Source organism: Adiantum capillus-veneris, chromosome 5 (assembly GCF_014529385.1).
Source record: "Adiantum capillus-veneris isolate H3 chromosome 5, ASM1452938v2, whole genome shotgun sequence".
Taxonomy (NCBI): Eukaryota; Viridiplantae; Streptophyta; class Polypodiopsida; order Polypodiales; family Pteridaceae; genus Adiantum; species Adiantum capillus-veneris.
This window is the reverse complement of record NC_140935.1, coordinates 92,868,573-93,012,751: the sequence shown is the minus strand read 5'-3', so window position 1 is coordinate 93,012,751 and position 144,179 is coordinate 92,868,573. Positions and strand designations below refer to the sequence as shown.

Genomic DNA, 144,179 nt, shown 5'->3' with positions numbered 1-144,179 from the left:
AATCAATGTGGCATAGATCATTTGATTGCCCAATGTCCAAATAATCCAAATGCACCGAAGATCATGCCGTTAAACTTGATTGAAGTTACCGAGGAACCATCACAAAGTACACTTGTGGTACCAGTAAACGTACTCACACGATTGATGCTCCAAAAACAAAATTATATTCTTGAGGAAAGAGACAAGGCATCAATTGCCCAATCTCAGAAAAAGAAGAAAACACGAAGGAAGAGATCGCAAAAAGCAGCGAAGTCAAAGCCTAGTTCAAAGACCAACATAGGGACTGGTGACGACCCCGTATATATGAACCACACTGAAGAGGATTCGGATTCAGGTGAAACCATGGAGACCAAAACAACCACTAAGATAGAAACCAACAAGGAAGATCTTCATGAGACACAATGGCAGGGATCCAAGAAGAAGATAGGAACTTATCCAAACCCTACAGAGGAGATCGAGCGAGTCAAGCAATTAAGGAGTTTGGTATAAGATATCCAAAGGGATCTAAAACCAGCACCCAGGCAAATCCAGATTACAGACACCGTGTTCCCTACGCAACAACAACCTCACCAAGTCCATAGACCCTTAGCCATACCTAGTGTCATCCAAGAAGAAAGTGACTTAAAGTCATGGGAAAGTGGGCGTACTCACTTCGTGATGGAAAGAATGTTTACAGAGGGACTACCTGATCCTATCGAAGAAATATAGATCCCATCTTTCCCACGTTAAGGGACTGAATCCCAAAAGGTGCCGTTAAACATTGCCAAATTGATGGATTTCATGTCTTCAGAAGTTAGAACCACCATCATATCCAAACTATATAAAGACCCTGAGCTAGTCTCAGCTCTTCGAGCCTTCCTCAATGGAGAACTAAAGTGTGGGCTACCACAATTTGCACAGATGGATGGAGCGGGGGAGATGCCAATAGAGTAGGAACACTTAGATCCACAACCCAACCTAGATGAGAACCTTGTTATAGAAATACCTGTTAACAAGTTGGGACAATACTTTGAGGGTGATGAATCCAATGCGACCATACCAATCACTACTAAGGGATTAACTGTGAAGGGAATCCTTGATGGTGGCGCTGGGGTTAGCATTGTGACTAAAAATTGATGGGAAACTATGGGAAGTCCTCACCTTGCGACCATAACCATTGTAGTGAAGATGGCCAATGGGTCTATTGTTAAACCTATTGGGATGCTAGAAGATCTCAAGATCAAGGTCCTTGGACATAAAATAAGAGTTACCTTCATTGTTATGGATTTCTCCAAGCACACTATGGCATCGGAGATGATCTTAGGATGTCCTTTCATGAGAGAAGCAAAAATGGTGCATGACTGGTCTAAAAACCATGTCTACCTGCAGTTCCATGATTCTGTCATTAGCCCCATTGCAGTATTGTTACACGTGTAAAGCGGACACTGATGTTGGGAAAGATTCTCCTTATATGGATGTACTACCAGGGATGACTGAGTCGGACAATGTGGATTGGGTCCACCTAGCAGCAACCATAGACACTTGGGGAAATAGGGGGACGACCTGGGTAACACCTAAGGGGAATGAAATGCCACCACTCGTACCCTAAAATATGCTAGAAGCAATGCATATAGCTTCTGACAAGACTCATCCTAATATAACAAAGAAAACATACCAGTGGGTCCCTAAAGCTTCTTTAGCGACCATAGGTAGTGTTAAAAAACAAAAGCCTTGTAAGAAACGTCCCACTTGCTCCAAAAAATGTAAGGAAACGTGGTGGTGGATTCCTAAACGACTATTGGAAGCCCAAGGCTACTATCAAGGAAATGATCAAATCTGGGTGCCAAAATGTAGGTTGTGTTCTTACCTGTCACCTGACCCATGTGAGCCCAATCCCGTAGCTCCAAAACGAATCGACAATCGCAGAAAGAAAAAAATCATAGAATGCTACACACCCACTCGAGAGCTTGTTAAGTATGGAGCTTGATTTACCTTGTAATCTTCTGTGGTAAAAGCGCACATTTGTAAGGCCCCCATGATGAGGAGAAGCCATCGTGCGTGAAGGAAAATCAACCGCCAGAAACCAAAAATTTCACTGCAAAAAATCAGGGGCAACTTTAGGGGCCTCGGGGGCGGAAGCCCCTGATACTTTTTTTTTCCTTCGGTGGAATATTATCGCCGGATGGCGGCCGGAAAGTGGTCGGAAAACAACCGGTTGGTTGGCCGGTAGTCAATGGCCGGTGGTCAGAAGTCAATAGCCAATGGCCGGTGGCCGAATTCAACGGCAGACTTGTCTTCTCAAGGGCGGCCACACATGGGCGGATTGAAGGGTCCGATTTGGACTTATCTACACAAGGGCGGCTACACATGGCTGCCTCATTAATTGGCAACACATTTCAACTGCAAGGAAGCAGATTCTCAAATCGACAATCTCGAAAATTGCAATTTACCAAAATTGCAATACAAAGGCTCAAGGGATTGTGGAAATTCAAAGCTAAGTAGGTCAAATTGTCGAAACAAATATGGCTTGGTCGCTAATTGGCGGTGAATTAGGGACTAATTGGCAAGCAGCTTTCAATTGCGGTTGAATCGGCGGCTAATCGGCAAGAAGAAAGCAAAAGCTTGGAGGGTCGGAATAATTCAATCTGATTGTTACGGAGCACGGTATCGTAAAGCATACATAGGGAGGAAAGAAATCAGAGCAGTTGGGCAATCGGGCAAGACTAACTTTCGAACAACATTTCATTAGCTTCTATCAACTGTCGAGACTGCGTGGGAAACAACGCTTGTAGTCGACAGGCTACTCTGACAACTTGCTCGAAAACGGCCAAAATTGGCATCAACAAGAACGCCCTAGCCGTGGGAGCATTTTTGCCTCCTGGCACATGCTCAATGGAGGACCACCCTGGCCTGCAAGACTCCATCTTCTTCGGCGCGCTGTCGACCTCGCTGTCTGCGGCGCCAAGGGAGCTTTTCACACCTTATTTGTTTTTATCCCTAAAGTAAAGGGCATGCATGCAGTCGATTACCCAAAAGATAACCAGGTCTGCCCATAATATTTACCAAAAACTTTTTTTTCCATTATAAACCTTCAAAAGCATTTCCTTTGTTATTCGGCCGCCCACTGCAAAATCCCTTTAAAAATTCAACCATTCTTGATACTTCAAGAGGGCACCCACACATCATCATTACTCGGCCATTGAACAGTCAAAGTTGTCGATTTGAACAAGGCAAAATTGAATAAATCACATCTAAAGTTCAAAACAGGAGGCGATCAAAGGCCGGGTGTAATTAACGACCATCCGCTACGACACAGGGCACAAATCAGGAAGTGACCATATCGTAAAATTATCAGTGTATTATTTTGGGGGTAAGGAAGACCGGACGCTACAAATTCAACTGGCTCGGTAACGCACCATCGGACCGTCTACTCTCTGGCAATTTCCTAGCGCATCGCCATTCTGGACTGGACGCCACCGCTATTTCTCAGCTAAGTACATTACATTTCTGTTAATTATTTTATTTTATTCCGCATATTGCATCTGTGGATATTACCAAATAGCCTTTTTCAGCATTACCATTTAAGTATTTATTTTTAATAAAATAAAATAAATAAATAAATTTATTTATTTATTTATTATTTTTAAAGCACGCAATCATGGCACACCTTCCTCATGCACCCACGATTGTAGAGCAACTTAAAAATTTGCAACAGTCACTCACATATGATGCGAAGGCAAGAACTTGAAGATAAATTATTGCATTCTGCACGCACCGAATCTGCACCGGCACCCAAGAAAAACAAAATTAGCAGGAAAGCCTTCACTTTCAAAGATTTTGATGGCACTAAAGATGCTAGCACGGTTCTAGCATGGGTTAGTCAACTAGATGACTATTTTCATGATGAAGACTTTCCCGAGCGTGAAATGGTAAAGTGTGCATCCAATCATCTCACTGGCAGCGCTGCATTGTGGTGGAACGTCACCAAACAACATGGAAGAAGACCACGCACATGGAATGCATTTAAAAAAGTGTTTTTACCCCAATTTTTGCCCACACAGTACAAAGCTAAAGCACGACGTCAATGGGATTTAATTCGACAGGGTAGAAATGAAGATGTACAGGGTTACACTGACCGTTTTTGGAATTGTCTAATTCAATTGAAAGCTATTGAACATGTTAGTCGCAGAAAATTGAAGCGAAAGTACATATCAGGCTTGGCACTACAAATTAGTGCTGAGGTAGATATGTTCGAACCAGATTCTCTGTCAAAGGCCATTAATTTGGCTCTCAACGCAGAAAAGAAGAAAGGTGGACATTCCTCTCACACTGATCAACTGCTAACACTAACCGCAACAAGAGACCTCCTTTCTCTCCTAACTTTGACAGAAGCAAACACCAAAGCCGTACCTTTTTCAAAAGACGAAGATTTGACAATCCTCCTACAACTGCTCAACCTCATACGAGCAACAACAACAACAACACTCAACAACGAGGCAACCAACATCCTTCCAACCAGTGTTTTCCTCCAAATTCTAATGGTAACAAAAAGGTGAAGTGTTTTAAATGCTTTCAGTATGGTCACTATGCAGATAAGTGCCCAAATGGTCATGCTAAGGGCAATGCTCAATCCAATGGCCATTCCAATGGAGTCAACAGAAACTCAAGTAAAAAACCCTTCAACAACAACCGCCCGAACGGAGCTACTCTTAACCTCATCGAAGATGCTATACCCGACGACAACGAAGTGGAAGTTAACTACGGTGAGGGATATGATCTTGATTATGATAACGATGACAACCCATCCTCAGATACTCCTATATCTCCTCACACTTTGTTTAAAGTGCAAGGCACTGTTAAGGGTGAAAATGTCACCATTCTGCTAGATGATGGTAGTAGCCATGATTTCATTTCCACACGATTGGCACAACAACTATCACTCTCTGAAATTTCATCACCTCACAAGGTCAAAACTGTTTTTAATAATCAACGTTTTAATTGTAAAACTCAAGTCACTGTTGAAGTTTGCATTGGTGAATTCACACAAGCACGTACATTTTTGGTAGCACCATTGTATGGTCTTGATATGATTTTGAGAATGCCATTTCGTCATGAATTTGACCCGTTGATTAATTATAAAACACGTACAATGTCTCTCACTCATAATAATAAAAATTTCTCCATCCAAGCAACACTGGCACATCAAAACTTTCCACTCCTCTCTCACACTCAAGCCAAACGAGCAATTTGAAAACAGGGAAAAACATATCTCGTATTGGTAAATCAAATTTCTGCTGAAACTGAAACTTCACGTAACCCCACACACGATGAATTTCTCTCACAATTTAAAGATTGTTTCATGCATGATCTGCCACCTGGAATTCCACCATCACGCCCAGAAGACCACAAAATTGACATCATACCGGGTAGTGAACCTCCTTGTAGAGCACCTTATCGTGTAAATCCTACCGCACACAGGGAAATACAAACTCAAATCACTGATTTACTAGACCGAGGCCTAATCCGACCTAGGCAGTTCACCATACGGAGCTCCAGTACTTCTTGTCAAGAAGAAAAATGGAACCTTCCGTATGTGTATCGACTACAGGGCTTTAAACAAGATCACCATTAAGAATAGGTTTCCAATTCCTAGCGTGGATGATCTACTAGACAAACTGAAAGGGGCACACATCTTTAGCAAAATTGACCTTAAATCAGGGTATCACCAAGTCAAAATGTTTGAACACGATGTCTACAAAACTGCTTTCAGAACACAAACTGGACACTATGAATTTCTTGTCATGCCATTTGGTTTGACAAATGCACCAGCAACATTCACACGCATGATGAATCGAATCTTCATTGACCATCAAGATTTTGTGATTGTATTTTTTGATGACATTTTGGTATTCATTAAATCTGAAGAAGAGCATAAGCAACATTTAACACGTGTATTTGATCTGCTTGCACAAAATCACTTGTATTTGAATCCTGAAAAGAGTTCATTTTTCCAATCTGAAATTGAATATTTGGGACACATTGTATCGGGTAAGGGAATATATGTCGATCCAAAGAAAATTGAAGCCATTCAATCATGGCCTAGACCCAAAAACTTGCATGAGCTACGATCTTTTATTGGTCTTTGTAGCTATTACAGGAAATTTGTTCGTAATTTTGCTTACAAAGCACATTATTTGACTCTCTTGTTGAAGAAAAACACGCCTTATGAATGGATTGATTTGCAAAAAATCTCATTTAATGCACTTAAACATGCTTTGACTAGTGCACCTGTATTGCAATTGCCTGATTTTGAAAGACCATTCTTTGTGGTAGTCATTGATGCTAGTGGAAAAGGTATCGGTGCAGTCCTCATGCAAGATAACCATCCAATTGCTTTTGAAAGTCGTAAATTCAAACTGTCTGAAACAAAGTTCAGTACTTCTGATAAAGAGTTGACTGTTGTGGTACATGCATTGAAAATTTGGAAACACTATGTAATGGGTACTAACTTGATCATTAAAACTGATCAACAAAGTATCAAATATTTACTTTCTCAGCCCTTAATAGATGATAGACATATTAAGTGGGCCACTTTTATTCAAAGTTTTCAGCCCAACATTCAATACCAACCTGGTAAAGAAAACGTTGTAGCTGATGCTTTGAGTAGAAAACCCTCACTTAATCATCTATCAACCATTACGGGAACTTCATTTGACAATATGCTTGACACTTATGCACATGATGATGACTTCAAAACGACATGGCTGCACATGCTTGATAATTCTGTACACACATTTCTCGAATACACTATTCAAGAAAACTTCCTTTATTTCAAACAAAAATTGTGTGTGACTAAACCTTTCCGTACATTAATTATTGAAGAATTGCACAAACCTCCTTACGCTGGACAATGCGGATTTGTTGCAACTTTTCAAAATTTGTGTCGTGATTTCTATTGGCCTACTATGAGAATGGATGTTAAACAGTATGTGTCCACTTGTTTGATAAGTCAAAAAATCAAAGCAGCTACTACAGGTAAGAAACTGGGACTTTTACACCCTCTCCCCTGAAAGACATTGGGAACATATTTCAATGGATTTTGTTATTGGTTTCCCACTCACAACGCACAAACATGATATGATATGGACTATTATTGATCGTTTCTCTAAACAAGCGTATTTTGTTCCGTGTAAGAAAACACTCACAGCACATCAAGCTGCACTTTTGTTTCTTAAGACTATTTTCCCACATCATGGTTTGCCTAAAGTGATTATTTCTGATCGCGATTCAAAATTTTGTAGTGCTTTTTGGACTACTGTGTTTGAAAATCTTGGCACTACACTTGACTTCACTTTTGCATTTCATCCTGAATCTAATGGTCAAACCGAAGTCACCAATCGCACTATTATCGACTTGTTAAAGGCTTATGTTTCTTCTCAACTTAAGAAATGGGATGATTACATACATATTTTGCAATTTGCATACAACAACACCACTCACACTGCCACGGGTAAGTCTCCATTTGAAATTGTATACGGTCACTCTCTTCCTACTCCTGCTTCACGTCTTTCTAATGTTGTGCCTGCCGCTGATGATTTCACTACTGACTTTCATGATATTTATGCAAGTGTGCATTCTGCCATTAAACACTCACAAGAACTTTACACCAAGCATGCTAACAAGCACCGCAAGGCACACCAATTCAAAGAAGGTGATCATGTTTTACTTCGCATCGAAAAACGAAGGATCAAAAGTGTTGATACTAATGTCTTTGTTAAGCTTGCTCCTCGTTTTTATGGACCTTTCAAAATTTCAGTTGTCATTGATGATGTTTCTTTTCGTTTAGAACTACCTGCACATTGACACATTCACAATGCCTTTCACATTAGTCTTTTACGCCCATTCCGAGGACCCCTACCTACACACCACATCTATGAAGACCCACCTTCACTTGTAGACCAAGAAGAGCAACTTATCCCCGATAAAATAGTTGACCATGAGACCACCATTACACGCACTGGAATGGTTTATAACCATTACCTTTTGACTTTCAAGGGCCACCCTAGAGAGGATGCCAAATGGATGCCTAAAAAGTTATTTCACAACTTTCCCGACCTTCTCCACATTTTCCATCACTCACGGTCCAGTTGATTTCTCTATTGAGCAACTAAGGACAGTTGCTATCCCTGGTGGGAGGGATGTTACGAGACTGGGCACCCTCCTGTTATAGTGGTTAGCTGCAATTGGGATAGCTGGGCGTAATGGCTAATTATGTGTTGTCTATTTATTTTACTAATTGAGTTGATGATGATTTTGTAGAGTGGAATGCGGGGAGTTGATGAAGAGGCGACGGCAATTACTCTTGGACATTTTATATTTGCACAGTAACTTAGAACATCATATCAATAAGCCACTATGGTCTATAAATAGTTGTAGTGGGAACTTCCCTTATGGGTCATTAAGAACTAATGAGCTTCACTCATTTGCAAAAGTAAAGTGGTTGTAAAAACAGGGGCCTCAATTTTTGGCACCTTAAACTCAAAATAATATATTAAATACCAACTCCACAAGAGAGGTGCCGTGGAGTTTGGGGCTAGATTTAGGCATTTCTCTTGCAGATTCTCTTCTCTACTCTCTTATGCTATGGTTATTTGTTGTGTACTCTCTAATCTAGTCTCCATCTCTTACACTCTCTTACAAGCTTGTCTATGTCAATTCTATGTTTACTCTGTGTGTGTGTGTGTCATAGTCTAGGTGAGTGTGTGTGCTTGGAAATTGGAAGAAGAGGTGGACAGTTTGATGGTGATTGCTTGGAAGCTTGTGTTGAGTATTTTAAGCGGTCGATCTCCCCCTCTTCTCCCAACAATATGAGTGCCAAAGGAATGCAAATCCTTCAAACAAAGAAGCTTCTATCAGGTTTGAAAGAAGTGGACTTAGAGTTCTGTGAAGATTGTGTTTATGATAAACAAAAGAGGGTGAAATTTCAAAAATCAGGAAATGAAAGAAAAAAAAAAAAACTTGAGTTGGTTCATTCTAATGTTTGGGGTCCTGCAAGTACACCATCACTTGGTGGCTCATTGTACTATGTAACATTCATAGACGATGCGACTAGAAAAACATGGGTTTATGTCATGAAGAATAAGTCCGATATATTTTCCATATTTCAAAGGTGGAAAGCCTTTGTGGAGAATGAAACAGGTACCAAGGTTAAATGCCTCATATCCGACAATGGAGGTGAATATTGTAGCCAAGCTTTTGAAAGCTTTTGTGCTAGCAATTGCATTCGGAGGCAAAGGACAACCCCAAGGACACCTCAACAAAATGGGATTTCGGAAAGGATGAACATGACAATCATGGAGCGAGCACGAAGCATGCGGCTACATGCTAGCCTACCGCTTGAGCTTTGGGTAGAAGCTGTAAGTACGTCTGTGTACTTAATCAATCGGTCACCCTCAACGGCATTGGATGGGGGAGTTCCAGAAGAGGCATGGACAGGTAAATTGGTGAATTATGCATTTCTCAAAGTGTTTGGGTGTGAGGCTTTCATTCACATAGATGGAAGCCTAAGATCAAAGCTAGATGCAAAGTCCAAAAAGTGTTTCTTCATTGGCTATGGAGAAGGTGACTTTGGGTATCGCCTATGGAATCCTGAAGATGGTAAAATCTTAAGGAGTAGGGATGTAATTTTTAACGAACAAAATATGTACAAAGATTACTTGGAAAGAAATCAAACAAAAGAAACAGGTGATGAGTACATGGAGCTTGAGGACGGTGAAGACTCAAGGACTGCAAACGGTGACAATGTGCAACAACGTCAACCAAATGAGGAGCCTCAACCTATTCCCCGAAGATCTATAAGAGCAAGTAGACCTCCAGAAAGGTTTGTTCCTTCCTTCAACCATCTCTTGATCTCAGATTCTGGAGAGCCGGAATCATACGAAGAAGCTATGCAACATGAATCCAAAGAAGAATGGACGAAGAGCATGTAAGTGGAGATGGACTCACTACATCGCAACCAAACATAGGAATTGGTTGAGTTGCCTAAAGGTAAGCGGGCACTTCAAAACAAATGGGTGTACAAGGTGAAGGAAGAAGAAGGTGGGAAGAAAAGGTACAAGTCTAAGCTTGTGGTAAAAGGTTTTTCTCAAAATAAAGTTATTGAATTCAATGAAATATTTTCTCCTGTTGTAAAAATGAGCTCAATTAGGCTTTGTCTTAAGCCTTGTGGCTGCTCATGATCTAAATCTCGAGCAAATGGATGTACATACGGCATTCCCTCACGGTGACTTAGAGGAGGAAATCTACATGCTTCAACCAAAGGGGTATGAAGTAAAAGGTAAGGAGAAAATGGTTTGCAGATTAAAGAAAAGCTTGTATGGTTTAAAGCAAGTATCAAGACAATGGTACTTGAAGTTTGATCGATGGATGTTGGATCATGGATTCACAAGATGCAACTCGGATCATTGCGTCTACATGAAGAATTTGGGAGATGGGAAATTTCCTAATGTTATATGTTGATGACATGTTGATTGCAAGTGCTAACATGCAGGACATCAAAGACCTAAAAGAGGAGCTATCTAAATCTTTTTCAATGAAAGATTTAGGTGCTGCAAAGAGGACACTTGGTATGAAAATATCAAGGGACAGGACGAAGAAGACAATAAAGCTATCTCAAGAAGATTACATCAAGAAGGTACTAGAAAGGTTTACAATGCAAAATGCAAAACCAGTTTCTACACCTTTGGCTGGTCACTTTAAACTAACGAAGGATATGTGTCCAAAGACACAACAGGAGATAGCCTATATGTCTAAAGTTCCATATGCTGCAGCGGTAGGTTCTCTAATGTATGCTATGGTCTGGACAAGGCCAGACATTGCACATGCAGTGGTAGTTGTGAGTAGGTTCATGGACAACCCATGTAAAGATCATTGGCAAGCTGTGAAGTGGATACTTAGTCTGAACCAATATCAACCTGTCAAATGAACCAAGAAAGCTTTAGATTCTGCAGATATGGCAGGTGGCAAAGATACTCGAAGGAGCACTACTGGCTATGTGTTCGCGGTTGGAGGCAAAGCAGTAAGCTGGGCTTCAAAGCTGCAGAAAGTGGTTTCACTTTTTACCACGGAAGCAGAGTATGTAGCAATGACGGAGGCAAGCAAAGAGAATCTGTGGCTTCACAGATTCTTAGAAGAGCTTGGATTCAAACAAGACAATTGTGTCTTGTACATTGATAGCCAAAGCGCTATCCACCTTGTGAAGAACTCAGCCTTTCATCCAAGGACAAAGCACATTGAGGTCAGATATCACTTCATACGCACTCTTTTGGAAGAGGGACAACTAAAGCTAAGAAAGGTACATACAAGTGAAAATCCTGCAGACATGTTTACAAAGGTGGTCAACAAGGAGAAGTTGAGCTTTTGCTCATCCTCAATCGGCATTCACGGATAAGAAGCCAGGATGGAAAGCAGTCACAGGTTTGGTTTTGAGATCAGTCTCCGAGTGGGAGATTGTTAAGTATGGAGCCTGATTTACCTTGTAATCTTCTGTGGTAAAAGCGCACATTTGTAAGGCCCCCATTATGAGGAGAAGCCATCGTGCGTGAAGGAAAATCACTCACCAAAAACCAAAATTTTCACGGCCAAAAATCAGGGGCAACTTTAGGTGCCTCGGGGGCGGAAGCCCCCGATACTTTTTTTTTCCTTTCGCCGGAATATTATGACCGGATGGCGGCCGGAAAGTGGTCGGAAAACAACCGGTCGGTTGGCCGGTGGCCAGTGGTCGAAAGTCAATGGCCGGTGGCCGGTGGCCGAATTCAAAAGCGGACTTGTCTTCTCAAGGGCGGCCACACATGGGCGGATTGAAGGGTCCGATTTGGACTTATCTACACAAGGGCGGCTACACATGGCTGCCTCTCATGAGAGAGGATAGCCCTTTTGGCCTATAAAAGGAGGCCATTTCTACACACATTTCATAGTGTGAAGTTGATGCAACAAGGTGAGTGTGAGGTGGTGAGAGTGAAGCAAGGTGGGAGCTCCATTAGGGGTATAATCCCTTTGTAAACCACTTCTTGTTTTGAAGTACTAAAGCCATTGAGTGGCTGCTTTTCAGTGGACGTAGCCCACACTGGGTGAACCACGTATATCGTGTGTACTCTCTCTCTACTCTGTAATCTCGTGTATGTAAATATGTCTCTCTCCATCTACTCAATTATCTATTTAGCTACGTCTTATTTCCTAACAAAGCTAGTTTGGAGACCAAAGAAAGAACGAATTGTTCCACCTAGCTAAGGAAGGGGGGAGTCCCATGAAGCTTCTAGCTCCTCATGTAATGCATCCATAGAGGTAAAAGCTTCTCCACATTCTCCACCTACAATAGTGGACCTCCATGAAGCTACAAAGGACTCCACACCTCCCAGTGTTCAAGAATCACCTGATGAACCACTTCAAGTTCGATCCCGGGAGAGTACCTTACCACCCTTGCAACTTGACGAGGCATCTAAGGGAATAGAAAAATAATGGCAAAAATCCTCACCTATTACCAACTGGAACAATTGGTTTCAAAGGGTGACGACATCATTCCAAAAGGTATGATCTACCCAAGGAAGGGGGGAGTGTTTGCTGACAGTCATCATTCACTCACTCCCCTCTCAACCTTCCTCCCTGACCTCTCAATCTCCCAATATTAGGGAATGTATATATAAAGCCTTATACTCAACTAAAAACAAAAATAATAAAGAGGAGCAATTAGCAAACGAGTATGCACAATAAAAGTCAAAGCATTGACCCAAACCTACACATTCACATTTGGTACACTGAAACAGAAACCTATGTCATAAAACACCTTTGATCCTCATCACTCGAGTGATGGAGGGTAGGTAGGATTAGTACGATAGGAGTGTTTCAGTTTTAGAGTTTAGTGATTAGCAAAGTTCTTTCTTCCCACTGATGTGCCTCTTAGAGGTATTCTTTGTGTTTCCTCGTGTGTATAGGAACATGTTACTGTGGTTAGGATTTGGACCTTCATGGGATCTTTCTCTCATTCACACTTCAAATCAAGCGCGACCATCAACACAGACAGGTGTTTCTTGTCCATTAGCATTGCCCCTTATCTTTTTGCATCCATGTTTGTCTGTTTTAATTGTGATTGGTAGCATAATATCTAGCACATTGGCTTAGTATCAAACATTAAATTCAATGTAATTTTTTTGTCATAATCACTGTCTAGGTTTAAAATTCAAGCAGTCCGACTAAGCTAGTTTGACCAAGCTAGGCGTTAGATATCTTCTTAATACCACGGGGAATGCCTTCCTAATTATCAATGGTTACTTAGGTTCTTAATGCGATTTAGGCAGCATTGTGTGAAATGTACTTGGGCTTTCTAGTGGGCTTAGTCCCTATTGTCCTTTAGCTTAAGTATTATAAAGGGAGTTTACTAGTGTGATGAGCCTGGGGAGGGTAACAGTGTTATATGACCCCTCAAAGTTACAAAATTAAAATGCTGAAAACGAACAAACAAAAACAAAAAATCAAAGTGCCACAATGTAAAATCTTAAGCTGGGAGAGAAATTCAGCTTGAATATGGGTACTTCACTCACATGTATCGCTATGGTACTAGAGCCCTAGAGGTTCCAGTGTGGGCGCTTTTCTTTGTCTTCTAGGGTATAGCCTCTATCAGCCCTAGACATGATACTTGGCCTCGCGAATTTAAACAACTTAAATGACAAGAAAATTGAGAAGCTTGCCCATGGTATTAATAGTCGATCTTTAGAGCCTTTCGACGTTAAATTAGCAACCCAGACTTGTTTAATTTTTACCTTTACAACTGTTTATGCGTTTGATAATATTGCAATTTATGTTTATAGACTGACATGGTTTAAAATTCTATTACCAATCAATTGTCTGCTACAACATGCATATGCTTTTTAATTGCTTATGAGAATGCAATTACTCTGCCAACATTGTTTGATTTTGCAGTGACTGAAGGAGGCTAAGGACATTCATCTCAAATGCTCTTCCACCTCGATAAACGAGCTTCAACTCAATAGCTTTTGAGGACGGAATCTACATCAAGAAGGGGGGCATGTTAACCCTCACGCACATTCCTATCACCTAAGATGGACACCGTATTATTTATTTGGTAGAGTCAGGTACCGGGCTTGTCGGTCTAATAGGAAAAGGGTAAGAGTGATGGCCGATGAGAGGCGCACTCAAACTGGAACATTCAAGGGATTAGTTGGCTAAGCATGGGCGCCCAAGTGTGAATAGGGCGAGCTCATATAAAAGTCAACTAAACCTAAAATTCACTCATTCTCTCATTTGTGCAATTGAAGAGTGCTCTTGCTCCATCTCCATCTTCACTTCTTCTTCATCTCCTTGTGTGTGTGTGTGTGTGTGTGTGTGTGTGTGTGTGTGTGTGTGTGTGAGAGAGAGAGGAGAGAGAGTGTGTGTGTGTGCGATCGAGCATTGCGGCAGCACGACGGCGGTGAGGCGGTTGAGCGCGGCGTAGCGGCGTCTCTCTCTTCTTCGTGGCGAGGAATCCTCTATGATAGCAAGCGTAGAGCAGTGAGTGACACACCATCGCCATCTTTGAGCTTACTAGTTTAGGCTTGTTGTGTGCTTGGAGCCATTTGTGGCTCGCACACAGTGTATCGGCAAGTTCCTTGCATTGACACGTACGACATACGTGCACAGGGGTCCAATGAGAGATTAATTGGTTTATTTAATTACCTAAAGCTCTCACAAAAGGGGAAAGGGGGACACATGTCACAAGGCTATCACTTATGCTTCTCAATTTTTATTGGGTAAGCTTTGCCGCAGGCCAATGAGAGATTAATTGGTTTATTTAATTACCTAAAGCTCTCACAAAAGGGGAAAGGGGGACACATGTCACAAGGCTATCACTTATGCTTCTCAATTTTTATTGGGTAAGCTTTGCCAGCAGGGTCCAATGGGGTGCCATCATGAGTAATTTGCAAGAGGGGTCGACCAAGAGAGAGAGGGGGCTGATTTTGGCAAGGCATTATCACACACACACACACACACACACACACACACACACACACACTCACACAATCTCATGTGTGAAGCAAGAAGACTCTCTCTCTCCTTCTTAATGGAAAGCTCATCATCTACTCCAAGCTTGTGAGAAGGGAGGCCCACATCAACAACTCTTGGCTTTGTGATGCAAATCCAACCAAGAGCCAAGCTTCAATGCATGCTCATCTCCTCTACCATGCTAATTACTAAGCTATGCAATCCTGCTATGTGCGAAAGCATTGGAATGTGTCAATAACAAAATTCTTATTTTGTTGTGCAACCACAAATGCTTGTTCAACAACACTTTACTTAGCCCTATTTCTTTTTGATTGGGCCTCTTGCAGCAATACAAAGACAAGACGATCAAACTTCACATCCTCATGGGTCAGGTTTACTATCTGTCTCGCAAGCCTAAAGGTGGAGGCAAAAGTCTAATAAGAATTTGGCAAAGCATCAAGGACTGTTTGCAAAAGAATAATGCCAAAAATGACCTCGCTAATCACAATTAAATTCTTGTTGAGGTCTTTAATCATGGCAAGAAATAGATCCATATCCTCCTCCTCGTGCATAACCTTGGATCCTAGCTCTTTGCATAGGAAAGGAACTTTTGCCAAATTTGTATCTGTATACAATGAAGCTAGCCTATCCATGAATGTTTTGTTGTTCGTGGTGAGCTAATTTGTTGAGTAATGGAACATTTAGCGAAAAGCACAATCAATGCATGATTGAGTTTGCACTAAGAGTGGGTTCCCCACCATAGGCATGCTAGCATTATTTTTGAGTGTGCACTAAGAGCGGGTTTCCCACATAGGCATGCTAGCATTATTTTTTGGGGCCATCTAATTGCAAGTAGCCCATTTGCTAACATCTAGCTTTCAATTGAACATTGTGGATAATCATTGAGACATGCAAATTATAGGGTTTAAAGCTAGTGGCTATGCAACTAGATTACCTCCGCTAAGAGCCCCTCAAATTTCTATGCGAGTTTGTAGAGTCCTGCCACCTTACAAGAAGGCACTGTGAGGGCCATGTTTGGCCTTCCGAGCTGGTTTTAAGTTGATGACTATGCGTCTAGATCACCTCTGCTAAGGGGCCTTCTAATTTTACAGGGCTCTGTGTGTGGAAGGGAGTTGTAGAGCTATTGTGTTACAGGAAGGCACTCTGACTCTCTTAGGCTGGGTTCAAACGGGACGACAACAGAAATATTGGAAGGGGCGTACTTGTTAAGTGACATTCAGGTATTGGACCAAAAGGTGTGGTGAACTTCTGAACCTACCAAGAGTTTTGCCCCCCCCCCCCCCCCCAAAAAAAAAAAAAAAAAAAAAGATTTCCACCTTGCTTTTCAGCGCAGAACTTGCCTTGCTAAGTTTCCATGGAAATTTAGCAACACATGAGAGAGAAGAGAGAGTGTTCCTTTTCAAGATAATTGAAGGGAAAAGATACGTGAGAGAGAGGAGAGAGAAAGTAAAAAAGGTTTGGTTTTTCCTAAATTCTAAGGGGCTCACTTTTTCAATTTTTGTCCTCTAGTGTGGTTTCCTTTGTGCTGCAATCCCTTGATGTAGAGCCCAATTGCAACTTGTTGGCAACATATTGCCCTTTTTGGCTGGCCCAAAGGGCAAAGGCTAAGGAGATGCCTTCACTTTTTGCTGACTGAAATAGAAAAAAGGTTGAGTTGTATTTTCAAGCATTTTTTGATAGGCCAAAAATGGTGATTGGTTGAAATAAGATAGTGGGCACTCATTTAAATGAAGAGTGAGTAAATCTAATGATGGACATTCCTTGAGTTTTGAAATATGGAGTGAATGCTCATTTACCAAGAAAAGGATTTTGGGCTGCCTTTGAAAGCATGAAAAGTTGAAAGCCTTAGAGATTAAATGATAAAGATTTAGCATATGGGTGGCTCCACAAATCCCAAAGAGTCACCTTTTCATTTTGAGAAGTAACCCTCTTCAATTGTGCTCTTTGTATAAGAGTACATCAAACATTAGAAGCTCTTAAGGCCCTAACATGATTGCTTGCATTTCATTGAAAAGCTCGAACCTTTTCACTATTAGAGTATGCCCTTCTGCACTGGAGATCGTAGCCTTAGGGCTTTTGATTCTCATTCCTTTGAGAGAGCTCGTTGTATTATAGTTACACTTGTAAAGAGGAGGTGCCGACAAGCAGCTAGGGTCCTAAGGGTCCTGGAAGGTACTTAACAAGATGGGCAGTGACGGATTTACTGGTGGTGCTCCTCAGCAATCAATACCCAAAATGCTTTGATAGAATTTGAAGTGCTTCCCTTTTTGCTTGTAACATTAGAGCCTCACATTGAGCAAGAGGATTGTGTACATTTCTCAGTAGGACTGGTCTCGTGGAAGCTTTGCATGTGCTTACATGCATTGACATGGTGCTTGATTGCAGGAAGAGTTCCTATCCTAATAGTCTCTGTGGATTTCTTTTTCATCCACACCACTCAGAGTGGCTGCTAGTGCCTTGTTGCAAAGCTTTTTGGCACTATGTCTCGCTGCTATCCATATCCTCCTCCAGGATACGAGAAGAAGGCCTACATGGATCCACCTCTGTCTCAAAATTTTTGTGCTTCCTCTTGAACTTTTTTCAATGCTCGATTTGTTTAAATCCATTGTACAATATCTTGTATGGATCTGGATTGGAGGTTCTACTTTTGTTTTTTAGATTAAAGCTGTTGTTTTAAATTCAGCAAATGGGATCTCTGCCTAAGTGCTCTTTTTGAAGTTACTTTCTAATGTCATTTATTCTTGGAGATTGGTGATTGCGTTTCTTTCTCCAAATGCTCTAAAGATGTGGCCTCCAAGTTTCATGCTTCCTTGTTTTATCTCAAGGATCGCCTTTGCATAATGTGTCGTGTTCATGCTTGCCAACGTTTGCAATTGACGTTTTGAGAGAAATGTATGCACCTGCATTCATTGAAGAGGAAAGGTTTGTGTTGCATTCATGCTTGGCTGTGTTTGCAATTAGTGTTTTGGGAGGATAGGTTTGAATTTTTTTGGAGAGGACATGTCTCCGTTTCTAATATTTATTGTTGATTCAAGGTGCTTATGCTGGAATATTGCCCTTCTACAAAATTCGTTTTCCCCTTTGACAATAATAATTTTGACAATGGTCTTTGAATTAAGGCCAGAATGTATTGCATGTCCTTTACATTTCTTTACATGCAAACTCTCGTTCAAATTGCCAGAGTAGTACCAATGCTGGATTACTTGAGTTTGAGTCATACACAAGTTCCCGCTCTCAAAATTACATGATTTTATTTGGACCTCGTTCATTTTCCTAAAAACTCACGCTCCCAATACAATATCAAATAAGAGACTTATGATATAATTCACTAAATCCTCTCAAAGTCACTTGCCCTACCAAGAGTCAATAAATACATAAGGGGAATCTGGAAGCATAAAGGGGCCACATAGCCTCATCGGTGATGGCTGCAGATGTTGAAGTAGCAGACTACAGAAAGGAGGCGATCCTTGGAAGGAAGCACTGAAGGGGGGGGGGGGGAGAGAGAGAGAGAGAGAGAGAGAGAGAGAGAGAGAGAGAGAGAGAGAGAGAGAGAGAGAGAGAGAGATTGTATTATCGTCCATGGAGGTAAGATATGACCTATGGGACTAGAGACAAAACATTACAAACGTCGGGGGATTTTGAGATACATCTCAGTTAAGGACTGAGGGTCCAAAAAGAAGGTAAGATAAGATAAGATGAACAAAATCTATGCAGAAGGGAGTGAGGAAGAAGCCGGTTTGGGAGTTCGAAACTCTTGAATAATGGCTTTACCTCCTCGATAGACTGCCCATTTCCCTGTTGTGCGCGCTTCTCGTATCTTTTGTAGTTCTACCTTCTTTTGCTTGAGTTGAGCGGGTGTAAGATCTTCTGCAAACCACATTTTGGTGTCCTTAAGAAGTCTTGATTACTCAAGAAATTTGATTTGGTCCACCTTGGTTTTGAAAGTGTAGACTGCATGATTGGTGCGAGGCTCGTGTGCAAGAGAAGTGATTGTTGTTGGATCACACTGTATCATGGGGATTGCGGATTGGATGCGAGCAAATGACTTGTAAAACTTGAGGTCCCCCTCCCCCTTCCAATCGCTTGGGAGCCCACCAATGCGAACATTGAGGGCGATATCCTCATGTCATTGCCGTTCACGTAATGTGGATGCCACACGATCTTCGATCCTGCAAGAGATTACCTCTTGTACTTGAGTTTTGACCTCTTTTGTGACGGTCGTCTCTACTTCTTCTTTTGCCTTCGTGAGTTTGATTTCTATCTGTTTCAACTCCTCCTCCTTGAGATTCTCTATTGTGGCAAGCCAAGCTTCGAAAGCTGAAAGCTTTTGTTTTAGCTCATCATTCTCCTTGCGGAGGCTTTCGACTTCGGTTTGAAGGCGCGTGATGTTGTCTACCTGCAAAGGTGTTGCCATGACTCCCGCAAAACTGAGTTTACCTCGGGACGAGGCCCGGGTAGCCATGAGTGCAAAGAGGCTTAGGTCGGATTGTCCTTTTGATAAAGGCCGACCTTCTTGAAAGAGAAACACCCTCTTGAAACAAATATAAGCTTCTTGAGACAGTCACCTTCTTGAAACAGACCTTAGGTCGGAGTTCGGAGTTAAGGGAAAGGCCTTCTTGAGTTCTTGAGCTTGTAAGGCAAAACCCACTGAACGGGTTGACGAGTAGAGTCGAAACCAGGTTGTCGAGTAGGGTCACAGGCTGGAACCGAGTCGTAGGGCAAAACGAGCAGGGCGCAGGCCGAGACAGTTCGTGTAGAAACGAGCAAGGCTGAGACAATTCGTGCAAGTCGCTGAAATCGGCCACACAGGAGAGTCTTTGGTTGAGCGGGGGTTGAGCTGTGGCTTAACACCCCCCCACAGGGCGGCCCCTCGCCGGGGGGGGGGGGGGGGGGGGAGGGAGAAGGAGCGGCTAGGGCTGTATCGAGGACTAGCGTGGAGAGAGAGAGAGAGAGAGAGAGAGAGAGAGAGAGAGAGAGAGAGAGAGAGAGAGAGAGAGAGAGAGAGAGAGAGAGAGAGAGAGAGAGAGAGAGAGAGAGAGAGAGAGAGAGAGATGAAATGAAATGTTATGTTAAACGTCTTCAAAAGGCCAAAATGACCTATGAGACCAAGCTGATCCAATGTCTGGGTGCATGATCTGCAGAGGGTGCTCTTGGAGTGCATGTCCAAGGAGGTTGAGGAATTGAGGTTATTTTCGAGTGACACTCACCATGTGGTCACCAACAACTACGTAGGCAATGACATCATATTCTACCAGTTTGCTCCCACTCCTTGATCGCCTGCACATCATCGTCAATGGCGTGAATGAGTAGGGATTTTGCCTCGATGCTGCCTTGCAGCACCACATAGGTGGTTCTTTGCCTTGCAGGTCACCCAAAGAAGGACACAAGGGAAACCATGTCATCTTCCATGCCTCTTGCTCATCTTAGCAGAGCACCCCTCTCTCTTCCTCCTCGTTGTAGGGCATGGACCATGGAGCACTCGCGTCCAAGCCCTCCCCCATGGTGCTGGGGCTAATGTGGCCTACCCAACTAGGGGATTTTTACAACAACGTCTACAATTTTGTGCGGTGCAGGGCTCAGACCACAGGCTCTTGGATGTGATGCTTTGTGGAAAGACCATTTTGGCCATGCACTTCTCCATTTTGGCAGTCGTTTTTTCCAATGACGATGAGCAATGCTTGTTGCTTCACTAGTGCTCTCAATTAGGGCTCTGTCATCAATGCTGCAATGGATGCTGGAAGACAAGGGAGGGGACAATGGGAATGCAGATGCTCATGGTGGTGAAGACAATAATGATGATGATGCTACGAAGAATGTTGATCAAGAGGACAAGAACGAGAAGAAATTATCTACCACTTTGAAACTCACCTTAGCATATGTTGTCCTTGTTGGCGCGGGTAGAGCAATTGGATATGCAAAAAGCGACAGTTTGAAATCACTGGCTTTTGGAGCTATCTCTACTATTGCAATCTTGTATTTTACACACAAATCTAGTATTTGCATCATCCCTCGGACTAGGTGTAGTTGCTCTGTTTTGCAAGTGCGTGCATGGGTAAGCTGTATTAACTACCTGATGGCTTGAAAACCAAATTAACGAATTATGCATCTTATGATAAATATATCTGATAGGTCAATGAACCAAATTATGCTGCTTAAGTTTTTACAACCATAGAAGTTTTTAGGTTTAGCACTGCTCATCACCATGCTCTTATTTTGCTATTTAGGTGATGAATATGAGCATGCATCAATAAGCTGGATGTATATTTGAGTTCCTGCACGGTTGCCTCCTTCATGATCATCACATTGTAGCAGTAACTCCCTTGAGCATAAAGACTATAGTCGCATCGTGGGTTGCTTGGAAGGAATGTTTTGAACACAATATTCACATGTCCTCTGGAAGTACTACAAGATTTCACATTGATTATTCCCATGATATGCTTGTAGAAGCCATGGATCTAGTGCCTCAGATGTATGCCTCTCATTCCCAAGTTGCCTTACCCAGGCTATCAAATTTGTGTCTTTTTTTTTTTTTTTTCATAGGTCGCTTCCCAGAGGCTCTAGTAAAATCACCCCAAATGAGTGGATGTCCCCTTCGAAAGTGCACATAAAGCTTTGGTAGTATTATGGAGAGTTGGCAGATTGTGTAGTGCATAATACTTTATTTCTATGGTACAATATACTTATTGGAGGTTGGTTTGCAATAAAGTTTATAATTAAAGAGCCAATTATTGGGGAAATTTGTAATTGGTCATGGGATGTGCTTTTATAAAAACTGAATACCCTTTTTCTTTTCCAATTTAGGCATGAATTATGGGATTTGAGCTCCAAGCACTATTCTATGTTCATGATGGTCATGCAAATTCTATAAATGGCCATTGCTAAATTGATTTGTTTGAAGTAGTTGCTTCTTGGGCATTTCAAGCTCCTATATATGTTTCTGGTAGCACTTGAAATATCATTTGGAGCCTACTTTGATGAGCTTTCACTTTCTCAAAATTTACCTTCTTTGTTATTGATTGTGTAGAATTCACAAACATTAATTGGTAGACCTTGTGAAATTTTCACTTGTTTGCTAAATATCTCATTGGAAGAGGCCTTGTGATTTTATCACTTGTTGTTTTGGAAACCATTCATGGGAAAGTTGGCAACATGTGGTGCTCTCGTGAACCGGCTCTTAGGTGCACTTCACATGGAGCTCTGGTTTGCAACTGGTTGCGAATCAGTTGCGAACCAGTTTGGTTCCCATGAGGTGTTGCGAGGAAAAAGTTTGCAATTGGTTGCAAACCGGTTGCGATGCTGCTCCTAGGGGAGGAGGTGGAGCAGGCTGGAAACCATGGAAAAGGACAAAACTTTGCTCACTTTTTCAGCTTCGCAGAGGAAAAATACTCCATTTTTCAATGCATTTCCAGAATTTTCGCTTTTCATGGGAACTGAGTAGTTGCTGGTTGCCAACCGGCAGCCGGTTGCGAGCCATGGTTCCACGTGAACTGCCTCTTAGAGGATTCAGGAATGATAGGGAATTCAAAAGACAACGGTTGCATTCTGTGTGTGACGGCAGAGTTAACGGCGAGGTAACGGCGGATCTGCTCTCAAAAAATTGAATGGAGTAAAGGGCCAAATTTGAAATCCGCGAGACGGGGCCTGATTTTCTTTCTCCCCTCTTCTGCGTCCACACACGCCATCGCCATCGCCATCGCCATAGCTGCTCTCCTTGCAGGTTTTCTTGTCGAGGACTCTTGGTTTCGAAGTCCTCTCACATCCTCGCCATCGCTAACGTTGCAACCTTGGAGGTCTCCCGTTGATTTTTGTTTCCAGCTCTCTTCAGCGCCGCTGAATGGTTTTTCCCTCTTACAAACATGATTCTTTTTGGTCTTTCGGGGCGATCTTCGATCGATTTGACTGATCTGAGAGCGAGGTTATCATGGCCCGTGCGGATCTTGTACACGTTTGCATATAGAGACTAATGGATGATGCCTTGCGCGAGTCGCATTAGGAGCAGCGTTTTCATATCCGGAGACTTCCTCGTGGAGCTTTACTCTTGATCCTTCTCATTTCTGCCAAATGGAGAGTAAGAAGAAAGTTGCCGGCAGCCCAAGGCCTTCTCGAAGTAGGCGTGTCCTCGCGGGGAAGCGAGCTTGCCCTTTCCACTCCTCCTCCAACTGCACCCGGAAGCTCTTTAGGCGTGAAATCAGTGCTTCAGGAAACCGCACGTTTAACTGCAATAACGCCCAAGAGAAATTTCGGAACTTCCAGCTTCAGGTTCTTTCTCCCCTCTGTGCTAATTCCACTTTTTTTGTATTCATCAGGTTTGCATTGGGTTGGGTCTTGAGCCCTGGGATGGGGAGTAGGTGTAGTTGTACTTGCTGGGGTGACGGCGAGAACAAGTAGGGAATTGGAAGTGTGCAGGTGCTTCATGTCCTTGTCTTTTTTTGGCATCTCTGAGGAGTGTTTTCTTGGGATGGTTCAAGTGATCCGACCAGGATCTGTTATTTATCTGTGGCAAATATTTTGGCAGGCACTCCATGGAAGTGCAGGACAAACCAATTTTGCAGGTTTTAGGGTTTCAAGTGAGGTGTTTTTGGACATGTCCTTTTTGGTGACCTAGCTTAACTGGCTGAAAAGCCAAAGCCTCAATTTTGGTTAATAGGGTGGTTACCCTCAGTATCAAAGATTTTTCCGAATGACAATCTTCCAGCTTACATATGCACAGGTCCCCTTGGCTGATGGTTTTAAGCTTCATACCCCCACAGAATCTTTGTAAGTAACGCGGAATATGGGGCATTGTTTTATAGAGTGGAAAACTCAGTTCTAGAGACTAGTTTTGAATCTCTATGAGTGGGCATGCCTGCCTGTGTATGGTGCTGTTGCATGATGAAGTGGAGTTAAGATTTATCTTTAAAATGCCTGCTTTAGTGTGATATCTTGAGAGTAAGGGGAGCCTCCCAAATCTTTTTAAACCTTTTTCTAGAGTGGTAGGGGCAATCATTGTGATGTTGTCGTAGAAGGATTCAAACGTGATTATAGATTAGCATCACTGCGAAACGTTTCACCCTGCAACTGTGTTGTTTCACTACGAAGCGTTTGTCTATAATTAGAGCCCAATGAAAAGGTCCAAAATATTCATAGACAAATCCTGAAATGCCCTAGTTCATCTGAATGCAATAAAAATGAAACTGGAAAAAAATGGTTTTTGAATTATCAGACTTTTGGTTTTGTATTCAATCAGGAAGAGTTTGATACCTACGACCCAAAGGGAAATTGGTTTCTTCAGCTCAACTTTCTGAAGAAGCGGTCAAAAATCACTGAAATTGTTGCTGCCAAAGACGTTGTGTTTGCCTTGGCACAATCAGGAGTCTGTGCTGCATTTAGCCGGGGTAGGTGTAGCCTTGTACAGTCTTGAGCTTGTTCACTCTATCCATGCTCCATTTCATTGTTGGAAGTTTAGTGCATTATTTTTAAGCGAGCTCGTAAATGGTTTTCAGAGACCAATAAGAAGATTTGCTATCTCAACATCAACCCTGATGAAGTTATCAGGAGTCTTTTTTACAACAAGAATAATGACTCCCTCATCACGGTCTCTGTATATGCTTCTGATCATTTCAGTACCCTGAAATGCCGGACAACCCCCATACAGTAAGATATGTCCCTCGAGATCTGAAGCAGGTCTTGTTAGTATCAATTTTGCCATAATTTATTTCGACTTTGTACTTGTCAGGTACATTCGCAGAGGACAGCCAGATGCTGGCTTTGGACTTTTTGGATCAGAGTCTTTAAAGTGGCCAGGCTTTGTTGAATTTGATGATGTTAATGGCAAGGTTCTCACCTACTCAGCTCAGGATGGGTAAGAGGAACATCCTTACCCTGCTTTCTTTCAGGGAAATTTATAGAAATGACACATCAGAATCGGTCCTGCCATGCCACCTGTATTCACCTATTCAAATGTTGAGAATGGCTGTTTTTCACTTAAAGCTTGCAACCTAGGCTGAAGATGTATATAGCAGAATATTTGAAAGTTTATTTTCTTAAATGCCTAGTATGCCAGCACATGCCTATTTTCACCGCTTGCAGAATATGAATCTGGTTTCTTTTTAATTTTAGTTTATAGGAATCTGACGGCAGCATGGATTGCAGAATTTACAAGGTCTTTGATTTGAAGAACTATACACACTTGTACTCGATATCTGATGAGCATGTCTCAGAGATCAAGATAAGGTAAGAGGCCTAATGGTTTATTTAGCTTCTAATTTTGTCACTGCACACAGGATGTTTGTGTTTCCTTTGCGGAGCTTGCTGTTTCTTGGTTAACCTAGCCTCTTCTTTTTGTTTGTAACTTCATTTTGTGTCAATGCACGGGATGTTTGTTTTTCCTTTGGGGAGCTTGCTTTGAATGGAGCATGAAATCCATGAAGGTGGTGCTTCACAGCAAGCGGTTGGTTGAGGCAAAAAGTAAGGATTTTGTTAGTCACTTTGGGCTACTATAGCCAATTGTTCGAAAATGGTTGTCTCTGTTCATATGGGTAAAAGTATGCCTTACATGTAGTCAATGAATATGTTGCAATGTTTCGATTTCCTTTTTTCTTGTAATCTTGTTAATGGATTGGAAAAAAGCTTTATTGAGGAGCTACTATTTTTTGTACGACTCTTGTGGGAACGTGGTAAAGCCAGTTGACTGATTTTTTTCGTGCAGTCCGGGTATAATGCTATTGATTTATGAAAGATGCGCTAGTCATGTCCCTCTCAAGATTTTGTCAATTGAGGATGGCACTGTACTCAAAGATTTCAAGCATCTTCTGCACAGAAACAAGAAGGTTGATTTCATTGAGCAATTCAACGAGAAGCTTTTGGTGAAGCAAGACAATGAAAACCTTCAAATACTTGATGTGAGTCTTCAATGAAAGCTTAAGTCATCTTACCTTGTGGTAGGTGTTATTTTCAATGTAATTTACACACACCAATGGTATATTCATGTTGCTTGATCTCTTTTTTTACAGGTACGGAACTCTCATCTAACTGAAGTTAGCAGGACAGAGTTCATGACTCCCTCAGCTTTTATTTTCCTTTATGAAAACCAGTTGTTTTTGACATTCCGAAATAGGACTGTTGTTGTCTGGAATTTTCGTGGTGAACTTGTGACTTTCTTCGAAGATCACTTGCTATGGCATCCTGATTGTAACACAAATAATATTTATATAACCAGTGACCAAGATTTAATTATATCTTATTGCAAATCACATCCTCAAGATTCAGCAGAAGAGGAAAGAGGTATGCTTATATAAATTTGGCAATTTTTTTGGAAAAGCTTTTTTTTAATTCAATTTGGAATTTGTATTTAGAAGTCTGCCTTTTGCAGTTGGCTCAATCAACATAAGCAACATTTTGACTGGCAAGTGCCTTGCCAAAATTTGCGCCACGGATCCAGAAGTGAAAATTAGTCCAAGAAGTAGTGTCAATTCCTCTCCCATTGTGAGTACAATAAGGGAAGCCTTGGAGGATGTTACAGCTCTGTTTTATGATGAGGAGAATAATGAGATTTACACAGGCAATCGGTATGGGCGTGTACATGTTTGGTCGAATTGAGGCTGGCCACTACATGGGTTTGAAAAATTCTGCTTGTGCGTTCGATGTGCGTACAACAGCTTCAGAGATCCCAGATTGTTAGACAGGAGGCTGACCCCAGATCAGTTGTGTCGGAAAGTTAGATGCTACTATCATGGCATTTGTAGAAAATCTGGCACTGTTCGCTCCAATCGGAATATTAGATGCTACTACCGTGGCATTCGTAGAAATTTGGTGCTGTTCGATTGTACTCGAAAGGGTTCAGTTTAATGAACCTGTTTTGTATTGTAACATGGAAGTGGTGGCTTCTTTTTTGAGGGGTACTTCACATTGTAAGACCTTTATACAGCAGCAAAGAAGCTGCATTGCTTGTGCGCATTGCCGCATTGCAAGCTTTTGCTATGTAAGCATGTTCTGGTGCCTCTTGAGTCGAGTGCATCATCTTTCCATTGTTTGCTGTTTCTTTCTTTACTGAAAAATACAGGATCATTTGAAAGGGTGTTTGTGACACTGGAGTATTCTATTATGTTGTGACCAAACAAATGGTATTTTCTGCTTGTTTTAATTAAGGCTCTCCAATGAATTAAATGGTCTTTCCGTTGACGAGACCTGGTATACTCGGTTTTCAAGGTTTCTTTGGATCGTTCTGATGACAAAAATATTTTTCTTAGAGGGGCCTGCGCGCGTGTGTCTGAATAAGAGAAGGAACTTGGAATATCCTTTTTATCATCCAATTGTGGTAGATTGGTTATCTTAGTTCGCTTTGAAATATCAGCCTTGAGTTCAACTCGGTGGATATATCTTTTAGGTCTGTTATAACACTCTTCGTGCTTCCTCGTTATCTGAAGACTGGAATATTGTGGGTATATTTGTGCAGCAACCTTGTGAATGTGCATTTCCATATCCACCCGCATTTGGGTGGAGCACCTGGTGACTCCTGTGCATTTGTGTGGGGCGCCTAGTGACTCCTGCATGTGGAGGGGACTAGGGTAATGCACCTGCAGGCGCCGGTTGCGTTTTGTGAATGCTGCAGCGTTTCGAATTCTCTCTTTTTTTGCGCAAATCATAGGTGAGGGGAAGGATGACTTGTTGAAAAAATCTTAGCCGCGATGGCCAATTTCACAGTGCGTGTGACAGGGACGAAGTTTTTTCAGTGTAAAATTTCTGGATGCCAGGAGCAGGACGGCAAAGGGGGGTAATTTAAGACATGCGCGTCAGCGGGGATTGACCGCACGTTTCAGCCAATCAAAACTTGAAATCACTCATAGCCATTCCACCTCCTGCACTCCATTGTCCTAGATTTCAAACCTTGGCAACTTAGTTTTACGGGCATGTGGGTCTCAATAAAGGGGGCCATCCCATTATTGGCCCCCGTACCCTATTATTAGTTTTGCATTTTCTTGCTCCGTATTTAGCGGCTTCAGAGTGGATGGGGATTGAATGCACCTTAATGAGGTGCACGCCCTTACTTATCAGCTGATTTTGTTAAGTTTTTTAAGTTCGTGCATAGCTTGTTTAACAGTATGACTACGACTAAGTAGTGGGCTTTTGCAAGGCACCGCAGCCTTGATTGTGTATGGGATACTAATGCCACCTCTTGTTCGTTATCATTGTTCTAGTTCAGTTCAAGAGTCGAGTTAGTGAGTTGTGTTCCATAAACCATGGTTTGGTGACGGCTGTTGGAAGACAGTTTTGGGTATTTGCCCTAGCCGTATTTATTTTTGTAGTACTGCTCAATTCTAGTATTTAGCTTACATTAAGAGTTAAAAGATTGCTCTTTTAGAAGTTGTCGCATGGAATCTGATTTCTTCTATGTCTTTTTGATGGCTTTAAATTGTTAATTTAAAGCCAGTTTCTTTGCTTATGCCTTTCCTAAAAACATTTCTAAGCGAGTGATGGTTTGTTTTCATTTAGTTTTGCTCAGTAACAAATAAAGTGATTTAGTTTGCCCCGTTCGCTCTTCTCGTCCCTTGCTTTTGTATTTTTGTGCGTGCGTGCGTGTGAAATCCTCTTTCATAGTTTGCAGCTTCAGACTATATTGATTTGAGCATATGAAGGCATATTTGCTAGCTGTAAGATGGTCTGCAGATCAACAATGAGGCAGCAACTAGCATGGTGATAATAACTTTTTCTTTTCTAGAGATTAAATATTACCAATCAGTGCAAGGGAAGGAGGGAGAACTCTGCACATATCCATGTATTTACGATTGCACATTGGTGCACATTTTATGGCCATAAGGGGCCATACCTTGGGAAAATCCATGAAACGCCGCCTGTGAGCTTCAAACCCTCTACCTTGGGGTCACATTACTGAGGCTCAACCAACTGAGCTATGCTCTTTGTGTACAAAAGATATATTTACATTCTTTTAGAATGAACGTCTGTCAGTTGTGGGTAGTGACACTAGATAACTGAGGGCCATGTCACACTGGGTAGGCAAGAGGCGGCCCTGCTTGGGTGACGAGCCAGGGTTGGCTGGGCGAAAAGGTGAAGTTGGCCCAAGTACCTTGTTAGAGGGGCGGGTGAACACTTGCAGCCAAGTTTCCAAACTCCACGGCCATTTACAAAAAGGCACGCAGGAAGGCAAATGGCGGGGATTGAGCTCTGTTGTCTAGCGTGGAATGCGGGGGCTTCATCATCTGCCCTACCCCCATTCGCTACGAGAAGTTTGTGGATTGTGATGTCTAATTACAGGCCCAACAAAAGGTTGCTTTGTGCAAGATAGTGTGATGGATTATTTTGTTTTGTGGAAACTAGTCCTTCAATTCGCCAATTTAAAGCTTTGAGAGAAAAATGTCTAGTTTTTCCACCAAATCTTTCTATTCACTTTGTGAAGCTAACAAGGTGTGGCAATGTGAAACGTTCATCCACATGTATTAAACATCAATCTTCAGAAATCAATGCACATTCATGTATAACATGGTGCAGCTTAAAATTACATAGAATGCATGCAGTTTGTGTATCAAACCCTCATGATTGGACCTAATTTGGTGCTGTTATTTTTTTACAATGCAAACAAAGAGATTGAAATATCCGAAAATGGTTTACATTCACCATGAATCATGTTTCATGATCAACTTACATAACCAAGTCGTAGTATAAGACATACACAATCAAATAAGAACCAAGGTTCTCAGTTATCGAGGCCGACAATCAAACATATGGATGGTCCTTGGCAAACTATTCACTATTGCTTTTGTCTCAAAGTTCTTGCTCTATTGTAGCCAGCTTGCTTCCTTGAAGACCTATTCAGTTGGTTTTGCTAGATTAACTTCATGGCACTATGAGTCATTGAATAATTTATGGTTGTCCCTCTGTTTCAAGTGTTTCCTAGAGTGCACCTATGCCCAAGAAGTTTGGCAAAGCGTATGATATTCTTTAAACAAGAGACAAGGAAACTGCACTTTAGAGGACATCCATGTTGTGATTGATTTTAAGAATGATTTTAGTCATCATCGTCAGTACAATGTGAGCTGTAGAAGAGGACAAAAGGTTGTTATCATAGGAAGATACATTTCTAGGATAGTGCACTAGGCAAAGATTGAACTATAGAGAAGTGCATATGTGGCTATAAGAGAAATGAGGCCTAGATTAATGTGTAGTGGTGTTGGACAAAGTAAGATACGACAAGATATTGGTTTCATTTTTCGGGGGCGGCCGGGGGGGGGGAGGAAAGGTGTGAGCTTTGTCCTAGAGTCCTAGAGTATGAGTCAAGGAGAGAATATCCCACATGTATTGGTGCAAGGTTGTAGAGCTATTTAAAGCTCATTTCATGAATGAATAAACCAAGTCTAATTTGCATTGCATCTCCCTTGTTTATGGTGAGCTTGTGATGACTTAGCAAATACTCAAGATCGTGTTTATGAGTCCAAGTTAATTGATCTTGGAACCTAATTCGTTTGAGTGACAATCTAGCCAAAACACACTCACTTGTGTACACGATGTTTATCTTTTATCCACCCTAGCTAGCACGATCCCATTCCCATCAAGTGGTATCAGAGCCACGAGTATGCTAGCTAAGTCATTATGCATTTGCATGTTAGTATGATTAGCATTCCTTAATCATCATTAGCTAGGTCCATTAGCTTTGCTCTTCTATTGCATATCGTATGCCTAATTAGTATTCCATTGGTTAGCATGAGCGTGCTCTTGAGTTAAAGACTCTTGAGCCACTACTCATTGAAAGCTTAATTAGCATTAGAGTTCATTAATTTGCCATTAGGAACTTGCATTTGTGTTCAATAACTGCTCCTCAGTTAAGCAAAATTAGCATTTGCAATTTGTGTGTATGCGTAGTCCGTCTCGAGAGCTTTCAATCAATTCCCATACACACAAACTTTGAGCTAGACTTCAGCAATCAATGGCTTGAAAAAAAATTCAAGCTTGTCAAGCGCTTTTCCTGCACATTTGAAGCTCTGAAAATTTTGTGTGTGTTTTCAATGCTCACCTCGCTTGCTATCATCTGCAGCCTACTCAGCGCTAGCTTGCGGCCCCTGCCCGGCTCTCAAGCTGCCTGCACCTTCACTTAGCCCCTGCAACATTCTCTCATCACCTTGAGCCTCTCAATCTCTCATGAAGCTCTCTGCAGCGTGCGCTAATCGGCAGAGCGATGGCGGGTGCAGATTTCAGAAGTTGATGATGCGAGCTCGGCATGTGTTGCAGTGCGTCGGGATTTGCAGGCTTTTATTTCATGCCCCGCGGTCTTCCTGGCTCGTTCTACTCGTTGCCCTCGACCTCAAACTGCTGCCCCGCCGCCCTTAATGGCCTCGTTTTCTGCAGACATAATCTATCGACAACATACCACATTTTTTTTGGCATTGTTCCCACGAGGAGCAGCAACCTTATTATCGAGGGTCACTTTCACTTGATAGAGTGCTTAACTATGATGTAACAAAGCCCTGACTATGATTTTGGAGAAATTTGGACTTTTGAAGTGCCCCCTTAAGCCAAATTCTAGAAAATAGAAGTTCTACTGCCTTCTTTTATATGGGGACAAAGGGAAAATAAATCTTTGTATTTTTTATAGGTATATGGGTTGAATAATACATGTATAGCCTAGCTATGATGAAATTTTGCAAAGATGGGTCAATTTGGGGCATACACATAATAAACTCGATTATTATTTGTACTTGCAAATCTTTGATAAAAATGACTTTTGATGCTACACACTTGTTCTATAGTCCTAGTAAGTAAAATTTAGACCCTTTTGAATTTGAGTTTGGGTTCCATGAGGTGTTCTCCTCACTTGCTCCTTAAAGTTGGCAATTTTTCCCTTGAGTCCTGCTAAAATTGCCTCGAGTCCTGCTGGTGGTCATATTTTCCACTTCATAGCTTGACATGAGCATGTCCCATAAGTTGCATGGATCTACTCTACCAACTTTGGACCACTTCGGAGTTGATTTGTGAGCACAGGTCGAGAATGACACTTTGCACCCCTCCGTGTTGTTTTTTAATGCGATAAGTATCACATGATATTTTTCCTCAGTCCCAATGAGGTACATTGTCTATAGCCTCTATAAAGAAGATTTGCAGGCACATGTTGAGAGTGACACTTTGCGCACCTCCGTGTTAATGCCATAAGCACCACATGATGTTTTCCCCCAGTCCCAATGAGGTACATTGTCTATAAGCTTTATAAAAAATATATCTGTGAAGTCAGAACCCAATTTTGACACTTGGAAAAAATAGAGATTCAAAAAAAAAAAAAAGTAGGGAGGAAGAAGGAAGAAGAAAGGAGGATTCTTTCAAGGCTAAAAAAAAACATTTTCCCTAACTAGTGAAAGGAAGGTAACCTTGAAATCCTCCCGATTTTAGGCCGAATTTTGAAGCTTTTGCCATTCATTGCACGTAAAATTTTTGGATTTCTTATAGGCAAGTCATTGAGTTTTCAACAAGCATTCAGAGTAGTTTGTGAAGAGGAGCTTCACTCAAAGTGAAGAGGACTTTCACAAAGAGGATCTCTCTCTCTCTCTCTCTCTCTCTCTCTCTCTCTCTCTCTCTCTCTCTCAAATTAAACTATAAGATAAGATCTTGCAACCAAGCACATCTTTTGCAACGTATATCGTAATCTACATTTATGGAGATGCTTTTTTAGTTGTACTCATGCACGGTTTAGACACTGCCTATACATCATGTACAAGGTAAGACCTACCTCTCACTCACTTTCCTCAAGCACATACATGGAGCCCATAAACATGAAATTTGAAGATCATGAAGACAAAGCACCAGAGGAAGAAGAATCGGATGAAGTAGAAGACAAAGACCATGACGCAGTTGAAGACAAAACATTGAAGAAGACGAAGGTGCTCTTGGATTAGAGCGAAGCAAATATGTTTCAAGATTTTTGGATTTCTTATAGGCAAGTCATTGAGTTTTTCAACAAGCATTCAGAGTAGTTTGTGAAGAGGAGCTTCACTCAAAGTGAAGAGGACTTTCACAAAGAGGATCTCTCTCTCTCTCTCTCTCTCTCTCTCTCTCTCTCTCTCTCTCTCTCTCAAATTAAACTATAAGATAAGATCTTGCAACCAAGCACATCTTTTGCAACGTATATCGTAATCTACATTTATGGAGATGCTTTTTTAGTTGTACTCATGCACGGTTTAGACACTGCCTATACATCATGTACAAGGTAAGACCTACCTCTCACTCACTTTCCTCAAGCACATACATGGAGCCCATAAACATGAAATTTGAAGATCATGAAGACAAAGCACCAGAGGAAGAAGAATCGGATGAAGTAGAAGACAAAGACCATGACGCAGTTGAAGACAAAACATTGAAGAAGACGAAGGTGCTCTTGGATTAGAGCGAAGCAAATATGTTTCAAGATTTTTGGATTTCTTATAGGCAAGTCATTGAGTTTTTCAACAAGCATTCAGAGTAGTTTGTGAAGAGGAGCTTCACTCAAAGTGAAGAGGACTTTCACAAAGAGGATCTCTCTCTCTCTCTCTCTCTCTCTCTCTCTCTCTCTCTCTCTCTCAAATTAAACTATAAGATAAGATCTTGCAACCAAGCACATCTTTTGCAACGTATATCGTAATCTACATTTATGGAGATGCTTTTTTAGTTGTACTCATGCACGGTTTAGACACTGCCTATACATCATGTACAAGGTAAAACCTACCTCTCACTCACTTTCCTCAAGCACATACATGGAGCCCATAAACATGAAATTTGAAGATCATGAAGACAAAGCACCAGAGGAAGAAGAATCGGATGAAGTAGAAGACAAAGACCATGACGCAGTTGAAGACAAAACATTGAAGAAGACGAAAGTGCTCTTGGATTAGAGCGAAGCAAATATGTTTCAAGATTTTGCTCTTGGATTAGAGCGTTGTTTTTTGCTCCTAGATTGGAGTGTTTCTCTTGGATTCTAGTGTTATGCTGTTTGTCTCATGGATCGCGGATGTATGTTGTCTGTGCTTCTCTGGATTGGAGTGTTGTCTTTCTTCAACAAGTTGTAGCCCAAAGTTCAAGGGGAGAATTGTAAGTCTATTGACACCCTTAGTGGATACCATGTGTTGTCTTTAGTGGATAAAGAATCTTCCATGTATTCTTCCTAGTCCAAACCTCAAGGGGAGGATTGTAAGGTGTGAGCTTTGTCCTAGATTATGAGTTGAGAGAAAAGGTGGAATTATCCCACATGTATTGGTGCAAGGTTGTAGAGCTACTTTAAGCTCATTTCATTTCATAAATAAACCAAGTCTAATTTGCATTACATCTCCCTTGTTTATCGTGAGCTTATGATGGATTAGCAAATACTTATCATGTTTATGAGTCAAGTTAATTGATCTTGGAACCTATTCGCTTGAGTGACAATCTAGCCAACACACACTCACTTGTGTGCAGGATATTTATCTTTCATCCACCCTAGCTAGCGTGATCCCATTCCCATCAGGGAGGGATTTTTTGCATTACCCATTGGAGTACTACAATCACCTTCTTGAACTTCAACAATCAATTATGTGGTTTCTTCTAGCTTGCGTGATTCATTGCTAGGTGGTGAATAACAATATCAATCCAAAGCCTCCAGCACCTCCAAAAATATGGCCATTTTCATTGGGAATCAAACCAACACAGAACTTAGTGAAGACTATGGAAGAAAGGATATATTGTAGAGGCAATAATAACAACAACTCTTACATTAGTCAAGGATCACGTGTTTGCAATGAGATTCATGGCGAAATATGTCCCATCTATTTTAAAGGAATCGGCAAAGAGAGCTAGGGTGGTAGTTGCATGAGAACAAGAATCATAGAGGTATTTGTCCATGGAGAGAACATACAAAGAATCTTAATTGGTGTTTCAACTGGCGACGGTGACAATGTTAGCCATGTACGCGATATAGAGATGAAAGAGGTGTCTCCACTTGCTTTGGTATAATAGAACGAGAGAAAAAAAAAGTCCTATTATTGATGCAAACATTTAGACATTGTTTTCTTTCCGCTTGGATTAAACCGAAACAAAAACATGTTTATCTATCAAACTATGTTTAGAGTAGTAAGAGATTAATATTAGTAAATGGAGCCAAAACAAGGATATCTTTATTCACCAACCTATCCTTGAGCCAATGGAGATGATAATGCTTGAATCAATCACCCATGCATGGAATCAAGGATCACTTTGAAATAATTGTACCACTTATGCCTTAGTTTCTGCTATATGGGGAAACATGTTTTTTGAGTTGTCAAAATTAATTGTTGTTTGAAGGAATTTTGCGATTGGTTGAGGCGGGTTCATTTCTTCATTGGAGCACCAATCATTACATACATAGATTTACTATTTTGTAGGTGCACACACTCTTGTTCTATCAAAGAATCTCCTTTATGATGTAGAAGCACAATAAGGGCATCATTGTAAGCATAGCAAGATTACCAATTCAATAACTTTCTCCACCCTAGGATCCAAAATTCCAACATCTTTAATTGAATGTCTGCACTTAGTGGGCTGTTACGTGGCATTAAAGAATGACTGTACAAAGAGAGATTTTAATGTAAAGGGACCTCAAAGATTTATCCAATAAGTATTGAACTCAAGACTTGCTACTCAACAGGGAACTCACACAGACACATTGAGAGAGAAGGTGCTCTCTCTCTCTCTCTAGAGAGAGAGAGAGAGAGAGAGAGAGTCAAAACACACAGACACGTGGAGAGAGAAGCTGCTCTCTCACTCTCTCTCTAGAGAGAATGTGTGTGTGTGTGTGTGAGAGAGAGAGAGAGAGTAAAACCATATTTCGTTTATAAATTTCATGAAAATCATAACATGTGCAAATGTTGTCATGCGCATAAAAAAGCTAAAAATGAAATCTCTACTTAACATGCTCCAAATACCTAGCACCACTCCAAAAAACGAGTTGAATTGATGTTTATGGATCAAGTTCTTGGCACTCATCATGTGCTTTTAACCTATACCTCAAGATGAAACCTGTGTCAAAAATTGGCTACGTACTCCATATCAATCTTCTGCTCAAAGTAAGTGAAGTCTCCTTAAATTCTCCAAGCCATTTAAATGAAAATTGCTCTAATACTAAGCATCACCAAATTCCTCTTGTTACCTTTCAAAACATCTTTGACAAACTAGGAAAAATGGTGATTATAATCAACTCCCTTTCCTTGGAACTTATGATGTATACAAGGATTACACAAGTTTCCTTCGGCACTTCTTATGGCAATCAAGACGTTGCTACCCCTACAAACGTTTGATATGAACGAGAGAATTAATTTTCTTTGTCCTTTGAGATCTAGAGAAGTGCTATGTAAGTATGCTTCCCCAAAAATCCTAGAAAAAGTACAATTATTTGAGGTGCATGAGAGATTAGGACTTGCCCTTTGAGATCTAGAGAAGTGCTATGTAAGTATGCTTCCCCAAAAATCCTAGAAAAAGCCCAAAAGTGATGAGGAAAAATAAACTCCTAGTGCAACTTAAAGTGCCCCAATAGTCCAAGTATACACACATTGCTATCATATGTTTCTTGGTTGTTAAGCTAGCACTTATGTGGAGAGGACCAAAATCCCTATGGACCATAGGGAAAGCAAGCCCAAAGCTTTGCAAAGACCTAATTTCTCACAAGGTGAAGCAATATTGATAGATAAGGCAAGGTTTTTTTAAGTTGGCATAGATAACAAGTCGATCTTTCTTGACATGATGGTAATGCACCTTAATATGGTTAGTGTGAGCCTAAATACTAGATTCTGCCACTTGCAATTGGCCTTCTGTAGTGAAGATAGCTGTGGCATATTGCTATCCAATGCACAAACCAAGACACACAACTGGAGCTATGAAATATGAATCGTACTTAGCTTCACAACCAGAACTAGCCATAGAAAGCAATTTTTTGCTCAGTTACAATATGCAAGAGTTTCCAAGAATGAAGTAAAACACTAGTAGAGCACATTAGTGCAATATCCAATCAACCATGAGAGAGAGAGAGAGAGAGAGAGAGAGAGAGAGAGAGAGAGAGAGCCCCAATAGTCCCAAGTATTCACACATCGCTATCAAGTTAGCACTTATGTAGAGAGGACCAAAAATCCATATGGACCATGTGAAAAGTAAGCCCAAAGCTTTGCAAAGACATAATTTCTCACAAGGCAAAGAATTCATTAGATTATTAGGTAAGCTTTTGCTATGTTGGCTTAGATAATAAGCCACTCTCAATTGACACGACAACAATGCACCTTAATATGGTTAGTGTGAGCATGAATCTAGATTTCACCAGTTGCAATTGACACCAATTGCCATCTGTAGTTGAGATAGTGGTGGCATAGTGCTATCAATGCACAAACCGATGATAGGCGACTAAGCCAAACACACTCAAACACACTCAACTGGAGACGTGAAATATGCCATAAGAAGCTACTTTTTGCTCAATTACAATATGCGTGAGTTTCCCAGAATGAAGTAAAATGACTTGTAGAGCACATTAGTGCAATGGCCAATCAATCCAATCAACCATTGAGGGGAGGGGGAGAGGGAGCATGCAGGTATTGTATTTCTTTCATGCTTATGAGCATATAGTGGTCAGATGGAGCTGCATACCTTTCAAATGGTGCAACGAGAATGACAATCTACGGCTCCTACAATTGTTCATCTTCTTTCTCTCATTTTGAGCCAATGACATGAAGAAAGATGAAACACGCAAGAAAAACCCGGTTAACCTGTGTTTACTTTCATCTTCTTAAAGCCCTCTTTTGTTGTCTTCAATTCCTTCAACGAAGATTTGAGTTCTGTTTCTTACTCAGCAAAGCTTTTGAATGCTTGTAAGCCAGGGTACTGACTTCTACCATGTGCATATGCAGTATGAGTACATTTGAACCCAAAAATGACATTTGGAGTACATCTAATGCCTATCCACACACAAACATTGAAACGATGACATGGGTCATGAGCAAGAGGCAATAATATGGAAATTGAAGAAAGATTTGAGTTTAAAACCTCTACATGAAACTCCAGTCTGAATTGAACATTGAAAGAAGTTGCATAAAATCGTAAACCAGCATTGGCTCTATCCATTTATATAAGGGTAGAAAATCTATGCCAATCTCCTGGGCCAACTACCTAATCATTTAAATCAATGGCTGTGAATAGAAGCCAGATAGGGAACCGAAGCTAGCACAATGTTGCACAAATGAAATAATGGCTTAGCCTACAGAGGACAGATCAGACAAGCTATATTCACAACAGATTATAATAGCCTATACAAAATGTCTCTCCTAGAAGCCGTTAAACGTAAGGAGCAACTTAAACAACTGAGTGGACGGTGTGCATTTGCCACCTCGTGTGGTGCCCCTGTTCTCTTTCAAAGGAAAAAGGACGGCACCTTTTGGCTGTGTATTGCTTATCGAGGACTTAATCATGTAAGAGAGAAGAATAAATACCCAATTGCTCGAATTGATGAAATGCTTGACAGATTGCATGGGGCAAAGACGATCACAAAAATTGATCTTGGGTGGTTTGGAAACGATTCATGCTTCGCTTGACCTTGCGGCATTCTGAGCTTGCCGCAAACGTGCCTCTGCAGCTGCTGCAGCTGCGAGTGAAGGAGGCAACTCCCTCAAGTTCACCGTGCTCGAGCTCGGTTCTGTGTCTCTGGCTTCTGTTTGAATTGATGGTTCATCAGTCTCATCCTTGAACAGCATCTTTAGATCCTTTACCGTCAAAGCTGCTACCTCTTGATTACTTTTCCTTCCCATGGATGCCCTTTGATTTGGTAAATTCAATTTCTGCTGTCTAAGCTTGTAGATACTCTCCTCTACAGTATCCTTGATCTGCAAAAACAAAAAAAAGTGAAAAGTCACAATGGTCTACATAAGGGCTTGAGATAAATATTGGACTCTTATGTCTTCGTGGCGCAACCGGTAACCGAGGGCGCCCGTACACATAGCACCCCCCCCCCCCCCCCCCCCCCCCCCCCCCCCACAAGGCATACAAGTCTGTGCAAGCAGATGCCCAACAACGAGCTGCGTTTAGTTGAGTGGTAGAGCACTCGCCTTTGAAAGCCTCTGCACAGGTTCAAACCCCATGCGTGAATAAACACCTTTTTGGTGATCGAACACCTCCTTGTTTTGGGCATTTAGCCCACCTTGAAAAAAACCAAGGCATGAAATTTGACCGGCAACCGGCTTGACCGGTTGCCAGCGCACCATGTGGCGAACTCTAGAGGGTGCCACATGCTCTGGAGTTCGACATTTAGTAAGAGCCCTACATAAGAGGAAGAGAAAGAGTGTGTGACCAGCCCAATGCTCCCCTTTATAGAATGTCAACTTCTCTCTCACAGTGGCCTCCATATACAAAAGACAAATGCCTATTCATGCCTCTCTTGCAAAAAATAGGATGAAAATAAGTTCCCCATCATTGACTTGCCATGTGGCACTAATCAACAAGCTTTATCCAACGATCCACAGTTCTCCCAAGAGTTCAATGCTTTACTAAGGCCTTCCGTAGGCCAAAAAAGAAAAATAACGAACTAGGTAGCTCGGTTGCCAAAAGCAAGAAAAAAAGAATCTAGTCACACAACTTAATGGGGAAATCCTTGCAATAGCTTTATCATTCGCAAAGCTGCTTATTATGAATCAATTGAAAACAAAGCCTTGTAAAGAGGCGACTTCGAGATTCAGAGCTTTCAACATCAAGCCTGTAGTAACCACTTGATTTGAAAAATGCAGGAAGATCATCACTTAAGCTGAGAAAATGCATTCCTCTATGCAGGACTTCAGAAAAAGTTCTAACATCTTATAATCCCAATGAAGCCCGCTGGAGCATAGAAAATATATATAAGAGCCTCATATAGTCAAGAGGACTCGTACTACCAACTTCGAAGATGGGCAACCAAAAGAAAACACCCGACCACATCAACAACTATCCCGAAGTCCTCTATGTGCTAAAAAGAGGAGACAAGCTAGGAACACTTTTGCTGAGCATAGACCACTTTCAGGTAGCCTACAACTTGTCAAGATTTGGGTATATAAAGATAGATCGACAGCCAACAGAAGTTTGAAATTACAAGAACTTGATAACATAATGAAAACAAATTTTCCTTAGATGAACCAAAAAAACTACAAAAATTAAAAGATTAACCAGAATGTTTCTTACCAAGAATCTATGCACAAAAGTTGCATGTTCTTGACCTATCCTATGAATACGGTTCACTGCTTGAGCCTCAGCACTCGGATTCAGTAGTGGTTCCACCAGTATAACATGTTGGGCTTCTGTCAAGTTGAGGCCATTTGCACCATGCTGGATCAACAGAAGGAGAACCTTGGCTGCTTCATTTTCAGCCTTGAATTTGCAAATGGCGCTGTTTAAGTGCCTGCCCAATATCATGTAAATTTTGCTTACTATCATCAATTGATGACATCTTTATCTTCAGACCCTTTTTGACACTATCATACTTTTTGCAATGCTACACAGAATCTTTGAAATTATCAAAAGACACCATAACACATTAGCCTGAAAAAACTGCATCTTCCTATCCCAGATAGATGCCCTCTTTCAAGCCTCTTGATTTTAAGACTAAAGCTCTTGTAACACTATGCTCACACTTGCAAGAGGAGAACTTCCTAGGCATTTTAGGGGAAAACATTCCATATAATCTACTGATGGAAACCCACGGTAGAATCCTGCACAGTATTACATTATATGACTATCAACCTGTTTTTAACTTGGACTTGAATATGAAATACATAATGGTATACATGTGACAATCTTTACAGTCAGTGTAAGCTCCTTATTCTGCATGATCCAGATATGTCAAACATAGTAAATGCTGAAAAAAAATTGCATTTCCTAACTAATCAAATTTTACCTTTGACCTTTGGCTCGAACATAAGCGACCTTATTTGCTGAAAGTGAATGCTCTACAACATCAAGGACGTCATTCCACGTTGAGAACACAAGAAACCTTGAGCTTGGATCCGATGCTTGTACCCACAAAATTCTTCTCACAACTGCTTCCATCTGTCATTTTTTCACTACCCGATTTAAGAATCACCACTTTCTTGTTACAGTTGATGAGATATTGTAAAAGAAAGCAATATTCTTTAACAGTCACATTACATCATCACAATGACAGTGTAAGGAGAGACGACCTAGGCACTTTGATACATTCTCAACCCCCCCCCCCCCGCCCCCCCCACCCCAATTTTTTTTCCCGAGAAAAAGATCCTTCCATTAGTTAATAAAACTGCCCATAGGGCTACATCAAAAGCATGGGGAGACTCTCCCAGTGAGTAAACAAAATATGTACAATGAGGCTAAATCACAAAATGGGAGGAGGAAAGAGCCACACAGGTGGCTGATAGTGCCATCCTTGCACACCTTGGACCAAGGTGAAGAAAGGCCCTAGGCGCCAGAGTCGCAGGAAAGCCTCTCTCCACTCCCGCATGCAGTTGGAGCTGCCCTGAATTCTCTCGAACTGACCCCTGAAAGTATGGATCAACTCCAGCCAAAAGTCACGAATAGTCTCCGCCAGTGGGACAGGGCGAGCCTCGAAGACGCGGAAGCAACGGGCCCGCCAAATGAACCAGAGTGTCAGGCCGCAGACGAGCTCCCAACACACCTCTCCCTCACTGCACCACTCCAGGGGGGGTAAGCTCTGTAGCAGGCTGAAGTGTAGGTCGACCCCCCTGATTCACTATCATCCTGCTGGTGGAAGATAGCTCAAACTGGAGCGCAGGGCCCGTCTACCAACTTATTGGAACTTGGCCGAGGGGCCCCAAACCGTTTAAATAAAGCAGACCTACAAATTGCGTAAGGGTTGATGATGTGGCAGCACTGTATGGATATCTGCGGAATGCGCTACAGCTTTTGGGGCGTCATTTTTTGGTCCAGTTGCTATTAGGACTGTTGCTTTTCATGTACTTGCTTTTGGGATAGGCCCAGGGCCTTCATAAGTGTGCCAGGGCTTAACTTCTCAGCAGACTGGCTTGGGAGCACTAAGAGAGAGGACCCTCGGACATTGTACTCTTGCAAGGAATAATAAAGAAATACCAGAAGGGGCGCCAGTCTTTGGGGCCAGTGCATCTTGGCTCGGAACTCCGCTGTGCCGTCCTCTTCTCTCTCTATATATTCAAGTTTATTTAGTTGTTTGCAGTTCCCTCACGTGAGCAGTTGATCTTTGACTTGGACTGTCCAAGTCTATTATGGTGAGCCACATTGGGCGTTCAGGAAGCCCATGAGGCAACCATGAGCTTGCACAGTAATCCATTGGGCCCTGCCTGGCACAATAATACCTCTCACCACAATGGACTACTGCCATGAGTCCGCAATAGTCATACATACACCTCCCTGGATACCTCCAGGCCTGCCTCCAGGCCCAAAAGCAACTGACCAAAAGGTCTCATAGCAACCATGCAAAATCTGACCACAACGCCGAATGCGGCTCTCATAAAGATGGAGCTCCTAAAGCAGAACAATATCAATCATACCACCTATAAGGCATCACTGAAGCTCCTGACAAAAGCGGCCCCTCTGACACTAAATGGGGCCCACCTAACCCTGCACATTTCATGAGACAATTCTCGTGGGATCCGTGAGAAAAGACCGATGCCACAACAACAGCCAACCTCGCTATCTTCGAGGCCGGCTTGGATGGTGTGGGCACCCCAAGTCTAGGTTCTGTGTCACAAATTGTTGACGTGTCAAGCCACTGAAGAACGGAGCCGACTTGCCGACTGGAATTCTATTTGAAGTATGTTGCGGTCCCGACCCCAGACTTAATAGCAACTCCCACCCTTGCCTCATCGCGCATCGAGCCCGCTCCCGTCTTCACCGCTCATGTCTTACAGGGCATAAGCCAAAAAGATCACTTGTAAGAGAAGGATCCAAGATTTGTTTCGAGCTGCTGTTTTTCTTAGGTGCAATGTCATGCAGTGGTGGAAGTCTGTAGTTGCCAAGCCGCTAGGACTTGGCAAGCTTTCAAGAAACTTTTTGCCCGAAGTTTATGGTTTCTGATAGCTTCTGGCAGAGTGGGGTATTCTGAAATGCTTGCCACAGAAACCCTAGCAGAATACGACTTGAAGTTTTTGGACATCTCTCACCAGGTGTCTCTTGTCAAGCTGATAACCTTGGAGGTCCGGTGTGATTGCTTTGTCTTGGGACTACCATTGCCGCCAGAGGAACACTGTCTATCCAGTTGACTTTTCCAGCTCGACTGATGTCGAGATTGCTTTTTAAGTTTGAGTTCTGTTTGATAACTTGTTTGGTGATCCTATTTGAAATTTGTTTAAAATGGATGGTATCTGTTTTGAACCTGTCTTGGTGCAGATTTAAATTGTTTGACTTTGGTTTTAATACTGGTTTCATTGATTGATGATTATACTCTCGGATGGAGAAGTGAGAACTGCTGTTTTAGTATTGTTTGAACCTCGAAATGACGCAAGCCGATGTCTGCTGGGGAGCGTTTCGTTGTATGTTTGAACCTCGAAACGACGCAGGCCGATGTCTGGGGAGCGTTCCGTTGTATGCTAGAAAACCTCCGAACGACGCAGGTCGATGTCTGGGGAGTGTTTGGTTGTATGCTTGAACCTCCAAGCGATGCAGACTGCGATTTGGAGAGCGTTTGGTTGTATAGTCCTCTGAGCTCATAGCCCGAACCTTTTTAGGTTATTTGCGGGGGGAGTGACGAGGTAGTCATTGAGTAGCTTCATACCGCAAACTGTTTGGTCTCGGGGGAGTGCTAAGCGGCGCTGTTCGTTGTGTCTTGTAACATGCATATGTGAGCATTTGTGTTGCATTGTGATGTGCCAACCACTAAATATTCCTAATTGGATGAGATTGCCCGGCTATGCAATTTTAGTGCATCAAGACACCCATGCAAGATCTGGGTGTGATGGCTAATTTTACTACTCTCCAATATCAAGAGTTTCGATCTGGACAAAAGGAGAAGCCAACTCCTTGATCAAAAGAGTCAAAAGGAGAAGCCAACTTGTAACAAACTGCTGACGTGTCAAAGCCTAAAGAACGGAAACCCTAATTTCTGCCAGAAACCCTAACTGCTGAAACCCTAATCTAAAAACCTAACCCTAAAACCTGCAAACCCTAACCCTAAAAACTGCAAAAACCCTAACCCTAACCCTAAGGGCAGCGTGGCAGATTTCCAAAATTTACGATGGCATGATGACGTGGCAGGCTGTACGGATTTCCACGTTTTGCATTGGCTGATGACGTGGCAGGCTGTACGGATTTCCGTGATTTACGCTGACAGCTTTTTGGCTTTGCTTTTGGACCAGAAGCTTTTAAGTTTGAAGGCTTTTTACTGTAAACTGCTTTTTAGGCCGAGGGCCTTTAAATATGGGGTTAGGGCTCATTCCCTGGCATGCTTCAGTACGAAAGTCTCGAGTACTGGCTTGTACTGTGTTGATGCAATATAAAGAAATACCGAAAGGGGCGCCAAGGTTTGGGGCCAATACTCTTTGGGGTGGAATTCCGCCACTCCGTGTCGCGTGTCGTCTCTCTCTCTCTCTCTCTCTCTCTCTCTCTCTCTCCCAGTTCTGTTGTTATTGAAGTGCTAAAAGTCTGTTCAGTCTGTTCTTTTCTATTGGCACGTGGTGCCCGTCTTGTGACACAACTCCTTAACAAAAAGAGCAAACTGATTGTCCCTCAGAAATTTTTGAGCTAGCTTGAGTTGTTTTGCAGATATGCTGTAATCACGGACGATTACTTTCTTTCAAGAAGGGGGGATGTCACAAATTGCTGACGTGTCAAGCCACTGAAGAACGGAGCCAACTTGCACATCCCAGCCAAGGGGCCTAACCCTAAGTGAAGAAGCAAAAGCAGCAGATTTCCGCAATTCACACCGGCTTGCAAACGTGGCAGATTGTACGGATTTCGCGCTAGCATGCTGACATGGCAATCTATACGGACTTCCTCGATTTGCGTTGCTACATGGCCATTGTACGGACTTTCGTAAATCGCACTGGCAGCTTTTGGGCATCTGCTTTTGGACCAGATGCTTTGAGTTCGAAGGCTTTTCATGTAAACTGCTCTTGATGGCCAAGGACCTTTAAATATGAGGCTAGGGCTCATTCTTTGGCATGCTTCTATACGAAGGTGCAGAGGATGGAGTATCGGCTTGTACTGTGTTGATGCAATCTAAAGAAATACCGAAAGGGGCACCAAGGTTTGGGGCCAATACTCTTTGGGGTGGAATTCTGCCACTCCATGTCGCGTGTCGTCTCTCTCTTTCAGTTCAGTTGTTATTGAAGTACTAAAAGTCTGTTCAGTCTGTTCTTTTCTCTTGGCATGTGGTGCCCGTCTTGTGACATTCTTTCGCGCCACGAGAGAGATTCACTTAAAACACTTCAAAATTCAAGAGTCGACACGGCCCGACGTAGTTCCGTGCCAAGAGAGATTGGCCCCAAAGACTGACATCCCTTTTGGAATTTCTTCTTATATTAATCTTTGAGCAAATTACAACTCCCACGGGTCCTCAGCTCTCAGACTTTGCGTCCAGATGCTCTAAGAAGTGAGGCCCTTCGGCCTTATAAACTTACAAAGGGATGCTAAAAGCAAAGCCCCAAAATCCATAAACTCAAAAGCAAAGTCTTCCAAAAGCATCATGATCCAAAAACTACAGGAAAAGCAGTCAGCGCAATTTTTGTACGGATGTCAGCGCAAAAAGCGGAATTTCGCACGTTCTGCCACGTTAGCCCTGTCAGTGCGATTTCCGAGGCCCGTTCGGCCTGCCTAGTCAGCGTTCGTAGAGTCTGTCTACAACGTCACTGTCTGTACAGTCTGCCGCCACGTCAGCACTCTGTACGGACATAACTGCCACCTCATCAATTTGTGACATACCTCCCTCTTGAAAGAATTGTGATCGCCCTCGATTCCACCTGCAAAACATACAGAGGCCATAAACCATTTCAGTAGACAGTGACTCTAAGTACCGACGCACTAGACACAACACATCTAGCACTTGTACAAAGACGACAGGCACATCACTGCACATGACATCATAGGACATCACATGACAAATCAATCACACAAAAATTGATTCCAAATCTGAGACAATGATGCCAGCAACGTATTTAGTAACCGCATCTAGATTCATCTCGGACCTCACTGACGTCGGATTAACTAATCCTTAATGCGATCATGTCTATAGAGATTTGTACAACCGAAATGCTACAATCATTTCGTCTTTCAGTTCCTGCACTCAAACAAGTCACTTGAGAGAGTACAAATCATTCATGTTCAATTTCGGGAATTCCATTTCATAAAGTCAGACAACAGAATACTATCAACACAGCAATATCCCTAAAACCCAAAGGGATATCAGTGACTATTCAATCTAGGTAATCTGTGACAAAGGAGTGGAGTGACTCCCCTCTTGTGCAATCCCTCTTCATCAGATTCAACCCTACTGATCTGCGGGATCTCTGGGAGTAGATGCAGCTAAACCGAATGCTTCAAGGTAAAGTTCCAAAATCTGAGGAGTATCTGCTAGGTCCTACTCCTCCATCCACTTCGCATCTAATGCCGGATAGTTCTTGAGGGCGAACTAGAAACACCCTCAAAGTGTACGCGCTTCTTTGTCTTTCGTGCATTTGCAAAAGCAAACTTGTGACCCAAGTAGCCAGGGTAGTCTGCTCCTCCAATGTGTCACTTCGGTTTCTTCTTGGTCTTCATGAGTCGGTTAACTCATCTTTCTACCACTTCGTCAAGCTCATCTTCCGTATACACCCGTGGAGCAAGTGTTTTCTTCAATGCCGGCTTCAGGGGTGAGTCCATGGCCGTACGCCAGCCAAAATGCACTTCGTCAATCTGGTGCTTGGTCAAAAATTTCGCATACTGGGGATCTTTTGAATACCGGAGCATCTATCGAGCACAGGCATCAACCTCCTGTTGATGCTCCATCTCCATTCGTTCATGTTCCGTAGGCGGGAATGGCCCATATTCTTCTCTCGAGTCGACAGAAGGTGGGCGTCGTCCATTCAAATCTTCCGTGCTTTCACTAGAACGTGATTGGTCAGGTGCAACCGTTTGCTTCTTGCGGGATTCGTCGACTAAATCCATGAGTGTCGTGGTAGAAGGGATTGGATTCTCCCTAGAAGGAAAATCGACTGAGCTCTGATACCACTGTGATGACAGACTAGGACACCCCAAGTTGGGACTCGGGCACGACACACAAGAGAATACTTGAAATCACTTATCACAGTTAGAGAGACAGAGAGAGATGACATGGCCAAGCGTAGTTCCGTGCCCAGAGGTATTGGCCACAACATCTGGCGCCCCTTTCGGGATTTATTTTTTTATATTAATGCTTGAGCAAAGTACAATGTTTGAGGGTCTTCTCTGCTCAGTGCTCCCAAGCTAATCTGAGAGAGGGAGAGACCCTGGCAATCAATTTATAGGCCCATGGTCTTTCAAAAGCAGTTACATGAAAAGCTACAGGTTCCAAACGCATCAGGTCCCAAAAACTGGAGCTAGGGCACCTTCCATAATTTGCGGAAATCCGTACGGATGCCACGTCAGCTGTCAACGCGATTCGCGGGGCTGTCTGTACAACCTGCCACGTCAGCAATACTTCGCGATCTTTTTTCTTTTTTACAGCTTATGTCCCCAAGGGCCCCATCGGACGGGACTACCCTATAAGTTGGAACAACTTATAAACTTTAGATCTGTCCGTTTCCAAATGGGTCTCGTTTAGGTAGACATGCCATGTCATCATTTTGTGACACCACACTTGGGTGATTGAAAGGTTATACCATTTTCCTCTTTTTATAAGCACCCACACACACACACCAGAAGAAGAGAATTTCAACGTCGTAGGAAACTATCCCAAGAGACCTTAAAGATCTATTCGACCAGGAGAGTTGAACTCAAGACGTGTTATTCAAGAGGGAAATGGCATACCCAATCTACCACACTTGGGTGATAGAAAGGTTATACCATTTTCCTCTTTTTATCAAAACACACACACACATCTGAGAAGAAGACAATTTTAACGTCGTAGGAAAGTATCCCAAGAGACCTTAAAGATCGACTCGACGAGGAGAGTTCAACTCAAGACCTATTATTCAAGAGGGAAATGGCATAGCCAATCTACCACACTTGGGTGATAGAAAGTTTATACCATTTTCTTTGTTTTATTAGCGCGCACACACACACACACATCCACACACACGCCCGAGAAAAAGAGAATTTTAATGTCGTAGGAAACTATCCCAAGAGACCTTAAAAGATCTATCCGATGAGGAGAGTTGAACTCAAGACCTGCTATTCAAGAGGGAAATGGCATAACCAATCTACCACACTTGGGTGATAGAAAGGTTATACCATTTTCCTCTTTTTATTAGTGCACACCCCCCTCCCACACGAGAAGAAGAGAATTTTAACGTCGTAGGAAACTATCCCAAGAGACCTTAAAGATCGATCCGACGAGGAGAGTTGAACTTGAGACATATTATTCAAGAGGGAAATGACATACCCAATCTACCACACTTAGGTGATAGAAAGGTTATAGCATTTTCCTCTTTTTATTAGCACACATACACACACCCACACACACACACCCGAGAAGAAGAGAGTTTTAACGTCGTAGGAAACTATCCCAAGAGACCTTAACGATCTATCCGACGAGGAGAGTTCAACTCAAGACCTATTATTCAAGAGGGAAATGGCATAACCAATCTACCACACTTGGGTGATAAAAAGTTTACACCATTTTATTCTTTTTATTAGCGCGCACACACACGCCCGAGAAGAAGAGAATTTTAACGTCGTAGGAAACTATCCCAAGAGACCTTAAAGATCTATCCAACGAGGAGAGTTGAACTCAAGACCTGTTATTCAAGAGGGAAATGGCATAACCAATCTACCACACTTGGTGATAGAAAGGTTATACCATTTTCCTCTTTTTATAGCACACACTTACCCCCTGGGCACACACACCGGAGAAAAAGAGAATTTTAACGTCATAGGAAACTATCCCAAGAGACCTTAAAGATCTATCCGACGAGGAGAGTTGAACTCAAGACCTGCTATTCAAGAGGGAAATGGCATAACCAATCTACCACACTTGGGTGATAGAAAGGTTATACCATTTTCCTTTTTTTATTAGCGTGCGCGCACCGCCCCCCCCCCCCCCCCCCCAACACACACACACACACACACACCCGAGAAGAAGAGAATTTTAACGTCGTAGGTAACTATACCAAGAGACCTTAAGAAGATCTATCCGACAAGGAGAGTTGAAGTTAAGACCTGTAATTCAAGAGGGAAATGGCACAACCAATCTACCACACTTGGGTGATAGAAAGGTTATACCATTTTCCTCTTTTTATGAGAGAGAGAGAGAGAGAGAGAGAGAGAGAGAGAGAGAGAGAGAGAGAGAGAGATGAGATGTTATATTAAACGTCTTCAAAAGGCCAAAATGACCTATGAGACCAAACTGATACAATCCTCGTGGATCGAATACAATGTCTGGGCACAAGAGAAAATAAAAGCTAAAATGAACATGAGTGTTCGAGGATGTCCGACATCGGGCGCTGTTCGAGGATGTACTGCATTGATCGCTGAAGAATATCTTCAATGTCCGTGCTTGTAAATAGTCGTATTGAACGTCTCCAATGCCGTGTTAGAATAGTCTTGAACCTCTGATGGAGCCTCCATCGATGTCGTGGTGACCCTCGTAGATGCAGGCGTCTAGCTGTCCAATCTCAATGGCTCTGTCAATCAATATACCTCTGGTATAGGCCGAGTCTCAATGGCTCTGTTAGTCAATATACCTCTAGTATAGGTGGACTTTGAAGTCTGTTGTGAAGCTTGCTAATCTAACTACCGAGTCTCTGCTCTAAAGAAACCAGTGATTTCCCTCTTGAATAACAAGTCTCGAGTTCAACTCCTCGTCGGCTAAATCTTCAAGGTCTCTTGGGATAGTTTCCTACGACGTTAAAACTCTCTTCTTCTCGGGTGTGTGGGTGGGGGTGTGTGTGTGCTAATAAAAAAAGAGGAAAATGGTATAACCTTTCTATCACCCAAGTGTGGTAGATTGGTTATGCCATTTCTCTCTTGAATAACAGGTCTTGAGTTCAACTCCTCGTCGGCTAGATCTTCAAGGTCTCTTGGGATAGTTTCCTACGACGTTAAAACTCTCTTCTTCTTCTTCTTCTTCTTCTTACTATCTAATCTCCTGAGGAGACTCTCCCTGTGTCTACGTAGCTCTAGCAAAAACAACCCAAGGCATCTCTGATCCTGATATCTCATGACTCTAGCCAGTGGTCCAAAGCCCTCTCTAAATAGAGAGTGAAAGCGGCCTCGTATCTCATAGTACACTTGACAATGACATGTATGACGTAACTATGTCTCGGGCTCTACATGACACAACCAGCAAATCCTGGCCTCTACTGGTACTCTCCTAAATCTACCAAACTTGATCTCTAGCTGGTGCGATGATGGACACATCTGACCAATAGAGAGAGAGAGAGAGAGAGAGAGAGAGAGAGAGAGAGAGAGGTGGGCTGGGTTCCATGGGCTGGCATCAGTGTTGGACGTATGAACGGCCTGCACTTTGTAAGCCATGTGGATTTATTAAATGAAGCCTATCCTAAGCTTATATGGGTAGCGTAAGCGTAAAGCATAAAGCGGCAGCGGCAGCGGGAGAGAGAAAAATGAAATGTTATATTAACGTCTTCAAAAGGCCAAAGTAACCTATGAGACCAGAAAGTTACAATGTGGTGGATCTGATACACAGTCAGAGTCAGAGTAACAAGATGACAAAAATGAAATGACAAATGTCACAATAAAATACTATGGAATCCTAAACTACTAGGTGTGAACTAAGCAGCTAGCTGGGATAGCTAGATCACAAGAGATCCAGCATCGGTCGCTGGCGGATCTCATCAATCTCCTCCATGGTCAGTAGTCTGACCGGGCGTCCTGCATGTCGAGCCAAAGTAATCTGAATCCTCTGATGCAGCCTCCGCCGATGCTGTGTAGTCCTCCACAGTCGTGGGCGTCTGGATCTCCCCAGCTCAGTCGCTCGGTCCATCAGTGTGCCTCTGGTGTGAGACGACGAGCTGTGCTGTGGTAGTAACTCCTCCAAGCGTCCAGTGGGCAGCTCTAAAGAAATCTGTGATCTGTCTCTGAGACTGGCTAGCCTTTCCTCTCATCACGCTCTCTCTGTGTCTGCGTAGCTCGAGCAAAAACAAACCCAAGCATCTCTGATCCTCGTACTGCATGACTCTGGAGAATGGTCCAAAGCCCTCTCTGAACAAGCAATGGAAGCGGCCTCGTATCTCGTAGTAGACGGGGCAGTGGCATGTGTAGTGCAACTCTTTCTCAGGCTCGATGTCACACAGGGGGCATGTCGTGGCCTCTACTGGTACTCCGCTGTATCTCCCAGTCTCGATCCGCAGCTGGTGTGAAGATGTGCGTATCTGGCCGATAGCACATCGTATCCCATGAGACAAGTGGGTGTCCATGTATCTGGGCCTCGTCACAAAACCATCAACCGTGAGCTGGAGGAGATGCTCTCTGTAGAAAGCCATCTTCGTGCCCAGCTCCTGTGCTGGCTGTATCCATGTCCTCTTGGTGTCTAGCTGAGTCACGTCCTGGCGAATGAGCCTGGTGATCTCGGACTGTGTAAGAGTCAGAGAGGGTGCATCCAGTGAGTACTGGAAGGGAGGCAATCTGTCTATGCTGAACCCATGCGCCTGAAACCATGATGTCATCTCCCCATACCAGCATGCTGTATCTCCCTGCATGGTTAACTGTCGAGAGGACTCGAGTGCAAGGCGGGCATATCTGTCTCTGGGAAGTTCCCACATGCGGTGTATGAAGGAGACAGATCTGGTGAGCGCCTCAACCACTAGTGGGGGGGCAGCTAGCTCTGCTCGAACAATAGCACGTGGTACTGAGGCCTTGGCTCTAATGAGCCGCGAGATCATAGAGACCAGAGGCTTCTCCATTCCCCCCATCCATCACTGCGGCCTGTCCTCCCGTGATGATCCAATGAAGGTCCCCAAATCTCAGCTCCATAAAGCAATGCAGAAGCCACCAAAGTGTCAAAGAGCCAAAGCTTCGTCCGAGGCTCCTGAAACTGAACCTGTGAACACATCCTTTCCAATCTACCCAATGCTGCATGGGCTCTGGTCAGTCTAGTCTCTGCTGCCCTCCTCAATGAAAATGCTGGCCCACTAAAAACCACTCCGAGGTAAGTGTACGCATCTGTATACTCCACATTCTCCTGGCCGTATGTGAATGCTGGCGCTGACCTCCTGATCCACTGTGGGGTGGTATTAAATACCATGACCTTGGTTTTACCAAGGTTGACGGACAAACCACTTTCCTGAGCAAACCTACTCAAAGCATCCAAGTGACGTTGCATCCCCTCCGGAGAGTCGGAGATCAACACAATATCATAACAATAATGGAATCCATGTCCCTGCCAGCTGTGCACCTCTATCACCATCTCTCTCAATGTAGTCAGAAACCTCATCCACATACATACCAAATAGAGTAGGAGAGAGTGGGCAGCCCTGCTTCACCCCAATAGTGGAGTGAATCGGTGTGGATAGACCCTCTGAGGTGAGTACCTGCCCCACTACTGATCTGTATAATGCCATGACCCCCCAAATGAGCTCTGTGGGTACTCCCATCTACTGTAATCAGCGCATCAATCTAGCTCTAGGCACTGTGTCAAATGCTTTGCGGAAATCCACAAAGCTACAATAGATCCGTCTCCCGCGCAATCTACCCTCCTCAATGATGGCTCTGAGTGTCAAGATATGATCAAGAGCAGAAAAACCCCTCCTGAACCCTACCTGCCCGGCTGCGCGTATCCCCTCCCTCTCTGCCCATCTACCCAGCTGCTGCTCAAGAATAGATGCGTACAACCGTGCCAATGTGTGTCCAATCATGATAGTGTGATAATTCCCAGGCTCCATAGGGTCTCCCGACTTGAAGATAGGTACAATAGTAGATAGGCTCCAAGTAACAGGCAAGCCCTCACACATGGCACGGTTAAACATCACTGCTAGAAGCTCTGCTAGTAGATCTCTGGCATGCGTGAAATGCTCAGCCACTAAACCATCATGATCGTGTGCTCTCCCAGTCCTCATCTTGTCAATGGCCTTCCTCACTATCTCCGCGGTGAAAAAAGCACCTGTGTGTGGGCATGGATCGGGAGGGTCGGGAAGGGGGGGCTGCTCAGGAACTGTGTACAGAGATGATGCGTACTGGCCCCAGTCCTCTGTAGAAGTGATGGCGGGGGGGGGGGGGGGGGGGGGGGGGGGGGGGGGGGGTGCTCCTGAAAGAGCCGCCATGCCTCACGTGAGTCCTGACTCAAGAATAGCTGATATAGATCCTGCTCTAGCCGAGCCAAAAATGCCCTCTTCTTCCGCCGCACTAGGCGTCGGAAGTCAATCTGTGATCTGTGAGTGATGTCCCCCAAAAGCACCTCCCTCTGAAGTCTATCTCTAGTGTCCCGGCATTCCTCATCATACCAACTGTTCTGGGGCATGCTCCTCGAACGGCGTCTCTGCTCAGGCTGGGTATGTGGGTATACCTCTGCTGCTGCATCATGTAGTGTCTGTGTCAATATAGTAGTAAGCTCCTCCAGAGGTCGCCCTGGCTCCTCTGTGCATAGGCGTCTGTAGATCCCATCTATGTATACAGAGTCTGTCTCCCGTGTGAAGGTGTAGCGAGTAGGGGTTGCTGTCCGTAGCCTGTGTGCTACACTAAACTGAAAAGAGATGGTCATTGACACAAGAGCATGATCCACTGCCACACCAACAGGTCTAGGTCCAACCGTGAGATCCTGGATACTAGAGATGAGGGTCGGCTGTGCCATGACATAATCCACTGTGCTGGCTCCATGTTTGTGTGGAAAGCATGTAAAACTCCCTGAAGCGGGAAATCTCTGTAGGCCATTCAAGATGGCCAATCCATGTGCAGTCCCCATGTCTATCAAGTGTCGTCCATACTCAGTGTGTTCTCCATCTTGTGATAGTTTGGATAGGCCCGTCTCTGCAGCATCCAACTCTCTCAGCATCTCCTCTGAAGTATCATAAAATACTGTCTGATGATGGGCAGTCCTAGCATTGAAATCCCCTAGAATGATGATGTCACCATCTCTAGAGAACTCCCATATGTCATCATCCAAAATAGAGAAAGGGGACTGTCCTCTGGGTGGTGCATACACTGACGTGCTCGGGGGAAAGTAGCAAATAGCAATGTAAAGATATCTGTCTGTCTCAGCTCTCAGTCTCACCCACATGTACCTAGCTTGCTCATCTCTACGGGCTATATGTATCAATGGCTGTAACTCCTCCCTGAATAACACTGCCACTCCTCCTGATCCCCGCCCTCTATGCTCTGATCGTGTCTCCTGTCTATAGGCAGTCTCCCATCTATATCCACTGATGTGAGGCATAGACTGCCCAGGGGCCTGATGTGTCTCAGAGTAGAAGACGATGTCTCTTCCCCTGAAACTATCCTCAAAGGCGCCCACATCAAGTCGCATAGATCCATTACAATTCCACGTGGCAACTTTGAGGGTGGTCCCATGGGTCTCGCACTGTCATGCGGAGCGCCGCTCTACAATCACAACCCGGCCATCTCTGTAGAAGGCCATCTTTCCCTTCTCCCTTGCCACTTGAATCTCTGGCATTACCTCTCTCATATGTGCCAGCTGTGTGAGAGGGAGGTCATCTCCAAGGAATATGCCCGTTTTCTTTAGTGTAGGACGCTTCTTCAAGAAGTCCTTCTTTGCCTCCATGGATGGGAAACGGATGATTAAAGCTCTCCCTTTTGAAGTCTCCCCATTGCCTTGTGTATTCTTCCCCACCCTCCATGCCTTTGTATGAGTAGCCTCGCTACCCATCATGCGGAGAAGTTCTTCAACTTCCCCTTCCACATCATCTCGGTCTTTTAGACCGGTTACTCTTATATGCAAAGCTCTAGTTTTCCTTCGCTGTTCTTCTTCTAGAGTCATGTTGATGATTGTAGGAGTGGGGATAGATGTGGTTTCTTTCCCTTTGCCTTTCTTAGCGACTTCTATCCACTTCTCGGCCTCATCCGCCTTCTTTTGCGTCTTCGTGATCACATCCATCCACGAAGACGTCTTTACCATCTTTTGTTTCTCCTCCTCTTTGATCATCCGTACCTGCTCTTTGATCACCTTGATTTCCTCTACTACCGAAGGCTGGAATTCCCCCTCCTCTAGTCCACTGCTCGCTCTATCAGCAAGTTTTCGCTTGAGAGCTGAGACCTCTTCTTTAAGTGCTTTGGAGTCCGCCTTAAGTGCTTGTAGCTCTGCGTGCAGGTCCTCTTTCTCTTTCTTCCACTGCGCGCCTTCGTTGAGAAACATTTGAAGAAGGTTGGCCTTCTCTTTCCACCATCCCTCCATATCTGCTTTCCAGTCTTTCATCTCCCTCTCCATTTGTGTAATCCGCTTGTTTGTAAGCACAAAGGTTGCCTTCGGATGGGGTTTACACACCGGCGAAGCAGTCATTACCTCCATCAAAAATACAATCTGCACTTCTGACTCAAAAAAGGGATACAGTAGGGGATCGGAGCACCGCGGCTCACCCTTGCCAAAAAGGTACAAAATGTGGGCTCAGGCCCCACTCGGGAGACCGGCCGAATCCTCAAAAATGCTAGACACTCTGGCTCAGCTGAGACCAGGTGGAGTATGCAGTCAACCACAACCCCTTGGGGGTACAGTGCATTATCAGCCCGCTGTGGGCCCCTGCAATGGAAACCAGTAGTGGAAAGGGGGGCCTTGCACCCGCTGTTTAGCAACAGGCCTGTCCCCTCTGCTCGAATCAAGAGACGCAGCCCAGCTGGGTCTGCTCCCAGCGCTGCTGCTGTTCTGGCAATACAATAGCACGCGGCCCCCTTGCAGGGTTAGCTCGCAGCCCTGCTGTTCAGCCTGCTCAAATCCCCCACAGAGGGAAAAGGCCTATCGCCTGCGTACCTGCGACCTGCCTGGTATAGGCGCACCCTTGCTGCCTGCTGCTTCGGACTGATGTTGAAGAGAGCGCAGCCCCAAGCTATTCGCTGCCCCAATACGTTACTGGTGTGGGCAGCAGCAGCAGCAGCAAGTGAGCACGCTACAGACCAGCAGCCATCAACGCGCGAGAGAGAGAGAGAGAGAGAGAGAGAGAGAGAGAGAGAGAGAGAGAGAGAGAGAGAGAGAGGCTGCAGACCGAGCAGGGAATACACAGGGAATTCACCTGCGCGAACGCTAATTTTGGGCGTGCTGTACCTGCGCGAACCCTAATTTCGGGCCTGTTGTACCTGCGCGAACCCTAATCTAGGGCCTGCTGTACCTGTGCGAACCCTACCTCTTGGTCTGCTGTACCTGCGTAGGGTGCGCCATAGCTTGCAGCAGCCATCAACGCGCGCGCGCGCGCGCGCGAGAGAGAGAGAGAGAGAGAGAGAGAGAGAGAGAGAGAGAGAGAGAGAGAGAGAGAGAGAGAAATGAAATGATATATTAACGTCTTCAAAAGGCCAAAATGACCTATGAGACCATCAGATACAAAGTGGTGAATCTAATACAATGTCTGAAGTACAAGTACAAAAAGTACTGAAAGTAAAAATGAAAACTCAAATGAAGTGTGAAATGTGAAATGTGAAAATGGAGAATAGGCCCTCAATGACAATCTGGGTGTCGTGCTAGAATGCCTCTAATCCTCTGCTGGAGTCTCCGTCGATGTAGTGTGCTCCTGTGTCTCGGTCGTGGTCGTCTTGATCTCCCGAGCTCAATCGCCCTGTCAATGAGGGTGCCTCTGGTATGAATGCGGGTACAACCCTGTGCTGGTGGTTGGTCTCTTGGCTCCCTCGATCCAAAGAAGTCTGTGATCTGTCTCTGCGACTGTCGTACTCCATGTCTCCCCAACAGACTGTCTCTATGTCGGTGTAGCTCAAGTAGATATAAGCCAAGGCATCTCTGGTCCTGATACCTCATGACTCTATCTAGGGGTCCAAAACCCTCCCTGAATAAGCAATGGAAGCGCCCTCGTATCTCATAATACACAGTGCAGTGGCATATGTAGTGTAGCTCTGTCTCTGGCTCTCTAACGCATAGTTGACATATCCTAGACTCTGGTGGTATCCCTCTGAATCTACCCGTCTCAATCTCCAGCTGGTGTGAGGATGTGCGAATCTGACCAATAGCACATCGCAGACCATGAGATAAATGAGTGTCCATGTAGTTCGGACGAGTCACAAACCCATCCCCTGAAAGTTGGAGAAGATGCTCTTTGTAGAAAGCCATCTTCGTATCGGCTCTACCCATGTCCTCCTGGTTTCCAACTGTATAAGATCCTGACAAATGAGTCTAGTGATCTCCGTCCGTGTGACTGGTAGGGAGGGTGCATCCAGGGAATACTGAAAGGGAGGCAATCTATCCATGCTGAGACCATGCCTCTGAAACCATGAGGTCATCTGTGCATACCAACATGATGCATCTCCCTGCATCGCTAACTGTCTAGAGGACTCAAGAGCCAGTCTAGTATATCTGCCTCTATGTGTATCCCATAGTCTGTGCATAAAGGACACTGATCTGGTAAGAGCCTCAATCTCTATAGGAGGGGCGGCTACCTCCGCTCGAATAATCGCATGTGGTACAGAGGCCTTGGCTCTAATCATTCGGGATATCATAAATACCAAGGGTCTCTCCATGTTCCTCCAACTGTCATGATTCACAGATGGTCCCCAAACTTGGACCCCATAAAGCATAGCTGAAGCAACCAAAGTATCAAAGAGCCATAGTTTTGTTCGTGGTTCTTGAAACTGAACTTGCGAACACATCCTCTCTAGCCCTCCTACTGCCACATAGGCTCTGGATAGTCTAGTCTCTGCTGCTCTCCTCAGGGTAAACCTCGGTCCCGTGAATAACACCCCCAGATATGTATATTCATCTATGTACTCCACAGTGTCCTGGCCATATACGAGTGTAGGTGCCGATCTCTTGACCCACTGTGGTGTGGTGTTAAACACCATAACCTTGGTTTTACCAAGGTTCACAGACAGTCCACTATCCTCTGCAAAGTTGTGCAATGCATCCAAATGTCTTTGCATGCCCTCTGGCGACTCTGACATTAACACAATATCATCAGCATATAATAATAAAGGGATCCATGTCCCTGCCAGCTGAGCGCCTCTGTCACCCTCTCTGTCAATGTAGTCAAAGACCTCATCTACATACATACCAAAAAGTGTAGGGGACAAAGGCCACCCCTGTTTCACTCCAATAGTGGAATGAACAATGTCAGAAATCCCCTCAGGAGTGCGTACCTGGCCAGTCTCACTGAGCCGTATAAAGCCATGATCCCCCATATGATCTCTGTGGGTACTCCCAACTTCAGTAGCCTGTGCATCAATTTGGCCCTCGGCACTGTGTCAAATGCCTTGCGGAAGTCCACAAAGCAACAATACATCCGTCTCCCATGTGCCCGACCCTCCTCAATAATGGCTCTGAGTGTAAGAATATGGTCCAAAGTGGAGAAACCCCTCCTGAATCCAGCCTGACCTGCTGCTCGTATGCCCTCATTTTTTGCCCATTTACTCAGTTGCTGTTCAAGAATGGATGCATACAACCGTGCCAATGTGTGCCCTATCATAATAGTACGGTAGTTCCCTGGTACCGTGGGGTCCCCTGCCTTGAAAAGAGGTACAATAGTAGATAATCTCCAGGACTCGGGTAGTCCCTCACACATGACACGGTTAAACAACCGCGCAAGAACCTCTGACAATAAATCTCTAGCATGTATCAAGTGCTCTGCCACCAAACCATCATGATCATATGCTCTCCTAGTCCTCATCCTGTCAATGGTGTTCTTCACCATCTCAGTGGTAAAGAAGGTACTAGTGGTTGGACATGGCTCTAGAGGGTTTGGTAATGGTGGTTGCCCAAGTACTGTATATAATGATGCTGCATATTGACCCAAAATCTCGGGAGAGGTAATCACTGGAGGAGGTGAGTGCTCATGGAAGAGACGCTAGGCCTCACCTGAATCTCGGCTCAAAAAGAGCTGATACAAATCACGTTCCATCTGGGCTAAAAAGGCCCGCTTCTTCCGTCGCACTAAACGCCAGTATACCGTGTGTGTGCAATCCTCCGTGGTGTCTGAGAGACACTATACTGGAAAGAGACTGAAAAAGTCAGGAGAGCATGGTCCACTGCTACTCCAACAGGCCTAGGGCCCACACTGAGATCTTGAATATGAGAGATGAAGCTCGGCGAAGTCATGACATAGTCCACTGTATTGGCCCCATGTCTGTGTGGAAAGCATGTGAATCCCCCAGACGAAGGAAAAATCTCTAGACCATTAAGTATGGCCAGACCATGCGTGGTTGTCATCTCCATGAGATATCTCCCATACTCTGTGTGCTCTTTATCCTGTGAGTGTCTGCCAAGTCCCATCTCCGATATATCCATCTCTCTAAGCATCTCCTCCGAGGTATCATAAAATACCGTTTGGGAGTTGGCCGTCCTGGCATTAAAGTCTCCCAAGAGAATGATATCTCCATCTCTAGAGAACTCCCATATGTCATCATCAAGTATAGAGAAAGGGGATTGCCCTCTAGGTGAGGTATAGACTGATGTGCTAGGGGGAAAGTAGCATATAGCAATGTATAAGAATCTGCCTGTCTTAGCTCTCAGTCTCACCCACATGTATCTCGCCTGGTCATCTCTCCGGACAATCTGTAATAGCGGCTGCAACTCTTCCTTGAATAAGACTGCTACCCCTCCTGAACCTCGACTTCCATGCTGGGATCTAGAGTCTGGCCGACAAGCTGTCTCCCATAAATAGCCAGTCACACTTGGCATCAACTGTCCAGATTTTTGATGTGTCTCCGAGTAAAAGACAATGTCTCTATCTCTGAAGCTATCTTCAAAGGCACCCACATCCAGCCTATATGATCCATTACAATTCCATGCCGCCATCCGAAGCGTGGTCCCATATGTCTCGCACCGTCATGCTGTGCGTTTTTCCAAAACCACTACTTTCCCTCCTCTGTAAAAGGCAATTTTTCCCTTCTCCCTTGCTGCCTTGATCTCTGGCATCAACTCCTGCATATGTGCTATTTGTGCTAAAGTAAGGTCATCCCCCATAAATATTCCAGTTTTCTTAAGTGCTGGTCTCTTCTTTAGGAATTCCTTCCTTGTTTCCAAAGTTGGGAAACGCAAAATAAGTGCTTTCTCCTTGACGTTTCCCTTCTCATCCACTCCCTTCTTTCCTACTCTCCAAGCACCTGTGTGCATAGGTTCCGGGATGCCCATGCGCTGCAAGAGTTCCTTCACTTCGTCTTCTACATTTTCAGTGTCTTTGATACCAGTAATACGCACATGGAGGGCTCTAGTCCTCCTCTTCTGTTCCTCCTCAATGGTCATATTGATGATGGTAGAAGTCTGTGCGGCTTCTGGCATCCGGGCCTTCCCTTTCTTTCCACCTTCGATCCATTTTTCTGCTTCATCAACTTTCTCCTGTGTTTTAACAAGGAGCTCCGCCCATGAGGAAGCCTCTTTCGAGTTTTGTTCTTCTCCTTCGCGCAGAGTTTTCACCTGCTCCTTAATATCTTCGAGCTCCTTTAACATCGAGGGCTGATTTCCCCCTTCCGTTTTGGGCATAATTTTGCAAGCTGCAAGTTCCCCTTTAAGCTCTGCAATCACTGCATCTTTTTCCTTCATGCATTTTTCCATATTGGTTTTCCAAGATCAAAGCTTGTAATTGCCTCATCCAACTTTTTCTGCATAATACATTCCATTACATTCACTTCTGCACGCATTAGAGCCTGCATCTCCCCTTTCACAGATAAATACATCTCATCATGCCTACCAAGCATCGCTTTATCTAATTCTTTCCTCATATCTACATACATAGAATTCTTATAACTATCTGCGTTTGCGTACATCTCTTCCCTGATGTCATCTCTCATAAAGCTGAGCTCAGATTTAATCATCACTTGAACCCTTTCCATCATTAAATCATCTTGGACTCTGACGGTTTTCCCTGCTCGCAGTGAGCTTGGCGAGAGTATACTATCTCTGTTCCTCCGCTTGAAAGTCGCTTTCATTTTTTGTGGGGTGGTGAAGCCACTTGCATCACCATCCTCGACTCGTTGGTCCATCAGCGGAGGTCTCGCCTCCACCCTGGTTGGCCTCGCCCTAGTCACCAGGTACTCGCCCTCGTCCTGGCTGACTCCTCGCCCCTAGCCCCGGCAGGCTGGTCTCGTCCCGCCCTCCTGACACAGGACCAGCAGCTTGCCCAGGCCTAGCAGCTCGCCCTTGATCAGGTTCAGTGGACCCTCGTCCAACAGAGAGAGAGCTCGCCCCCTCGTCCCTTGTCCAGCAGGTTGGCAACGCGACTGCTCGCCCTCGCCTCAGCCAGCTCGCCTTCGCCCGCAATCCTCGCCAAGAGCCTGCTCGCCCTCGCCCTCGCCCTGAGCCTGCTCGCTCTCGCCTCAGCCAGCTCATCCCTCAACCAGTAAGTTGCCCTCGCCTCAGCCTGCTCGTCCCTCGTCCACAGCAGGTCGCCCTCGTCCCTCGCCACAGCAGGTCGCCCTCGTCCCTCGTCCACAGCAAAGGTCGCCCTCGCCACAGCAGGTCGTCCTCGCCCTCGTCCACAGCAGAGGTCGCCCTCGCCCTCGCCACAACAGGTCGTCCTCGTCCCTTGCCACAGCAGGTCGTCCTCGCCCTCGTCCACAGCAGAGGTCGTCCTCGCCCTCGTCCACAGCAGAGGTCGCCCTCGCCCTCGCCCTCGCCCACCAACTAGAGAGAGAGAGAGAGAGAGAGAGAGAGAGAGAGAGAGAGAGAGAGAGAGAGAGAGAGAGAGAGAGAGAGAGAGAGAGAGAGTTACATTTCCTTCACAATACATGCTTCAGTATTTTAAGTCCAAACAAAACTATGTCTCATTTTTGTTTAACTTTACAAACATTAAATTTGAAGAAAAAGCTGCTGCTTATTAAAGGCAACGGTTAATGCCACACACCATGGAACATATAACCTTACCTTAGTTCCATATGAACCATCTACATCAATGGAACCCTCCTCGCTGGATTCTTTACTCTGTAGTTTGTTTATACTCAGAGAATATGGTGTTTCCCCCAATCCATTGTCGATGAAAGCGATGTTTTCCATAGGCGTATGATATCTGCAGGTGGGGCAGGCAATTCGTTTTCTTTCTCTTTGAGAGGCTATCTCACCGTTACCCTCCGCAATTGTCATCAAACCTGCATAAAATAGTACCTTGGAAGGAAGAGTTATCCAGAATATCTTTGCAATGGAGAAAGTATGAACACTACCTTGATGCAGGCCTCCCCACAAGCAATCACCCCCCCCCCCCCCCCCCCAAAACATGCCACACACACACACACACACATTTTTTAACACAAGTAATAATAACCTTACTCAACCTCAGTCCATGTGTGCAAAGTAGAAAACAACCTTAACAATTTACAAACCCATTCAAGTGGAATAAACAGGATATGGCACATTCAAGCACTACTATCCAAAGCTACCTGCACAGTTTTGGTTGCTAGATATATTGAGGTAGATGGGTTCTATATTTGGCATTTCATTTATGTAGTACAGACCCAAACATCCCAAACATCTGTGCTATCTATAAAGGTGGCTACCATCCCTTCCCAAGAATTTCCAAATACCATGACTTTTGAGTGGAAAGGAGTGCTACACTCCTAGAGGATCATGGTTACGGGCGGACCGAACCAATAACTTAGATGTCATGAGATGGGGCATCTAGTGAGGGATTTCCCTAGAGGGCGACAACAGAGACAGACTGGTTGCAGGAGGGGACGGCCCCTACAGCCACAACCGACCCAGCAAAGTTCTGCACAACAACAATACCCCGTGGGACAACATGATAGAGATCAAAGGGATCGGAGTCAGCGGCAACAAAGTGCTCAGTAGCAGCACCCTGTTGATTAAATACAAAGACGGAGACAGAGAAACAATTAAGTAGATAGACAGGGGCAGGCACAGCCTATCCTTGTTTACAGATGGGTATTAAGACAGAGATTGGAAGAGGTAAAGCACTCATGTCCTGTATGCACATATTCACATAAAAAGACTCCATAAATGGCACCATAATGCACACACATGAGCAAATGCTTCTATAGGTAGCATGCCCGCTCCCATCTTTGGTTCTTGAAACATCAATAGGTCTGAGAAGTCTGGTGATAAAGGCAAGAAGAAGTTGAAATGTCATTCATGTAGGCCTCGCATAGCATGCACTATTGGGGGTGAGTAGGAGACAAGTCTCCTTGCTTTGATGGGGAAATTGACTATTCAGCAAGTTTTGCAACACCATCAGCTGCCCCGATATCCGAGATCTTGCATGCCCAATTCTTTCGTGTGGTCCATCAAGATATACAGATGTTTCTTTGAGGAGTGGTCCACTATGTGTCGACATGTTTTTCTTGCAGTTGTCGGGAGGGTGCCATATTTTTCTTGGTCTAGAGAAAGCACCCATGATTAGATTCTATATAATGTTTTAGCTACGGCTACAGATACATGAAAATGATTTTTGTGCACACAGAATAATTACTTAAAATAGACGCGTAGATTTTCCGGTGCAATGTGACATCTCCATATCCGGATAGTGTGATAAGAAGAATGGTAGCCGAACGCAGTGCAGAATAGATAAGAACAAGCGCATGAATAAGATGGTGTCCCCAGTTTACTCATAAAGTCACAATTTAATATTTTTTACTGTGACCGCCCAAGAAAGTGGTCAGTCAGACACAATGGAAATACATCTGGGCGAGAGAAGACAGACTGAGCCGGGAGAGGCCAGAAAACAACAGAGTTAGCAATGCTTCACATTGGTGAGAAATCCGAGTTTTAATGCTTTTTAATGCTGGCATGCGTAGGAGGATCGCTTCGCTCAAGGAGAAAGTGGTCATCCAAGATTCCATCATCCGAAATCTAGAAGCAAAAAGTGGGTGGCTCGAAGAAGGCGAAATTCAGCCATCCATGATGGAAGAATTGAATACCATGAGAGAAGAAATATGGGTTATCAAGGAAGGTGAGGAGAAGAAGTCATGGGCCGCGGTCATCTCCGCAACACAAAAGAAAGTAGAGGAGGCCAAAAATGGATTGAGGTTGCCAAGAAAGGGAAAGGTAAGGAAGCTCCTTGTACACCCACTCTTATTAACATGACCCTCGAAGAGGAACAAAGGAGGATGATGCAGGCTCTACATGTAAGGGTAACCGGCCTCAAGGACATAAACAATGTGGAAAAAGAGGTAACAAGCCTCACATCCATGATGGAGGTGGACAAGCCTTCACACACAAAGGCATGGAGAGTGGGCAAGAAGAGTGATGGCACGGGAGAGTCTTCAGAAGGGAGAGTTCTCATACTACGCTTCCCTTCCCCGTTTGAGCTTGAAGGGGCATTTTCCAATGAGAGAGTGATAGTAATACATGCCAACTTATCGAGAGCCCCAAAATTCTGGAGAGCTGCAACGAAATTAAAGCCTGTACACATGCACGCACACACACTCACTCTATCACACACAACCGTGATTGCATATGTGCGTCGAATCTGTGACTTCTGAATTTGTCTGGCACATGCTTCCACGTATGCATAAACACCTAAAATGTGCGTGCACACATGATGAAGTTAAATGCGACTTTAATTTACTGCAATCTCCTTACATTTGCAACAAAGCATATGACCACAAGGAAAAACCATCATCTGAGTGCCCAAATGTTCCTGACAGACTGGACAAATCTCTTCCATAATGCCTCCAGTAGCACAAGCTCTCTTGTTTGTATTTTCAGCATTTTCTTCAGGCAAAGTTTCAGCAGTACTCGATTGACAGGAGGCGCTGCATTGTACTTTCCTTGACTTCTCCCTGGTTGTTGCAAGTCCCTGACAAGGTTCATCACCTCTACTGTGAGAATTTTTTATATAGAAGATAATGCAAAACTTCGCACTTCAGAAAACTATTCTTCTGTAATCAAACATTGCAACATATGAGAATAAACTACCTGAAGGTATCGAATTTGCCCTTTTGCACGACGCAAGTCATCCAATGCAACAAATTTTTCTCCTGTAAGTTGAGCATTTCGCTGTGGAATTTCTTCCAGATAAACTATAAATGCATCGCCACTCTTATTCGAGTCTTCATCCCCAGGATACTTGAGACAGAGCCTCGTCTTAGCCATATTGAGCTCATCAAGTGCAAGTAAGACCATTCGCTGAGAAGCGGTAACCAGTCGAGCTAGTGAATACTCTTTTCTCATGGCCTAATCATATGCATATTCAAAAAAACAAAAACATAAAGATGGGTGTAAAGAAGGAAAGTACCTGACACAAAATTATAATGTTCTGAATGAGACAACTCTTGGAACAATCATTTGATCACTTAGAAAGTTTTCAAGTTTGAACATGATGTCCATACCTCTTCATTGTTGTAGATAACCAAGTTTTAATAATGACCAAAAAAATCGCAATGAACATATCAAAAATCAAGTTCAAATAGCGTAAAAACTAGAGAGCATTTTAAAACAGTAGAGCAATTTTTAGTTCCATGCGAGGAAGAAAAGAGGGTGCGGGTGGGGGCACCAATCTTATGCAGTAAGCGTGGTGATAGAGAAGCATTTTTCTTCAATAATACAAGAGACTGACCAACATGACCAGTCTGTGGACTGTTGGTGATAGTTAAGATCATGTTGATCTATGCAGGTTTTTGGTAATCTCTAAAAGTAGGAACCTTTTAGGAAGATATCATTAAAAAGACACCATCAGAAAAGGGAAGAAATGCATAAGAATGATTGGCCAAGTAAAGGTTCTCACTTCCAAAAGCTCCAAGTGTTTTGAACTGGCAGCAATCAAGTCCTGATCCATCTTTCGCTTCTTAATCGATTTGATAAGTTTGAGAATAACCTCTGTTTCAGATGGTGATCGGGCTACCTACAACAAAATTCAAAGATATAAAAAAGAAATGCACCAAAATGCCTTCAGCAACCCCAACATTGCCCTTGCATGTCATTATAAAAATAAATGCATTATTAATGTGACTGCACCTGTATCGTTGCGATATCCATTGCTTCATTTTTACATGACCCTTGGACAGATTCTCTTAATGATCCACATGATCCCGCTGCCATTTTAAGAGTACTCATACGTTTTTGACTTAGCAGACGTTGCTGAGCAGCAAAAGCATCCTCCAATGAAACAATCCCACCAACATTTGCTGCAGTTGACTTCAGCATAAAGAGTCTATTCTCATACATCTGGATACAACCGGAGCAGAAAATACCTTTAACTATCTTAAGCGTCTGAAAAGCCTATCTTAGCTGATCAAAATAAAGCATGTAAGCAGGAGTTGAAACAGAAAACATGAAAATAGAAATACCACCCAGTCACAGATTCTTAGAGAGGAGGAGAAGGACCAAGAAACTGTCTCTCAAACAAATCTGCAAACTCTCTCTCTCTCTCTCTCTCTCTCTCTCTCTCTCTCTCTCTCTCTCTCGCGTTGTCCCCTGCTCCCTGCTCGCCCGCTGCTTGCTGCTGCTCTGCTCCGCGCTCGCTCCCCCGCCACAGCTCCACCTGCTCGCGCTGCCCTGCTGCTCTGCTGCGTGCTGCAGCTTTACACCCCCCTGCCACCCCCCCGCTCCCGCTGCCTGCTGCACCGGCTCCGCGCTGCTGCCCCCTGCTGCCACTCCCGCCCTGCGCCCCTGCTGACGCGCCCCCCCCCCCCCCCCCCCCCCCCTTGTTGTCCGAGTGTAGAGAGAGAATGGAAGTAAAGAAACAAGCGTAGAGAGAGAAGCAGAAAAACGTAGAGAGAGAGAGAGAGAGAGAGAGAGAGAGAGAGAGAGAGAGAGAGAGAGAGAGAGAGAGAGAGAGAGAAAATGGTGCGTAGAGAGAAAATTTGATTTTTCAAGCGTAGAGAGAGAGAGAGAGGTGAGAAGCGTAGAGAGAGAAGGTTTGCGAGCGTAGAGAGAGAAAGAGGGAAGCCGCATAGAGAGAAAAAAAAATCCCTCTCCCTCTCTTGTGGCGGCCTTCTGACCATGAGGAAGCAGAATGGCAAAGATGACCCGGTGGAGGATGCCATCCAAAAATATAAAGAAGAATTGAGCGAGTCCATCAGCATGATCAACCGCCACCTCCTAGGTACTATCAACATACTCGACGAGCGCGTGGCAGCACAGGAAAGCACGATACATACACTCGAGGATCGCGTGAAGGCTCAAGATGAGGAAATCGTACTACTCAAGAAAGAGCTTGCAGAGGTGCGATCGCAGAATGTCCTCGAAGAGGGAGAGCTTCAACCCTCAGTAATTGAAGAGCTTAACACGATTAAAGAACAAGTGCGAGCCATCAAAGAAGGTGGGGAGAAAAAAGAAATGACGACCTCGTGGGTAGATGTCATCACAGAGACCCAACAAAAAGCAGAAAAGGCCGAAAAATGGATCGAGATTGTCAAGAAAGGGAAAGGCAAGGAAATAACCCCCACCCCCACACCAACCATCATCAACTTGACACTAGAAGAGGAGCAAAGGAGACGTGTGCGGGCCTTACACGTAAGGATATGTGGCCTCAGAGACCAAGATAATGTGGAGGAAGAGGTGAAAGAACTCATGACTCTGGTGGGGGTCAACGAGCAGACGCATACGAGGGCCTGGAGAGTGGGCACAAAGAAAAGCGGGAGCAACGGAGAAACCTCAAAGGAAAGGGCACTCATTCTCCGCTTCCCCTCCATGGAAGCGAAGAAGGATTTCTTGAAGAAGAGACCGACTCTAAAGAAGACTGGCATCTTTCTTGGAGATGACCTCACCGTCTCGCAGATTGCTCATATGCAAGAAGTAATGCCGGAAATTGGAGTAGCAAGGGAAAAGGGGAAGATTGCTTTTTACAAAGATGGAAAGGTGGTGATATTGGAGTGACGTCCCGCATGACGGTGCGAGACCTATGGGACCACACTAAAGATGGCAACCTGGAATTGTAACGGTTCACTTCATCTTGATGCAGGGGCCTTTGAGGATAGCTTCACAGGGAGAGACATCATTTTTTACTCTGAGACACATCAAGCCCCTGGGCAATCCATGCCACAGGCGAGCGGATATAGATGGGAGACAGCCTGCAGACAAGAGACCAGATCGGAGCATCGATGACGAGGCTCAAGGGGAGTGGCAGTTCTATTTAGGGAGGAGTTGCAGCCATTGATATATATAGCGCGCAAGGATGAGCATGCTAGGTACATGTGGGTGAGGCTCAGGGCAGAGACGGGAATATACCTCTACATTGCTATCTGTTACTTTCCTCCTAGTACGTCAGTATATGCATCACCTAGGGGACAATCCCCCTTTGCTATTTTGGATAATGACATATGGGAGTTTTCTAAGGATGGTGACATTATCATACTAGGGGATTTCAATGCTAGGACTGCCCACCACCATACAATATTTTATGATACTTCCGAGGAAATGCTTAAGGAGCTGGACGATACAGAGATGGGTCTATCCAAATTATCACAAGATGAGGAATACACGGAATATGGCAGATACTTGATAGATATGGGAACCGCACATACATTGGCCATTTTCAATGGCCTACAAAGATTTTCGACAGCTGGAGGTTTTACTTGCTTCCCACACCGACATGGTGCTAGCTCAGTGGATTATGTTATGGCCCAGCCAGGTCTCATTCCATTCTTTCAAGATTTCATGGTGGGCACTAGGCCAGTTGGAGTAGCAGTTGATCATGCTATCTTGTCCTTCACCCTGACGTTTCAATTCAGCACAGCTCCATTAGGAGAGGTCCCTACACACATCCAGTATACCTTCATGAGGGAGACGGACTCTGTGTATATGGATGAGATATACAGGAAGCTATGCACCCAGGAGCCAGGACGGCCACTAGATGAACTCACTCAGATACTGACAGAGATGCTCCATGATGCAGCATCAGAAGCATACCCCCACAACCAGCCTACACGGAGACGATCTGGAAAAATGCCCCAGAACAGTTGGTATGATGAGGAGTGTAGAGAGATGAGGATAAAGTTACAGAGGGAAGTGCTCATGGGTATTACCACACATAGACAGTCACGGATTATCTTTCGCCACCTAGTGCGACGAAAGAAAAGGGCTTATTTATCCCAGTTAGAGCAAGATCTATATCAGTTATTTATAAGTCGCGACTCAGGCGAAGCATGGACGCTATTCCACGAACATTCACCACCACCAGCCGTCACCTCCACTGAGACATGGGGGGAATATGCCACATCTCTCTACACAGCATCAGGACAACCACCTCTACCGGACCCACTAGAGACATGCCCGCAGACATGTTCTTTCTTTACTGGCGAGAGGGTAAGGAAAGCTATTGACAGGATGAAGACAAGGAGAGCACATGATCATGATGGTCTGGTAGCAGAGCACTTCATCCATGCCAGGGATATGCTCGCAGAGCTCCTGGCTATGATGTTTAATCGAGCCATGTATGAAGGCTTCCCTGAGACTTGGAGTATGTCCACGATTGTGCCTATTTTCAAGTCAGGAGATCCCATGATTCCCAGGAATTATCCCACCATCATGGTTGGTCACACATTAGCTAGGCTGTATGCATCCATTCTTGAACAAGAGCTGATTAGATGGGCAGAGCGAGAGGGCATATGAGCACCAGGGCAAGCAGGTTTGAGGAGGGGTTTCTCCACTCTTGACCAGATTCCGACACTCAGAGCTATTATTGAGGAGGGTAGACACCATGGCAAGAGGATCTATTGTAGCTTTGTGGATTTCCGCAAAGCTTTCCACACAGTGCCGAGAGCCAGACTCATACGCACATTACAAGACATGGGTGTGCCTACAGAGCTGATTTGGGGGATTCTAGCTCTATACAAGACAGTGATGGGGCGGGTACACACCACTGACGGAATGTCGGACATGGTTCTCTCCAATATTGGAGTAAAGCAGGGATGCCCCCTATCCCCGACTCTTTTTGGGATGTATGTGGATGAGTTTTCGAACTATGTAGAGCGTCAGGGGGACAGGGGGGACTCAGCTAGCAGGGACATGGATTCCGCTGTTACTATATGCTGATGATATTGTGCTGATTTCTGACTCACTAGAGGGGATGCAGCGTCACTGGATGCTCTGCATACATTTGCTCGTGACAGTGGATTGTCTGTCAATCTGGGGAAAACCAAGGTTATGGTGTTCAACACCACACCACAGTGGGTCAGGAGGTCGGAACCCACATTTATGTATGGCCAGGAGACTGTGGAGTACACAGATGCATATACTTATCTTGGGGTAGTCTTCGGTGGACCAGTGTTTTCACTAAGGAGAGCATCAGAGACTAGATTGACGAGAGTATATGCAGATTTGGGAGGACAACAGAGGGTGTGTTCACAGATTCAGTTTCAAGAACCGCGAACAAAGCTTTGGCTTTTTGACACTCTAGTGACTCCAGCTATGCTCTATGGAGTTCAGGTATGGGGACCCTCAATAGACCACCATCGGAGATCTGGCAACACAGATGGATGGAGATGTATGGAGAGGCCTCTGGTCTCTATGATCGCTCGGATGATTCGGGCTAAGGCCTCAGTACCACATGAGATTATCCGAGCCGAGCTAGCCCCCCCCCCCGTGGTGGAGGCGTTGACGAGATCAGTTTCTTTTATGCTCAGTCTATGGGATAAGATGTGCTATTGGACAGATATGCACATCCTCACATCAACTCCAAATCCAGACTGGCCGATTTCGAGGGGTGCCGGCAGGAGCTAGGATATGTCACCTATGCAACTTAGAGCCAGAGACAGAGCTGCATTACACGTCACTGCTGGGCATACTATGAGAAACGCTGCCGCTTCTACTACTTGTTCAGAGAAGGGTTCGGACCTTTTTCTAGAGTCATGAGATACAAGGACCAGAGGTGTCTCGGATTGTTCCTGCTAGAGCTGCGCAAACTTAGGGAGATCTTGCTGAGAACGTCAGAGGAAAGACAGTCTCAGAGACGAATCACAGATTTCTTTACACCAGCCAGAGGAGAGCCAACGGAGCAGTCATTACAGCAAATCTCAGAGCCTACTCATACTAGAGGTACACTACTTGATCGAGCCACGGAACTTGGCAGATCCAAACATCCACGACCTCGGGGGGTCTCCCACTACCGACGAAGGCTGCAAAAGAAGATACAGATCACTCTAGCTCGACATGCAAGACGCCCAACCAAAGTACTGACCATGGAGGAGGTCGATGAGATCCGACAGCGACCGATGAGAAATTTCATATTAACCCCCCCCCCAATTTCCTTTCTCCTTAGCGTCTTAGTGTTAGTTCTTTGTAACTTTGTAATTTCCGTACTCAGACATGGTATCAGATTCACCAATTGTAACTTTTTGGTCTCATAGGTCATTTTTGCCTTTTGAAGACGTTAATATAACATTTCATTTCATTTCATTTCTCTCTCTCTCTCTCTCTCTCAACATGCACGACGCCCGGTCAGACTATTGACCATGGAGGAGATTGATGAGACCCGCCAGCGACCGATGCTGGATCTTTTGTGATATGTGATTTAGCTATCCCACCTAGCTGGATCTTTTCTGATCTGTGATTTAGCTATCCCACCTATCTGCTTAGATCACACCTAGCTGTTTCAGATTCCATAGCATTTTATTATGTCATTTTATTTTGTCATTTTTGTTACTCTGACTTCGTATCAGATCCACCACATTGTAACTTTCTTGTCTCATAGGTCACTTTCGCCTTTTGAAGACGTTAATATAACATTTCATTTCATTCATCTCTCTCTCTCTCTCTCTCTCTCTCTATATATATATATATATATATATATATATATATATATATATATATATATATATATATATATATATATATATATATATATATATATATATGTATATACACACACACACACACAGCATCGACGGAGGCTGCATCAGAGGATTCGGATCACTTTGGCTCGACATGCACGACGCCCGGTCATACTACTAACCATGGAGGAGATTGATGAGATCCGCCAGCGACCGATGCTGGATCTCCTGTGATCTAGCTATCCCAGCTCTACCGATGCCAGATCTCCTGTGATATAGCTATCCCAGCTAGTTGTTTAGCTGCTTAGTTCACACCTAGCAGTTCAAGATTCCATAGTATTTTATTTTGTCATTTTGTCATTTCTGTCATTTTGTCATCTTGTTACTCTGACTTTGTATTAGATCCACCACATTGTAACTTTCTGGTCTCATAGGTCACTTTGGCCTTTTGAAGACGTTAATATAACATTTCATTTCTCTCTCTCTCTCTCTCTCTCTCTCTCTCTCTCTCTCTCTCTCTCTCTCTCTCTCTCTCTCTCTCTCTCTCTCTCTTCACAAGCCTTACATCCATGATGGGGATGGAGAAGCCTTTGCACACAAAGGCATGGAGGGTAGGTAAGAAAAGTGATGGCACGGGAGAGTCTTCAAAGGGGAGAGTCTCATACTGCGCTTCCCCTCGTTGGAAGAGAAGAAGGAATTCTTGAGGAAGAGGCCTACTCTCAAAAAGGCAGGTATTTTCCTCGGTGATGACCTAACTCTCTCACAGTTCGCACATATGAGAGAGGTAATGCCAGAGATTACAACGGCAAGGGAGAAGGGAAAGATAGCCTTCTACAGAGATGGACGGGTGGTGATTTTAGAGCGGTGCACTGCATGACGGTGCGAGACCTATGGGACCACACTGAAGATGGTTACCTGGAATTGTAATGGGTCTATGAGGTTGGAGGTGGGTGCATTTGAGGATAGTTTCAAAGACAAGGATATTATATTCTTCTTAGAGACTCATCAGCCCCCTGGACAGGTGATGCCACATGTGGTGGGATACAAATGGGAGACAATTCACAGGACAAATGCGAGATCTGAGCATGGGAGTAGAGGTTCAAACTTCAGGAGTAGTAGCAGTGCTATTCAAAGAGGAACTACAACCATTACTGCATATTGTACAAAGAGATGATCATGCTAGATATATGTGGGTGAGACTGAGAGCTAACACAGGTCGATTCCTATATATTGCCATATGTTACCTTCCTCCCAGTACATCACTGTATGCTGCATCCAGAGGGATGACATATGGGAGTTTTCTAGGGACGGTGATATCATTCTCCTAGGGGACTTCAATGCCCCAACGGGCAACTCGTAGACAGTCTTCTACGACACTTCAGATGAGATGCTTAGAGAGCTGGATGTGGGTGAGTTGGGACTTGATAGATGCTCAGATGACAGAGAGCAGATGGAGTACGGGAGATACCTCATGGAAATGACGACTACACACGGATTAGCCATACTTAATGGTTTACAGCGATTTCCTGGAGCAGCCGGTTTCACATGCTTTCCACACAGACATGGGGCCAATACAGTGGATTATGTTATGACACAACCGAGCTTTGTCCCCTGCATTCAAGATTTCACAATGGGAGCCAGGCCAATGGGCATAGCAGTAGATCATGCTCTCTTGACACTGTCCGTAAAATTTCAGTATAGTACAACCCAGACATCAGGAGGCAGGTCACACACCCGCTATACATTTACACCAGAGACTGATTTGGTTTATACAGAGGAGATCTGGGACCGTCTATTGGAAGGCACATCTGGCACATATGGTACGGGCCTCTCAGTGGAGGAGTGCACCACTCTACTGACTGAGACACTGCATGGGGCTGCATCAATGGCATACCCACATACTCAGCCGGGCAAGAGACGACATTCTGGGAGCATGCCCCATAATAGTTGGTATGATGAGAAGTGCAGAGAGATGAGAGCCCAGCTTCAGAGGGATCTTCTTTTAGGAGTCATCACTTACAGACAGTCTCGGATTGCTTTCCGACGCCTTGTGCAATGGAAGAAGCGAGCTTACCTAGCTCAGATGGAGCCAGACTTATATCAGATGTTCTTGAGTAGGGACTCAGGAGAGGCATGGCGACTCTTCCATGAGCACTTCCCTCCCCCAGAGATGTCTCGGATTGTTCGTGCTAGAGATACACAGACTCAGGGAGAGCTTGTTGAGGACATCAGGGGAGAGACAGTCTCAGAGACGAATCACATATTTCTTTACACAAGCCAGGGGAGAGGCAGAGGAGCAGTCACCACAACAGATCTCAGAGCCCACCCACACTAGAGGCACGTTGATTGACCGAGCCATGGAGCTAGGAAGATCCAGACGCCCACGACCTCGAGGGGTCTCCCACCATCGACGAAGGCTACAGCAGAAGATACAGATCACTCTAGCTCGACATGCAAGACGCCCAACCAGAGTACTGACCATGGAGGATGTGGATGAGATTCGACAGCGACCGATGAGAGATTTCATTTGAACCCCCCACCCCCAAATCTCAATTCCGAATCAGCTTCATATTCATTTCCTTAATGTTTCTAGTGTTAGTTCTTTGTACTTTCCGTATTCAGACATGATATCAAATTCACCAATTGTAACTTTTTGGTCTCATAGGTCATTTTGGCCTTTCGAAGACGTTAATATAACATTTCATTTATTTCATTTCTCTCTCAGTGGATCAGGAGGCAGCACCCACTTTTACATATGGTCAGGAGATGGAGTATACAGATGCATACACCTATCTTGGGGTAGTCTCCAATGGACCAGTGTTTTCATTGAGGAGAGCAGCAAAGACTAGATTGACGAGAGCTTATGCAGCCTTGGGAGGATTGGAGAAGATGTGTTCGCAGGTCCAGTTTCAAGAACCTCAAACAAATCTGCTTTTTGACACTCTAATGGCTTCAGCTATGCTTTATGGGGTTCAGATTTGGGGACCCTCGGTGGACCACCATGGCAAAGCTGGTAGCACTGATGGATGGAGATGTATGGAGAGGCCTCTAGTCTCTATGATCTCTCGGCTGATTCAGGCTAGGGCCTCAATGCCACATGAGATTATTCGAGCTGAGCTACCTGCCCCCCCTATCATAGTTGAGGCCCTTACCAGATCAGTTTCCTTTATACATAATTTATGGGACCTCCCCAGAGACAGATATGGTCGGCTAGCCCTTGAGTCATCCCGACAACTAGCGCTACAGGGAGACACAGCATGCTGGTATGGGCAGATGACATCATGGTTTCAGTCACATGGCTTCAACATGGATAGATTGCCTCCATTCCAATACTCCTTGGATGCACCCTCCCTTTCTCTCACGCGGACAGAGGTCACTAGGCTTATACGTCAGGATTTGATTCCACTAGATACCAGAAGCACATGGATACAGCCGACACAAGAGTTGGGCACGAAGACGGCTTTCTATAGAGAGCATCTTCTCCAACTAATAGAGGATGGATATCAGACCAGCCTATATGGACACTCATTTATCCTATGGGATACGATGTGCTACTAGTCAGATGCACACATCATTGCATCAGCTAGAAATTGCGACTCGGAGATTCAGGAGAGTACCAACAGAGGCTAAGAATGGCTTGTGTCTACCTGACAGGAGTTCACACACTATTTATCAGTACCCAAAAGGTCTCATTGTTCTTTTGATATCGTAGGTCGCTTTGGCCATTTGTGGTCGTTCCATACAGTTAACTTTCTTGTTTTTCTTTCTAAATTTAAAAGAATTGGCCATTTCGGTTTTCGTAGCTTTATGAAGAGATAAACTGAGAAGTAATGCTGAGGCTTTGTACGTGGCTCTTGTAATAGACAGACTTTGTTTTTATCAAGCCTCAGGTAATTTTTTTGTCGACCATTAATTCTCATATCCTGATTTGCACCTTTTTTTAATTGACATGTATAGGGAAGCTATACAGTGACATTTTCTGGTAGACAACCTCACAAACTTTGAGCAGCAATGCAACTCAATTCTGATTCAATATCAACAGTGCACAGTTCTAGGGTCACAATTAGTCTTGCCAACCTGATAAACCTGGTCAGCTTCACAAATTGCACAGATTCGTCCATTTTGACTCATGGCGCATTGAGAGCAATTTCCTGCTCTTTCAACATCTTCTGCACTCGGATTTTTCATCAGCTCATCAACCTCTGATAACTTTTCAACAAGCTTGTTCCGACAATCAAAAATGGCATCAAGCTCCCTATTCAAAACATACTGTAATCCTTTCAAGTCATTAAATCTACATACAGATAAAAAGCCACTGTTAGCACCATGTAAACCCCTGTACAGACAGCAATAACATTGTCATACTATGCCAACTTAAGCGAACTATGCAGACAATACACAATATCAATACTTTCAGTCCGTACTCTACAGCTTCTAATGCAAAAAAAAAAAGGTGACAATCCTTCCTCATTATATTATTGAGCACTTGTAGCAGAGAATGTGTACGAAAGAAAAGAAAATGGTTTTGAACAATCTCAATTCAAGAAGTGATTTGATTCACTTTCTACACCTTAGGGCTAAACTTGATGCATTTGCATGCCCTCGCCTCGAGAGTGCTACAGAATCCCTTTCTGACAGTGAATTCTTTATCTTTTTCACCAGCTCCTTTCCTTCTATATTTTCCTTGGTAATGGATGCAAGAACGTCCAACCACCAAGTTGCCCCATTCATTTCTTCCAGATCTTTCATGTGAGCACAGACCTGACCATCTCCAAACAATCATCACTTGGAAGAAATCTAGCATTCTACATTTGCGCGGAGGGAAAGAAATCACTTTACTCATTTACGAACCTCAGAATGTGCATTGGAATAGTCCTGCTGAGAAGCTGAAAGTTTTGCATAAAAGGAAGCCATGTATTTAGTGCGTATGTCCTGGCACTGTTGGCCCAGGAGAGAATCTCTCAATGTTCTAGGTACACCAGGTACATAGACAGATTCCTTTTTAGCGCATGCCACTGCATAGTCGTTATTGATGGCCATTGAGTCCATAGAGCCACCACTATCAGACCTATGCAACTTTTGACTGGCTAACAGTTCATCTGTCTCATCTCTTGGTCGCTTCCTTGACAACTGGTTTCCAGGATGATATTGAACACCAGAAGCAACTTCATACGGCATGGTTAAGGCTTCTTGTAAATTGTGAAGTAAATGCAACTTTTGCAATTGATCCACATCAAATATTTCTCCATTCTCCTCTATGATTGAAAGTGCTTCACGATATAAACTCACTGCACTAGGAGGATCACCCTCTAGTATTTTTAGGGCGGCGAGTCCATTCAAGGCCCCAACCAAGTTTCTTTGAGCCTCTTCACCTTCAGTCATGGCCTTGTCAATGAGGACCTGTGAGAAACACAGAATTATCGTGCTGATCATCAGAGTTGAGGTGGAAAATACATTCACAGAATAGTGAATATCACAGTTTTGGAAGGCAGATTTGAATTGTGCACAGTTCACACACATATAATAAGCTAAATACAAAGTAAGACAGAAAGAATCAAACCTTCAACACTTCATCCATCGTCATGGGCAGCTTTTGCAAAGACCTTAGTCCAGAACTTCCCACTTGCGGATGGCAACACGCTTGGCGAAGGCTTAGAAGAGGATGCATAATTTTGGCAACTTCGCTAGGACTAAGCATTCTGTCCTTGAAAGGTTTTGCTGTTGTGATATTCCCACGCATTACTTCCAATGCTCTTGTTGCACATCGCTCATGCTGTCTGCGATAGAAATGTGCTTCAACCGGGGAAAATGTCAACCATGTCAATAGATCCTCTTGAGGTGGAAGTCCCAGTTCATGGCTGACATCAGCTTTGGATGAGCGCCAGAAAATGGTTTTAAGATAGTTGTGCACAAAATTCATTGCTCCGGCACCATTTTTCTGGCAACAGAATGAAGACCAGAACTAGAGTGCATAAATTAAATGATAGTGGAGCCCTCTATATGTGGTGTGCATGCATGCAGACCAAAGTAGGTAGCTCAACATTGTGCTTGCATAAGCAGCTGTAACATGATAATAAAGATCCAAAGCTAGAATAACTAAATTTCAGCAGATACATGATTGGCTCTTAGCAAGTTAAAGGCGTACCTCATACGGTTCTCTCAGTACTCTTGCCCACCAAAAGTAGTCACAGAAGGGTTGCAAATCTAAGAAACTCAACAACCCATGCAAATCATCAAGACTCTTTTGGATGGGAGTTCCAGTAATACACCAGCGTATTTCAGCATTTAGCCGTTTTGCCATTTCCGTAGCTCGTGCGTTACTGTTCTCAACCATTTGAGCCTCATCCAGACAGACTCGCCGCCATGTCATCCGTGTTAGTGGTGTTGGTACAACAGGATACCTATTATTCAAAGAAACCTAAAGCATTCATACCACAGGATAACTTATTCTAGCGTGCATCATTGTGCAGGTCACTTCTGGATGATCAAGTGAAATTAATGCAGTGAATGCAGAGGGGGAGTTATTGTGCAGTTTCTCATAGACTTAGCATACCAGCCCCTATAGCCAACGAATGGTTTGGTGAACTTGAATGGCACTTCTTCAAATTGTCACATAACCATCCAAGCTGAAGGATTCTTTCACAAAAAATGATCAGAGTGCCACACGTACACATACAAACTTATGCTCTAATATTCAATTTCCACCAACTTTGTGTTTTATTCATGTTGTATCCGCAGTTACAGAATCTGGCAAGGATCTGCTCAGCCCTTGACCCCCTTTGTAGCAGTCAAGCAACCCCCCCCCCCCCCCCAACACACACACGCGCACACAAGAAAAAAAAACCCTTATCAAAATCCCTTAAGCAACCATTTCAAGCTGTGCAGCTTCGATGCCCAGTCTATACACTTATCCTAAGGCTATTCAAAGTGAAAAGGGCAAGAACGGACAGCAGGAAATGATGATGATTCAACTACAATCACACAAGCCAACTGCACTGACATGAAAAAGAGGTACCGTTTCACATATCGCATAGAACGTGGTTGATTACCCTCCCCCTCTGTGTCATGCGATAGATCGGCTTGAAGAGTGTTATATGTAGTCAAGACTATATCTGCCATTGCAAGCTCATGGGCACCAACAATCTTTCCATATTTTGTTCGTGTGACTTCACCACCAGACTGCAACCCAGGTCCTTTTTGAAAACCTTCATAGACAATAACTTTTAGAGCCCCCTTTTCAGTGTGCCTATACAAGAAACAGAATGACAAACAGTATCAGCAGCTTGAAAGATGTTCTGAGACAACCATTCCAACTTTCCTACACTTCAAGAACATTAAGTCTGTAAACTTCTCTCACTCAAGACGGCCAATTTCAAATCTAACTGAAACAGAAAAGAGAAAGTTCAAAAATTAGTTACAGATGACACTAATTTTAGTATCATGTTAGTTGATGATTTCAATGCTTGCCTCTTTTTTGCCCCCCCCAAGAAAGAGATCCTTCTATTAGTTAATGAAACTGCCCATAAGGCTACAACCATTTATACTAGAGAGGGCTACAACAATCGTGAGGGAAGACTCTCCCAATGAAAAAACAACATATGTACAATGAGGCTAAATCAGGAGATGGGAGGAGGGAAAAGCCACACAAGTGGACGGTAGTGCCATCTGAGCACACACTGGACCACGGTGAAGAAAGGCCCAGGCCGCCAAAGTCGAAGCAACGCCTCTCTACGCTCCCGCATGCGGTCGGAGCTGCCCTGGAGTCTCTCGAACTGTCCCTTGAGAGTATGGATCAGCTCTAGCCAAAAATCTCGAACAGTCTGCTGGTGGCACAAGGCGAGCCTCAAAGATGCGGAAGCAGCGGGCCCGCCTGATGAACCAGAGTGTCAGGCCACAGAAGAGCTCCTAACACTCCTCTCTCTCACTGCACCACTCCTGTGGAGTAAGCTTTGTAGCACGCTGGAGTGTAGGTCGACCCCCCTATATCACTATCATCGTGCTGGTGGAGGATAGCTCAAACTGTAATGCAAGGCCCATGAGAGTGGACCAAGCAGCTGCCCCCCAAGTGTACTGTCAAGAGCTGGCATTAGCCGAAGGACCCGAAGCCAAGCCTGCTGTACCATAGGACAGTCCCAAAGACAGTGACGCTGACTCTCCAAAAGATGGTCACAAGCTGCACATGTTGCCGAGAGGCCACTATGCACAAGCCAAATCCCCACTGTTGTAGCTCTATGTGCAACCAGCCACTGGAACAACGTGACTCACCGCGGTTGTCTGGCATCCCACAACCTCGCCCAAAAAGCTGTCAAGAACTCAGCTGTGAGACCCTCCTCCTACCAATGAGGTGATGCAGCAGGACGAGCCTCTCTCCGTGCTGCCAGTATGTGACGTCCCAGTCGAACAGTGTACTGAAAGAAAGGGACACCTGGATGGTCGGCTAAGGAGAAAGGGTCCCTCCAAAACCACTCTCCAAGGTCCCACTCCACTCGTGCCAATGGACAGCTCTCCCAAGCCCACAGCCTCCAGTGGCCTGTCTCAAGAGCTGCTTGGTCAGGATCTATGACACAAGTCCTCCCACAGATGCCCACAAACTCGGATCCTCTAAAAACAATAGTCTACAACCTGTGGGGCCTCTACTGAGACTTTGTGCAAGTGACCCTCGCCCTGTAGCTCGAAAAACATGGAGGGTACAGTCTCTGAGCAAGCCCGAACTGCGATGAGGACCTCCAGTTGCGTGAAGGCCCCCATCCATTTGGGCGCTTCTGACTCGAGAGTGTAAGCCACTCACCTGGTACTGCCTCTGTGATGTCTTGACACATGCTCTGCACCCCTCTCATGCCTTGAAGCTGGATGCTCTTAAGCTCCTTTGACAAACCTGAGAACTATAGCCAGTCACCTAAAGTGCGTGCTAAACCCTCTACCATGGGACCCCAAGAAACATCAGACCCACTGCCAACCAAGTGGCCTCTCTGAGTGCTGACCATGGGGTTCCAAACAAGGGGATGTCTCAGGTGCTCCCCCGTGCAAGTAGGCTGGTGCTGCTCCACGCCTCTCCGCAACATCTCCCAGGAGCGAGTCAGGCATCTCTCCTGTGTGTAAGATGTACTAAAAAGCGTTGCAGAGGTCTAAGCCAAGCAAGTCCCAATACTCTAAGAAAAAATTGGGAGTCAACCCATCCTCACCTGGACAGCTACCACGGGGAAGTGCTCTGAGGGCCACGTGGAGCTCCTCTAGCTGAAGAGGCAGCTCTAGCCTCTGGCGCATCTCCTCAGTCACAAGACAAGGCATCTGTGCCTAAACCTGCTCTCCGTATGCATCCTGACGCTACACTGATGTGCGCATGCCGAGGTCACACTGTCTCAAAGAACGCCCTCGTCATTGTCACCCACCTGGGTCCAGTGAGATGCATATCGATGGAAAGCAAACTCATGACGCCTCTCCTCTGGGTTGGCCAGCTCCTGGCGAGCCAGCTGCAAGTGCTCCTCCAACCAGAGACTGTTTGGGTGCTGCTCCTGCATCCTTTGCAGGGAAGCAACGCCTCGCCGAAGACATTGATCCTCCTCTCTCCCTGCAGCCAAGCGGACTGTAGACTCCTGAAGAAAGAAACGACTAAGCTGAGCAAGTCCACAGGCCACTCTGTTAGCAGGAGAGTCCTGCGTATCCAAGCCCTTTGTCCAAAGAGCAACCACTTGCTCTCTAAGCTCAAAGTCTAGCAAGATCCTCTCAGGGATGCGTAGCATCGTGCTGCCCCTCCTCTGTCTATCTGTCATTGTGAGGATCACTGGTGTATGGTTCGAAAGGATGTTCCAGCCAAGATGCAAACTGACGCACCCAAGTCGTCACTAGCATAGAAGCGATCTATCCTAGATAGATTCACTCCTCCAACTCTACGATCAAAAAGAGAGAAGATTAAGCTTTCAGGGGGTCTCACAAAACCCGAGTGCTGCCAAACATCAGAAACCCTCAAAGTCATATAAAACCGCTCCCAAGCTGCTAGCTCAGCCCCGTGCACCGTGACATGGCCACCTCCAATCCAATCAGAGGAATCCTCCAACATGTTGAAGTCCCCCCCAACACACCACTCCTCTGCATGCGGCAAAGACTCCACAACTTGAGACCAGAACTCTGCCCGTGCACTTGCCACATTGGGCGCATAAATGTTCCTGAAACCTGCATAGTAATCCATTGAGCTCTGCCTGGTACAATAATACCTCTGCCCATGGCCTGCTGCAAAGAATCCGCAATAGTCATACATACCCCTCCCGAGATGCCTCCAGGTCCAAATGCAGTTGACCAAAACATCTCATAGCGACCACGCAAAATCAGACCACACCATCTAATGCGGCTCTCACACAGATGATGCTCCTGTAGCATAAGAATATCAATCTTACCAACCACAAGGCATCGTTGAAGCTCCTAGCACAGCAGACCCCTCTGATGCTGAAACTGGGACCCTCCTAATCCCTGCACATTCCATGAGATGATCCTCATGGAGTCAGTGAGAGAAAACAGATGCTGCAATAGCAGCCAACCTCGCTATCTTTGAGGCCAGTTTGGATGGGGAGTAATCCGCATCCGAACGACCTCTAGACAAGCGCGTATGGAGTGACTGTCCCACCCAGGCCCAAGCCGAGCGTGCAGCCCCTAGGGCTACATCCTCTCTCCAAGAATCCTCACGTACAAATACATAGTAAGGAGGGCTCTAAGTGTTAGCAAACAAATGCACCACAATGTGCCTGCAACCCGCTGCATCCAGTGGCGTCACACTGAACTTGGCAAGAGGCCAAAGTGTCTGTACCAGATCTATCGCCCCTAAGTCCCCTGTGTAGTGTGAGAACGTAGAAGCCTGAATCTGGAGTTAGTCAAGAACTGTGTGCAGGGTCCACTCAGTAGGATCCCTACTGCACAGCGAGAAGGAGAAACCCATCGCTGTGTCCAAAGCCTCAATGCCTCGAGTTGCAAGAAAGAGGACGTGGACTCGAAAGCAAGCGTCCCCCAAGTCAGGAGAAGAGTCACCCAGGAACCGTGTGAAGCTGTAGTCGAAGAAGTCCCAGCGTCTGCAAATGTCAAAGCTAGTCAAACCTCTAGGGACTGCTGCAAAAGGAAAAGTATGCACCAGAAAAGGTGGCCTCAGATGGGGCCGTCCCTCCCAAGCCACACGGCTCGTAGCGAAAGCACTACCAAGAGAACGCCTCGCGGCAGACGTGTGGCCAACCCCCTAAGTCTGAGGAGGAGTGAAGGAGGGGTTGGGAGATGAGACTGTGGACCCCACCGGGGAAAGAGGAGGGACGGGAGGCGGGGATGGAGGTGGAGGAGGGGGGGAGGCGGAGCGACAGCGTCTGAGGGCAAAGGAGGTGGAGATGGAGGAACTGAAGTGGATGGGGCCTCCTCAGGCGGGTCCTGCTCAAGGGGGTCAATACGGTTCCCTCTTGGAACCCAGTGCTACTGAGCTGCACGAGGTCAGCCACCAGGGGGCGAGATCGCCCCTGTCGACGGCGGCCAGGCACCTGCTGCCAACCGTTAGCTACCTGATCATTGGTCTCTGTCGAGGTACCAGCCTGTGCGTCCTGTGTATCTGGCGGCTGCGCATGCGTTGTGGGTCAAGGTCTCCTACGAGGAGAGGCCTTTGCCAAATGGCCCATCTGTCTGCAAATGAAACAATGATTCAGGAGACCCGAATACTCCACTCTCTGTCTGATCCAACCCCCACTCACCAACCCCCACTCACCTGAGGCAGCAGTACCACCTTCGGGAGGGAGTGTGTCTCGAACAAGAACCTGCACAATAGGTAAACCTGCGGCCTTGGCCACAACTGAAGCTGCTCTGCGCGGAGACTCCAGAACTGTCCCGAACATGGTACCAATCCTTGAGAGAAGAGGGAGGTACTCTCATCTCAGGCCTGGGAAGCAGACCGAGATCGGCAAGTCGGCCTCCTCCTCAAGCACATCTGTAGTAGGGTCAAAACCATGATGCCATCATCTGAACTAAGCTCAAGTTGCTCAGATGCCGAGCAGGCTCATCGAAATCACCTTGGCCATCGTCTCAGGAGACTTGAACTCAATCTAGTAGTACCCCCACCCGAGGATCTGGACATCTGTGATCTTGCCCACATCGGAGAGAAGGCGGGCCTGAAGTAGATCCCGAACCTCGCCCCAACTGGGCCGAGTGCCAATGATCTTGCAGATAACGGAAGTGGCTTGCAAGCGTTCCACTTCGGCCATCAAGCTCGCTTGCTCTTCTGGCGAGAGAGCAAGTCGAAGGGTCGGCTCCGCAGTATCGAGCGAGGGGGCTTCTTGCAGATAACGGAAGTGGCTTGCAAGCGTTCCACTTCGGCCATCAAGCTCGCTTGCTCTTCTGGCGAGAGAGCAAGTCGAAGGGTCGGCTCCGCGGTATCGGGCAAGGGGACTTCTGTAGAGTCCCTCTGAGGGGGAGCAGAAGCAGCCATTCTGTGTCTGCTACTGAATCGAGTCAAACGGTGGAAAGTCGAAAGTGCCGATGAAAACGAGGCGAAGAGGCGGGGTGAATCGATGCCGCTGGGAGCAATATTGAGGGGGGAGTGTGGGAAATGCGGAAGGTTGTGGCAGCATAAGGGGGGAAGGAGGGGGGGCGGGGGGATTGAGGAGCGGGCGGGCAGAGCTGGGTAGCGTGCAAGCTTGGCGGGCTGCCTGGTCAGCGTGAGAGGGAGGGGATGAGGCGGGCTGGCAGTGACAGGGCAGCGCGAAGGGGGGCGGGTGGGGAGGGCAGCGATGGCGTGCGCAGATACAGCAGCAGCGAGCTCATTTGTATCAAGGCTGTTTTTTCTTAATTTTGACAATGCTTGCCTTTTGGATACATCAGCAGAGGATTTTCGTGAGTTTGAATATGCAGGTCTTGGCATTGACAGAGTTTCCAAGCGTTGAGATAGGTGCACAAAATCTTCTAGAGATGGGAGCTACGCAAGGGTTGGCCATAATCAATAGCATAGCTAGATGGGGATTGCCAGGAGGATTTACTTGTTACCCACATCGGCGTAATGCAGCACAGTGGACGATGTACTCGCCCCGCTTGTTCTCAACCCATGCATACAAGAGCTCTCCGTTTCAGAAGATCTAACGAGGTCAGCAAGCACACCCTCCCCAGAGAGAGTGAGAATTGTGATGGCACATTAGCGCCAAGTCTTAGATGAAAATAAATACCATAAGGGGCACCAAGTTTGGGGCTAGTGTTCTCTGTCAAGTGTTGGTCTAGCCACTTGAACCATACAAACACGAATTGTCTAGAGTTTCTTGTTTTTCTTCTAGCTTGACTGAGCCAGCCAGCTTACAAAACAGGGCACCAAGCCTGCCTTCAATAACCATCTTACTAATGGCTAATCCATACAAGGCAAAAACTCCTCATGGAAATCCAAGCCTTAACGAGTTACCCTCTAGGAAAGACTAATGCACTCTATTGACAAAGTTTTATAGCAGTATGGTCAATCCTGATGTGCCGACTCTGCAGCCTCAATAACTTGACATTGTAGTTCAAAACACAGCAACCTTGAACAAAACCAATCTGTGTATCATGAATGACCACTGGAAGCCATGGTCTCAATCTTCCATTAATCATCTTTGCAAACCCCTTAAAGGGTAGGAAACAAGTCACGTGGGGAATCAAGATCCCCAACCTGCAAGGCTATCACCATAACTGGCTGCTCACATCAGTTGCCAGTTTTCCAAATCCAAACGTGAAAAAATACATCTCCAAAGAACTAGTTCAAAATCAGCAGAGCAGATAAGCTCATCCAACACCCACACATTGATGCTCACTGTTACTACTTCACCATAATTGCTTTAAATGTCTCATGTATCCTAAAAGAAACATCGGACATTTGTAAACAAAAGTGTGGAGGCAGTCGTCCACCATCAAAATATCTAACCACTTAGGAGGAATTCTCTTATAATCATCATAAGACAAGAAGCCATTCATTTAGAACTATGCAATAAGAGAGAAAAGCCTCCATAAGGCAGTCATACCTGGCAATTTCTTCCTGCCACTGTCCAAGAATGGATGAGGGACACACGATCAAGGTTGCATTAGAAACACCTTCAACTTCCACACTACCAATCAGACTCGCACAATCACCACAAACGAAGTCCTTCCTGATCGTATATATTTCCTTCTTTACGGAAATGGACTCGTCTGCTGTAAATTCTCTCCTTTTTGCACTTGAACTGTTAGAAACCTTTGCTTGCCTCTTCCTTATAGCCATTTGATATTCAAAAAACTGCACACTCTCATATTCCGTACCAAATCCAACACAGGAGGCATGCTGCCAGACATCACAAACGTCGCATTGTACCCATATACCAGCATGATCATCATCACATGCACCACAAGGACAAGCAATGCGCTCCCGCTTCCGCTTAAGTAGCTTCATGTCAAGCTCTTTCCTTGCTCGCTCTGCTGCCTCACAACGTTGAGATGCCAGTGCTCTATCAGAGTTTGTCATGATGCATGCTAAAAGTTCAACAGTCTTGCCTAGCCCCATCTCATCTGATAAAAATACAATACAACCTTATGATAAGGCTAAACATTTTTTATTTTACAATCAAAGGATTTCTTAATGGCTAATTGGATGTGACTGGAAAACAAGGGATGCAACGTCTGAAATTTGAATCAAATGGCCACATAAATTTTCAACCTTCCTATCATATGTTCGTCTCCAACTTTCATTAGGGGATGCCATCTTCGACAAACATGTACAGAAAGCGGTAGGGTAAAGCAAGGTAAAAGATTTTACATACCAGCGAGAATGCCACCTCGGATGTTAGCAAAGCTGTTCGTTGGGATCTTTGAAAGGGCACCACTATAGGGTAAACCACAGCACAAAAAGAAAAAAAAAGTCACTCGCTTTGCTGTTGGAGTATACAATCTTATAATCATGAAATCTCCAACTCAAGTTCTTCTTAAAAAACAGCATGTCACTGAAACAACAGCTCCTCCATGTTATTTGCAGGCATCCAGGCCACCTTTGCTAGGAAAATGTTTAGTTTAAAAAATGATATCAAGCAATATCCCAGGACTCCTTCAGCAAACAAAAGGGACTGCAACCAGTATAGTCTGTACACGGCTAGCAAGTGAAAACAACTCAAACTTCATTTCATTGGTACAAGATTTTCACTCATGCCTAACTTGTTTGGAAGGGCCAACAGCCAAGAATGGGCAATTCAAAGTTTTCTCTCAACCATGTCATGAAGTCACTCTCAAACATGTGATCTAGTCAACTCTTGAATAATATAAGAAACAGGTGGAGCATTGCTCACAGCAACCCCACAATCATTTCCAAATGAAAACATACGTTTTACTCATCTGCAACCCTTGACAAAGTAAGGCTAAAACAGGGGGTATTAATCTCGTCTGCTATTTGATGAAATGACTAAACCTTACCCCTTAAAGAAAGGTGGAAATTGCACAACATCTCGTTTACACAGGACGTGTAAATCTGTTGATATTCCCAGTTCCAAATCAATAGCTGCTACTTTATAGCCTTGTAATGCAACCCTTTTTCACCCCCTTCACTGTCAAAGTTGACGATGCAAACGCGTAGAGACCAAGGGGAGTGAGCACCAGAGAGAGAGAGAGAGAGAGAGAGAGAGAGAGAGAGAGAGAGAGAGAGAAGAAGAAGAAGAAGAAGAGAGTTTTAACGTCGTAGGAAACTATCTCAAGAGACCTTAAAGATCTAGCCGACGAGGAGAGTTGAACTCAAGACCTGTTATTCAAAGAGGGAAATGGCATAACCAATCTACCACACTTGGGTGATAAAAAGGTTATACCATTTTCCTCTTTTTATTAGCACACACACTCACACCCGAGAGAGAGAAATGAAATGTTATATTAACATCTTCAAAAGGCAAAAATGACCTATGAGACTAGAGCGTTACAATGTGGTGAATCTGATACAAAGTCAGAGTAACAAAATGAAATGACAAAATGATAAAATGATAAAATAAAAGTAGTATGGGATCCTAAACTGGTAGGCGTGAACTAAGCAGCTCGCTGGGGGTAGCTAAATCACAAGTCACAAGAGATCCAGCATCGGTCGCTGGCGGATCTCATCAATCTCCTCCATGGACAACAGTCTGCCCGGGTGTCGTGCATGTTGGGCCAAAGTGATCCAAATCCTCTGATGTAGCCTCCGTTGATGATGTGTAGTCCTCCACAGTCGTGGGCCTCTCAATGTCCCCAGCTCAGTCACTCGATCGATCAGTGTACCTCTGGTGTGAGGCGACAAGATCTGTTGTGGTAGTAGCTCCTCTGGGTGTCCACTGTCTGCTCTATAGAAGTCTTTGATGTGTCTCTGAGACTGGCTAGCCTCTCCGAAGCTCGAGCAGAAACAAACCCACGCATCTCTGATCCTCGTACCTCATGACTCTGGAGAGTGGTCCAAAGCCCTCTCTGAACAAGCAGTGGAAGCGGCCTCGTATCTCGTAGTAGACAGGGCAGTGGCATGTGTATGGTAACACTGTCTTAGGCTCCATGTCACACAAGGTGCATGTCCTGGCCTCTGCGGGCACTCCGCTATATCTCCCAGTCTCGATCCGCAGCTGGTGTGAAGATGTGTGTATCAGGCCAACAGCACAGCGTATCCCATGAGACAAGTAGGTGTCCATGTATCTGGGCCTCGTCACAAAACCATCCGCCGTAAGCTGGAGAAGATGCTCTCTGTAGAAAGCCATCTTCGTGCCCAGCTCATGTGCTGGCTGTACCCATGTCCTCCTAGTGTCTAGCTGAATCAGGTCCTTGCAAATGAGCCTGGTGGTCTCTGTCTGTGTAAGAGTCAAAGAGGGTGCATCCAGTGAGTACTGGAAGGGGGGCAATCTGTCTATACTAAATCCATGTGCCTACAACCATCACGTCATCTCTTCATACCAACATGTTGTGTCTCCTTGCCTGGCTAATTGTCGAGAGGACTCAAGTGCAAGGTGGGCGTATCTGTCTCTGGGAAGTTCCCACAAGCAGTGTATGAAGGAAACAGATCTGGTGAGCGCCTCAACTACTAGTGGGGGGGCAGCTAGCTTTGCTCGGATAATGGCACGTGGTATTGAAGCCTTGGCTCTAATGAGCCGCGAGATCATGGAGACCAGAGGCTTCTCCATGTCCCCCCATCCATCAGTACAACCTATTCTCCCATGATGATCCATTGAAGGCCCCCATATCTCAGCTCCATAGAGCAATACAGAAGCCACCAAAGTGTCAAAGAGCCAGAGCTTCGTCCGAGGCTCCTGAAACTAAACCTCTGAACACATCCTCTCCAATCTCCCCAATGCCGAATGGGCTCGGGTCAATCTAGTCTCTGCTGCTCTCCTCAAAGAAATGCTGGTCCACTAAAAACCACTCCAAGGTAAGTGTAAGCATCTGTATATTCCACTGTCTCCTGGCCATATGTGAATGTGGGCGCTGACCTCCTGATCCACTGTGGGGTGGTATTAAATACCATGACCTTGGTTTTACCAAGGTTGACAGGCAAGCCACTCTCATGGGCAAACCTATGCAAAGAATCCAAGTGACGTTGCATCCCCTCCCGATAGTCGGAGATCAACACAATATCATCAGCATATAACAATAGGGGAATCCATGTCCCTGCCAGCGGTGCACCTCTATCACCATCTCTCTCAATGTAGTCAGAAACCTCATCCATATACATACCAAATAGAGTAGGAGAGAGCGGGTATCCCTGCTTCAACCCAATAGTGGAGTGAACGGGTGTAGATAGACCCTCTGAGGTGCGTACATGCCCTATTACTGATATGTAGCTCTGGGTACTGTGTCAAATGCTTTGCGGAAGTCCACAAAGCTACAATAGATCCGTCTCCCACGGGATCTTCCCTCCTCGATGATGGCCCTAAGTGTCAAGATATGGTCAAGAGTAGAAAAACCTCTTCAGAACCCTGCATGCCCAACAGCACGCATTTCCTCCCCCTCTGCCCATCTACTCAGCTGTTGCTCAAGAATGGATGCGTAGAACCGTGTCCATGTGTGCCCAATCATGATAGTGCGATAATTTCCACGCTCCATAGGGTCTCCTGACTTGAAGATAGGTACGATCGTAGATAGGCTCCAAGTATCAGGCAAGCCCTCACACATGGCACGGTTAAACATAATTGCTAGAAGCTGTGCTAGTAGATCTTTGGCATGCATGAAATGCTCAACCACTAAGCCATCATGATCATATGCTCTCCCAGTCCTCATCCTATCAATGGCCTTTTTCACCATCTCAGCAGTGAAAAAAGCACATGTGTGTGGGCATGGATCGGGGGGGTCGGGAAGGGGCTGCTGTCCAAAAACTGTGTACAAAGATGATGCGTACTGACCCCAGGTCTCTGTAGAGGTAATGGCAAGGGGGGGGTGGGGGGGGGTGCTCATGAAAGAGCCTACATGCCTCAAGAATAGCTGGTATAGATCCTGCTCTAGTCGAGCTAAAAATGCCCTCTTCTTCCACCGCACTAGGCATCGGAAGTCAATCTGTGACTGTCTATGTGTGATGTCCCCCAAAAGCACTTCCCTCTGAAGTCTAGCTCTAGTTTGACGGCATTCCTCATCATACCAGCTGTTCTGAGGCATGCTCTCAGAACGACGTCTCTGCTCAGGCTGTGTCTGTGGGTATGCCTCTGTTGCTGCATCATGTAAAGTCTGTGTCAGTATAGTAGTAAGCTCCTCCAGAGGTCGTCCTGGCTCCTCAATGGATAGGCGTCTGTAAATCCTGTCTATGTATACACAATCTGTCTCCCACGTGAAGGTGTAGCGAGTAGCGGCTGCTGCTCGTGGAATGTGTGCTACACTGAACTGGAAAGAGATGGTCAGCCACACAATAGCATGATCCACTGCCCACCCCACAAGTCTGGGCCCAACTATTAGATCCTGGATACTAGAGATGAGGCTCGGCTGCGCCATGACATCATCTACCGTGCTGGCTTCATGTCTGTGTGGAAAGCACGTGAAGCCTCCCGCAGCGAGAAATCTCTGTAGGCCATTCAAGATGGCCAATCCATGTGCAGTCCCCATGTCTATCAAGTGCCGTCCATACTCAGTATGTTCTCCATCCTGTGATATCCAGGATAGGCCCGTCTCTGCAACATCCAGCTCTCTCAGCATCTCCTCTGAAGTATCATAAAATACCGTCTGATGATGGGCAGTCCTAGCATTGAAGTCCCCTAGAATGATAATGTCACCATCTCTAGAGAATTCCCATATGTCATCATCCAAAATAGAGAAGGGGGACTGTCCTCTGGGTGGTGCATATACTGACGTACTCGGGGGAAAGTAGCAAATGGCAATGTAAAGATATCTGCCAGTCTCTGCTCTCAATCTCACCCACATGTACCTAGCTTGTTCATCCCTATGAGCTATATGTATGAATGGCTGAAACTCCTCCCTTAATAACACTACCACTCCTCCTGAGCCCCGCCCTCTGTGCTTTGATCGTGTCTCCTGTCTACAAACTGTCTCCCATCTGTATCCACGAATGTGAGGCATAGACTGCCCAGGGGCCTGATGTGTCTCAGAGTAGAAGATGATGTCTCTCCCGGTAAAACTCTCCTCAAAAGCACCCACATCAAGACGAATAGATCCATTACAATTCCAGGTAGCAACTTTAAGTGTGGTCCCATAGGCCTCACATCGTCATGTGGAGCGTGGCTCCAATATCACCACTCTTCCATCTCGGTTGAAAGCAAGCTTACCTTTTTCCCTTGCCGCTCTAATCTCTGGCATTACTTCCTGCATATGGGTCACCTGTGAGAGGGTAAGGTCATCCCCGAGAAAGATGCCCGTCTTCTTAAGAGTTGGTCTCTTCTTCAAAAAGTCGTTCTTCCCTTCCATGGAGGGAAAATAAAGGATGAGTGCCCTTTCTTTCAAGATTTCCCCCTTGCTCCCATTTTTCTTGTTACCCACTCTCGAAGCTCTTGAGTGCATCGGCTCATGAACCCCCATCATAGCCATGAGTTCTTTTACCTCTTCGTCTACATTATCTTTGTCTATAAGGCTGCAAATCCTCACATGTAGAGAGCGTACACGTCTTCTTTGCTCCTCTTCTAATGTCAGGTTGATAAGGGTGGGTGTGGATGTTGTTTCCTTGCTTTTCCCTCTCTTGGCAACCTCAATCCATTTCTTAGCCTCATCTGCTTTCTGTTGAGTCTTTGTAACAACGTCCACCCAGGAAGTCGTCATTTCTCTATGCTGCTCTTCCCCCTCTTTGATGGCTCGCACTTGCTCTTTGATTGTGTTTAGTTCTTCTATCACAAAGGGTTGTAATTCTCCCTCTTCAAGCGTGCCTCAGCGAGCTTCTTCTTGAGTGACGCAATCTGTTCGTCTTGAGCCGTCATCCGATCTCCCATTGCTGTGATCTTGCTTTCTTGGGCCGAAACGCGATCCTCGAGCATTTTTATTGTCCCTAATAGGTGGCGGTTGATCTGCAAACGTAGAGAGAGAAAGAGGGCAGAGGGAAAAAAAAACAAAAAACAAACAGCTTTGTCCTCTTCTTCACTTCTCTATCTCTCTCCCTTTCCTTTTGCGGCCTTCAATCATGAGGAAACAAAATGGCAAGGATGACCCTATGGAGGATGCCATTCAAAAATGCAAAGAAGAAATGAGCGAGTCCATCAGCAAGATCAATTGCCACCTCCTAGGTACTATTAACGCACTCGACGAGCATTTTGACTTGGGCCGTGATCTTACTTACTTGGGCCGAAACGTGATCCTCGAGCATTTTTATTGTCCCTTATAGGTGGCGGTTGATCTTGTTATAATTTCGACCATTTCCTCTTTGCACTTTTGAACTGTATCTGCTAAGAAGTCGTCCTTATCATTTTGCTTCCTCATGTTTGATCAGTGTCAAAAACGAGAGAGAATTGACCTACACGCACAAGTGCTTCCACATTATGCATACATGTTCCACACTAAGCATACATGGCGTGCGTTTCTTGCAATTCTGCAAAATACGATCAAAACGACAGAAAATCCCCTTTATGCAATTTCTGCAATTCTCTGCTAGTTCTGCAATTTTTGAAAATCAACAATTTCTGCAGTTTCTGAATTCTGTAATTTCCTGTAAATTTTTCTGAAAAGTCAGCAGCTATCCGAAAAACTGATTTTCCAGTAGTGCTTCTAATTCTTGGTGATACACCGAAGTGATAGAGTTCACCCTTGGCCGCCTAGACAATGCGTCTGCGACTACATTCTTACTCCCAGCCGTGTGAAGGATCTGGAAGTGAAACATAGACAAAAAGTTTGCCCATCTCATCTGCTTCTCAGATAGTTTCCTTTGCGTAAGAAAATACCGCAAACTCTGGTGATCAGTCTTGATCACAAAATCCGCTCCTAGAAGATAGTGCCTCCAGATGGATAAGGCGTGAATCACAGCCGTGAGTTCCTTTTCGTAGATTGATGCATGCAACTCTGCATCCTTAAGCCGTCTGCTTTCGTAGGCCACTGCATGGCCTTCTTGATTTAACACTGCTCCGATGCAATCGCCTGAAGCATCGTAGTGAACCTCAAATGGTTTCCTCAAGTCAGGCACTATCAAAATAGGTCCATGGCTTAGCAAGTACTTGAGCCGATCAAAAGCTCTTTGTTGTCTCGATCCCCATCTGAACGGAATCTTCTTCTTTGTCAAATCATGAAGTGGTCCTGCTACATGAGCAAATCCTCGGACAAACCTTCGATAATATGAACATAATCCCAGAACGCTACGTACATCATGTACCGTAGTGGGAATAGGCCAATCTTCTACCACTCAGATCTTGGCAGGATCCATACTCACTTGATTGTGAGAGACTATATGGCCGAGATAGTGTATCTCTGAGAGAAAGAACTCGCTCTTCTTTGCATTCACATGCAACTCATGCTTTCGCAATTCTTGAAACACTAAGTCCAAGTGCTTCCGGTGTTCCTCTTCTGGCGTTAGAGAAGATGAGTATGTCGTCAAAGAATACTCCCGTAAAAGCTCGATACGGGCTGAAAATGCGGTCCATCATGCCATTGAAGGTCGCAGGCGCATTGGTCAAGCCGAAAGGCATTACCAAAAATTCATATAGTGCAAAGGTTGTGCGGAAAGCAGTCTTATGGATATCCTCAAGGGCAATCCGTATCTGATGATACCCACTCTTTAAGTCTATGCGACTAAAGACACTTGCACCCTGCAACTTATCAAGTATATCATCAATCCGAGGGATCGGAAAGCGATTCTTGATCGTGATCTTGTTTAAAGACCTGTAGTCTATGCACATTCGAAACGTGCCGTCTTTCTTCTGCACCAGTAGAACTGGAGAGCAGTAGGGTGAAGCACTTGGCCGTACTAACCCTTTCTCTAGAAGCTCGTTGACTTGCTTCAGAATTTCCTCTTGCTGAGCAAGACTTACCCGATAAGGGGGTTGATTGGGAGGCGAGCTACCCGGTATGAGATCTATGCGGTGATCTTCCGGGCGTACCGGAGGGAGTTCATTAGGAAGTGTTTTCGTGAAACAATCCTTGTACTTTTCAATAAATTGAAGACGCTTAATTTCCAGACTAGAGAGAGAGTCCCTACTAGTTTTATCCTTTGCAAAAATCAAGCAAGCAGAAACACACTTCTTCGTTTCTTTCTTAATGGAGATATGGCTTACAATTGGGAACTGTCAATCTCCTGCATCAGCCTGAATCTTTATTTTCTTACCCCCATGATAAAAAGTGAGGGTCTTTTCCACATAATCGGGAATAGGTGTCATGTGGAAGTGCCATGCCATACCCAAGATGATATCACATCCCTCGATGGGTGCCATCAAAAATGATTCGCGGTCCTTGTACTCGCCAATCCGAAGATTGAGCTGTCCTTGCACGGGAGTTGCATTGGTTGTCAACCCCTCGAATGCCGATCCGGATGTAACCGGTGTGCCAAGCTGAGCCGGTGTGAGGCACAAACGTTCCGCAGTGTCCAGGGAGATGAAGTTATCCGTGGATCCTGGATCATAAAGAATCAGTACTCGCTGGTTGTTCAAAGACCCCCAGCCCTTCAGAAGTTGACGCTTCCCTTTCTCCGTTTCTGTGTTTCCTTGAACATCTGCAATTAAGTTCGAGCTTGGCGGTGCGGGTTCCTTCCTTGCTTTTTCTTGCCTCGTAGAGGCTTGTTCTTGCCGTTGCTACTTTAGCGGGCAATCCGGTTTCATATGTCCTTTCTCGCCACAGTAGAAGCATCTTCCTTCCTCTCTGAAAGTTTGAAGTTGAGTAGGAGAAAGATACTTAGTTCGCTTGCCATTGCCCTCTGGCTTCTTAGAGTGATCATCGTCCCTAGATGGAGGACGTTTTCTTCCTTGGCCCCCTTGGTCATCGTAGACCCCTCTTTGTCTTGCATGGTGCGTGCTATGCTCCATTTTTCTGGGCGTCCCGTTGAGTGCAAATCCTCAACAATGATTGCTGACTCCATCATCCTCTGAAGAGTATCATGCAGATACACTTTCATACTCTTTCGAAGCTGCGATTGAAGACCCGCTTCGAACTTTCGTTTCTTTTCCTCGTCGGCAATCTTCATGAAGGGAGTGACCTTCAGAAGAACCGACCAATACTTGTCCACATAAGTCGTTACTCTTTCATGTTCCTTCTGGGCAAGCCGGTCCCATTCCTTCCGTATGTCCTGCTCGAAGTTAGGCGGAAGAAATTGTTCATAAAATTCAGATTTGAATCTCTCCCAAGTTCTGGCATGAGAACCTTCCAGAATCTTGGCTAACCACCAATTACTTGCCATTTCCTTGAGGTGCATCCCCACATGGCGTAATTTGGATCTTTCTGTGAAGTGCCCATTGGTAAAGGCAACTTCAAACTGTCTGATGAAGGACAGTGCTTTGGAGATGTCTCTCCGTCCATTGTAGGTTTCGAACTTGATGTCCTTGTCGCCCGATTTGAAGACTCTCATGTGATGTTGAGACTTGCGACCATGCTTCTTGAATCGAGGCTTATCTTTAGGTTGATGTAGGGTAGTAGTAGTAGCGGCTTCCTTCTTCTGACGAGATGATCGAGAAGTAGAAGTATAATCAGGAGAGTAAGATGGAGATGAGATAGAGATGTCCTTGCTCTCGTCTAGCAGAGAGAGCGCTTTTTCCTGGCCTTTCCTTGAAGTAGGCCGTTCATTCCGATCCGAAGATCCTTTGTGTGCCTCAGCACGTTCTTCTTCTCTTGCCTCCTGTGGTCTTACGCCAACAGTGTTGTCTGGATGCTTGGCTGCATCGGTTACATTCGTTTTCTTCATTCCGCCCAAAAGCTTTTGGACGTCTGGCAACAGCAAGATTTGTTGCAACTCCGCAAGCTAAGCTTGCACTTGTTGAAGCTCCTCTTCGACGCTTCTCCCTTGGCTCGACATGGTTCTTCCCGTTCTTCCCGGAATCGTCCTTCTTTGCAGAGAAAGAGAGGAGTCCGAGCTCTGATACCACTGTCACAAAACGGGAGCGTATACGAGCACTTAGAAAATCTGAAAATTATAATTCTTTGAAAACATGAGAGAAGGGAGAAGATCGACACAGTATTGGGGACCAGAAGATGGGCTGGTCCCCCCCCATTAAGAGTATTCTTTTATTCAGGGAGAATTCTTATACAAGCACGAGAACCCGAGGAAACCCCTCCGTTCTGTAATCTTAGACCCGAAGGTCGTGCTTTCCCATAAAAGGGCTTGGGCACAAGGCCGTTCCTTCCCGTAAGGGACTTCGGCGTGAAGCCGTACTTTCCCGTAAGGGTCTTAGGCGTGAAGCTGTACTTCCCGTGAAGGGCCTTCCTGTGAGACGGGAGATTCCTGCAAAACAAACCACACAAAGCAACAATTCTCAATGCGTATCAACACCTTATACCTATCGCTCCTTGCTCGGAGAATCGACCTCCGTACTCAGTCGTCACGCGAACACTTGCAGTTCCGTCGCCAGTCTCTGCTCCAGAATCCTAGCGCTAGTGCTTTTCTGCTGCTTCCGACGTATCAGAACTGAAACGCTGGCTACCCTTTTATAGGGTCTGGCACCCGGCGGGAATAGCAACCAAAAGCAAAACTGGGCGCTCCTAGAGAGAGGAGAGAGAAAATCGTTGAAGCTGGCGCTTTCTAGAGAGAGGAGAGAGACAGATCGCAAATCAGCCCCCCCTGCGTAGGTTTTAGCGCTGGCTTTTTTTTATCAAGGCCTTGCTTGCTTTATTTTATTAATAAAAGCCTGGTCACTTAAAAGTGACCGGCCACTTTAATAAAATAAAGTGTGAACCTGTTCAAACTTTAAAAACTCACTCAGTTAGTGAAAACAATGCTACACGGACACATTCCAGGCGTCCCTGGGTGCAGGACACGACACAGATGTAATGGACACAGACTCCTCGCAGGAAAACATCTGTCCTCCCGCGACTGTTCCTGCTTTTCGTAAAAAGCTTCATTGAACCCATTTTTATTCTTGTGCTTGCGTTCTTACGCGTATTTTCTTACTCAGTTCGAATTTCCTCCTTAGCCTACGGGATGCCCCCTTACTGATGCACCCGTCACCCATCATGTGACGCATCAGGGGCACTCGTAACCCGGCCCTTTCCACCGAACTTACGAAAACTCCTTCGCGATGTTTACCATCACCCATCAAATGACACATCAAAGTTGTCCGTTCCTGATGGCAGTTCCTGTAGCTACAATCTTTTAACAGTTCTTAGTGCACATAATAAAATATCATAAGAAAGAGATTAATCATTAAAAAAAAGAAAATAGTCCAATTAGCAACAGTCGCCTTCTCAGAGAATCCCAAGTCTTGTGTCAACTTCTTGCACAGAGAAAATTTTTTCCAACTCTGCGAGCTTTTCCTGCAGGACTTAGGTTTCCGCCTGCTTACTTCTCTCTTCGCTTGTCATGGCTTCTTCCCGTATCTTCCCAGAGTCGTCCTCCTTTACAGAGAAAAAGAGAAGACCATGCTCTGATACCACTGTCACAAACGGGAGCGCATAACAATATAAAATATACTCGGATAAATAGAATTTATCACTTAATATTGAAGCCAAAGGATATAGAGAGAAATAGATAGAGAGAGAGAGAGAGAGAGTGAGAAGATCGACACAGTACTGGGGACCAGAAGATGGGCTGGTCCCCCCCCTTAAACAGAATCCTTTATTAGGGAGAATCTTTTTACAAGCACAAGAACCGGAGAAAACCCCTCCGTTCTAAATCTCTGACTCGACGGTCATTCCTTCCCGTAAGGGGAATCCGAGAGACAAGCTCTCAATCCTTTTTCCGTCTGTACTCGGAGTTGAGACTCCGCAGACAATTTCCGAATTCCGTTTTCGGAATTCCCAAGCGTAGGCCGAAGCCTTCTCGCTTCTCCTTCGCGATGAACTACCTGCAAATACACACGCAAACACACGACAACAATTCGTATGGCGAATCCACAATAGATACCTGTCGCTCTTGCACGGGAAAAGCGACTTCCATGCTTCTTAGTCTCGCGATCTCTCGCGTCTTCTGGCGGCAGAGTCTTCTCTTGCTGGCATTGGTAACCCCTTTTCAGTGAGGGCATGTGGTGCTTTTATAGCTCCTTCACCACGGCACGAATAGCTGATCGCGTAGAGATCGCGGCCGTTTTTTCTTTTTCTTTTTTTTCAAAAAAAAAATCGTTTTTTTTTTTTTAAAATTGTTCTACCCGAAATAGGGAGAGAGAATTCGCTGGCTGGTTTTGTTGCTTTATTTTCTAAGTGGCTGCCCACTTATTAAGTGGACAGCCGGCATATTTTAAAATTGGTCCAAACCTGCCCAAAAACTCAATAAAACCTTATAAGTTTAAAACAATGCTTTTCACAACACTTCCCAAGCGTCCTTGGATGCAACCACTTGCACAAATGCAATGCAGACATAGATTCCTAGCGGGAAAGCGTCTGATCTTCCCGGAAAACTCGTTAAAATATTCCGCTTTTTAAGAAAAGCTTCTCAGAACCCATATTTATTCTTGTGCTTGCGTCTTTACGCGTATTCCTCTTTTCCAGTTCGGATTTCCTCTCGACTATGGATATCCCCTTTCCGATGCACCCGTCACCCACCTTGTGACACATCAGGAATACCCATCACCTAGTCCTTTCCTACCGAACTTACGGTACAATCCCCTTAACGATGCTCTATGTCACCCATCCTATGACGCATCAGAGATGTCCGTTCCCGGATGGTCGAATACTTCTTACTGATGCTCCCTGTCACCCATCCGTTGTGACGCATCAGAAGTACCCGTTCCTGGTGGCCTTACAGATATTCCCTTTCACAGTGCTCCTGTCATTACTTTGAATGACGCACTAGGGATACTCTGTACTCGGATGTGTCCAGTGAGAAAAACCCTCTCACTTAAAATTCCAATAATTCATTTAGAATTATTTTTCCTTGGTGTTCCAAGCGAGAAAACCCTCTCGCTTATAAATCCAATAATTCTTATAGAACTATTTTCCTGTAAGATAAAGCCAATATAGCAACAATGAGGGTGGGCCGAGCTCTGCAATGATGACTGCTCCTCTGGCTGTCCCATATCTAGTGAAAAGAAATCTGTAATCTGCCTCTGGGACAGTCTTTCTCTATCTCTCCCCAGTAAAGTGTCTCTATATCTATGTAACTCAAGTAGATATAAGCCCAAGACATCTCTGATCCTCATAACTCATGACCCTAGACAAAGGACCGTAACCCTCTCTGAATAAGCAATGGAAACGGCCCCGTATCTCATAGTACATTGTGCAATGACATATGTAATGTAGCTCTGTCCTCCTGGTATCCAGCTGGATCAGGTCCTGACGAATGAGTCTAGTAATCTCCACCCGTGTAAGAGACATCGAGCGTGCCTGAAGAGAGATTAGGAAAGGGGGCAGCCTATCCATGGTGAAACCGTGCGTCTGAAATCATGATGTCATCTGTGCATATAGTATGAAGTGTCCCCCTGAAGAGCTAACTGTCTGGAAGACTCAAGGGTTAGTCTAGTATATATGTCTCTAGTAGTATCCCACAAGCTGTGCACAAAGGAGACTTATCTTGTAAGCGCCTCAATATCCATAGGAGGGGCAGCTAGCTCTGCTCGAAGCGTGGGGTACGAAGGCCTTGGCTTTGATTAATGGAGAGATCATAGATACCAAGGGCCTCTCCATACGTCTCCAACCATCCTGGTTTACAGAAGGTCCCCATGCCTGCACCCCATACAACACAGCTGAGGCTACTAAGGTATCAAAGAGCCATAACTTTGTCCGAGGTTCCTGGAACTGAACCTGCGAACACATCCTCTCCAAGCCTCCCAAGGCCACAAAAGCTCTAGTCAGTCTAGTCTCTGCTGCTCTCCCCAAAGAAAACCTTGGCCCAGTGAAGACAACCCCAAGGTAAGTGTGCATCTGTATACTCTACAATCGCTTGACCATATGTGAAAGTCGGTGGTGATCTCCTGATCCACTGTGGTGTGGTGTTAAATTGGTTTTACCAAGGTTTACAGACAATCCACTATCCTCTACAAATTTGTGTACTGCATCCAACTGTCGTTGCATACCCTGTGGTGAGTCAAAGATCAACACAATATCATCAACATATAACAACAATGGGCGGAAGCATATAACAACAATGGGGTCACGTTCCTGCCAATTGGGCACCTCTATCACCCTCTGTCAATGTAATCAGACACCTCATCAACATACATACCAAATAGAGTAGGAGACAATGGGCAACCCTGTTTCACCCCAATGGTGGAGTGAACTAAATCAGATATCCCTTCCGGAGTGCGTACATGTCCCATCATTGATCTATATAGAGCCATAATCCCCCAAATCAACACTATGGGCACCCCCATCTCCTGTAGTCTGCGCAATCGAGCTCTCAGTACCATGTCAAATGCTTTGCGGAAATCCACAAAGCTACAATAAATCCGTCTCCCATGTGACCTGCCCTCCTCAATGAAGGCTCTGAGTGTCAGAATATGATCAAGAGTGGAGAAACCCCTCTTGAAACCGGCCTGGCCCTTTGCTCGTACACCCTCACCCTCTGCCCAATTACTCAACTGCTGCTCAAGAATGGATGCATACAACCGTGCCAATGTGTGCCCAACCATAATAGTGCGGTAATTCCCAGGTTCTATAGGATCACCTGCTTTGAAGATAGGCACAATAGTAGACAATCTCCAAGTCTCAGGTAACCCCTCACACATGGCACGATTGGACAACACTACAAGAACCTCTACCAACATATCTCTAGCATGTGAAAAGTGCTCTACTACTAGACCATCATGATCATATGCCCTGCTGGTCCTCGTCCTGTCAATGAATAACTCAATGTGTATACATTGTAGGCAAGGGGTTGCTTATATAGCAACCTCAGTAAATTGCCCTACCCAGACTTTGAAAAATAAGGCAGTTCACTTGAGATGCCAAAACTCTAACATTCACTACATCCTTCCCTTCCTGCAAAACACTTTTCCATCAGAAAACACCATTCCTAAGAGTCTTTTGTTCTTAAATGTAGCCATCTTTTCACCTGCTTTACGTATCTTTTCACCTCATTTCTTTCTGTATCTTGAGAGAGAGAGTCTCCTAAACCAATCAACCTTGGCAATGAATAACTCAATGTGTATACAATGGAGAGGGATTGCTTATATAGCAAACTCAGTAAATTGCCCTACCCAGACTTTGAAAAATAAGGCAGTTCACTTGAGATGCCAAAACTCTAACATTCACTACATCCTTCCCTTCCTGCAAAACACTTTTCCATAAGAAAACACCATTCCTAAGAGTCTTTTGTTCTTAAATGTAGCCATCTTTTCACCTCATTTCTTTCTTTATCTTTTGCTTTACGTGCCAGAAAACTCAACGACCATTGAAACTAAGCTCCATTCCTCTCTCTACATGTTTTGTAACCAGATATAGGCTAGATGAACCCTCACAGTACACAACCAAAAAGGAACTTCCCAGTCTCATGCAATAAAAGTAACTTGCAGAAAAAAAGAATTCAACTCTCAGATTGACTGAAAATTTGTTCAGAGTATGCAGAGATAAAACAAGAGTATTCTGCAAATTACATTGACCCTTCACACCGGTATTTGAAACAAAAAACAAGAGGTCACGTGTATACCTGAAAGGATTGTAGTAAAACAGAGTCTTTCCATCTAATGACAAAACCTCCAAACAAAATGGCCATTTGAAATTTCTGCAATCACTGTCACAGTCATTTTGCACTGATGATATCAAGTCCTTTTCTTTCATTACCATCCACTGTGCAGCACGACTTTGGTAAGGCCTGAGCTTTGCAAGCAGCTTTGGAGGAGCCCGATCTAAAGCACACAATCCGCTGAGACAGCACCCAAACATAACCTTTTTTAAAGAACACTGCATTGATCTCAAAAGTAGTAAGTAAAGCCAAATAATCTGCACTTATGTTAACATGAAGCATAGCTTCTAGCAGACCCAGGTAGTGGTCAAAAAGGGACAACTCACTGGTCAGGTCTTAAGGCTTCATAAAGTAACGTAGGATCAAATGTCTGCTGACTTCTACCTTCTGTTTCTTGCCCATCAGTTTCAACCAAGACTGATGATCGCCCAGTTGGCTTGTTTTCAGAAAGTCCATAAATGGCTTCATCAGTATGCAATTCCGGTCGTAGCCACCTCATGACTTTCAGCATACTTCTGCTCCAAAGAGATTTGGCTCCATCCAGCAATCCATTACAGCCGTCAAAGCTTTTCTGAGTGACACCTATTACTAATCTGCAAACAATCTCAGGGTTGTCCACATATTGCTTTTCATCAACTCGAATTAACGGCCGCACACTTATGTAACCTGCTTTGAAAAGGTAAGTGAATGCTGTAATAGTCTCATCTGAACAATCTAGGTACCCTGAAATAATAACTTTTGAGTCTGGCAGTGTGTCTGCATTTGCAATGAGGCCGCCTGGAGTATTGCAGCCCTGCTGTAAAACCTCCAGTCTAACATCTTGAATTGAAAGCTCGCGCAGGCCCATCATAGAATCTCTACCTGAATTTGACAAAAAGAGCCTTGCCAACAAAGCCTCACTCTGAATAACCTCCTTTACACACGCAGCTGATATTAAAGCTTGATAAATAGCTGCCTGAAGGGAAATCTCTGCGAAGTCGACAACGAAATCGCTACCTTTAAGAGGTGAATATAAAATCACACCATTAGATGCATCTTTTGAACCAGGTTCTATCTTGAGCATAGCAGTTTCGGTGGTTGTAGCATCCGCGAAGACATCTCCAATTCCCTTGATGGCATCTGCTGCTTGTGAAAACGAACCTTTGGCTCTTTTGGGAAGACTCTGCTTCTTCTTTGCCATCTGTAAATCCAGGAGAAGAATCCCTTGAACATATAGAAAATATACTGCAAACATGCCACCGGGTCCATGAGACTCTCGTATACAAGTCCAGAATTATTTTCAACAACTTTTCCTTGGTTTTATCTTTACCCAAGCCTTTTAATTCCTCTAAAAGACAATCCACAGATCCCTACACAATGAAAAACCAATTCTTTGACTGGTTGCTCTCTACTCCCCCTCCCGCTTCTTGCAGTGTGTCCTCTCTCACCTAGCTCTGCCTCCATGCATTCACACCCTTGTTTTGCCGATCGTACTCACCCAGATCTTCCCAATTGCCTGTGTTGCAGCTCCAGCTTACCTTGTGCTGCTCCAACAGTCACCCATCATCTCTAAGAGCCACAAACTCTCTCATGGGTCTCTGCAGTATGGCCTCACTGTCCTCCATGGTCAGCCCTCGGGGGGCGTGCTCGATGTCGCTAAATGATGCTCCGATGTAGACCTCATCTACAATGTGAAGATCCTTGTAACAGACTTGGACACTCCAAGTCAAGAATCTACCGCGACACCACAATAAATCACTTCAAAACAATTCACAGTTCACAATTGATTCGACACTCGCCCGTCGGAGTTTCGTGCCTAGAGATATTGGCCCCAAAGACTGGCACCCCTTTCGGTGTTTCTTTTTGTATTAATCTGCAACTCAAAGTACAAGCGAGAAGTCGGGACTCACTCTCAGACTCTGCGTCCAGATGCTCTGAGAAGTGAGAGCCCAAACTACTAATATATAGATTTACAAGGGATGCTAAAAGCAGTGCCCCAAAAGCTTCAAAATCAAAAGCCTCTCATAAGCTTTGCTTGTAAAAGTTAAAGCAAAGCTCTCTCTCTCTCCTCTTTCTCTTGCCAATTGCGTAGCCAGAAAAGCAACATTAGTGTAGGATTTTCATCAAGCCTTGCGTAGGAAAATCAGCCCCTTTTTGCGTAGAAAAAGCAGCCCCCTTTTGGCATAGGGAAATCCGTACAGCTGCTGCCACGTGGCTGTCCATACAGGCTGCCGCAATTTCCGGGGAGATCGTACGGCAATGCCACATCAGCATTTTTCACCCGTACCATTTTTCGGGACTGTTCATGCCAAGGGGTGTGTGTGTGTATGCATACTGGCTGCCACATCACAGGTTTGTGACATACCCCCCTCTTGAAAGCATTGGAATCGCCCTCGATTACGCCTGCAAAACAGACAGAAGCCATAAACTGTCTTAGCAGACACTTACTATTAGTAACGGCGCACTAGAAACACACATCTAGCACATGTACCAATCGACAGTCACATCACACGACATCACAGGACATCACACGACATCACAGGACATCACTTGACATCACAGGATCACATGACAAATCACATTCAACATTTATTCGGATCTCAGACCATGACTTATCATCAATGCAATTAGCAATCGCATCTAGATCCACTCACGACCTCATAGATGCCCAATTGACTAATCCCTATTGCAACCATGTCTATCGAGATCATTCAGACCAAAATGCTGTAGTCATTTCGTCTATCAGTTCTTGCACTTAAACAAGTCAAGAACAAATCAGTTCCATATTATCCAGAATTCCATTTCATAAAGTCATACAGCAGAATACTGTCAGCTCTCAATATCCCTGAAGCTCAAAGAGACATCAGTGACTCTAGTATAAAAAATCAAGGCACCTATTAACAAAGTAGCGGAGTAACTCCCCTCATGTGCAAACCCACTGCACTAGATATCCGGCCAAGCTGAATTCGGGGTTCCATTTGGAATAGACTATGCTAAACCAAAAGCTTTAAGGTAAAGTTTCACAATCTGAGGGTATCTGCTAGGTCCTCCTCCTCCATCCGCTTCACATCCAATGCAGGATAGTTCTTGAATTTAACTCAATCACGGATAGTCTCTATCTTGGCCGGGTCCATCTGCACTCCTGCTCTGCTGAGACAATGTGTCCCAAAAAGTGTATCTCTGATAGGAAAAATTCACTTTTCTTTGCATTAATTGCCAACTTGTGATCTCGTAATGCCTGAAAGACGTGAAGCAAATGTTCTCTATGTTCTGCCTCATCCTTGGAGAAAACAATGATGTCATCAAAGAAAGTGCCAACAAATAGTCTGTACTCTTAAAAAATCCTCTCCATCATCCGGTTAAATGTCGCAGGAGCATTGGTTAGGCAAAAAGGCATCACCAAAATCTCAAATAACCCAAAAGTCGTCCGAAAGGCTGCCTTGTAGACATCTCTCGGCGTGATTCGGATCTGATGATATCCACTTTTCAAGTCGATCCTGCTAACACACGAGGATCCTTGAAGTCGGTCAAGTATATCATCGATTCTAGGAATCAGAAATCTGTTCTTGATGGTGATTCTGTTGAGAGCTCTATAATCGATGCACATTCTCCAAGATCCGTCTTTCTTCAAAACTAACAACACTGGAGAGTAATACGGTGAAGTACTAGGCTGGACAAGACCCTTTCCAAGAAATCTTTCAATTGGTTCATAATTTCTTCGATCTGGGCTCGGCTCACGTGATAAGGTGGCCCGTTCGGTTGTGTGCTTCCAGGTATCAGATCAATGGTATGATCTTCAGGACGAGCGGGTGGTAACTCTCCTGGCAGGTCCTCTGAGAAGCAATTGGCATGAGTGTGGAGAAAATCTTGGCGTTCTTTATCAAGTTCAGACATATTTGTCCTATTCTCATCATTCATCTCTGTCAAAAAGATCGAGTAAACAGACAGACTGGATTTCATTAATTTTGAAATGGCCGAAGACGATACAATAGGGACAGACTCGCCCTTAAGTTTTACATCAAGTACAATGGTTCTGCCCTACTCTGTGGTCAAGGTCACTTTACTCGCCCGATAGTCGACCACAGCGTTGTTCTTGTGGTACCAGGGAATTCCCAAGAGAACATCACAACCTTCCAAAGGCGTTATGTAGAAGTCCTCATGCCCCAAATACCCCTGACAATGCAACCGAAGTTTGCCAATGACAGGTGTAATGGCTACGTCCCCGCCGGGTGCCGCTAGAACTGCCTCTGCTAGTGGTCCCATCCGATCGGGTGTGATCTCGAGCTGCGCCGCCAATTCAGGTGCGATGAAGTTGGCTTTGGCTCCTCCATCAAAGAAGATCAGGGCTTCTTGGTCTTTTACTTTGCCCCAAGCTCGGCAAACATCTGTACTCTCGTCCATGGTGTTGGAGTCAGTATCCACGCAATCTGGAACTAGTCTTGTTTTCATCTTGCCTTTTCTTCCACGTTCCTCAGCTGCTCTCGAACTCTCAGGCCTTTCATCGTCCTTGTCGTTCTGTTCTTTCGATGAATTTTTACGGCACTTCGCGGAGATATGCCCAGTTTCCCCGCATCCAAAGCACTTCCCCTCCTTGATGTAGAGAGCTCTCTCTCAAGGAGTGAGTTTGGGTCGGGCATCTTTTTCTTTCTTTTCTTGGTTTCTCCTCCTCTTTCTACTTTCAGTGTTCGAAGTTTGTTCGGTCCCTTGGGTCATGATTTCATCTGTGGGGTAGGTCAAACTGCCTGAGTGAATGGCAAAACCCCGTTTCGCACGACTCATCAGTTCCTGGATGGAAGCTGACTTTTGTTCTAAGCAGTGATCGCGGATCTCTGTAGGAAGACCCAAGGTAAACCGCTCAATCTGTTCTTTGAACGAGATCTTCTTAAATGAAGAGGCCGGTAGAAAAGAGCTCTAGAATCTCTCACAATAAGCGTCCATTGTATCCTTCTTGGTCATCCGAAGATGGTTCCAAGCAGTTCGTATGTCACGTTGATACTCTCGAGTCAGCCAAGAAGAAATAAAAAGCCTTTTGAATTTCAGCCATTTAACTGGCGCTGTCTTGTTTAATAGAAGCGTGGACCACCAAGTTCGAGCATTTCCCTTAAAGTAAGAGGCAACCCTATGAATCTTGGAGTGCTCTGAGTAACGCCCTCCTGAGAAAGCTATATCAAACTGCTATATAAAAGACAGCTTTCCAAGCATCTCTATAACCAGAAAACGTGTCAAATTTAATTGATTGTCCGCCTTCCTTAAACTCTTGGACTTTCTTGCTTTTATCTTCCAGAAAGTCATATTGGTTGGCTTTATAAAAATTCTTCTTCTTTGCGTAAAAGCTGTAAAAGCTACTGTCGTCAGAGTCCGAACTATCTGAAGACGAGTCCTCTGTAGAACTGTCAACCATGGGGCGAGATTTAGGCTTCTTTGCCTTTTTCTTCCCCTTTCCGAAGCTTTGCTTTTTGCTTCGCTTTTTGCATTTTCTGTCTTCTTCTCTCGAATCAAGGAGTCAGAAGAACTCTCAGAAGAAGAAGAAGAAGAAGACCTGGGTACTCCTTCAAATTGAACACGCTTCTTCTGCTTTCTTGCCGATTCAAATGTAGACTCACGACCCAAATAACCCAGGAAGTCAGTTCCTTTCTTCTGCTTTTTGTCGTGCTTTTCTGCTTTATTTTGCGCGTCAAAAAGCTGAGCAATTCGTGCATCAACCACCTCTTCTAATTCTTGCTCTGTGTACATCCTTGGAGTAGGAGGTCTCTTGAGAGCCGGTTTGAGGGGTGGCTCTCTGGTCTGTCGCCACTGTGAGCGCACCTCGTCGAAGGAGGTCTAGCTCATAAATTCTGCAAATTTCGGGTCCTTCGCAAAATTTAGCATAATCCTTGTTGCATCGCCGATCAATCATCGACGCTCCATCTCTTCGATCCCCGCCTGAGTAGGCTGAGGCGGGCCATACTCCTCGCGTGAATCTTCGTTGTGATCTCTTCCCGCATCTCCGGACGCAGAGGAAGTCGACTGATCTTCGTCTGAAGCCATAGGTGCCACGTAAAAAGGATCGGATTTCCCGTAGAAGAGAAATAGTCCGTGCTCTGATACCACTATAACAGACTTGCACACTCCAAGTCGAGATTCTACCGGGACACCACAAGAATACACTTCAAAACAGTTCACAGTTCACATTTGATTCGACACTGGTCCGGCGGAGTTCCGTGCCTAGAGATATTGGCCCCAAAGACTGGCGCCCCTTTCGGTATTTCTTTCTATATTAATCTGCAACTCAAAGTACAAGGGAGTGGTCAGGACTCACTCTCAGACTCTACGTCCGGATGCTCTGAGAAGTGAGAGCCCAGGCCACTATTAAATAGGTTTACAAGGGATGCTAAAGGCAGATTCCCAAAAGCTGGCCAATAAAAAGCATTTAAAAATAATGCACCACCTCTTACAAGGCTTGGTAAAAATAAGGTAAGGCTTTAAAATAAAATCTCTCTCTCTCTCTCTCTCTCTCTCTCGCTCTCTCTCTCTCTCTCTCTCTCTCTCTCTCTCTCTCTCTCTCTCTCTCTCTCTGTGTGTGTGTGTGTGTGTGTGTGCAGCGCGCAGCCCTGCCTACACGCGGCCCTGCACACCAGCAGGCCATGACAGTCTACTGCTCGTGCGGGACTCCATGGGCTGCCCTGCTGCTCGCCACTGTTCCCCCCACAGTCCTCGACAGCCCTGCTCCCCTGCGCAGCATTGTTGTGGGTCACACCGGCCGCCGCTGCCCTCGCTACCCTGTTACACTGCACAGCACTGCCGTGGACACCTGTGCGCAACACTGCAGCAAGGGTGGCCATATGAATGAGTGAACCGGTAAACCTGCGGGTTTCAAGAAGTGGTTTCTCCGTGCGATCGTCACCGACAAGAAACATGCCGAATCCAAAGGATAAACAAACACCCCCATCCAAGATGGATACAGGTATAGGTACAAATACAGGGGCAGGTAAAGACACAGGTGCAGGAACCGAGAAATCGGTGCTATGCTCGATGCAAGATATTTGGGGCTTTATCTCATCCTTAAAGGAAATGGTGATGAAGCAGGGTGAAGACATCAAAAATCTTGCACTAAAGAACCAGGAATTGGAGCACACAATCCAAATACAGGCCCTGCAAGATGCATTAAACAAACAGGTCTCCAATGTGCAAGACACTCTAGCTACACACGACGAGAAGCTTGCACACATCAGTGATAATGCAACAGGAAATATGACCTCTTGGGCACATGTAGTAAGAAGTACTCCAAATGCCATTCCGCAGACACATGAGACGTATGCAAATGTAGTTGACACAGAGTATAATGAGCGAGAGAAACGCAGTATGAATATTGTGATCCGAGACATACCCGAATCTGACAATGAGAAAGTACTCATGTTGAATGCGGAGGTCACGGACCTCCTTGCAAACACATTTGGCATGCATGATGTAGTGGTGTATGGGGCACACTGTGTGGGTAAGCAGAGGCCTGAGAACAATCGCGCAATTGTATGCACAATGTTGGATGCACGTAAAAGAGCCATCTACTCGAAAATGCTCGCATTTATCTAAGGGACAGCCCAATTTACATCAGTGAAGACAGGACACCCGCGAAACAAAAAGAAAGAAGACAGGAATATGAAGAACGAATGAAAAAGAACACCACCTCCACAGGGGCAACACCACCAGAAGCATGACAGGGGGAAACCCATGGGACCAACGGAGGGGTTTCCTCGGGTTCTCGTGCTTGTATAAGAATTCTCCCTGAATAAAAGAATACTCTTAACGGGGGGGGGACCAACCCATCTTCTGGTCCCCAATACTGTGTCGATCTTCTCCCTTCTCTCCCTTTTGCAAAGTATATTATTTTTTTCAGATTTCTAAGTGCTCGTGTACGCTCCCGTTTTGTGACGGTGGTATCAGAGCTCGGACTCCTCTCTTTCTCTGCAAAGAAGGACGATTCCAGGAAGAACGGGAAGAACCATGTCGAGCCAAGGAAGAAGCGTTGAAGAGGAGCTTCAACAAGTGCAACCTCAGCTTCCGGAGTTGCAACAAATTTTATTGTTTCCAGACGTCCAAAAGCTTTTGGGCGGAATGAAGAAAACGAATGGAACTGATGCAGCCAAGACAACACTGTTGGCGTGAGACCACAGGAGGCAAGAGAAGAAGAACGTGCCGAGGTGCACAAAGGATCTACGGATCGGAATGAACGGCCTACTTCAAGGAAAGGCCAGGAAAAAGCGCTCTCTTTGCTAGACGAGAGCAAGCACATCTCTATCTCATCTCCATCTTACTCTCCTGATTATACTTCTACTTCTCGATCATCTCGTCAGAAGAAGGAAGCCGCTACTACTGCCACTACCCTACATCAACCTAAAGATAAGCCTCGATTCAAGAAGCAAGGTCGCAAGTCTCAACATCGCATGAGAGTCTTCAAATCAGGCGACAATGACATCAAGTTCGAAACCTACAACAGACGGAGAGACATCTCCAAAGCACTGTCCTTCATCAGACAGTTTGAAGTCGCCTTTACCAATGGGCACTTCACAGAAAAATCCAAATTACGCCATGTGGGGACGCACCTCAAGGAAACGGCAAGTAATTGGTGGTTAGCCAAGATTCTGGAAGGTTCTCAGGCCAGAACTTGGGAGAGCTTTAAATCTGAATTTTATGAACAATTTCTTCCGCCTGACTTCGAGCAAGACATACGAAAGGAATGGGACTGGCTTGCCCAGAAGGAACATGAAAGAGTAACGACTTATGTGGACAAGTATTGGTCGGTTCTTCTGAAGGTCACTCCCTTCATGAAGATTGCCGACAAGGAAAAGAAACGAAAGTTCGAAGCGGGTTTCCAACCAGCTTCGAAAGAGTATGAAGGTGTATCCGCATGATACTCTTCAGAGGATGATGGAGTCAGCAATCATTGCTGAGGATTTGCACTCAACTGGGATGCCCAGAAAGATGGAGCATAGCACTTACCGTGCAAGACAAAGAGGGGTCTACGATGACCAAGGGGGCCAAGGAAGAAAACGTCCTCCATCTAGAGACGATGATCATTCTAAGAAGCCAGAGGGCACTGGCAAGCGAACTAAGTACCTTTCTCCTACTCAACTTCAAACTTTCAGAGAGGAAGAAAGATGCTTCTACTGTGGCGAGAAAGGACATATGAAACCGGACTGCCCGCTAAAGCAGCAACGGCAAGAGCAAGCCTCTACGAGGCAAGAGAAAGCAAGGAAGAAACCCACACCACCAAGCTCGAACTCCATTCCAGATGTTCAAGGAAACACAGAAATGGAGAAAGGGAAGCGTCTTCAATTTATTGAAAAGTACAAGGATTGTTTCACGGAAACACTTCCTGATGAACTCCCTCCGGTACGCCCGGAAGATCACCGCATAGATCTCATACCGGGTAGCTCGCCTCCCAATCAACCCCCTTACCGGGTGAGTCTTGCTCAGCAAGAGGAAATTTTGAAGCAAGTCAACAAGCTTCTAGAGAAAGGGGTTAGTACGACCAAGTGTTTCACCCTACTGCTCTCCAGTTCTACTGGTGCAGAAGAAAGATGGCACGTTTCGAATGTGCATAGACTAGAGGTCTTTAAACAAGATCACGATCAAGAATCGCTTTCCGATCCCTCGGATTGATGATATACTTGATAAGTTGCAGGGTGCAAGTGTCTTTAGTCGCATAGACTTAAAGAGTGGGTATCACCAGATACGGATCGCCCCTGAGGATGTCCATAAGACTGCTTTCCGCACAACCTTTGGACTATATGAATTTTTGGTAATGCCTTTCGGCTTGACCAATGCTCCTGCGACGTTCAATCGCATGATGGACCGCATTTTCAGCCCGTATCGAGCTTTTACGGGAGTATTCTTTGACGACATACTCATCTTCTCTAAGTCAGAAGAGGAACATCCGAAGCACTTGGACTTAGTGTTTCAAGAATTGCGAAAGCATGAGTTGCATGTGAATGCAAAGAAGAGCGAGTTCTTTCTCTCAGAGATACACTATCTCAGCCATATAGTCCCTCACAATGAAGTGAGTATGGATCCTGCCAAGATCCGAGTGGTCGAAGATTGGCATATTCCCACTACGGTACATGATGTACGTAGTTTCCTGGGATTATGTTCGTATTATCGAAGGTTTGTCCGAGGATTTGCTCATGTAGCAGGACCACTTCATGACTTGACAAAGAAGAAGATTCCTTTCAGATGGGGATCGAGACAACAAGGAGCTTTTGATCAGCTCAAGTACTTGCTAAGCCATGGACCTATTTTGATAGTGCCTGACTGAAGAAAACCATTTGCGGTTCACTGCGATGCTTCAGGCGATTGCATCGGAGCAGTGTTAAACCAAGAAGGCCATGCAGTGGCCTACGAAAGCAGACGGCTTAAGGATGCAGAGTTGCATGCATCAATCTACGAAAAGGAACTCACGGCTGTGATTCACGCCTTATCCAACTGGAAGCACTATCTTCTAGGAGAGGATTTTGTGATCAAGACTGATCACCAGAGTTTGCGGTATTTTCTTACGCAAAGGAAACTATCTGAGAAGCAGATGAGATGGGCAAACTTTTTGTCTATGTTTCACCTCCAGATCCTTCACACGGCTGGGAGTAAGAATGTGGTCGCAGACGCATTGTCTAGGCGGCCAAGAGTGAACGCTATCACTTCGGTGTATCACCAAGAATTAGAAGCACTACCGGATTTGTATCCGAATGATCCAGACTTCTCCACCATTTGGGAAAAGCTACATCGTGGAGAGAATGAGTTTCCCTATTCCATTCGGGACGGTTATCTCTACCACCATCAGGCTATATGTGTGGCGGAACCATTAAGAAAGAAGATCATGGATGAAGCACACGCTTCGCCTTATGCGGGTCATCGGGGTATTCTCCCTATGACCTTAGCAATGGAAAGATATTTCTTTTGGCCTAGCCTTAAAGCAGACATTGATAAGTATGTCAGGGAATGTTTGGTTTGCCAAAAAGTGAAGTATGATCGGCATAAGACGCCTGGGTTGCTACAACCTTTGCCTGTGCCTAATGAACCTTGGGAAAGTATTGCCATGGACTTCATCATGGACCTCCCTAGAACTCAGACTGGAAATGACGCGATCTGGACCATTGTGGACCGGTTTAGCAAGCAAGCACACTTTATACCAGTCAAGAAAACGATCAAAGCGGCTAGAGTCTTTCTAGCACAGATCTTTAAGCATCATGGAATGCCTAAGTCTATTGTGAGCGATCGAGATCCTCGCATGACAGGAAATTTTTGGCGTGCCTTGATGGATAATCTTGGTACAAAGCTGAATTTTTCATCTGCCTACCATCCTCAAACGGACGGGCAAAGTGAGATAGCCAATTCCAGTGTATTGGACATGTTAAAAGCTTATGTGTCAGACCGGCAATCTAACTGGGAGAAATATTTGCCTCTTGTCGAGTATGCGTATAACAATACCATACACTCATCGACGGGGAAAGCACCTTTTGAGATTCTCTATGGTAAGCCTTTGCTTCCACCGATCCTTTTAACTAAGGATAAGATCTTTGCAGCAGATGAGTTTGTCCGGGATTTGGACACCACCTACGGGCAAGTTAGGAGAGCTATTCTACGCTCTCAAGAAAAGCATAAGAAAGCTGCAGACAAGCATAGAAGGAATCTAGACTTAACAGTCGGACAGTTAGTCTTACTCAAAGTTTGAGAAGGCAAGACTTAAGAAACAAGCGTCTCATAAGGGGAAGGTGGTAAAACTTTCTACCCGTTACTATGGGCCGTTTAAGATCACTGAGCGAGTGAATGATGTCACATTCCGATGAGAGCTACCGCCTAATTGGAGGATCCATAATGCTTTCCATGTCAGTTTACTCCGGCCGTATGTGGGACTGCCTCTGTCACAAAGTGATGACGTGGCGGATAGCAGAAACCCTAATTTCTGCCAGAAACCCTAAAATTCCTGCAAACCCTAATTTTTGCCAAAAACCCTAAATTCCGGAAATCGCGGAGGCGGATTATTATTAAAAAAAAAAAATTTGGAAAATGATGAGCGACGCGAATTTTGCTTTTGCTTTTTTTTTTATAAAAAAAAAGAAAAGAGTCTCTAAGAGAGAGAGAGAACTGATGCTTTTGATTTTAAAAGCTTTTGGGGCTCTGCTTTTGGGCATCCCTTGTAACCTTTAAATTAGTGGTGAGGGCCTCACTTCTCAGAGCATCTGGACGCAGAGTCTGAGAGTGAAACCCTATCCGCTCTCTTGTACTTTGATGATTGATTAATACAAAAAGAAATACCGAAAGGGGCGCCAGTCTTTGGGGCCAATATCTCTAGGCACGGAACTCCGCCGGGCCAGTGCAAATCTATTGTGATCTGTGAATTGTTTTGAAGTGGTTATTTGGTGCTGTCGCGGTTGATTCTTGACTTGGAGTGTCCAAGTTTGTTACAGTGGTATCAGAGCACGGCCGATTTCTCTTCTACGGGAAATCCGATCCCCGATTTTTTTTCCGCGGCACCTATGGCTTCAGGCAATGATCAGTCGACTCCCTCTGCATCTGGAGATGCGGGCTGGGATCACAACGAAGATTCAGACAGAGAGTATGGCCCGCCTCGGCCTACTCAGGCGGAGCAAACAGAGATGGAGCGTCGTCAATTGATTGGCGATGCAACAAAGATGATGCTCAATTTTGCCAAGGACCCGAAGATGGTAAAATATATGAACCAGACCTCTTTGAAAGAGGTACAGATGGAGTGGCAGAGAACCACAACACCACTCCCGAAACCCGCTCTCAAGAAACCTTCTGCCTCCAAGAAAATATACGGAGCAGGAACTGGAGAACGTGGTTGATGCACGGATTGCTCAGCTTTTCGACGTGCAAAAGAAAGGCAAAAAGCACGGCAAAAAGCAGAACAAAGGTACTGACTTCCCGGGATATTTGGGTCGTCAGTCGACATTCGACAAAGCAAAGAAACGGAAGAAGCGTGTTCGATTTGAAGGAGTACCCAGTTCTTCTTCTTCTTCTTCTAACAGTTCTTCTAGCTCCTCGGATTAGAGCGAAGAAGACAGAAAAAAAGCAAAAAGCGAAGCAAGACACAAAGCTTCGGAACGGGCAAGAAAAAGGCAAAGAAGGCTACATCTCGCCCAGAGACTGACAGTTCTACTGAGGACTCGTCTACAGACAGCTCAGATTCCGATGACGGAAAGTTTTATGCGAACAAGAAGAATTTTTTTTTACAAAGCCAGCCAGTATGACTTTCTCGAAGATAAAAGCAAGAAAGTCCGAGAGTTTAAGGAAGGTGGCCACTCGATCAAGTTTGATACTTTTCAGGATACTCAGATGCTTCGAAGGCTTTGTCTTTTATACAGCAGTTTGACATCGCTTTCGCGGGAGGACGCTATTCAGAGCACTCCAAGATTCGGAGAGCTGCCTCTTACTCTAAGGGGAATGCTCGTACTTGGTGGTCCACGCTTCTATTAAGCAAGACTGTGCCAGTTACATGGCTGAAATTCAAGAGGCTTTTTATTTCTTCTTGGTTGACTCAAGAGTTTGAGCGAGATATACGAGCTGCTTGGAACCATCTCCGGATGACCAAGAGCAATACAGTGAATTCTTATTGTGAAAGATTCTGGAGCTCTTTTCTACCCGCCTCTTCATTCAAGAAGATCTCGTTCAGAGAACAGATTGAGCGGTTTACCTTGGGTCTACCTACAGAGATCCGAGATCACTGCTTGGAACAGAAGTCAGCTTCTATTCAGGAGTTGATGAGTCATGCGAAGCGGGGCTTTGCCATTCACTCTGGCAGTCTGACCTACCCCACAGATGAGGCCATGACACAACGAGCCGAACAGACTTCTGGGAATGAAAGTAGAATGAAAAAGAGCAACCCAGAGAAAAAAAAAGGATGCACGACCCAAGCTTACTCCTGAGGAGACAGCTCGCTTCATCAATGGGGAAGTGCTTTGGATGCGGGGAACGTGGACATATTTCCGCAAAGTGCCCTGATAAGGCACAGAAAGAACAGAATGATAAAGACGACGACAGGTCTGAGAGTTCGAGAGCAGCTGAGGAATGTGGCAGAAAAGGCAGATAGAAAAGCAGAACTGGTACCACATGGCGTGGGACCTGCACCGAATCTAATGAATGAAAGTACAAACTTTGCCGCTTTCGGGGCAAAGCGAAGGATCAGGAAGCTCTTTTGAAGGAGCCAAGGCCAACTTCTTTTCACTTGGAATTGGCGGCTCGATTTGGAACTACGCCCGACACACTGACGCCACAGGCGGAGGTAGTTCGACTGGCACCCGGATGGGATGTTGCCATTACACCGAGCATTGGCAAACTTCGTTTGCAATGACAGGGGTGTTCAGGGCACGTGAGTGACGTTCTACTCGGGATCCCTTGGTACCACAAGAACTACGCCGTGGTTGACTACCGGGCCGAGAAAGCGACTTTGATAAATGAAGGGCTTAGAGATTGTACTTGATGAACTTCAGTTTTCTTACTCATTCTTTTGGGAGAACTGAACAATGGAAAAAGATTGAATATGTTTTGACTTGAAGAAAAGAACGCCAATATTTTGTTTTCTCCACGCTCATGCCGATTGCTTTTGAGAGGGCCTGAAGATCGTACCATTGATCTGATATCTGGAAGCACGCCACCGAATCGGCCACCTTATCGTGTGAGCCGAGTACAGAATGAAAAGATTATGAACTCAGTGAAAGACCTCTTGGAAAAGAGTCTTGTCCAGCCTAGTACTTCACCGTATTGCTCTCCAGTGTTGTTGGTTTTGAAGAAAGACGGATCTTGGAGAATGTGCATCGATTATAGCACTCTCAACGAAATCACCATCAAGAACAGATTTCCGATTCCTAGGATCGATGATATACTCGACAGGTTACAGGGATCCTCGTGCTTTAGCAGGATTGACTTGAAGAGTGGATATCATCAGATCAGGATAGCGCCAGGAGATGTCTACAAGACAGCTTTTCGGACGACTTTTGGGTTATTTGAGTTTTTGGTAATGCCTTTTGGCTTAACCAATGCTCCTGCGACATTTAACCGGATGATGGATAGGATTTTTCGAGAGTACAGGCTATTTGTTGGCACTTCCTTTGATGACATCATTGTTTTCTCCAAGAATGAGGCAGAACACAGAGATCATCTGCTTCAAGTTTTTCAGGCATTACGAGATCACACATTAGTGATTAATGCTAAGAAAAGTGAATTTTTCCTACCAGAGATACATTTTTTGGGACACATTGTGTCAACAGCAGGAGTGCAAATGAACCCGGCCAAGATAGAGACTATCCGTGATTGGCCCGACTTGAGGAATGTCCGTGAAGTTAGAAGCTTCTTAGGACTATGTTCGTACTACAGGCGGTTCATACGAAAGTTTGCAGAGGTTGCTTCCCCTTTGCATACCTTGACACAGAAAGGAGTACCTTTTCCGTGGGGACCCACAGAGGTGACTGCCTTTCGGACATTGAAAGAGAAATTGACTACGGGACCAGATTTGACTTTGCCGGACTTGCAGAAGTCATTTGAAGTATATTGTTATGCTTGTGGTCGTAGTCTGGGTGCGGTCTTGATGCAAGAAGGCCATGTCATAGCTTACGAGAGCCGTTTGTTCTCTAGGCCGGAGCTGACAGCACAGATCTATGGGAAAGAGCTTTTGGCGGTTATCCATGCTCTTACTCAGTGGCGGCATTACCTACTCGGAGCGGATTTTACTGTCTTTACAAACCATCAGAGTTTGCGCTACTTCTTGTCACAGAAGCAGCTTTCGGAAAAGCAGATGCGGTGGGTGAACATCTTGTCACAGTTCCACTTCCAGATTGTCCATGTGCAGGGACAGAAGAATGTGGTGGCAGATGCTTTGTCTCGGAAACCGTTGGTTCTGGCTATTTCCGCGATACATCATAGGAGCTTCGAGGATATGGTCGATCAGTATGCCACAGATACAGGTTTTGCAGATATTTTCACACGGATACGGGATGGGGAGACAGTAGCTGGATACACCCTTCGGGAAGGCTACTTGATGAAAAAGACTATGTTGTGCGTTACACGGCCATTGAGGGAAAAGGTTATGACTGATTGCCACTGTCCACCTTTTACGGGTCACCGCGGCATTGCTACCACCATGAAAGGGGTAGAGAGATATTTCTTTTGGCCGAGACTGAAGAAGGATGTGGAAGAGTTTGTGCGCAGTTGCTTGGTATGCCAGAAGGTCAAGTTTGACAGGCATAAAGCATAGGGATTGTTACAGCCTTTACCCATACCCACCCGCCCCTGGGAAAGTATTGAAATGGATTTCTTTTTTTTTTTAATCTCCCGAGAATACAGAATGATCACGATGATTTTCAGATTACATGGCATGCCTGAGACAATTGTCTCCGACAGAGACCCCAGATTTACGAGTTTGTTTTGGAAGGCAATTTGGGAGAACATTGGCACGCGGTTGCAGTTCTCGTCATCGTTCCACCCGCAGACTGATGGGCAATCCGAGATTGCCAATTCAGTGGTTTTAGATTTATTGAAGTCTTGTATCTCGCATCAGAAGACTCAATGGGAAAAGAACTTACCTTTGGTGGAATTTGCCTACAATAACACGATACACTCTTCGACGGGGAAGACGCCATGAGAGATTGTTGAAACTGCTACGAAGGTTCCATCCTTCCTGAGCACGAAAGATTAGAAATTTGAAGCGGATGAATATTCGCGAGATTTGGATACGACTTTTGCCAAGGTTCGCGAGACTTTACAGAAGTCTCAAGAACGACAGAAAAAGGCAGCGGATCGCCATCGTCGCGACTTGAAACTGAAGGAGGATGATTGGGTGCTCTTACTTTTGAGAAGGCACGCCTAAGAAAGAAGAAGGGAAAGGAGAGGCTTTTTCCAAAGCTTAGTATGTGATACTACGGACCTTTCCAGATTACTGACAAGATAAATGATGTCTCCTTCCGATTGAAACTGCCAGATACTTGGAGGATTCACAATGCATTGCATGTGAGTCTCTTGAAACCTGTTAAGGGTGATGTGCCTGATGATGGGGAGCCTGATGAGCAACCCAAAGTGGAAGAAAACGAGGAGATCCTTGTTCATGAACAGATTTTGGCACATAATGATACGAAGAAAGGTAAAGTCCGAAGGCGGTTCTTGGTTAAGTTCAAGAACTTTCCTGCATTTGATGCGAAGTGGATGGAGGAGGAGGACCTAGCAGATACTCCTCGGATTGTGAAACTTTACCTCGATGTTTTGGTTTAGCATAGTCTACTCCAAACGGAACCCAGAATTCAGCTTGGCCGGAGATCTGGTGCAGTGGGATGCACAAGAGGGGAGTCACTCCACTCCTTGTCAACAGATGCCTTGATTTTGATACTAAAGTCACTGATGTCTCTTTGAGCTTCAGGGATACTGAGAGCTGACAGTATTCTGCTGGATCACTTTATGAAATGGAATTCCTGATTATGATACTGATTTGTTCTTGACTTCTTGTGAGTGCAGGATCTAATAGCCGAAATGACTGCAGCATTTTGGTCTGATTGATCTCGAATAGACATGGTTGCAATAGGGGTTAGTCAATCGGACATCGATGAGGTCCCGATTGGACCTAGATGTGATTGCTAGCTACATTGCCGATAAATCATGGTCTAAGATCCGAATGAATGTTGAATGTCATGTGATGTCCTGTGATGTCCTGTGATGTGACTGTCGATTCTGTACATGTGCTAGATGTGCGTTCCTAGTACGTAGGTACTAACAGTCAGTGTCTGCTAAGACGGTTTATGGCTTTTGTCGGTTTTGCAAGCGTAATCGCGGTCGATTACAATGCTTTCAAGAGGGGGGTATGTCACAAAGTGATGACGTGGCGGACAGCAGAAACCCTAATTTCTGCCAAAAACCCTAAAATTCCTGCAAACCCTAATTTTTGCCAAAAACCCTAAATTCCGAAAATCGCGGAGGCGGATTATTATTAAAAAAAAAAAATTTGGAAAATGATGAGCGACGCGAATTTTGCTTTTGCTTTTTTTTTTATAAAAAAAAAGAAAAGAGTCTCTAAGAGAGAGAGAGAACTGATGCTTTTGATTTTAAAAGCTTTTGGGGCTCTGCTTTTGGGCATCCCTTGTAACCTTTAAATTAGTGGTGAGGGCCTCACTTCTCAGAGCATCTGGACGCAGAGTCTGAGAGTGAAACCCTAACCGCTCTCTTGTACTTTGATGATTGATTAATACAAAAAGAAATACCGAAAGGGGCGCCAGTCTTTGGGGCCAATATCTCTAGGCACGGAACTCCGCCGGGCCAGTGCAAATCTATTGTGATCTGTGAATTGTTTTGAAGTGGTTATTTGGTGCTGTCGCGGTTGATTCTTGACTTGGAGTGTCCAAGTTTGTTACAGCCTCCGAGTCAGCCTAGCGGTGAGGAACCTCCTAAGGTTGAGGAAACAGAAGAAATACTCCAACCGGAGCAGATAGTAAGTCATCAAAAGCGGCCCCTCAAGACCGGAAAGATAACACGGAAGTATTTGGTTAAGTTTAAGAACTACTCGAATCCAGATGCTCAGTGGATGACGCAGGAGGAATTAGCAGCTTATCCCGAGATACTGGGGGTATATGTCCAAGCACTACAATTGAGGTCAACTGTTTAGAAGCCAGAGGGATGTTGCTAATTGGACTATTTTCTTATTTTTAATGAATTTTTTTTTTTTGGATATTTTATTATGTGCACTAAGAACTGTTAAAAGATTGTAGCTACAGGAACTGCCATCAAGAACGGACAACTCTGATGTGTCATTTGATGGGTGACGGTAAACATCGCGAAGGAGTTTCCGTAAGTTCGGTGGAAAGGGCCGGGTTACAAGTGCCCCTGATGCGTCACATGATGGGTGACGGGTGCATCAGTAAGGGGGCATCCCGTAGGCTAAGGAGGAAATCCGAACTGAGTAAGAAAATACGCGTAAGAACGCAAGCACAAGAATAAAGATGGGTTCAATGAAGCTTAGCAGGAACAATCGCGGGAAGGCAGACGCTTTCCCGCGAGGAATCTATGTTTGCATTGCATTCGTGCATGTGGTTGCATCCAGGGGCGCCTGGGAAGTGTTGTTAAATGCATTGGTTTTAACTTATAAGGTTTTATTGAGTTTTTGGGCAGGTTCAGACCGATTTTAAAATATGCCGGCCGCCCACTTAATAAGTGGGCAGCCACTTAGAAGATAAAGCAACAAAACCAGCCAGCAAATTCTCTCTCCCTATTTCGGGTAGAACAACGCAAAAAAAAAAAAAAAAACCGGCCGCGATCTCTACGCGAGCAGTTATTCGTGCCGTGGCCAGGGAGCTATAAAAGCACCACATGCCCTCACTCACGGGAGGTACCAACATCAGCAAGAGAAGACTCTGCCGCAAGAGATCGCGAGACTACGAAGCACGAAAGTCGCTTTTCCCGCGCAAGAGCGACGGGTATCTATTGTGGATTCGCCATACGAATTGTTGTCGCGTGTTTGTGTGGTTTGTTTTGCAGGAATCTCCCGTCTTACGGGAAGGCCCTTCACGGGAAGTACGGCTTCACGCCTAAGTCCCTTACGGGAAAGTACGGCTTCGCGCCTAAGTCCCTTACGGGAAGGACGGCCTTGTGCCCAAGCCCTTTACGGGAAAGCACGACCCTCGGGTCTAAGATTACAAAACGGAGGGGTTTCCTCGGGTTCTCGCGCTTGTATAAGAATTCTCCCTGAATAAAAGAATACGCTTAACGGGGGGGACCAGCCCATCTTCTGGTCCCAATACTGTGTCGATCTTCTCCCTTCTCTCCCTTTTACAAAGTATATTATTTTTTTTAGATTTCTAAGTGCTCGTGTACGCTCCCGTTTTGTGACACTGCACAACGCATCCAAAAGGCGACAAGCTAGGTATATCGAATGTAAGCCACAAAGAAATTTGATTATGCCACTTTTCTGGACAGCCTATTGAGTAGACAATGCATGTCCCAAAACATTTCAGAAAATTGGGCTACCTTTCGTCAAGCAATAGAAGAGGCAGCAGAGGTCACTATGGGGCGATGTAAAAGAAATCACCAAGAAGTGAAAGGTCTCCCTCATAACCCATGGTTTGATGAAGAATGTAAAGCAGCCAAACGCAAGTTAAAGTGCTTCAATAAGTCCACGAAGGAGTGAGAAAATGCAGCCAAGGAATACAGGATGCTGAAAAGGAAAAAGAGAAGGATGCATGAACTTTTGAAGGAGGAGCAAGAGGTGATCCGATTTAAGAAAGAGCCCAAGAAAGCATGGCGCAACATGAAAGGGAAAAAGGAGGATATAATGGGAAATTTCAACATGGACGAAATGTATGTATATGCACAAACACTCTATGCTCCCACCGATGCTCAAATACTGATGAATGTTGAAATTTAGGTTGACACTAAGGAACCTATAACTTTTGCAGCAGCTTTACGAGGTTTGAGAAAACTAGCCACTAGGAAAGCTGCTGACATTTTGCACTTCAACTCCGAAATGTTGAAATGGTCGGGCAATGAAGCTAAGAAATGGATACACTGCATGATGAATCAAGCTATCCACCAAGGCATGCCTGAAGATTGGCAAGAGAATTGGATCAAAGCTTTGTTTAAAGGAGGAGAACGTAACCTACTCACGAATTACCACACCATCATGGTGGGCTCTTGCATGGCAAAACTTTTTGGGAGTCTGATAGAAAAAGATATTAGCACATGGGCTGAAAATAGTGGAAAGAGGGCTATCGGTCAAGCAGGTTTTAGAGCAAAACATAGTACCATAGATCACTTGATTACAATCCGGATTATGATGGAAGAGGCGCGACTCAAAGGGGAAACTATGTACTGCTGTTTTGTGGACTTTAAGAAAGCGTTTGATACGGTACCTCGTCATGGGTTATGGTCCCGTATGGAGACCATTGGGGTTCCCATACATTTGAGGGTTGCGGTGGCACGCCTATACCATGCGGTTCGATGTAAACTGAAAATGCAAACAGGCTTCTCCAAAGAGTTCTTTAGCACAATAGGAGTCAAACAAGGGTGCCCTTTGTCCCCAACATTATTTGGGCTATGCATAGATGAGCTTGAGGACTTTATCTGCCAAACGACGCAAGATAATGGACATGCACCAAACATAGGTCTCATTACTTTGCTACTCTTCATTTATGCTGATGATGTGGTTCTTTTAACGCATAGCATGTCTCTCTTGCAAAAACTTTTGGATGCGGTAAATACTTTCTGCGAAGCCACAGGACTCTCAGTGAATGTCACAAAAACAAAATGTATGGCGACTTGTACACACAAATCAAAGGATCAGCCCGCCCTTATGTATGATGGGCAAGAGATTCAAGCAGTGGACAGCTTTAAATACTAGCATGGGAGGTAGGATGTAAGCCGCAAAAGAACCACAAAAGCAAGTTTCTCACCTCTAGCCTTGTTAAGGACATCAGGAAATGGTTCTCTAAATGGAACGTGGGAGCACATGTGGACATGCATGTAGAGGAAGGTACCGAGCATGAGCACGAGCTAAATTTTGAACTACAATTACTTGAGGCCCTCCACAGCAAATGGAAGAATGCAATGCACAGGTCCAAGTTTGAATACTATTGCAAACACATAAACACGAGATACTAGGAAGAGTACAAAACCGGGGAAACCCAAATACATATCAGGACACCCATGTCCTACCATGCGAGACGGGCCATCACCTTGATGCGGACAAGATCACACATGCTCAAAAGTGAAACGGGAGGATGGCTGAATATTGATGCAAACATGAGGAGATGCACTCAACGCAACTTGAATTCATTGGAAAATGAGGCACGTGTAACCCTTGAATGTCCAGCATATGCACACATTCGGGTCGACTTTCCCCAACTTATTCAAGGATGTACTACATTTGAGGAGCTTCTCTCAAGAACACATCCCTCTCCAGTAGCACTAGGCATTTCTTGCCAAAGTGCTAGAACATCACACCACACTCACAAACAAAATCACCACAGAATCATGACACGTCCACTCCTTCACATGGGGAGGGGGGAGTCTCATATGAGATTTTGGGTCCCATGGGTCATTTTGGCCCCCCGAGGACGTAAATACATCATCATCATCATCATCATCATCTCCTCTTGCGTAGAAAAGCAGGCCACGCAAAAGCTGCTCCAAAGCTGACGTAAACAGCGCCGTAAATCGCGGGCGTCTGTACAGCAGGCCACGTCAGCAGTTTTCCGCATTTTCCGGGCTGCCACTGTCAGACAGGCAGCGAATAGTGCACCACTTTTTCTGGGTTGTTCTCAGCAGAGACTGTGTGTGTATGTCCTGGGCAGCCACGTCACCAGTTTGTGACATCCCGCATCTCCGGATGCAAAGAAAGTCGACTGATCTCCATCTGAAGCCATAAGTGCGGCGTAAAAAGGATCGGATTTCTCGTAGAAGAGAAATCGGCCGTGCTCTGATACCACTATAGCAGACTTGGACACTCCAATTCGAGAATCTACCGCGACACCACAATAAATCACTTCAAAACAGTTTAGAGTTCACAATTGATTCGACACTGGCCCGTCGGAGTTCCGTGCCTAGAGATATTGGCCCCAAAGACCGGCGCCCCTTTCGGTATTTCTTTTTGTATTAATCTGCAACTCAAAGTACAAGCGAGAAGTCGGGACTCACTCTCAGACTCTGCGTCCAAATGCTCTGAGAAGTGAGAGCCCAAACTACTAATATATAGATTTACAAAGGATGCTAAAAGCAGTGCCCCAAAAGCTTCAAAATCAAAAGCCTCTCACAAGCTTTGCTTGTAAAAATAAAAGCAAAGCTCTCTCTCTCCTCTTTCTCTTGCCAATTGCATAGCCAGAAAAGCCACATTAGCGTAGGATTTTCATCAAGCCTTGCGTAGGAAAATCAGCCCCTTTTTGCGTAGAAAAAGCAAGCCCCTTTTGGAGTAGGGAAATCCGTACAACTGCTGCCACGTGGCTGTCCGTACAGGTTGCCGCAATTTCCGAGGAGATCGTACGGTAGCACCACGTCAGCATTTTTTGCCCATCCCATTTTTCAGGACTGTTCCTGCCAAGGGGTGTGTGTGTGTATGTGTACTGGCTGCCACGTCACAGGTTTGTGGCAATCCTCACATCTTCGGGCGTCGTGAGCAGCCAAGTTGGATGGCTCCATCAAGAAGGATGCCCCAATGACTGGGTAACCCGTGGTGGACCATCCCGAGTAGTCCCACTATAAAAAGTAGTGATCTTCCTTTGTATGGATCCTCTATTTGTAGGTCCTCTACTCCTAAGGGTAGCCTCTCTGAGTATACAGATCTCCAACAAGAAGAGACCTAGGCACCTTTGATCATAGTAATCCATGATGCGGGATAAGGGGCCAAAGATCTCTCTGAATAAGCAATAAAAGCACTCGCGGATCTCATATTATGTTGTGCATTGGCAGATATAATGCTCCTCTGTCTTTGGCTCTCTCTAACAAACCTCGCATAATCTCGCCTCTGGGGATATATGTCACAAGACAGGCACCACGTGCCAAAGAAAAGAGCAGACTAAACAGACTTTTAGCGCTTCAATAACAACTGAATTGAAAAAGAGAGGCGACACGCGACACGGAGTGGCGAAATTCCACCCCAAAGAGTATTGGCCCCAAACCTTGGCGCCCCTTTCGGTATTTCTTTATATTGCATCATCAAAGTACAAGCCGGTACTCCAGAATCTGCACCTTCTCCAGGAAGCATGCCAGAGAATGAGCCTTAACCTCATATTTAAAGGCCCTAGGCCCCAAAAGCAGTTTACATTAAAAAGCCTTCAAACTCAAAAGCATCTGGTCCAAAAGCAAAGCCAAAAAGCTGCAAGCGTAAATCATGAAAATCCGTACAGCCTGCCACGTCATTAGCCAGCGCAAAACGCGAAAATCCGTACAACTTGCCGCGTCATCATGCCAGCGCAATTTTCAGAAATCTGCCACGTCATCAGTTTTTGTGTGTGTGTGTGCAGGTCCTGCTTTATTTTAATCCTTTGTCACTTGGGTCCCCATCGAACGAGGTCCCCATAAGTCGGTAGGACTTCTTCTTCTGTTACTTGTTCTTCTTAGGGTTTAGGCCCCTCGGCCGGTAGCTCCGTTCTTCAGTAGGCCGACACGTCAGCAGTTTGTTACATCTCCCCTTCTTGAAAGAGAGTAATCGTCCTCGATTACAGCATATCTGCAAAACAACTCAAGTTAGCTCAAAAATTTCCGAGGAACATTCCGAGAGACAATCAGTTTTCTCTCTTTATTAAGGAGTTAGCTTCTCCTTTTGGCTATTTTGATCAAGGAGTTAGCTTCTCCTTTCCGCTCTTTTGATCAAAAAGTTAGCTTCTCCTTTCGTCCAGATCGGAACTCTTGATATTCCGGCGTAGTAAAATTAGCCATCACACCCAGACCATACTGATCTTCCACGAGTGTCTTGATGCACTAAAATTACATACCCAGGCAATCTCATCCAATCAGGAATATTCAGTCGTTGGCACATCACAATGCAACACAAATGCTCACATATGCATGTTACAAGACATAGAAACATAAAGTTGCCGATGAACACTCCTCCCGCATAACCTAATAAGGTCCGGGACGGGAGATATTCAACAACTCCCTCATCACTCCTCCCGCATAACCTAAAAAGGTCCGGGTTGGGAGATATAGAGGCCTTTTACAACCAAACGCCCCCCAGACCGCAGCCTGCGTTGTTTGAAGGTGCTGAGAGTAACCACTATTCAGACTTCTTAATACTCCTCCCGCATAACCATCTAGGTCCGGGCCGGGAGTCACAACAACAATACTCCCCCCGTAAATAACCACAAGGGTCCGGGCCATGAGTATGAACAAACATTCTCAAACACAATTTCTCACTACTCCACCCCGGAGTAAAATCACCAATCATTGAAACCAATATTAAAAACCAGAGTCAAACAATTCAAATCGACACCAAGACAGGTTCAAAACAGATACCATCCATTTCAAACAAATTCCAAACAAGATCACCAAACAAGTTCTCAAACAGATTTCAAACTTAAAAAGCAATCTCAACATCAATCAAGCTCCAAAAGTCGACTAACTTTCCATCCTGGAACCTGCACCAAAAATTAGGGTTAGTGAAACCGGCCCGTAGGGCAGTAGGCGTTGGCTTTCACCCAAAATTCTTTACTTTAGACACACACACACAGAGCACTTTGCAAAGGAGACCTGTAACGGGAATTAACACTTAATCACACACACGGCTCGGAAGCTAGAATGCTCCGAGCAAACGCCGACAACCTGTAGGCCCCAAAATTGGCGCCCCTTTCGGTATTTCTTTATTCTTTAGGAGGGTAAAGTACAAAGAAGAGTCCTGGGAATCCTTTGACTGTATCCCACTACATAACGCCTGTTTTGGCCAAATTTCAACAACATAACAGTCCCTAAACTTACGCGAAACCAATTCCCCTGCTGGAACTCGCTTCTACTGGCGTATACCCTTTGATTCCTGCCCAAAAACAGTAAATTCAGCTGGCTGTATTTACTGGTTTTTGCCCTGTTTTCAGCCCCAAACAGTCCCCTAACTGTCCTCTGCCAGTGGGGCACAATTCCCAAAGGTTCTGGCGTCCGTATGGCTGTAAAACAGTAAAATTACAGTGCATACACAGCACTGGTTTTGCACCTGTATGGTGAGGTTATGACCCTCACCAATGCCTGCTTTGGAGTAGCAGCTAGCTACACCTGTTCCTGCTCAAGGAGGCTCTTGCCTCAGCACAAAAGCATGAACCCACACAGCTGTACATCAGTCAAATGAGGAGCCCTCTTGTGGGGCATCACATAACTGTACGTAGGGGAGAGAGAGCAGTGTGTAGTGTGCAGGGCATCACTTCTAGCACCACACTGTACATGAGAGGGAAAGGAAGCACTCCATAGCTCTTAACCTGTGACAAAAACTGAAATGAGGCCTCTCCCAGCTTAAAAATCAGCGCCCATTTTTCTGCAAGGGGAAAGTTCATGAAAAATCGACACTTGGCGCATTTACAAGCATTTGCCCGTTTCGGGTTCGCCGCTTAAAAATATCCTGACCGGTTGCCTAGTTGACTTCGCGGCAGAGTTGTAAAATGTTCCCCTAGTCATACCGGAGGTAATGACGCAAACACATTTCACGGCCCAAAATAGCAATTCCCTAAATTTTAGGAGATGCTTCCGTTGGGCTCCCACTGGTCTTCTGACCATCTATCCTCATTGGGACCGCATCCAAAAGTGCAATGTGGCCCAACTGTCAGATACTTTTTGTTGGTAGTTCCACCTTGACTTACGCCTTAATTGAGTTCACTTCCTGGTATCCACCAACTTGCTAAGTGCGACGGGGGGGACCTATATGATCTTGCTCTGAGCCTAGACATCCTCTTACCATACGAATTCCAGTGCCGACCACTACCCATCTGCGGGTGAAACTACCGTTCACATTGGCCATGCAATGTCCGACCGTTTTCTACTTCAAGAAGAGGGTCTCAAAAACAAAACAAAACCCCTTGGAAAGAAACCAACAACTAAAGTTAGCAGTTGCCACGTCCTCGTGACATAGTTAACAGTTGCCACGTCCCCGTGACAGTTAGTTTGCTACTTCAAGAAGAGGGTCTCAAAAACAAAACAAAACCCCTTGGAAAGAAACCAACAACTAAAGTTAGCAGTTGCCACGTCCTCGTGACATAGTTAACAGTTGCCACGTCTCCGTGACATACGAATCTGATGGTACCCACTCATAAGGTCTATCCTGCTGAAAATTGCAGCACCCTCTAAACGATTGAGAATATCATCAATTCTAGGAATAGGGAACCTATTCTTGATGGTATTCTTATTCAACGCACGGTAATCAATACACATGCGCCATGACCCATACTTCTTCTGCACTAGGAGCACTGGGGAGCAAAAGGGTGAAGAACTAGGCTGAATCAGCCCCTTCTCTAATAACTCCTCAACCTGGCCCATAATCTCTTTCTGCTGCGCCGCACTAACCCTGTAGGAAGGTCTATTTGGTGGGCTACACCCTGCCACCAAATCTATCTGATGGTCCTCAGGTCTCTCTGGCGGCAATTGCGACAGTAAGGAATCAGAAAAACAATCACTAAACTTTTGCAAAAATGCTGACCTTTCTTTATCTAGCACAGATAAATTTGACTAATCACTATCTGAGACATCACGTGCAAAAATCAAGTACACAGAAAGATGATTCTTTATTACAGAGTGATAGCAGAAGCAGATACAATAGGGACTGACTCTCCTTTAAGCTTTACATCCAAGATGTGATTTTTGCCCCTATGCTCTACAGTGATCTTTTTGTTGTAGGCATCCAAGACTCCATGCACTCGGAACATCCACGGGATCCCCAACAAGGCGTCACAACCTTCCAGCGGCATGATGAAAAACTCTTCAGTGTCCACATACGACTAAATATGCAAACGCAGTTTTCCAATGATGGGAGTAACACACTCTGAGTGGCCAAGACATGCCAACCCTGCCTCTGTTGTGTACCCCATCTCTTCAGCTCTGATGCCCAGCTTCATAGCTAACTCTGGTGAGATAAAGTTGGCTTTGGCACCTGGATCAAAGAAGATGAGTGCCGTCTGATCCCTAACTTTACCCCATGCCTTGCATAACTCATTGGCATCTGTGTTGGGCCTGTCACCCACCATGTCTGGCACTAAACCTGCCGTGGGTTTTGGCTTCTTGCCTTTCTGGTCTTCTTTATCCTCTGAGTCTGCTGGCCTTTTCCTTTGTGGACAATTGATAGAAAAGTGACCAGGCTGGTCGCATATAAAGCATTTGTTCTCAACCATAAGGACCTTCTTTTCCTCGAGCGACTTGCGCACAAAAGGCTTCCTTTTCTGTTTCTTTGCCTGTGCTCCAGAAGTCCCAGCTGAATCCTTGTCTTTGGTGGCCTTTTCTAACCCCTGTGACGCATCAGGAGCCGTTTTCACAAAGGGCTTCTTCGTTGAGTTTTTCTTTTGCCGCCCTCTTTGTCGCTGCTCGGAAATCCACTGTCCTCTCCTTTCAACAAGGCAAGACCAGTGTTCGCAACTTCAATAAGCTGAGTAAGGGTAGCCACTCTGTTCTTTGTACAGTAATCGCGAAGCCCTTTAGGCAGCCCACAACAATACTTCTCTATCTGCTCTGTCACTGGCACAAATCTGTAGGTCACTGAGAGTAACGCTTTACAAAACCTCCTATTGTACTCCAGCAAGCTCTTGCACGAAGCTGAAGTAAGCCGGTGCCAATCTGTCATGACGTCGGCTTCAAATTCATTTGACAGCCAAACATTTGCTTGAAGTAAACCCAAGTGGCGGGTGCCTGTCCTTGCATTAACAATGTCGTCCACCATGTCAGCGCATTGTCCTTTAAGAAAGTGGCAGCTTTCTTGACCTTCGAGGCCTCTGTAAAATTCCCTCCCGCATAAGCTGTATCAAACTCCTGGAGGAAAGTGAGGGCCTTTGTCTTATCCTCGAAACCACTGAAGGTACTGAACTTTACCGTTGCACCACCTTCTTTGTAAGCCTTCGGCTTCTCTAGTGCCCCCAAGTTGTCATACGGAATGGTCTGCAACATGGGCACTGTAGTAGGCATGATCGGCACGTGTTGGCCATTCACATTTTGCATCAGAGGTGTCATATATGGCTGCTGTCCAGAAAAACCAGCCATGCCAAAATGATCCTCTCGCACCCCAAACTGGCCCTGTTTGCAGTGGAAACCTTGTTGCATGCCGATACTACCATACATGGGGTTTGGTATGATGCCTTGCATACCCCTGAACACTGTTCCTGGCATGTACGGCTGACTTCCAGGCGCATAACCAGCCATACTTTGGAACACTGATCCACCCACGAAATACCCAAGATGTATCGTGGGTGGTGGAAAAACTGAGTGCATAGCCTGGTATCCAGCTCCCTGTCCATTCAAGACAGCATGCTGGCTCTGAAAGGTGGCGGGCTGAACTGGCATAACCTGTGGAATAGGTGTTCTAGCCACCTGTTCAAGCACGGGAGGAACCTGCTTTGGAGGCCCCGATTCCGCAACATGCGAGTGTTCCCTTTCCTCCTGCGCCACATGAAGTACCTGGGCTTGAGCATCAACAAGCTCCGTACGCGGCGTAGGTTGCCTATTTTGTTGTTGCACTGGTGGCGCTTGCAAGAATTCCATAAACCTGCGATTCTGCACCAGCTACGAAAAGACATTCACCGCGGCAACTAAGTGAGTCTTGAACGCATCATCCTCAAGTTGCCCAGTCATAAAGCCCTGTACTACTGGAGGGACATTCTCGTTGACAGGAGGTACAGACTGACGTGGTCGTGAGCTCTCGCCAATCTCAAAAACCATAGGAATCTCCTGCCTGTCCTATGAAGAGGAACCCTCTTCCATAATTCCCTTCCCCTTGTCGGCCATAGTGTAATCCCCCCGTTCCTGCACTCTGTGTCTTTACCCAAAACAATCCAGGCTCACTCTTCAAGGAAAAAGTGATTGATGTCCCAGCAATGGAACCATGAAACCGGCCCGTAGGGCGATAGGCGTTAGCTTTCACCCGAAATTCTTTACTTTAGACACACACACAGAGCACTTTGCAAAGGAGACCTGCTGTCACAAAGTGATGATGTGGCGGACAGCAAAAACCCTAATTTCTGCCAGAAACCCTAAAATTCCTGCAAGCCCTAAATTTTGCCAAAAACCCTAAATTCCGGAAATCGCGGAGGCGGATTATTAAAAAAAAAAAAAATGGAAAATGATGAGCGACGCGAATTTTGCTTTTGCTTTTTTTTTATAAAAAAAAGAGAAAAGACTCTCTAAGAGAGAGAGAGAACTGATGCTTTTGATTTTAAAAGCTTTTGGGGCTCTGCTTTTGGGCATCCCTTGTAACCTTTAAATTAGTGGTGAGGGCCTCACTTCTCAGAGCATCTGGACGCAGAGTCTGAGAGTGAAACCCTAACCGCTCTCTTGTACTTTGATGATTGATTAATATAAAAAGAAATACCGAAAGGGGAGCCAGTCTTTGGGGCCAATATCTCTAAGCACGGAACTCCGCCGGGCCAGTGCAAATCTATTGTGATCTGTGAATTGTTTTGAAGTGGTTATTTGGTGCTGTCGCGGTTGATTCTTGACTTGGAGTGTCCAAGTCTGTTACAGTGGTATCAAAGCACGGCCAATTTCTCTTTTACGAGAAATCCGATCCCCGAAATTTTTTTCCGCGGCACCTATGGCTTCAGGCAATGATCAGTCGACTCCCTCTGCATCTGGAGATGCGGGCTGGGATCACAACGAAGATTCAAGCAAAGAGTATGGCCCGCCTTGGCCTACTTAGGCGGAGCGGCAAGAGATAGAGCGTCGCCAGTTGATCGGCGATGCAACAAAGATGATGCTCAAGGACCCGAAGATGGCAAAATATATGAACCAGACCTCTTTGGAAGAGGTACAGATGGAGTGGCAGAGAACCACAACACCACTCCCGAAACCCGCTCTCAAGAAACCTTCTGCCTCCAAGAAATATACGGAGAAGGAACTGGAGAACGTGGTTGATGCATGGATTGCTCAGCTTTTTGACAAGGCAAAGAAATTGAAGAAGCGCGTCAAGTTTGAAAGCCTACCCAGTTCTTCTTCTTCTTCTGACAGTTCTTCTAGCTCTTCAGACTCAAGCGAAGAAGACAGGAAAAGCAAAAAGCGAAGCAAGAAACAACGCTTCGGAAAGGGCAAGAAAAAGGCAAGGAAATCTACGTCTCGCCCAGTGAGTGACACTTCTACAGAGGACTCGTCTACGGACAGTTCAGACTCTGACAACGGAAACTTTTATGCAAACAAGAGGAATTTTTACAAAGCCAACCAGTATGACTTTCTCGAAGATAAAAGCAAGAAAGTCCGAGAGTTTAAGGAAGGTGGCCAAGCACTTAAGTTTGATACTTTTTCGGGATACTCCGATGCTTCAAAGGCTTTGTCTTTTATACAGCAGTTTGACATCGCTTTCGCGGGAGGACGCTATTCAGAGCACTCCAAGATTCGGAGAGCTGCCTCTTATTTTAAGGGGAATGCTCACATTTGGTGGTCCACGCTTCTATTAAGCAAGACTGTGCCAATTACATGGCTGAAATTCAAGAGGCTTTTTATTTCTTCTTGGTTGACTCAAGAGTTTGAGCGAGATATACGAGCTGCTTGGAACCATCTCCGGATGACCAAGAGCGATACAGTGAATTCTTACTGTGAAAGATTTTGGAACTCTTTTCTACCTGCCTCTTCATTCAAGAAGATCTCGTTCAGAGAACAGATTGAGCGGTTTACATTGGGTCTACCTACAGAGATCCGAGACCACTGCTTGGAACAGAAGTCAGCTTCTATTCAGGAGTTCATGAGTCATGCGAAGCGAGGCTTTGCAATTCACTCTGGCAGTCTGACCTACCCCACAGATGAGGTCACGACACAACGAACCGGACAGACTTCTGGGAATGAAAGTAGAAAAAGAAAGAGCAACCCAGAGAAAAAGGATGCACGACCCAGAATTACTCCTCAGGAGCGGACTCGCTACATCAGGGAGGGGAAGTGCTTTGGATGCGGGGAAACTAGACATATCTCCGCGAAGTGCCCTAAAAAGGCACAGAAAGAACAAAATGACAAGGACGACGAAAGGCCTGAGAGTTCGAGGGCAGCTGAAGACCCTGTACGAAAAGGCAAGATGAAAACAGGACTGGTTCCAGATTGTGTGGGTACTGATCCCGACACCATGGATGAGAGTACAGAACTTTGCCGAGCTTTGGGCAAAGTGAAAGATCAAGAGGCCCTGATTTTCTTTGATGGAGGAGCCAAGGCCAACTTCATTTCACCGGAATTGGCGGCGCGGCTCGAGATTACTCCCGATCGGATGGGACCACTTGCAGAGGCAGTTCTAGCGGCACCCGACAGGGACGTAGCCATTACACCTGTCATTGGCAAACTTCGGTTGCATTATCAGGGGTATTTGGGGCATGAGGACTTCTTCATAATGCCTTTGGAGGGTTGTGATGTTCTCTTAGGGATTCCCTGGTACCACAAGAACAACGCCGTGGTCGATTATCGGGCGAGAAAAGCAACTTTGACTACAGAAAAGGGCAGAACAATTGTACTTGATATTAAACTGAAGGGCGAGTCTGTCCCTATTATATCGGCTTCGGCCATTTCAAAATTAATGAAATCCAGTCTGTTTGTTTACTCGATCTTTATGAAAGAGTTGAGTGATGATGATAGGACAAATATGACTAAACTTGATAAAGAACGCCAAGATTTTCTACACTCTCACGCCGATTGCTTCTCAGAAGGCCTGCCAGGAGAGTTACCACCTGCTCGTCCTGAAGATCATACCATTGATCTAATACCTGGTAGTACACCACCGAACCGGCCACCCTACCGTGTGAGCCGAGCACAGAATGAAAAGATTATGAACTCAGTGAAAGACCTCTTGGAAAAGGGTCTTGTCCAGCCTAGTACTTCACCGTATTGCTCTCCAGTGTTGTTGGTTTTGAAGAAAGACGGATCTTGGAGAATGTGCATCGATTATAGCACTCTCGCCGAAATCACCATCAAGAACAGATTTCCGATTCCTAGGATCGATGATATACTCGACAGGTTACAGGGATCCTCGTGCTTTAGCAGGATTGACTTGAAGAGTGGATATCATCAGATCAAGATAGCGCCAGGAGATGTCTACAAGACAGCTTTTCGGACGACTTTTGGTTTATTTGAGTTTTTGGTTATGCCTTTTGGCTTAACCAATGCTCCTGCGACATTTAACCGGATGATGGACAGGATTTTTCGAGACTACAGGCTATTTGTTGGCACTTTCTTTGACGACATCATTGTTTTCTCGAAGAATGAGGCAGAACACAGAGATCATCTGCTTCAAGTCTTTCAGGCATTACGAGATCACACATTAGTGATTAATGCTAAGAAAAGTGAATTTTTCCTACCAGAGATACATTTTTTGGGACACATTGTGTCAATAGCAGGAGTGCAAATGAACCCGGCCAAGATAGAGACTATCCGTGATTGGCCCGATTTGAGAAATGTCCATGAAGTTAGAAGCTTCTTGGGACTGTGTTCGTACTACAGGCGGTTCATACGAAAGTTTGCAGAGGTTGCTTCCCCTTTGCATACCTTGACACAGAAAGGAGTACCTTTTTCGTGGGGACCCACAGAGGTGACTGCCTTTCAGACGTTGAAAGAGAAATTGACTACGGGACCTATTTTGACTTTGCCGGACTTGCAGAAGTCATTTGAAGTATTTTGTGATGCTTGTGGTCGTAGTCTGGGTGCGGTCTTGATGCAAGAAGGCCATGTCATAGCTTACGAGAGTCGTTTGTTCTCTAGGCCGGAGATGACAGCACAGATCTATGGGAAAGAGCTTTTGGCGGTTATCCACGCTCTTACTCAGTGGCGGCATTACCTACTCGGAGCGGATTTTACTGTCTTTACAGACCATCAGAGTTTGCGCTACTTCTTGTCACAGAAGCAGCTTTCGGAAAAGCAGATGCGGTGGGTGAACATCTTGTCACAGTTCCACTTCCAGATTGTCCATGTGCAGGGACAGAAGAATGTGGTGGCAGATGCTTTGTCTCGGAAACCGTTGGTTCTGGCTATTTCCGCGATACATCATAGGAGCTTCGAGGATATGGTCGATCAGTATGCCACAGATACAGATTTTGCAGATATTTTCACACGGATACGGGATGGGGAGATAGTAGCTGGATACTCCCTTTGGGAAGGCTACTTGATAAAAAAGACTATGTTGTGCGTTACACAGCCGTTGAGGGAAAAGGTTATGACTGAATGCCATTGTCCACCTTTTACGGGTCACCGCGGCATTGCTACCACCATGAAAGGGGTAGAGAGATATTTCTTTTGGCCGAGACTCAAGAAAGATGTGGAAGAGTTTGTGCGCAGTTGCTTGGTATGCCAGAAGGTCAAGTTTAATAGGCATAAAGCACAGGGATTGTTACAGCCTTTACCCATAACCACCCGCCCCTCGGAAAATATTGAAATGGATTTCATTTTTTTTTATCTCCCGAAAATACAGAATGATCACGATGATTTTCCGATTACATGGCACAATTGTCTCCGACAGAGACCCCAAATTTACGAGTTTGTTTTGGAAGGCAATTTGGGAGAACATTGGCACGCGGTTGCAGTTCTCGTCATCGTTCCACCCGCAGACTGATGGGCAATCCGAGATTGCCAATTCAGTGGTTTTAGATTTATTGAAGTCTTGTATCTCGCATCAGAAGACTCAATGGGAAAAGAACTTACCTTTGGTGGAATTTGCCTACAATAACACGATACACTCTTCGACGGGGAAGACGCCATGAGAGATTGTTGAAACTGCTACGAAGGTTCCATCCTTCCTGAGCACGAAAGATTAGAAATTTGAAGCGGATGAATATTCGCGAGATTTGGATACGACTTTTGCCAAGGTTCGCGAGACTTTACAGAAGTCTCAAGAACGACAGAAAAAGGCAGCGGATCGCCATTGTCGCGACTTGAAACTGAAGGAGGATGATTGGGTGCTCTTACTTTTGAGAAGGCACGCCTAAGAAAGAAGAAGGGAAAGGAGAGGCTTTTTCCAAAGCTTAGTATGTGATACTACGGACCTTTCCAGATTACTAACAAGATAAATGATGTCTCCTTCCGATTGAAACTGCCAGATACTTGGAGGATTCACAATGCATTGCATGTGAGTCTCTTGAAACCTGTTAAGGATGATGTGCCTGATGATGGGGAGCCTGATGAGCAACCCAAAGTGGAAGAAAACGAGGAGATCCTTGTTCCTGAACAGATTTTGGCACATAATGATACGAAGAAAGGTAAAGTCCGAAGGCGGTTCTTGGTTAAGTTCAAGAACTTTCCTGCATTTGATGCGAAGTGAATGGAGGAGGAGGACCTAGCAGATACTCCTCGGATTGTGAAACTTTACCTCGATGTTTTGGTTTAGCATAGTCTACTCCAAACGGAACCCAGAATTCAGCTTGGCCGGAGATCTGGTGCAGTGGGATGCACAAGAGGGGAGTCACTCCACTCCTTTGTCAACAGATGCCTTGATTTTGATACTAAAGTCACTGATGTCTCTTTGAGCTTCAGGGATACTGAGAGCTGACAGTATTCTGCTGGATGACTTTATGAAATGGAATTCCTGATTATGATACTGATTTGTTCTTGACTTCTTGTGAGTGCAGGAACTGATAGCCGAAATGACTGCAGCATTTTGGTCTGATTGATCTCGAATAGACATGGTTGCAATAGGGGTTAGTCAATCGGACATCGATGAGGTCCTGATTGGACCTAGATGTGATTGCTAGCTACATTGCCGATAAATCATAGTCTAAGATCCGAATAAATGTTGAATGTCATGTGATGTCTGGTGATGTCCTGTGATGTCGTGTGATGTGACTGTCGATTTTGTACATGTGCTAGATGTGCGTTCCTAGTACGTAGGTACTAACAGTCAGTGTCTACTAAGATGGTTTATGGCTTTTGTCGGTTTTGCAGGCGTAATCGCGGTCGATTACAATGCTTTCAAGAGGGGGGTATGTCACAAAGTGATGACGTGGCGGACAACAGAAACCCTAATTTCTACCAGAAACCCTAAAATTCCTGCAAACCCTAATTTTTGCCAAAAACCCTAAATTCCGGAAATCGCGGAGGCGGATAATTAAAAAAATTTTAAAAAAAATAAAAAATTTTGGAAAATGATGAGCGACGCGAATTTTGCTTTTGCTTTTTTTTTATAAAAAAAAGAGAAAAGACTCTCTAAGAGAGAGAGAGAACTGATGCTTTTGATTTTAAAAGCTTTTGGGGCTCTGCTTTTGGGCATCCCTTGTAACCTTTAAATTAGTGGTGAGGGCCTCACTTCTCAGAGCATCTGGACGCAGAGTCTGAGAGTGAAACCCTAACCGCTCTCTTGTACTTTGATGATTGATTAATATAAAAAGAAATACCAAAAGGGGCGCCAGTCTTTGGGGCCAATATCTCTAAGCACGGAACTCCGCCGGGCCAGTGCAAATCTATTGTGATCTGTGAATTGTTTTGAAGTGGTTGTTTGGTGCTGTCGCGGTTGATTCTTGACTTGGAGTGTCCAAGTCTGTTACACCTGTAACGGGAATTAACACTTTATCACACACACGGCTCGGAAGCTAGAATACTCCGAGCAGACGCCAACAACCTGTAGGCCCCAAAATTGGCGCCCCTTTCGGTATTTCTTTATTCTTTAGGAGGGTAAAGTACAAAGAAGAGTCCTGGGAATCCTTTGACTGTATCCCACTCGATACCGCCTATTTTGGCCAAATTTCCGCAACATAACAGCCCCTAAACTTGCGCAAAACCAATTCCCCTGCTGGAACTCGCTTCTATTGGCGTATACCCTCTGATTCCTGCCCAAAAACAGTAAATTCAGCTAGCTGTATTTACTGGTTTTTGCCCTGTTTTCAGCCCCAAACAGTCCCCCAACTGTCCTCTGCCAGTGGGGCACAATTCCCAAAGGTTCTGGCGTCCGTATGACTGAAAAACAGTAAAATTACAGTGCATACACAACGCTGGTTTTGCACCTGTATGGTGAGGTTATGACCCTCACCAGTGCCTGCTTTGGAGTAGCAGCTAGCTACTCCTGTTCCTGCTCAAGGAGGCTCTTGCCTCAGCACAAAAGCATGAACCCACACAGCTGTACATCAGTCAAATGAGGAGCCCTCTTGTGGGGCATCACATAACTGCACGTAGGGGAGAGAGAGAGCAGTGTGTAGTGTGCAGGGCATCACTCCTAGCACCACACTGTGCATGAGAGGGAAAGGAAGCACTCCATAGCTCTTAACCTGTGACAAGAACTGAAATGAGGCCTCTCCCAGCTTAAAAATCAGCGCCCATTTTTCTGCAAGGGGAAAGTTCATGAAAAATCGACACTTGGTGCATTTATAAGCATTTGCCCGTTTCGGGTTCGCCGCTTAAAAATATCCTGACCGGTTGCCCAGTTGATTTCGCGGCAGAGTTGTAAAATGTTCCCCTAGTCATACCGGAGGTAATGACGCAAACACATTTCACGGCCCAAAATAGCAATTCCCTAAATTTTAGGAGATGCTTCCGCTGGGCTCCCACTGGTCTTCTGACCATCTATCCTCATTGGGACCGCATCCAAAAGTGCAATGTGGCCCAACTGTCAGATACTTTTTGTTGGTAGTCCCACCTTGAGTTTACGTCTTAATTGAGTTCACTTCCTGGTATCCACCAACTTACTAAGTGCGACGGGGGGGACCTATATGATCTTGCTCTGAGCATAGACATCCTCTTACCATACGAATTCCAGTGCCGACCACTACCCATCTGCGTGTGAAACTACCGTTCACATTGGCCATGCAATGTCCGACCGTTTGCTACTTCAAGAAGAGGGTCTCAAAAACAAAACAAAACCCCTTGGAAAGAAACCAACGACTAAAGTTAGCAGTTGCCACGTCCTCGTGACATAGTTAACAGTTGCCACGTCCCCGGACAGTTAGGTTCATTCCGTAAGGTCGTAGCCGAGCACAACATGGTCCATCAGCTCTTGGACAAACAATGTTCCTTTGACGGCGATCGTAATCCCAAGATAGCAATCGCACTGGACCTCCAAGGTCATCTGCTCGTGAAGAGACATCTACTGAGAGATGTCGAGAAATTTTAAGTTATAATCTGCTAGGGTTTCCATGGCAAGCATTTCAGGATTCCCGACTCTGCCAGAAGTTGCACACCAAAGGAAGATGTAAGAAACCATATAACTTAATGCAAAAAAAAAAAAATCTTGAAAGCTTGCCAAGTACTTGGAGTATGCTGCTTGGTAGCTGTAGACATCAACATCTGCATGGCACTGCTTCTGAACAAATCTGGATCCTTCTCTTGCAAGTGATCTTAATTGGCTTATGCCCTATAAGACATGAGCGTTGAAGACGGGAGCGCGCCCGATGCGCGATGAAGGGTGGGAGTGGCTAATAAGTCTGGGTTGGAGGGCGAAGATACCTCATAAAATTCCAAAAGCTATGCTCTTTTATAGAACTGATATGCTTTCAGAAAAGCACACGCCTGATGCTCTGATACCACTGTCACAAGCCGGGCATTACGTGCCAATAGAAAAGAGCAGACTGAACAGACATTTAGCACTTTAATAACAACTGAACTGAAAGAGAGAGATGACACGCGACACGGAGTAGAAAAATTCCACCCCAGAGAGTATTGGCCCCAAACCTTGGCGCCCCTTTCGGTATTTCTTTATATTGCATCATCAAATTACAAGCCGCAAACGTTGGCGCCCCTTTCGGTATTTCTTTATATTGCATCATCAAATTACAAGCCGGTACTCCACACTCTGCACCTTCTCCAGGAAGCATGCCAGAGAATGAGCCCTAACCTCATATTTAAAGGCCCTAGGCCCCAAATGCAGTTTACAGTAAGAAGCCTTCAAACTCAAAAGCATCTGGTCCAAAAGCAAAGCCAAAAAGCTGCCAGCGTAAATCACGGAAATCCGTACAGTCTGCCACGTCATCAACCAACGCAAAACGTGGAAATCCGTACAGCTTGCCACGTCATCATGCCAGCATAATTTTTGAAAATCTGCCACGTCATTAGTTTTTGCGTGTGAGTGCAGATCCTGCTTTATTTTAATCCTTTGTCACTTAGGGCCCCATCGAACGGGGTCCCATAAGTCGGTAGGACTTCTTCTGTTACTTGTTAAGAGACAAAGAGAGAGAGAATTCTAGAGAGAGCAAATCTGCCACGATCAAGAAAATCTGAAATTCAAGTTCAAAGAGAACATCCCAAATTCAGGATTAGAGAAAAAAATCTGAAATTCAACTTTAGAGAGAGGAAATTTGCAGGTTCTATCAGTGCGCAGCATGAGAGGTTTTTGACCTTGATCAAGAGTTAAAAATTGACCACCTTTCTAGAGAGAGAGGCAAGTGAACACAATGTACACCCGACACACAAACCCTAACCCTCATTCCCACTAAAGAGTACCTTTTCGTAAGGTCATTGTCACCTTCCTCAAACAAAAGTAACCTTTGGACTTTATATGCACATGCAACTTCTCTTCTCTTCTTTGTTTTATGCTTGTATCAATTTGTTGATATCTCATATATTTCATTTCTCTTCCTCCACAAATGCATAAAAGAATTGTACCAAGAAAGAAGCTTTTATATAATAGGGTCCTAGTGTCGAGTTACAACTCCCAGTTATTTCATTCTTGGTTCCTTCCATCCGTTTATATCTCCCATATTTCATTTCTATTGTGTCCATAAACATGCGAGGAAATTGTATTAAAGAAAGGAGCTTTACAACACAAGGTTCTAATTTTTGAATATAGTCCCACATATTTGATTGCTTGGCTAGTACAACTCACTTTCAGTCAATTAGAGGTCTACTTGTGCATATGTATGTGAAGAGCTTCATGTGTTTAGCGCGGTATTTGTGGCATGCAAGGAACACCTATCTACAACTGGTGGCTTGCTTGCTTCTATACGGAGCGGATGATAAACTTTGGCTAGTTCATTCAATTGTACACCGAACAAAGATTATCCAGATGTTTAACTTTCTCGTTTCTGAAGCTTATATGGTTCAACCTAGCGCCATTTTGCAGATTTGGTCCTCTATCAATGTAGAAATCTTATGTATGGATGTGTGGGATATATATGCAATTGTATGTGGATGTCCTCCTAGGGCCTGCGTAATGTATGTGACTGTATGTTTCCATGGTGGGCATGTTGTGTGTTTCACTTACCCTTCCCAAGACAATCTTCATAGCCAGGATTTACCGACCATATGATAACAAAACAAATAAAGCAGACTCGCCTCAAAGGACTGGGGTTGTGGGCTCAGAGTGCTCCTCCGTGTTGGTCTTCTTCACCTTATAAGGGGTATTTCCACGGTGCACCAGGCTCTTGCAGGGCTAGTTTTCTCCTCGAGTATGCTCGGTTCTCGGCCTCTTCCAGCTCCTGCTGACTGACTACCATATATATAAAGTTCATTCGACGTAAACTTATGTCTTTGTACGTGTGTGTGTCATTTTATATAATTCTTTGTTGGGAATAATATTTGCCCTTTAAAATTATATTTTGATAAAATTTCGAAAATAGGCTTGAATTTTAATTAAAATTTCCTAGATGCCCTTGTCCTCCAATTTTCAGATATTAAATTCTTTTTGACAAAGAGATCCATCTTTAGTTAGATAAAAAGGTTTGAACAAGAATCTCACAAATAGTGGCATTTGTGTCTACATTCTATCATCTATCAATGATAGAAAACCAACCTTCCTATGATGAGTTGCCAAACATAATGTTTAAGAAAATTGACAAGGGTGATATTGGGAATATTGAATTTAAGGGTTTTTTTGTAGAATTTGTCGTATATGAGGGATATTTGTTTTTTACATTTCATGAATAATTTTGAATTTTCATAAATTTCGAGGGCCATTTGGTATTCTAATTAAATTGATCTATTATGTATTCTTGTATCTATCGAGTATTAGATAATATTTTTGGCTAATTTAGGACTAAAAATAATAAAATCTAGCTTATTTTTTAAAAAATGGCTAATAATAACAAAATACGAATAACTTAATACATATTACTGTTACCATATACCTGTGGTAGTGATGTGTGTGAACACACTAGGACCGCCGGGGCATTTTTTTCCTCTTTAGGAGGTTTTTTCCCCCGAGCATTGTATATACGTCCATCACTCTAGGGCTATCTATCTTTCCATTGCACACTAAACAACACACTCTCTATTGTGTGACTTGAGCTTCCTTCATCTTCTCCAAGCTGTGTGTGTTTCTCTGCAACACTAATTTCCAACAATTGGTATCAGAGCAGGTTACGTCCTCCCGGGCTTAGTCGCCAGCTGCTCCAGCACACGCCTACTCACTTTCTCCGATTACAGTGAGGTTTGGCGAGCGTTCCCAGGTCGACAAATATTTCGGGAGGGCTTGTAGAGCTTAGTATGCTCAGATTTCTGATCCGTGCTCATTTTGGCCTCCGTTTTCACTACAGGCAGGTCTGCATAGGCAATTTTGTCATTCTGTGCAGAATTTCTGATAGTGTCGATTTTTGGATAACAAGTGCCTTACAGTCTTCTACGGTTTGTGCTATATAGCACGTGTTGTTCCCGCTCCGTTTCTCTTATTTTCGGGCAGTTTTCACATCAGGTGCAGCATTTACCATGGCTGACAACAACACAGATGTCTTCAAGATGTTTGTTGCTAAGGACAGGTTGGATGGGGACAATTACCCTATGTGGGCTTATATGATGCAACATGTTCTTGTATCAAAGGGCGTCTGGAATATTGTGCAGGGCATTGATGTACGTCCTGGTTCTGAGGATGTAGGCGATGTTGAGGATGTTGCTGGTCTTGCTGCAAGGATTGCTGCTATTAGACTTGTTTTGCATATGGCAGAACAAGCTCGTTGGGGTGTAAAGGATGCGCAGGCTCATGCATTAATTGCGTTGTCTGTGAAGCGCACTATTGTTCCTCACATCCGTTCAGCAAAATCTGCAAAACAGGCTTGGGATATTTTGGCTGGTCTTTATGCAAGTCACAATGAGGCTAAAATTGCTTTGCTGCGTAAAGTGATGGACTTGAAGATTATGCATGAGGAAGATGATATGGACACTTTCCTTGCTAGTGTCAAGGATATCAATGAGCAACTTATTTTTGCAGGTGACAATTCCCTTGTGCAGACTGTTCTTGATGCCTTAGCAGATTCTTACCAGACTTTTGCTAGTACTTGGAGACTTATGTCCCAAGGAAATCCAAAAGTTTTCAAGTTTGATGCATTATGCACATTGCTCTTGTAAGAGTCACTTTCCAAAAAAAAAAAAGGACTAGACAGCGTGCAGTTGAATAGGCTTTTATTGCTTCTCAAAGAAAGGGTGGTAATAGCAATGCAGCCACTTCTTATGGTTCTGTTGCGAGTGGCAAAACTTTTGTTCCCAATGCTTATACTGGTAGCACTTCATCTGGCAATTCTGGTGATAAGGGCAAAAAGAAGATGCGTTGCCATTATTGTAAAGCTAATGATCACTTCATCAACCAGTGTCCTAACTTGAAGGCAAAAGAGGCTAAGAGAAAGCGGGTAGTTCCACTGCAAATGCTGGTTCCACTACAAATGCAGCCATTGTTGAGTCTTCTGTAAAAGGAGATTGTAATGTTGATCTTGATGCAGAATGGGATTTTAGGGCAGAGTGCACTTACAATCTGTTGTCCATGATGCATGCT

General features: G+C 44.9%; 2 protein-coding genes across 3 annotated transcripts; one reads left to right on the top strand and one right to left on the bottom strand.

Annotated features, from left to right (window-relative positions):
- Positions 1-22,651: 22,651 nt before the first annotated feature.
- LOC147457742 (uncharacterized) lies at positions 22,652-27,097 on the top strand. The gene is made up of 8 exons (XM_086512566.1): positions 22,652-23,292; positions 24,260-24,407; positions 24,516-24,666; positions 24,749-24,874; positions 25,165-25,245; positions 25,721-25,913; positions 26,025-26,295; positions 26,384-27,097. The coding sequence occupies exons 1-8, from the start codon at positions 23,095-23,097 to the stop codon at positions 26,608-26,610; spliced, it is 1,395 nt and encodes a 464-aa protein (XP_086368692.1). The 5' UTR covers positions 22,652-23,094; the 3' UTR covers positions 26,611-27,097.
- Positions 27,098-37,990: 10,893 nt separating this feature from the next.
- Positions 37,991-141,907, bottom strand: LOC147457741 (RING-finger, DEAD-like helicase, PHD and SNF2 domain-containing protein). 2 transcript variants are annotated; one of them, XM_086512564.1, is made up of 19 exons: positions 141,755-141,907; positions 102,268-103,165; positions 101,906-102,121; positions 86,607-86,668; positions 85,836-86,355; positions 78,857-79,087; positions 77,987-78,242; positions 77,402-77,779; positions 76,693-77,241; positions 76,412-76,602; positions 75,919-76,135; positions 66,086-66,295; positions 65,856-65,972; positions 65,048-65,305; positions 64,712-64,928; positions 62,045-62,265; positions 40,889-41,040; positions 40,177-40,393; positions 37,991-38,852 (listed from the first exon to the last, which is right to left on the bottom strand). In XM_086512564.1, the coding sequence occupies exons 2-19, from the start codon at positions 103,119-103,121 to the stop codon at positions 38,550-38,552; spliced, it is 5,169 nt and encodes a 1,722-aa protein (XP_086368690.1). In that variant the 5' UTR covers positions 103,122-103,165; positions 141,755-141,907; the 3' UTR covers positions 37,991-38,549. The 2 variants fall into 2 exon arrangements, with proteins under 2 accessions (XP_086368690.1, XP_086368691.1); XM_086512565.1 differs by having other exon boundaries at positions 102,268-103,121.
- Positions 141,908-144,179: the final 2,272 nt, after the last annotated feature.

Coding starts and splice junctions, on each gene's coding strand:
- LOC147457742 (XM_086512566.1), top strand. CDS start 23,095: ATGGAGAGTAAGAAGAAAGTTGCCGGCAGCCCAAGGCCTTCTCGAAGT. Junction 23,293..24,259: donor TTCGGAACTTCCAGCTTCAG/GTTCTTTCTCCC, acceptor GTATTCAATCAG/GAAGAGTTTGATACCTACGA. Junction 26,296..26,383: donor TTCAGCAGAAGAGGAAAGAG/GTATGCTTATAT, acceptor TGCCTTTTGCAG/TTGGCTCAATCAACATAAGC.
- LOC147457741 (XM_086512564.1), bottom strand. CDS start 103,121: ATGGCAAAGAAGAAGCAGAGTCTTCCCAAAAGAGCCAAAGGTTCGTTT. Junction 77,242..77,401: donor CGATGGATGAAGTGTTGAAG/GTTTGATTCTTT, acceptor TGTTTCTCACAG/GTCCTCATTGACAAGGCCAT. Junction 41,041..62,044: donor ATGGTTCATATGGAACTAAG/GTAAGGTTATAT, acceptor AAAAAATGACAG/ATGGAAGCAGTTGTGAGAAG.